The following is a 128,299-nucleotide window of genomic DNA, read 5'->3' as shown; positions in this document are numbered from 1 at the left end:
TTTATTTTACCAAAAAGCTTTTCCTATTCTTTTTCGGATTTAATTATCACAATAACACTATGAGGTTGTTAGCATCTTCCTTCATACAGATAAGGACGTTGTGGCTTAGACATCTCTTGCCAGTAGGACATGTGTGCCCAGTTATTCTTCCAGTAATGGAGGGAGCTGTGCAGTGGCCAAAGCATCCATAGCCACCTGTCCAACCCCTTCCATCTATGGATATGGACTTCTGAAATGGAGGACCCCAACCAACAGCAGAGCACGGAGAAAACAAAACCCAGAAGAAAAGGAGTGGGTGTGTAATCACAACCCAGCCTTACATACAGACAAACAGGACGGCGCCCTACAAAGTGTTACAGTATTTGCTTTCTGCCCAAAATTATCTCCATATACCAGTCCCGTTCTAGGACCTAAAATTCTACTGAAAGATAGTCATTCCTTTTTGAACGAACACCCTTCGAGTTAAAAAAGTATCTTTGAAAGAATACCACATTCTCATGTACATCCCAACGTGCATCATTTTATAATATCCTCCCCACTTTGACAGCCAAGACCAGGCTCTAGCCTGTACACAGGATAATATGAAATTTAAAAGGTCACAAGATGGGTTCACAGCACAAGATAGGCAAGAAGGAAAGACTGAGCTGAGATCCTGAAAATGGGCTTGTGTCACTAGTGCTCTGGTTGAATCTAGGGAGGCCAGGTGCACAGAGCCCCAAGGGAAAGAGAGACACAGGGACCAAGCAACACTCCTGCCAAAGAAATGCAAGGGAGGGTCTTCTGGAATGTTCTTCCCCTCTGGGTTTCCAAAGTATACCTCATGGCACGGCCGACTGGTTTTCATCTCTGAGGAGCTGTGCCCATATCCCTGCGAAGATGGCGGCCATGACGGTCTGTGTGTACAAAGGAATCCCTGCTACAATGTGAGGAGGGGCAGGAGGAGAAGGGGTGAGAGGAGCCAGCAGCAGGGGAGGAAACTCTCGATGGTTATGTTAAAAAGGATTTGTTCCACTGTCAAAACCAGAAAGCTCTCCCCAAGAGCCAGCTTTAGGGAAGGAAGCCTGAAATGACAGAGAGGGGGTGGGTGTATTATGGAGGCTTGTTGGAAAAGAGGCTGAAGTAAAGGGGAGAGCATCGAGCAAAAGGCAGGTAGGGCCCTAAAAACCCACCTCTGAACTCTGACGGTCCAGAAACTGGGCTCTGGCGTTTCTACTGGGTCCCAGAAAGAGGGCTCCCAAAGCCAGCCTCGTTCTCCAGGACGAGGGAAGTCCTTTCAATCTGGGCCATTGGAGCACTCATCCATCCTGGTTCTCCCCAGTGACTGGGAGAGGGGCCCAGTGGCTACCAGGCTCCTGAAAACTGTACAAGCCACGTCTTCTCCATTCACCTGCCCATTCCCCTCGTGGGGCCCCATCTTATCCCCAAAGACACCAACCTCCTCTCCAGCGTGGAGCTGGGGGCCCCAGGCCAAGCTGGCATGGGCTCATACTTAGTTAGGTTCAGGCTATTCGAGTACTCAAACAAAGACATATTTGGACCCTCCTGCAGAGAGAGAGGGGACCGTTTCTGGGCCCAGAGGGAGCTGCCCTTGATCTGCTGCACAGTGAATGACAACAATGTGAAGAATGAAAATATGGTTTGGGGGGATAGTCCCCAGGAGCCCAACATTTTGGTATTTAAAGGAACTTTAATGAGCTTAAGAGGCTAATCTGGAGTTCAGGAGGGGGTGTTTTGTTTTGTTTTGTTTTCAAAAATCCTTTTAAAGGTTCCTGAGGCTCCATAGGGAGGAGGCACCACAACTGTGAGTCAAGGCGTGGCTGTGGTGTAGCTGAAGGGCCATAGATCTGGAGAGGGGGCCGCGGGAAAGATCCGTCCCCACAGCAGCAGCAGCAGAACCTGGTGCTCAAGAGATAAAGGATGCTTCCTTCCAGGCTGGAGAAGCGCCACGTGCAGAGAAGCAGAAAGAAGCGGACGAGGGGCGGTGCTTGTACATCCTATCACAATCCTAACCGGCTTCTCTCTGACCCGCCAAGAACGTCCATTTAGAGTGCCAGGACATAAGGCGGCATCCACGGAGGCACCAGGCACACTCAGCAGATGGTCAGGGGCCCCTAAATGGTCACCCAAAGAGCAATGGTCATGCGATCATGCAAACCTGAGGGTTACGCCCCTTGCCCACTACTGAGCTGAGCCCTGGTCCATAACTGGGTGGCCGTGTGACAGGACTAGGACTTTTATGTCCAGAAGACTGATTACTTTCCTCCAAGTGAGCAAATCAAAAGAGGACTAATGGTCCATAAGGGTGGCCTGGGGGTTGGGGGGGGGGGGAGAAAAAAATGAGGCAGTTGATGAGATGGTATTTAAGTAATATCTGATGCTGGCAAGAGTCAAGTTACTAGAATTCCACAGGGCATAGGGGAGTGAGGGGGAGGCAGGATGGGACGGGGCCAGATGTGAACGCTAGATAGAGCATGCGGTCCAATCCCAGCAATGCTGGATGTTACAGATATTTGTTACATGCACAGAGTTTAATTGGGCCTGTCAGGCAAGGTAGGCCGATCCATAGTGGCCAGGCATCTATCAGGGCTGGTCCGTGATAGGATAATAATGATAAAACGCAAACCTAATAGGGTGGGGAGACACTGGAGTCAGAAAAGCCAGACATATTTGCTGTTATCCAAAAATAAGATCCCCCAAACTAGAATCTCGAAAGGCTGGGAGAGACCAAACTAACTCCTTCGCGGAGCTTTAGCTCAAGGACTAGGAAAAGCACGGTCCGTTTTGTATTTTTAGTTGTTACGACATGATGGTGCGCTCATGGGGAATCTGGCAATGGTTTCCTTCTCTTCTGGCTAATCCAAGCAGGCCAGCCGGGCTCCACAGGTGACTCAGCTGCCCTGGTTCACCACCGAGGAGAACAGCACGGAGGTAGGTTTTCAAAATCTTTCCTAACTACCCAGATGGGGTTATTTGTGATGGGACTAAGCAGACACACAAGGTGGGAAGCCGATGCAGGGCCCCGGTTTGATTCCTTCCATAATGTCCTCACTAATACTTCAGTGTTTCTGCCGCATTCCAATTGAATCGGCTGTCTAATGCCAAAAGAAACTTAATCCCTACCCTAAGTCTCATTTTATTTATTTTCAGGAGTGTGAAAACAAACATGTAGCAAGATTACGGTGTTTACACCTCCTTTTTAGCCGATACAGATCTAATCCTCCTGCTAATTAATGCCAGGGCCACAGCAATTTTATTAATTTCGTCTTGGTTAAAAATATAGAGACAGATAATTGTGCTTGACTAAAATAACAATTTGACATTTGGAAGGTGTTCGCTTCATTTCAGCAAGACAGTTGGCTGAGTGTCATTTAATATATGACAAAGAGACACAAAACGGCAGCCGACACTGGGCAGCAGTAACGTAACTAATTCTAATTGTGATAAACTGATGAAAACGTCCCACCTCATGCTAGTCAAAAAGACTAAGGAGGTGGGGCACCTGGGTGGCTCAGTCGGTTCAGCGACAGACTTCGGCTCAGATCACAATCTCACAGTTTGTGAGTTCGAGCCCCACATCAGGCTCTGTGCTGACAGCTCAGAGCCTGGAGCCTGCTTCGGATTCTGTGTCTCCCCCTCTCTCTGCCCCTTCCCTGCTCACGCTCTGTGTCTCTCTGTCTGTCAATAATAAATAAATGTTAAAAAAGAAAATTAAAAAAAAAAAGACTAAGGAGGCACTGTAAATCCCAAGGTGCACCAAGCCAGTTTTCCTGTAGGTTCCAGCAAAACAGGCACACAGGAGGTAAGGGCCTCTTTTCTCTGCCCTCCAATGAGATCAGAACTGTTTCTACATTTTGCTCCTGAAATCACCAACTTTCCCAAACCAGATCTGAAAGGGCTGCAGCCAATAGTGCTGTCCTACACGTCACTAAGAGACTTACAGAAAAACCCAGGTATTCCTAGGGGGGAGAAAAAGAGGAGCCTCTTGCTCTGTGCAGAGAGTGAGAGGGGCACTTCCAGCCCAGAAGCCCCCAGTCCTCTCATCCCAGCCCGCAAGTGTCTTCCTAAGAACCTCCCTCTGAAGACACAGAAGGGCACTGCAAAATCCACCTTGGAAAGATATGAAAAGAAAAGAAAAAAGAAAAGAAAGAAAAGAAAGAAAAGAAAAGAAAAGAAAAAAAGAAAAGAAAAGAAAAGAAAAGAAAAGAAAAGAAAAGAAAAGAAAGAAAGAAAAGAAAAGAAAAGAACTAAAATAGGGCTGATTTCATAGTTATGGCAGAAATTATTTTTTTTGTTTCTTTTTTTAATGTTTATTTTTGAGAGAGAGAGACAGAGCACAAGGGAGAAGGGGCAGAGAGAGAGGGAGACACAGAATCCGAAGCAGGCTCCAGGCTCCGAGCTGTCAGCACAGAGCCCGATGTGGGGCTCAAACTCAAGAACCGTGAGATCATGACCCGAGCCGAAGTCAGATGCTCAACCGACTGAGCCACCCAGACACCACCCCCAGATATTATTTTTAATATTGTTTAAGTTTATTTCTTTATTTCAAAAGAGACAGAGACAGCATGAGTCGGGGAGGGGCAGAGAGAGAGGGAGAGAGAGGATCCCAAGCAGGTTCCATGCTGCCAGCCCAGAGCCTGAAGAGGGGTGGGGGAGGGCTCGAACTCACGAACCCGTGAGATCATGACCTGAGCCAAAACCAAGAGTCAGATGCTTAACTGACTGAGCCACCCAGGCGCCCCACAGCAGAAATTATTTTCAAATCTTTCCATGTGATTGCACATTTTTTTCCTAGTGTTGCACAAGTGTACCTAACAATCAAGTTAACGGGATTCAGTATGAGTGTTATTTTGCACTTGATATGATTCAACAATGGCATTTTGCACATGCATTTACTCTAAGAAGCTTCAACAAAGTTCTGACAACATAACGAGCATTTTAAATCTTCATCTCTTTGCTCACTTCTAAACACTGTGACCCAAATAATTTTTGACCATAAAAAATCATAGGCTGATAATTTAGGAAATGGAATCGTTCTCGTTAGAGAAACAGGCACCTGCTCATTATCTCCAAAGCAATTTTTCCCAAATTAAAAAGCAACGATGACGAGGCCCCTCCAAAATCAGTCATGGGATCTTGGTTAATACAAAGGTTAGAAATAAGAAAAATGAAACCGAAAAGCAAGGCAAGCAATGAACTTTCAGGAAAGCTCTTGTCCCTAAAATCTGAAAGCAAAAGCAATTCCTTGCCCAGGTGGATGACAAAAGTCCCAGGACTCCAGAGTGAGTAGAACTGGATCAGATAAATAACTTTTTATAATGTGCTCCACGCACTTAAGGATCAAAAGAATCCCATAACCTACTCTGAAAAGCAATGTTCATATCTAATTCCCAGAATACTATTAATATCTACTTGTGCTGTCTAATTTTATTTCAAAATGTTAGGTCTTAGATTCCAAGGAAGTCCTACCCAGGGACCAATACATATAAAAAGAGAAAACACCTCTAAGCAAGGACTGTTTCCAATCACCCTTGAAATAAAAAAAAAAAGAGATTACGCGGCCTGTACCAACACATACCACAGCCCATGGACGGTGCTTATCCCGAGCTAAAACCGCCCTGCAATTTAATGCAGACATCAATTTATTACCTCGCTGTGTTTGATTTTTATATTCCTTATATTTTATTATGCCAGGAGTGGGGCCAACAAAAGATAAAGTGCGGACAAAAAAAAAAAAAAAAAAAAAAAAACCCTAACAATTGCCTCTGTAATTTCATCGGTAGGCTCCTTTTATGAGGAACCGCATGCCCAATTTTGATCTCCAAGTAATGTCCCAGTAATAAAACCACACTAATTCTCCTCCCTACACACACACACATCCTACGCTACCTTGATAAAATGCAGAATTAGTTCATTACTGGTCCTAATAGAGCTCATTACCTCAGCCATTTTTTTTTTTCCTGAGGACCTGCCAATCAGCAGGTCGAAGGCAAGGTACGGGGAAAGCTCTAAACGTGATATCCACTTTGTCCCATTTCAGTCCCTGTCTTCAGAAAATTGGTCTGCTCCACAAGAAAGGGGAGAAAACATGGCGCGGCCCTCTGAGGAAAGGTCTCCCAAGGCCTGGGATTTGCTGACATGCGAGGAGTTGCGATGTTATGAGAACAGCTCTGATGACAGCAGCTATCCCACACTGCTCCTAGGATGTCCAGAACAATCTAAGGGATAATGATAAACTTCATATGTGAGAGGAGAGGGCCCCGGCTGACGCACCGAGCTGCCAGGCACATGAAAGAAACAATATAAACTTGATTTAAATGTGGGATCCCTTCCAGAAGGCTTAATTATCTATTGTATTACCACATTCCCGTGATTCAGCAGCCTCTTCTGTCTCCAGCTAAAGTCCGACTACACTATTTGTTTGGAACAAATTCAGGGAAAACTCCAAACTACCCAGATCATAGAGGACTCAGTTAAATAGGGAACAACAGTTATATAAATAGAAGTCCCCTAGGCTGGAAAATATTTTGGTTGTCTGCTAACTTTCAGGAACGCTGAAAACAGTTGAATTCAGTTTTTAAACGTCCACACCTATAGAGTACCCTTGTGTTTTATATTGCTTAGTACAGCTGCACCAATTCTCTCAATGTATTTGTTTTGGATGATCAGAAGATAAATGATTCCTAAGGGTGTCATAACGTATGACAAATATTTAGCAAAACATCCCGAAGTTTTAAATGAATGGCTCTGTCTAAGGTTGCCATTGTCAATTCCATTTTTTTTTTAATTAGACAAATTTGGTGTTTGACACCAAGAAGGTGTAACAGCTAGTTGACAGGGTAGAATTTTCACTTTCTAGCTGGCCACCTGACATCGAGAAGAGGGGGGCTCATAATTCAAATGCAAAACTGCCCCACGGCCAGAAATGCACAAATGGCCAAAACAAATATAATAAACTCGCTTTAATATTATGTCTGTGACCTTCACTGAAGACTGCACGTGAGCTATACGTACACGCTTTCATTTTAAGGTGTAGGAAAAGCACTCAAACTTGGTGGATTTGGAGAGCAGGGCACTGCCCGATCTGTGTTTTTATGACATGCTTCCTCGCTGACCCCCATGCTGTCCCACCACCTCTCTCCCATCTCATTTTCCTCCCCGTTGGCCCAAAAGGGCAAAACTGTTTTAAAGTATCTAGTTATTAAAGAGGAAAAGTGCTCTCTGTGACTGTCTCGCGAGGAGCATCTGAAACGGAATGGTCCCTCTGGAGGCTAAAGACCTGGTCGTGCCAGAGAGCTTCTAGGCAACACCTAGTCTGCACCTGGGAGAGGCTTCTGGGAAAGTTGATAGAATACAGAAGGCCAAAGGGCGGGGCTGCAAGCCCCCTGAAGGCAGCTCTGAGATCCAATCTCAGAGCCTCTCACCACCGAGGCAAGGCAGCCGGGGGACTTAGCCAGTGAAGCCTGAAAACAGCTTGCTGAATAAAGGACTTTGTCTTGAGCCACATTCTGAAACAAATACACCAACCTCTTTCCTCTCCTACAGCAACTACCCTGCGTGCGAATGCCATTCAGATCATCAGACATGTTAAAACCCCATTTTGTTGGAAGAAGAATGGGATTGGGATGGAGAACAGAGGAGAAACAATCCTCATCCTAAAAAAAAAAAGAAAAGAAAAGAAAAGAAAAGAAAAAAGCGAAAGAAAGAAAAGAAAAGAAATTGAGGGGTAGGCACAGACCAGCGCTGATAGCGTGCCGTGAGTTAAAGAGTACAAGCAACCCCGCTCTGACGTCTGTGTTTCCGGAAAATATGTTAAAATTAAAATGAAAATCCCTCGTCGTAACACCAACGTCTCTCCGAACAATGCAGCTCGCACCCCTTTACAAAATCTCCTTGGTTCTGGCCAACAGCTGGCAAGCTGACCCCTGCAATTTTCCCTTTGCAGAAATAGCTGTGAGGGGAGAACTGACCCTAGTGGGCTAATAAGCCCAAACGGAGGCCAAACCTGGGGGCTGAAATGGAAGGGACATTGTTGTGTTAAGTACTTTACAACAACTGTTTCTTCCCCTCTTGACACAGCCTGACTTCCTTAAAGAAGATCTGACTGGCCAGACAGCTGTGTTGACCCTTAGGCCTTCTTTGATTCGTGATTTTTTTTTTTTTAACAAACAGAATAGAAATTCACAACCCAAATCCCTTCCTAAGCTCCAATACTCTTGAGTTCGCTAGTGTTGTGCCTGAAGGATGTGGACATTTCAGTAATCTATAAGCAAAAAGATAAAGATTGGGTCTACACAATCCCAAAACCTTTAGATGAAAAGCAAGATGCGGGGGGCGGGGCGGGGGGGAATCCAGCAATGCACCAGAAGCTTTATCCAAAGGTGATACTTGAAGTTCTGTGGGCGAAATCTGCTTAATTCCCCAAAAATTGCACTTTTCACTCAGACACCCTGGCAGCAAACAGACAACCAGGAACAGATACAGGCATGTCTTCTTTAAAAAATGTTAACCATAATTACCACTTTGTAAAGTGGTCCGTGTGTTTTCATTTCTTTATACGTTTCTGGATTGTCCAACTCGCCCCACATCGAACGTGTCTTCTTTTTAGGGCTAACAAACATAAAGCTATCTTTCCAAGCATGAATGCCCAGTACCCTTTCCACGTGAGGGTGAAATTCAAATGTACCATGGCAAAGGAGCACCGGGAGGCAGAAAAAACACTGCGTGTGTGTGGTCACTGGGTATAAACGTGTTGCCAGTTTTTGGTAAACCTCATAGCCCAGGAAACACTGGGGGAAGAAAAAAGATTTGTGTTCGTTCTCAACGTTTTGTCGTTGTTGCGTGGAGATTTCTGCACAGCCCCCCTCACTGCGTTTTTAACAACAGGATAGTCACTGCACTTCATGCACACTGCCCCTCCCTTGATTATCCTCAGTAGTGCGGGCCCCTTTTATGCACCAGTAACGAATGCGGAATTTTCGGCGCGCACGCGCATCCGCTCACTCACAGATACCAATCCTAGTGTGCAAAAACAGAGGCCTGCGTTTCAGCGGCTTTGCGTTCCTCCGATGCCGCCCTGCGCAGCTTTGAGAAGTCAGTGTCCCCATGAACTAGCCATTGTGACAAGGCCAAGTAGTTCCCTCTCCACGGACCCACTCAGCAACTCCGGGCCTGCCTGGTGAGAACCAGGAAATCCTTCTAACTCCCTCTTCCCTGCCGCATCCAGGCTTTAGGCATTACAGAAATCTAGGTTCAAAATAATCTACTCTCTTAAATACCTGCCGCCTAATTCTCCTCAAAACACACTAGAACGTTCCCGTGGGCAGGAGAGAACTGAATCCGCTGCAAGGCTGCAATCCACACCCACAAGGGAATTAGTGGGGGGAGGGGGGTGGAGATGCGGGACCCAGGAGGGCGCCTCAAATCAGGCCCCGCTTCTGGCCTAACTGCCCCTGCGCCCCAGGGTTTTTGAGAACCGGGGCCTGGAGGGTCGGGGACAGTGAGAGAAAAGGCACGCAGGGTGTGCGCGGAGCTCAGAGGGACGGCAGCGCCCTGAGCCCAATCTGTCGGGACCGCCAGTGGACAAAGCCGAGCGGGTATCGCGCGCCGCGCGGGGCACGGAAGCCGCGGGAGCACCCGGGGAGCACCGCATGAACACCGCTCTCCCGAATCTCGCGGGCGGCGCGGACACGCGGGTGAGGCGGCGTGGGAACCCGCGCGGAGACCTGAGCTCCTGGCAGCCCCGGGGGCACCCCCGTGAAGGGGAGAGACGGGAACAGGCTTCGTGGGGTGGGAGCCCCCACGGAGGTGCGTCAAGTCGGAGTCGGAGCCCGCGAGGCCTGCAAACCCGGCGAGCACACGGTGGAGGGAGCCGTCGCTCGCGCCCCCGCGGGCCGGGCGGTGGCTGGGCGCCCGGCGCGCTGCCCCGCGGCCGCGGGGAGTGTACAACAAGCTGGGGGTGGATGGGATTTCTGCGCCTCCGGGGGTGCGGGCGCCTCTCGAGCCTCCCGGCAGCGGATGGGGGTAAAGGAGGCCCGAGGCTCCCGTGCCGGCTGGTGTCTGTCTGGGGGGCGCGCTCCGGCGGCTCGGACACTTACTTCTCGTAGTCATACTTGCAGTAGAGCTTCTTGTCCCGGTAGAAGCAGGTGGTCTCCAGGGGCTCTTTGCAGGAGGCGCACTGCACGCACTGCTCATGCCAGAAGCTGTCGTTGAGCCGCAGCAGAAACCTGTCCGAGATGACCCGTTGACAGCCCTCGCAGACAGACTTGGGGCTCACCGCTCTGCCTACAGCAGCAATAGACGTTCGCGGGTCAACCGCGCCGGCCCAGCATCCCGGCCAAAGGCGGCCGGGACGGGCTCCCATCACTGATCACTCCACACCCGCCGATTTCCCCCGCGTCCCCCACCCTGCGAAGCCCCCTGCTAAATCCACTAAACCGGGTTGTGGAGAACAGAGGAAAATCAAACCGAGTGTTGTTTCTAATAAACGGCGACTACATGGGAAGGTTCCAATTCTCCGGGGTTGGGGGCGCGAATCAGTAAGCGGCCTCAAAGATCAAACCTGCCCAGGTAGTCGCGGAAATGTGCGCGCATCCAGTAAAATTAGACCGCAAATACCTTTGCGCTCCCAGGTTTATCAGGTGAGTATGAAGCCACTCACTGGGCTGGTCTCTTTTGACAATGATTAAAACTGCGAGTCTCTAAAACAGAATTGGGGGGACTGGTTTTGCCTTCTGCTAAAACGCAATTCTCTTCTACGTTTTGGGGGAAATTTTTAAGATTTTTTATTTTCTTCCTAAAAAGTATCATTCGTGGAGAAAAATGCGATCTCCCTCCAGGCAAACTCAGTATTGTTCGAAGCAGTGAACCCCAGACTTCTGCGTCTTGGCTGAAACACAAACTTCAGAGGGGTTTATATATATAATTGTATATATGTGTGTATACGTATATGTATATACATGTATATTACATATATGTACACATACACACACACATATGTAATTAAGAAGCATCAAAATAGCAGGGAAAAGAGAGGAAGGACGCAGGGCGCGGAGATGCCACGGGAGTTCCGGGGATGGGGGTGCTGGGCTGCGGCTGGAGCCGGCGACACCCACCCCAAACCCACTCCGCGTGCACAGGGAATCCTCTCTACCCTACCCCCTTGGACTTTTGCCTGTTTGGTTCCTTTCTTTTGCTGCGTTGGGAGTGCACTTCTTTAGGATGGAGGAACGCTTAGCCGCCTTTGTCGGCACATTTCACAGCTATTTAAAGAAGGCCTTGTCCCCTGGTAACAATACTCCTGCGCGTGGTGTCCCAAAGGGCCTGACCCTTCCCCATTTCCGTGCTACACTCCTGTCGCTTTTCCCTTGGGGGATCCTGCCACCAGTTCCTGAGTCGAGCCAGTCGCGCTGGGGCACGGCAGGGAGGGCTAAGAAAAGTAGCGAGATAGTTCTCAACTGTAAAATGGTCTACTCTTTCTGCCCTGTCTCGGCATTCAGGGCCAGGACCCGGACGTTGGGAGCCGCCGTGAACCGGGAGGGGCGAATCCCTCCCCTGCGAGCCGCGACGCCCGCTGTAGGTACAAAGTCGCCCGCGCTAGGTGCCAGGGCAATGCCAGCTCTGCAACCCCCCATCCCCGCACTCTTCCGACGCTGTACGGAGCCGAGAAGTTTCCGAAAGCGCGGTTGAAAGAGGGGAGCGCAGCGCGCGTGATTTCGTTTCATTTGGGGAGTAGGGAGAACTCCTCTCTGGATTTGGTTTCTCCAGGCGAACTGCCTCCTCGCCTTCACCCCGCGGTAGCGGTTCCGAGTGAGGGAAAGAGGCAAGAGGTTTAAATGACAGAACGAAAATCTCTCCCGCTGAAAGATTAAAACACCCGCGACCCACACCTGAAAAACACCAAGGTCTGGGTGAGAGGCGGGGTTGAGAATCCTTGGCCTCAGATCAGCCAGACCCTCGCGTGCAGACACCCTTTTGAGGCCCTTGGCTCGCAGCTCCTCCGCGGTCTCAGCGAAGGGATTGGGGAGGCGGGGGGGGGGGGGGGGGGGGGGGGACCCGCCGGCCTCGAGGTCCGGCTCCAGTTAATTAAAACCGAGGCGAGGGTCCTGTGGCGCGGGCTAATCCCCGCGCTGCGCTGCCCACCGGCCTGGAAAAGCCTTTGGGCCGTGCCCGAGGCTGAGGACTGGGGCTGGAGTCGGTGGGGACCAGAAGCCGCCTCGAACTTGGGCGCTCCGAGCCTCGGGTTTCCTTTGCTCGCCCTTAGGCCTCGGAGAAGCGCACGGCGTTTATGAGATGTCGATCAGCTCCGTGATTAAAAATCCATCCCCGGGTATCTTTAATCACTTGCCACTCACGCCCGCGAGCAATCTCGCCCGCCCCTCGCGGCTTTGGGGAATTCGGTGGCCCGCGCGTGAGGCCTGGGGCGGCTCGTCGGTTTGGGGTGGGAAGGACCCGAAGGGACAGACGGACTGACGGACGGAGCGTGGGCGCAACTGAGCGCCGAACGCTGGGCGCTGGTTCCCGGTTCCGGAAAGCTGGGCTGCAGAGCTGGGGCCCGGGGGAAAGAGGGTGCGCCCGGGGCACACGGCCTGAACACTCACCCAGCAGCGAGGAAAAGGACGCCGAAGTCTCGATGGCGCTTTGGAAGTTCTCCTCCATCTTCAGGCCGTCCAGCATGTTCGGGCCGGGCCGGGAGGACCTGTAGAGGAGAGGAAACGGCGCTCCTGGGGTCCGCGCCCTCTGGGACCGGGAGCCCGCAGCAGCGGCACTCCTGGGAAAGGACGCAGGGAGTGTCCAGGGTCACCAGAATGAGCCGGGAGGGTAGAGTCCAGCCAAGAGAAACGTGGGGAGGGAGGAGAGAGACGAGTCACCGCGAACTGCTCTGACTGATCTGATTTCACTTGAAGTCAACGCGTTTTGTACTTAGACCTCCGCCCCCCGACTGCGCTTCTCCTTCCCTTGCCCCCCCCCACACACCCACCCCCGTCCCCAGCCCCAGGTTTCCCATCCCGAGTCCGACTCCGCCCCAACCTATACTAATGCGGGCCCCAGGGACAGCTCTGCGGGAACCCGGCGACGTGGGGAGACGAGGAATAAAAGGGGTGGGTGTTCCCCTCGCGGGGCCGGACCCAGGCACGCGGGACTGCGAGGTGAACCGCCCGCGCCCGGCCCGGCCCGGGGCGTCCCTCACCTGCCCCGGCCCAGGAGGGGCCGAGAGAGCGAGCCGGAGCGCGCCCGCCTGCTCGCCGACCCCGGGCGCGGAGAGCCGCTGGGGGCGCGCGGGGCGGTCCTCCCGCCGGTCGGCTGGTGCCGGGAACGTCTGCAGGAGCGAAGAAGTCGCCTCGGGGAGGAGCCGCGGCTGGCCCTGCTCACTCTTGGATGCATTTCAAATCAACTTTCCGAAACACGCCCGCCCGAGCCGGGAGCCCAGGAACGCGCAGCCCTCCTTACCTGGTGGGCGAGCTCGCTCCCCGCCGCAGGGGCGGGAGGAAGCGGCCGGGCGCCGCGGGGAGCTCCGGCCGGGGGAGGCGTAGGCCCTCGTCGACGCTGCGGCCGGCGCGGCCGGGAGGGAGCCCGAGCGAGCGCCGGCCCCTGGCTCCGCTCCTCGGCGCGCCCGGGCCGGGCCGGGACGTGGCCGCGGGCGGCCGGCCTTCTCGGGACGTCCTGGCCGCCCGCGTCGCTCCTCTGGGTGCGGGGGGGTGGGGGGGGAGCGGGGGAGGGCCGGGGCCGCCCCGAGGCCAGGAGGGAGGGCGGAGGCCCCCGGGGTCGTGGGTGCGAGTCGGGCCCCGCCGCGCCGGGGCGGATCCGGCCGCCGCTGACAGGGGCCGCTCGGCGCGGCGCGCGGCGGAGGGAAGGGGTGGGGTGCGCGGGGAGGCGGGCTGCGAGCGCGCCCCCGGAGCGGCCGCCGAGCTCCCTTCCCCGGCCGGGCTGCGCGGCCCAGCTCGCCGCGGCCGCCCCGCAGGCACGCCAAGGTTCCTCCCCTCCACGTGCAGGGGCTCCCTCCCGGCCCCCGCGCCCCCCGGCTCCGCGGCGCTCGCGCGCGGCGTCCCCGGCCGCCCTCCACCTCCGCCGGCCACCGCGGCACCGCGGCCCTCCCCGCGCCGTCGGAAGCGCGGGCAAGCTGCGGCGCGAGGTTGCTCGAGGGGGGTGGGGGGGGCGGCCCCTGCGGCGCCGAGCTCCTCAGTCCCCTTCCCCGTCGGCGGGGGCTCCCGCAAAGTTCCCGACTTCCGCTGGGCTCCCACCCCGTTGACCGTTTCAGATGGAAACCCATTGGCGGAGGGGAGGGGGTGGGGGGTTGCAGATGCCGTAGGACCCACGCACGGTCCGGGCTTGAATCGGGCTCCTGGTAGAGACGAGGTGGGGTCCCCCCCACCCCCACCCCCGGCGCTGAGCAGGAAGCCGGCTAAGGGGGCATTCTTCGGGGCGAGAAGTACTGGGGGGCGATGTCACGTCACTACACCCCCTAAGCTTAGCTTCCAGCCGTAGACCTCTGGCCCCTCCGGGAGCAGCAACGGGGTCTTAACCGTGTGTGGAGTCCAGGAGGTCAGCACGGGGCCCGGCCCCAAGTGGATACTCCATAAATACATCATAACGCAGGCTAACATTTATCGAACATTTTATTTCGTGCCGGGTTTGTTCGCACAGTTAACTCGTTGACTCTTTACAGCAGCCCCTATGGGGGGGGGGGAGACAATGGTTATCCCAATATCACAGGTGAGGAAAATAGCACAGAGTAAGTCCCCCCACGCACGGTCAGTTCGCGGGATTCTCTGGGGGCCCCCTCAATTCCTGGGCCGAAGGGAACTAGATTGGACTTGCCAGGCGCTTTGGCACAGTGAACTGGGAGCAGGCGAGATGCCACATTGCAAGCGCTCTCTATTCCCTTCTCCAAGGACGGGACCACTTCCTTATTTTTAAAGAAATAGTGTTGGCAGCTCTTGTTCGGATGTGCTCGGAAGCCTTGACCCCATTCGCCATTGTAAGTGCTTTCTGCCAGCAGACCCAAGCCAAACACTGAATGTGACTTCAGGGAAACAAGGGAAAAGGGCAGAGAGTTTAATACTTTACATCTGAATGCTGCTTTAGACTTTCCAGGATACTTTCACCCTACACGATTTTGCTTGGTCTTTACAACAAACCTGTGGGGTAGGCGGAACACAGTTTTAGCCACTGTTTCTGACGAATCTTTGCGGCTTAGTAGGGCTGGGAGATTTCTCTGATGTTGCCCAGATGGCTAGTGGCATGCCCCCGACACCTGTCCTTTGTCCTCTCTGCCACCCCCGGCAGACTGTGGGAAAATAATATGGATTACAAGTATCCTTAGGATAATGTATAAAATAGAAGTCAGGCAAGGGAAAAAAAAAATGGAGTCGGGCAAATACAATCATAGGGAATAGTTTTAAATGCCCGACCGAATTTTGCTTTCGCTAAAGGTCTTGAGTGCATGACATATCTTTAACTAGTGGTAAGAATATTCCTTTTAGAGAATATCCTGAAAGTGTGTGGGGTCCCATCTGACCCGGGACCCAAATCCCTCAAATGGTCTTTGCATCTCTGGAAGGCAGGCAGCGTGATGGGTACAGATCGCTCACAAACGTTCAGTAGGAACGTCTTTCCCCAGCTCTTGGGCTCCTGGGTGCCTTCCCAATGGAGACTGTGTGTCATAATCACATTACAAGCTGTAGCACAAAGCCCGGCACATACATGTGATTAACAGATGCCATTTACTTCACTGATGGATGAGTGCCGTGCTCGCTGTGTGGGGGGAGCGAGGAAAGGTGAAGGCACATGGGGGTCAGGAATCCAGGGACCTCACTTCCATTTCCCAGCTCAGCTGGGCCACGTTCACCTCCCTGTGCGACTGTACTTCCTCTCTGCGATGAAGGCGCCATATGCAATGGTCTGAGAGGCCTTCGCCGTCTGAAGTCTGTGCAACCACACTGACTGTGGACAATGGGGTGGGCTGTAGAACAGCTCCTCATCACACGTTTTGCAGAATGTGTCCAGGTGTAGACGCTGAGGTAGCTAAGCGTCCAAAGCATTAAAGATATACCTTGTTTATTTGGGGTTTTCTCTTTTATGCCTTATTTTACCTCGCTCAATGGATCCCGCCCCTGCCCCATTATCATTTCACTCTGGCCTGGGCCAGCTCAGTGACATGGTGGGTAGGTAGACAGGCAGCTTTCCCCTGACAGATTCTCCTGACCATGCCACATGGTTTTTCATTTTAAACTCAAATGCTATCATTTCACCTTTCTGATGACAGAAGATGCCACAAAGCCACTGTCCAGAAGCTCTTTATGAAGAACCAGCCATATTGTCCCTTTCGTCAGAAATATTGTGTTCTGAGCGGTTGCGGAAAGGACGTAATCGGGCTTTAGAAGAGACACCCCAAACTACTGACTTTTAAAGGTGGAAGTGACCTTCAAGCTCATCCGGTCCAAGTGTTAAGTTTATATCGGGTCCAAATTCATTTCCCTAGCCAGCCACATCTGGTCCATTGACTGCTTGGGGCTTGGCCCTTCGTGATGTCAAATTCTACCTCGAAGAGCTGCCTGCTCTGTCCTATTCACTTTGTTTCTGAACCTACTCCAGTCTCTCTCTCTCTCCAGACCTGTTGCAGCTTTGCAGTGACCGTGGCTTCAGGGCCTCCTCTCCTTCCTGTGGCCATAAAATACCCGTTGACGCGGCCTGATTTGGCGTTAGCCTTTTCGGTGGCCGCCGTTGACTCAGACCGCGTACGTTATTAACAAAACCTCCTCAGTCCTCTTCCACGCAAGCTGCTGGTAGGCCACATCTCCCCCGAACTGCAAATTGTACGATTGGTGTTTGGCCCCAAGTGTGGAAACTTAACATTTATCCCCGTTGAGAGATAGGCAGCTGTTCCAAACATCAGGAATCTTGCAACTTCAAGCAGATTCCAAGAGATCCAGGGACTGTGTCTTAAGCCTAGTACTTTGCTTTGAGCGGGGGGAAATGCAGGGCCCTGGCCAGTCTGGTCTGGAAGCTGCCGTCGTTGGAGGAAGGCGCACCACGGGCAACGAATAAAAAGCAACAGTGAATAAGGGGCCCCAAGAGGGTGCACAGGACCCCTGTAACCTGGGGGTGCTTCATGGAGGAGGTGCCCCTGGGCCTGTCCCAATTCTCTGCCCTCACCTGTCCTCAGCCAAGTAGCAATGTGTAGAAGATGGGGTGAGACAGGCAGACTGACCGTGGAGCTCCCCTTCCTTCGGCCGGAAACACAGAAACACCACCCCCAGACTCATGAACCGCTCGTGGCTGGGGTTTGGGGAGAGGAGTGAGGACAGGGGAGGCGGGGGCTACCTCGCGGCACAGTGGGAGGGAGACAGCGCGGGAGGAAGGACGTCCTGGTGCAGAGTGGAGATGACAGGAACACGTTTTTTTACTTTCCTTTTCTTGCTCTCATTCCTGTGTCTTATTAAGGGAAACACAAAGGGAAAATTGTGTTATTTGTTAAAAAATGTCAAAGTGTGTTTCCAGCGAGAGGAAGAAAAGCAGACACATTGCTGCCTAGACAGAGAAGGCCGTCTTCTGGGGGGGGGGGGGCGGCCAGAGACCAGGGCGGTGGGGGGCACTGGGGCTGCGAACTCTGCTGACCCCTGGACTCTTTCCCCAGGACTCCCCCTGGTCCCGCACTCACGTTCAGGAACCGGGGTACCGGGTGCCTCGGAACTTTCTGGGGCGGAGGCCATCCCAAACCAGCTGCTGGAATGGGAGGGGAGTCAGCTAACAAAGGCACCATTTACGGCCCCGCATTCTTTGGATCTTGTCTAGAATCCTTTACGTGGCCCAGTCCATCTCCCTGTTGGACTGTGTGGTCCTTCAGAGAAGGACCCAGGTCAGACCCATCTGTGTTTCTCCTGTGCCCAGCACCATGCGTTCCATGAGCCAGAGCCCCAGCGAATGTTTGTTGACTAAACAGAGAGTGCTCTTAAGTTTTAGTCCACCCCATGGCATAACTGGGTGTGCTAGAAAGAACATGCCTGGCCTGAGAAACACCAAGGTGTGAGTTCAAATCCCAGCTGTGACATTTGTTTCTTTTTTTTTTTTTAAGCTTATTTATTTTGAGAGGGGGAGAGGGAGGGAGAAAGCAAGCGCAAGTAGGGGAGGGGCAGAGAGAGAGGGAGAGAGAGAGAAAATCCCAAGCAGGCTCCGAGCTGTCAGTGCAGAGCCGGATATGGGGCTCGAACCCATGAACCGTGAAATCATGACCTGAGCTGAAACCGGGGATGCTTCACCAACAGCCACCCCGGCGCCCCCTAGCTGCGACATTTGTAAACTGTTAAAGCTTAGGTCCGTCAACTCCTCCCTCCCTGTTCCAGAGTCCTTATCTGTACAAGGAAAAGAATAATATTCTTCCAGAGTTAATAGAAGGGACGGATGTGAAACACCTAATAATCTGTCTCGTTTACTTAATGTTCAAATATCCTTTACGGCCCCAGCTAGCCTCCCCATGAATGAGCAGATATAGTTCCTCAAGGAAAATCGTCCGGCTTTGCCGTCATCTCATGAGCTAACAGGAGTCAGGCCAGCATTCGGACGGAGTTCACATGTCTAGCGATGGCACCTGTCGCTGGGTAGTTGAGGCGTCTCGGTGCCCCGGATAGGCTGTGCCCTGTGACTGGGAGGGTGGCATTGCTGAGCAGTGAGAGGATGGGGCCCTGGGGTCTCACAGACCTGGGACTGATCAGTGACTCCACCACTTATGATGGCCTTGGGTACGTCCCGCCATCCCTTCAAGCCTCGGTTTCCTCATTTAATGAATCAAGGGAATAACTGGGGGCGGCATTTGTGCATGTTAAGTGAAATAACACGACATACCTAGTATGGGAACAGGCACCCAGTAGGAGGTCTAGGAGCTGTTATCACCATCCTCGTCACCGCCAACCTCACCGTCAGACAACAGGCACCTGTAGAACCACGTTGTACTTTGCTGTGTGGCCCCAGGACCTCGCATTTGGGCACAAGTGTCCAGAGAACGTGCCTTGAATTAAACGGAGCTGAACTGAATCGAAGACCACCTTTGGCGCTGAGTGAGGTTCAGGGGGAATCTGGCTCGTGATTCAACCTCCAACCTGAGGAGGGATGTCTCTCGGAAGAAAACCCCACGTGCTCGGTAACAAGTCCCCAGATGGCAGGCTTCCTGCACAAGCTTCTCACCTGTGGGCCCTGACAAGCCCCATCTTTGACATCTACATGTGATACTTCGCACCGAATACCGGGAGCCTGGCAACAACGGGAAGGGGGAGCGGTCACGGTCACGAGGAGTGAACTCCCCAGGCACCAGCACGAGAGAGATCTGGAAGACGTGAGGTCTGCTGAAATCCTGAGCCTGCTTCACTGACTCCTATGCCCACCACGCCGCAGTTGCTATGGAGCGAATGTGTCAGTGGATTTAGGCAGAAGTCCCTGAACACAACATCTGATGGAGCCCTTGGAGGCCTGGCTACAGCTCTCTGCAGCACTGGGGCGCCCAGTGCTGGGGTTCAGCGGCTCAGAACGTGGCCCACGGGCAGACACCTCACAGCACAGAGAGCCGCCTCTGTGCTGAGCAGGTGCAGAGACGGCTTCTACGAACCCAGTGGCAAAGACCCCAGCTACTTCCGGGCGTTTTCGGGAAGGAAGGGGCCTCATGTGCGTCTCCGCCCACCAAGCACATTAAACCAGAGTGGCTGCTCAGAGGACAGCCCTCGTCCCTACCCCACACTCCCATCTCTGCCGATGGCTAGGCCACGTTTATCAAATGCCAATTTATTTACGTAATATCCCCCACCTAGTTTCTAAAAAGGATTTGAGGTGACATACGAGTAGTATCAGTATTGTAATAGGGTTTTTCTTTTAATTTTTTTAGTGTTTATTTTTAAGAGACAGAGAGAAAGAGAGACAGCGTGCAAGTGGGGGAGGGGCAGAGAGAGAGGGAGACACAGAGTTAGAAGCAGGCTCCAGGCTCTGAGCTGTCAGCACAGAGCCTGACATGGGACTTGAACCCATGAACCGCGAGATCATGACCTTGAGCCGAAGTCAGACGCTTAACCGACTGAGCCACCCAGGTGCCCCTGTAATATGTTTTTTTTTTTTAATTAAAATTATACACTGGGAACAGAAGAGGAAATCATCCCCCAAAATAACTTGGGGACAATATTTTAATTGTGATAGAATGTTAAGTGTCACCCCGAGTTTACAAGAGGAGACAGAAAAGCAAGGCCCTACAAGATTGCTATGATCACATCAAACTTTGTGTCAGTTATATTGACATGACCAGCTGGCCTGTGGAGAGACCCCACAACAAAAGAACAAACTAGAATCCATGAAGGCAGAGATCAAATCGGAGAGCTCGTTAACAGCGTTGGAACAGTTTTACTTTTATATACTGACTGTACTTCTCCTCTTCCGAAAATAATTTCAGCTCACATAAAACTAAAGAGAGATTCAACAAACTCCAAAATCAGGACGAGAGGAAACAGAGATGAAGATGTGCTAACTATAAGAATGAATAGTGGCCTCCTGGGGGCAGAAATTATGTGTATTGCCTTGCTCCCCGTAGTTGGATCTAACATAGCTCTGAATACCTACTTGGCACCTGTTATGTGTGAATTTTTGAATAAGCCAATGAATACTGTGATTGGGAGTGAAATTTGCCTTTGGGCTTCCTAGTAGCCAGAGCAAAAAGGGATACCGCCACCCCACAGATATTTTTGCACGAGTGCTGGCGTTGCAACCGCGGCTTTGTCTGAGGAAGCAAAAGAGAAAGTGTATCCTTAGTCCTCATAGCTCTAGATGCCTTTGCCCAAGTGCATACACCGTGAACCTTTCCGCCCCCATCCCCAGCACAGTGTCCTGCACAAAATGAATCCATTAATGAGATCAGTAAAAAAAAAAAAAAAAAATTCTTCGATGCATCTAAAGTATAATCATTCCCACCTTTCTTATCCCGTACATGATTTATCTACCACCCTCTTTGCACCTTGAATAATGGAGGGAAAAAAAAAAAAAAAAAAAAACTTGTCAGGAGGCTTTTGAAAGTGATGGCGTTCCAGGCAGATTGCAGGGCTTGGGTGAAAGCGTGAACGGTGAAAAGCTGGACGATCTCTACGAACGTAGGGAAGTAGGCCAGCCGGGAGGTTTGAACACTGGACCTCAGAGCTGATCACTCTGTAGGCCACTGGCCGCCTTTGAACGTTTTGGACGAGAGTAAAATAATCAGGAATATGGTCTGAGTTGACAAGATGGTCTGGTAGCAGCGGGGCTGATAATTCAAAAGGAGAAAGAGGAAGTAGAACAGATAAACTTTATCACTCTAGTATAAGCAAGAAATCCAGGGCCTGGACCAGGGCAGGGACAGCAGAAATGACATCGAGGGGGATGAATGTGAACGACCTCTCAGAAATCGAGTCAACAAAGTTCCACATTGTGAGGTGAGGGCAACAGAAGGAGGAGAGGAATCAAAGAAGCTTGGGGGAATGGTGGCCCCGGAACAGAAGAGGGAACAGCAGCGGGATGGGGTACCAGAAGTTTGGTGGCTTTTCACAGTGTTTTCACATTCATTATCTCACTGATTTCATCTGCAAGTAGAGAGATCCGCCCTGAACATCAGCCTGAAAAATACTCTGCCCCAGCCCTGGAGCTGCCAAGTTTCAGTGACTAAATCTTTGCCTCGGATCCTGCCGGTGACAGCAGGGCACCCGCTTGAGGTGTCTTGCCCGTTCCGGGCAGCGTGGAGTCCTCGCGAGGACTGAGCCATCCTGTCCTGGTTCTGTGCCAGCAGCAGCTAAGAGCCAGGTAGCGAAGCACTCCGGCCTGCGACGCTTGCCAGGAACATGATGGGTGTGCCCCAGTGGGTGTGCCCCAGGGTTCAGCCAGAGTCTCCCGGAACATCTGGGCAGGGCGGGGAGGCAGGAACACATCCATCAGTTTCTTTAGCGACTCATCTTTCTCCCCACTGGGTAGCGGGCTTTGGCTTCGCCACGGACTCACTCCCAGGCCCGGGCAGTGGCTTCTCCCCCGGACAACAGGGCAGAGCACGGCTCACCTCCTGGAGGCAGGACCTCCAGGAGAGGCCTCCGCGTGTACCTGGCTGAGCCTCAGGGGGGTGGGTCCACCGATTTCATAAAGAGAACAAACACTGATCTAGTTGCTAAAACGTCAGCCCTGCGAGGGACTCTGGGCACGCCCAGTCCAGCCCCCATTTCCCAGCCAAGGTGCCTCCAGCCTGTAGCCTCCACTGTCCCCATGCCGTCCTTGCCGTGAGTCCCCTGAGGGACCCCTCTTCCCCATCCTCACACGCCGTCCCCAACTGACTTTCCAGGCCGCATCTCCCCCACTCCCCTCCTCTTCTCTGTCCTCGCCCACTCAACACCACACACGACCCCTGCCCCTAGAAGTCACCCCGACCTTGCCCAGACCCTGCAGGCGCGCCCCTGCGCTTGGGCACAGACCGTGTCCTCAGCCGGGAGTCCCCTTCCCTTCCTCCTCTGGCCCGTTGAATACCTACCTCTTCTGCTCCTAGACAGGTAATTAGCACTTCCTCTGGGTCCCTTCACGGGCTGTTTAGCATTTATCACTTGATATCACCAGTTTTTCTTTCGATGCCTGCCTCCTTCACTGGAAACACACACATCTGTGTCTTATGGAGCCTTGTGTCCTCAAAGGCTGGCAGAGCTGGGTCCTGCTGACAGGTGGGGAGGGAAGAAGGAAAAGGCAGATGCTGCTAAGGCTCACAATCCAGGGAACAAGGACAGGTGCAGTCAGGTGTCTCCCCCCACCCTCCAATTCTCCCCAACATCTACTAGGTATTCAGTTCCTGCTTTCCTTCCAGAACCTCCTTCCGTACACCAAAGAAAACACAACTGTAGATCCACTCCCCACTTTGTAACCCAAAAGGTAACACTGCTCTAAACTTTTTTTTCCCACAAAGCCCTTTAAAACCCTTCCGAGTTTCTCATATGTATCCTGTCTCCGTTTGAGTCTCCAACTTAAATATCCAAGAGACAAAAGAAACCACACATTGAATGTAAGTTAAAGCACACCGCCCCTTGCTTTTTCAAAACACTGAGTTCCTGGGGAAGCCATGTAAGAATCACATTGTCATTAAACCCATCATATTTTCAGCGCATTGAGGGAGGGGTGTTGCTGAAAGATATCTGGAGTGATTCCTCTTATCAGTGATGGAATGATCAGTGAATAGTACACTACTGTTCAAACTATGTATTAGGTTCAGATCAACACCCCAGTTCGTCGGAACCCAGCACCACGCACGTAAGCGAGAACAAGTTTCCCCGTCTCGCTAGAAAAAGAGGTAGAATTTACAGCCAGAGTTTCTCCCACAGAAGCCCCCTCAAACCTGGCTGCCCCACGGCCTGTAGGATCCCAGGGGCCGGATCCTGCAGGTACACGGGTACTTTCCGGGAATTGTAATAAGGTGAGCAGAAGCCGCTTCAATGATTTGAGCTCACAATGGCACCACCTAAGGACCTAAACTGTTGAAGGCTGTATATCAAGGGTCAATCAGTTTTAGCCATGGGCCCAGTCCAACCCACTGCCTGTTTTTGGAAGGCTTGCAACCTAAGAATGATTTTCGCATTTTTAAACGATCTCATAAAATCAAAAGAGAATAAGATTTCACGAGAGGCGACCGTCATGTGAAATTTAAATGTCAGTGTCACTAATAAAGTTGTATCTGAACACAGTCTGCTCTTCTGTTCCGTTACCATCCACGGCCACGGTGGCAGAGTGGATCATTGAGACAGAGACAGTATGGTTGCAAACCTCAAGGGTCTACTCTCTGGGTCCCTTACAGAAAAAGTCTGTCCCAGCCCTGCTTGAAGGGACACGGCAAGACCCAGAGCAGATGTCTAGATGAGATGGGCTTGTCTTTTAGGGTGTTGGGGTGTCCATAGCTGGCCAGGGAGGCCATGAGGTTCTTTTGAGCAGTGGATCACATCAGATTGAAAGTGGTTGAGACTTTCATCCCTTTTGAAGAAAGGCATCATCATCATGAACCAGTGCTGACAGCTCCCTCATGGACATCAGAGGATCAAACTGACTTTTCCTAGCCAATTCCCATGTCATTCCTGGAGTTCAAGGTGAGCAGGTGAAGTCCAGCCAACTGCAAGGTCACATTACCCTCCTGCAGAACCGAAGGTGTCCACAAGGGGGCGGCAGCTCTCCTGTTTGCAGTTAGTCTGATGGCCTTCCCAAATTAGGGGAGCAGCCCCAGACACCTCTGTGCCTCGCCAGCCTCCACAGAACCTTCTCTCTAGACCGGTAGTCAAGAATGGGGCCTTCTTACCATGCAGGAACCACATAAGCCTCCTACCCCAGGCAGCCGGTCTGACATCTTGGTGGTTGATCATCAAACCTATTAGTCTTGAATATCAACAATAAAAAACAAAGAAAGAAAGAAAACAAAAAAATTGGTTGGCTGTCTCTCACTTGTCCTTGTCTGCTCCTGACTCTCTCTGCCATGCCAGTCAAGCACTCTGTGCCAGATTTTAGCCTATGGTCTCTCAGCTCTCAAATCGCCCTCGCGATGCTGGGGCTAGGGTTTCACGCACCGAAGTTGTTTTTTTCCAGATGATTCCATGTGAGGCTCTGCTAGGTGAAGATGGAGGAAGAAGGGATTTACCTCCTGCAAGTTTGCCTCATTGGGCTCCCCTTCTGTCTGTGGCTCTGACGGAGGCCCCAGCAATGTTCCCTCACCCTGGTAATAGCAGTCCCTTCTCCCGATAGCAAGTGCAGCCCGCCCACGTCCGCCCCAACACCACACAGCGATCCTCCCAGTGTCCGCTTCAGAGACACTAACACCAGCTGGTCGTGTCCTATCCCCAGAGCTCTGAGCCCCAGGTCCACCAGGCCAATCCTCCAAGGTCCTAATTTTTATAAATTCCATCTTCTTCCCTTGGTCCCCCTAAGTCCCATGGGTGGTAGGGTCTCCTGTGATTGCTACATTTATTTATTTATCTATTTATTTAATTTCATTTTGAGAGAACGCACACACATGCACAAGCAGAGGAGGGGCACAGAGAGAGGGAGAGAGAGGATCCCAAGCGGGCTCTGCACTGTCAACACAGAGCCCGATGCGGGGCTCGATCTCACAAACGGTGAGATCATGACCTGAGCCAGAAACAAGTGTCCGAGGCTCAACCAACTGGGCCACCCAGGCGCCCCTTACTACGTTTATGAAAACCTAGTGTTCTCCTCCTGCCTTTTCAGCGGAGGAGGTTTCTCCCTCAACCCCACAGTCCAGACAAAGGAACGGGGAAAATGAAAGTACCCAGTGCCCCACAGTGGCCTGGTGAGAGAGAGCCGGACCCTTCGCAGATCTTCTCAGTCGCGTCTGGTCTGGCAGAGAACAATCCTCAGACACAAATTCTTTCCAGACAGCAAGATGCCTGGGAAAAGAGGAGCCACGTGGGGCACAAGAGAAGGGAGCACAGCACGCCCTACCTGCTCAGATCTGTTTAAAAATGCTTGAGGGCTCCCACTCAGGAAAGTCCACCCTGCGAAGAAAGAAGACGCCTTCATGTTGGGAGCTGATTGTGCAGCCGATGGGATCCCAGTACAGATTATCTTCTAGTGGGAAAAACTCGCCTTAAAAATTAAAATGCCTGGCGGCAGATTTGGACCCGTGCAGGGGGCAGAGCGGGACGAGAAGCGGGCGGGCACGTTGGAGGGAGAAAGAAGGTTGATGGTCCAACGTGTGTCTCTCTGCTCAGCACGGAGCTGGACCCTGAGCGGACCAACAGCGCCTCTTCAGGACCCCCTGAGTGACACAGAGTGCTGGCCACGGCGTTTAGAAAACAGAACCTCGTCCCCGTCGTCACCGGGAAGCGCAGATTCGGCCCAGTTACTTTACTGGGATTCCCTTTAACAAAGTCTCTGCCCTCCTGCCCTCCTTTCCCAGAATGCCACGGACCCAGACCCGGCAGGACCCGGCCGTTGCCGTGAACTCGGGCGCCCCCTGGTGGCCAGAGCCTGAAAGGCACGAGGGTCGTGTTCGCCGCCTCCACGCCCACCTGCGTGCACAGCCGTGTTGGAGACTTACTTTACCTACATCTTTCTGTCCTCTTTCCACATTCCTATGGGGCTAAGCCAAGGTCAGCACCCTCGTCCCCCTCTCTGATTTTTATATCCAGCTCTTTCTTCATGTGGCCGCTGCCTGGCTTGACCCGCCTCAGTCCCCTTTGAGTCGGAAGGCTGCCTGCTTAATCCAGTGAAGTCTTGGTTCCTCAAACTACCAGGCGTAGCTCTTGGCGGAAGTGACTGTGAGTATTGGAGGGGAGGGTGGGCCTGGGGAAGGGGGGGGGGTCTCTTCTAACTCTCAGACCACCTGGGTGTAGAGGCCTGGAGGAAGAAAACCAGCCCTAGGAACGAGGGCACGGAAACGAACTACTTTGGACAGGTCGTTGCCGGCCACTCCTCCAGCTGACCTCATGCCAGGACCCCAGAAGCGAACTGGTCAACCGCGCTCACCTCTTCTGGGGACCGCAGACCAGAGTTCGGAAGACGTGTGTGTCTGAGCAAACACAATCCATGTCTAGCAGACGTAGATACGGATTCCTGCTTTCAAGAATTCACTTCATTTCCTAATGAACTATAAGAATTCAGCTTCCTTGCTTTGGTCTCCCCCCCCCCCCAAGAAACTTTGCAGGGGATGCAAATAGTTTTTGAGAACCTCTCTGCCCTTCCTCTGTCTACCCTCTTTTCCCTACCTGTCAACACCCAGGGTGCAAGCGTGAGGGGAGGTCAGATCAAGGCGGGGCGGGCATGGTCAGGACTGAAAGGGCAGGAATTACTAGGGGTGCATCTCCCAGCTCTCGTGCCAGGGTCCGCTGACAAGGAGATCTCTTGGAAACCGGGAGGCACATTCTCCTGAAGCCACCCGACTTCCCGGATGGCAAAGAGGAGGCCTCCACACCATCCCACCCGACTGCCCTCCCCCCACATACACTTGCTCCCATGGACGACACAACTAACTGATCACCGAGGTCAGCTGAGACCAATTCCTGCTCCACGGCGAGCTCCAAACAGCCACTTCAAATCAATCGGGTTTGACAAAGGAGATAACACCTTCTTCTGGTCCTGCGTATTTTAAAACATAAACATAAATATGCGATTTATTGTCATCTGGAACATTCATTCTTCCCCAGCTGCTTAACTCCGACCTTGTAGGTATTTCATAGCCCTCGCCGCCTTTTGAAAACTTGAGCATCTTAGTCCCTTCAGGATGTTCTTGAACATGCTCTCTCACCTCAGGGCCTTTGTACTGACTTCGCTTCTGCCCGTCTTGCTCATTTCCTGGACACCTTCCTGCCTCATGTCTCCACTTCTTTGGGTTTCTGTTCAGTCACTGCTTTATCAGAGAAGGTGTCCCTGGCCCCTCTCTAGATAAGCAAACACCCTCTGCTTCCAGCCTCACTCGGCGTCTGCTGCCCCAGTTCTCCTTCGTAGCATTTATCACCATCAGACTGATCACTCAGTTATTCGTGAGTTGAGTTTTTGGTTTCCACTACCAGCACGTAAGGACCGTAGATCAGGGGCTTTTTTGCTTCGCTGTGTCTACAACGCCCAGAGGGAGCCATCAATAAACACTTGCTTCATGAATGAAGGAATGAGTCCATAAATAAACAAATAAAGAATCTGCGACGGAAAACTTCTGAAAGGGAACCACCTGTTCTCTGCGCAGAGAGGCTTGCGACAAAGACAAGGTGTCGAAAGTAGACAACCTCTGAATAGGTGCTCCCCACGCAAAGCTCATAGGAGGAAGTTGATCGTAAATGGAAACACTCCTGTTCCCTTTTACTAATATAAACACCAAGTTGGACAGTATATTCCAAGATACAGAGAATATCCCCTCCGCACATATCAAATGCCTCACCAACTCAGACTCATTGGAAATAAGGCAGAAGTGAACTACTGGAAAGTTCAGACTATTAAAGTTGTTAATGAAATACACTTTTATTATTTTCAAATCCGGGGGCACTTTCCTTATTCAACATTTGGACACTTAATAGCTCAATTGAATCTAATTCATCTCAACTGCCCCCCCCCAAAAAAAGCCACAAACCCAGAAGTAATCAAAGAGTCCTTCAGGCATCAGCAGCAATGGGGCTGAGGCTGAAAATATCCAAAAATAGCCCAAAGCAGGAAATTTGCTGAGATTCAGTTATTCTGCTAACCAAAAGAAAGTGGGACTCCCATTGACTATCGATGCCTATAGAAGTGAAACTCTGCCAACATCCAAGTCGAGAAGAACAGGAGGAAACAGATATAATAATAATCACATCAAACAACATCAACAGCTAATATTTATTGAGCACTTACTACATGACAGGCCTGGTTCCAACTGTTGTACATGTATTACTTATCTAATCCATACAACCACCGACTCAGGTAGGTATAATCATGTCCTCATTTCACAGATGAGGACACGGACACAGACAATACAGTAATGAAGGGGAAAAAAACAGAGAACAAGGAACCAAATTTTAGGCAGTTATGACCCTGGAGAGCAGAGGAGACCGAGTGGGAAGAGAAATGAAAGACACCAACGACAGAGAGCTCAGAGCCGGGCGCTGGGTGCGGGCATGCCTCAGTAACTCAGGGCACCTCTGTCCTGTGGGACAGGTCGGTGATGAGTCTGTAGGTCAGCCCCGCTCCCATAAAACCTCCAGCGCGATTACCAAGGAGGGAGGGGACTGCATTTGTTTGAATCTTCATAAGCCAATTGCCCAGAAAAATCGCTGGTCTAGAATTTCTCATCTAGATGTATTGACAACTCACATTATTGCAGAAGCTGCTTGGAATTTTTCAATCATCGGAACCAACACATGTTGTTTTCTGCAAATACCTTGGAGAGGCCTCCAACGTTACCTGTGCTCAAGGAGTTTAAGCAATCCCCGCAATCAATCTGTTCTCACCATCTACGTGCATTTTCTTTCCCTTTTTCCCTGTGGATGGGGTTTCACATTGGCACACTGGGGCAGGATCGCGGGTTCGGAATCAGGAGACCCCGTGCAGGTGCGTGCATTTCTCCTTCAAACCCCGGCCGTCCGCCATCCTCCAGTAGCTGATACCTGGTCTGCACCCGGGAACCACACGCACAAGTGAGTCCCCCCCCCCCCCCCCGCCAAGCTCTGGAGAGAGCGCGGGCACGGGCGGGGTGGTAACTCGGGGTTTACGACCTTTTCCACTCACACATAAAATCTGTCAGCGCTCAGCCTGGAATCGTAAGCAAGACAAGTGAAACTTTCTAGGTTGCCATGGTTCTTTCCAAGGGGTACGTTTGCAGCCAATGGGATACTCAGGCTACAGTTCCTGGAAAATGTCTTAAACAACCCCTAAAAGAAGCCCGCTTGCCTCGTGCGTTATATCAACTCTCCCACTGTATGAGTGGAAATTGAGACTTTATGGAGTTTTTATATGCTGTAATATTTTTTTTTCAAATAAATCTCTCCTATAAATCCAAAATAAACCCAAGACAGCTCCCCCCGCCCCAATGCTCTTATGTCTGGCCCATGGCCTGCTGAACATTCTTGCCCAGGCCTGATTTTTTTTCCTCCAGGTTTCATTGAGTAACTCGTGAGACGGCTCTTCGTGATTCTTGCCATTCACAAATCGGTCTCAGTTGTTCCTCTGATGTAAAGTGTGGCCCCAACGGACCCCACCTAAGCCCAGCCTCTCACTGCCACAGGCCCCAAGCACTCCGACCTCAGAGCAGACCCCAACCTAAAATATTTCCGCTTGCTCTCAGGACACGGTAAGCGCAGACAGGTCTGCCGTGCGACGGGGTCTCCGGTGGTTACGGGAGCCCAGCGGGGCCTCAGTCTTCCTGGTGGGGATGCCGGACGGAGTCCCTCTCCAGCCACCAGCCAGGATTTTGGATTTGCCCTCCCACGGCGCCCACCGGTGCAGCTGAGTCGGCTCATGGGTATCCCAGGTGGTTGCCCCATGGTACCCAGATGCACAGACGTTTTCCCAGAGGTCTGTGTTTCTTTTTCAAATCCTATGAGCTTGGGGTGTCACCGCCCACTGCCCCTTCCAGTGGCACATGGCCTTTGCCCTGCAGTCTGTCTTCTTCAGGTGGCCTGGCAGAGGCCAAGAGAGCCTCGTGCGCTCCCCAGAGCACGGCGAGCCCCGCTGTGGACCCCCAAACTCGCGCAACCTCCAAAAGACAAAGCCAAATGAAGTCCTGTGTTCGGGCTTCCCGTAGACCCCACATCAGTGAGGTTTTGCATCATTGCAAACCTCTGCACGGGATGTCAGTCACCTCAGGTTAACAATGGTTCGACGGTTAAGAGCAGCGTGGTCTAGGACGGATTGTTTTTCCTCCCATCTACCTTCTCTGTGAGCACCAGTTTTTCACAGAGCCGCATGGCCCTCAGAAAGAAAAACATCGTTCCTTGATAAAAAGCAAGAGAGTTTAGATGTGATATGAACGGATCTCCGTATTTTTTTAAAGTTTAAAACAATGCGTAATGGTTTGCTCCAAGCGTGTGTTAAGAGTGATACTTAATATTTAGCAAATTGACCCGGAACAAATTGAGTGGGAAGGTCCACAGTCCAGCTCTGTGCACGTCTGTCATCGACTTGCTCCCCTCCATCCACAGGAGGGGGAGGCCGGCACAGCCTCCCCTTGCTGACCGGCTGTCAGTCACCAGAGCGCAAAGCACCAGGCCTCAGACTTGGCATGTTCCCTCAGGAAAGCTCCCAGCGGGAAATTTTAGAAGTTCATATTTTCCCTCACCCTGGGAGATGCGCAAAGGCCAGACACAGCAGTTTCGGTCTTTCAGGTGAGAAAACTCAGCTCCCGGGAGTGAAATCCCCTTGGAATTTCCAGCTACCTGAAGGCCTGACCGCGGGGTTGCGAGTTCTGTCTGTGAAAATCAGTCCTCTGGGCGCGATCCTCTGATAGATTTCTCAGACTCCCTTTAGAGGCATCAGGGGTGACCATCAGCCCCACAGGAGAGGGGTCGCCGACATATTTCAAGAATTCTCACAAGTTAATTGGAAGAGGAAGTCACCCAAACTGATCACAAGATAAGCCTGACAGCAATTAGATATTGTTTCCTTTTAAGTCAGCCGCACCAGCAGAAACCTCACCTTGCTGGGAGGTATCAGCCCTGCTGCGCCCCGTGGAAAGCAGAGGAGAGGAGAGGGGATGGTTTAGGCAAAGGAGCCCTTGATCCCATCCACCTCCGCGGTGTGCCCCACCCCCACCGTAGTAGCTGGCCACGCCCACCCACCTGTTCAGTAAGTACAGGCAGGGTCTGTGGCTTCCGGTGAGACGGCCCAGGGGGCTCCGAGGATGTCTCCCGCCAGCCCCCGCCCTCAAGCAGCCTACAGACTGCTGGGTGAGCCGGCCAAGGCAAGCGGAGTTTTCTGGAAGGTGCCTTGCAGGCTTGGACATAAGCACAGGTGTGGTGGAAAACCCCCCGGGGCAGATAAGACCTAGTCACAAAGTGTGCCACTGAGTCATTCCCAAGTGGCATACAATGACGCTCTCGGAGAAAATGGTCAAAAATTTTTTAAAAATGGGGCGCCTGGGGGCGCCTGGGGGCGCCTGGGGGGCTTGGTCCGTTAAGCGTCCAGCTTCAGCTCAGGTCATGATCCCACGGTCCGTGGGTTCGAGCCCCGCGTCGGGCTCTGTGCTGACAGCTCAAGAGCCTGGAGCCTGCTTCGGATTCTGTGTCTCCGTCTCTCTCTGCCCCTCCCCAACTCATCTCTGTCTCTTTCTCTCTCAAAAATGAATAAACATTAAAAAAATTTTTTTTTTTTTTTAAACTGGGGCGCCTGGGAGGCTCAGTCAGTTGAGTGCCTGACTTGGGCTCAGGTCACGATCTTGCCATTCATGAGTTGGAGCCCCACCTAGGGCTCTGTGCTGACATCTCAGAGCCTGGAGCCTGCTTGGGATTCTGTGTTTCCCTCTCTCTCTGCTCCTCCCCCGCTCATGTTCAGTCTCTCTCTCTCTCTCTCTCTCTCTCTAAAAATAAATAAATATTTTTAAAAAGAAGAAGAAGGAAGAAGAAGAAAGAAAGAAAGAAAGAAAGAAAGAAAGAAAGAAAGAAAGAAAATAGTCAAGGAATCCCTGAAACGTGGCTGTATCTTCTAGCACTTTTGCACTAAAATTTCTTCCCTGGTATAATGTCTCCACTTTTCAACTGTCCTATCCATCCACTTGAATTTTACAAGCCTATTAGGCAAGGCTTTCTACTTTTGTGGGTTTTATTGTGCTTTGTTTGTTGCTGCTTTTGAAAACATGAAAAGAGTTTTATTTTTGTTGGCCCCTAACACTGCGCAAAGAGTCAGTGGAAAACAGTGTCACAAACGGTTCTAAACTATGGCAACATGCAAACCCCTGGTCGGGACAAGCCTGCACGGGGTTGCAAGAATGTTTGAGAAGGCAATCGCCTGCTGCCTCCCTCCAAACCTCCTAACGCAGGGCTGGAGCACACTCGTACTCCTAATTAATAATGTTAAATGCTAGTATCGTGTAATGCACATTGCAAGCTCCTATCCTGCATCCGACAGCACACCAGTAAGGAGGGCAGGTGCTCTGACTCCCGTTTTACAGAGCAGGAAACTGAGGCTTAGGTAAATTGTGGCTGGTGGCCCATCTGCTCGCCCCCGCCCCTGCGCCCCGCGCGCGCGCACGGGCACCGTCTCCGGGGGCTCCGGCTGCGGGGACGGGGACGGGGACCGGGCGGGGGAGGGCGCTGGCGGGACCCTGCTCCCCCCTCCCCGGGGGCGCGCGGGCCCGCCCGGACCGCTGGGCCCTTAGCACGCGGCGTTAGATAATCTCCGGGACAGCCAAGGCGCAATCCCTGCCAAACCGCAGGGAGGGGCGAGGCCGGTGGAGGGAGGGGGCTGGGAACTGTTTGCTGTTGCTTTTTTCTGAATTAAAAGAAAACTGGGGAACGGAGCAAGCGAGGGAGCAAAGTTCAAGGGAGAATCTGGCAACTCACCTTGGGCAGACCCCTGGCCTGCTTCCAGAACTCTCTCTTGGAATGGGTGAGGCCGCCGAGTGTGTGATGAGTGCTTAGTGAGTATTCATTGTGGATGATGGATGACTGGCCTGGAATTCGTCCACACCACAAATTTGTTCCTCTGTACACCCAGGCAACCAAGAAGCCAAAAGAGGTGGGGGGATCGGGTGCCGCTTTAATGGCACTCTCACTAGGCTGCTGGCACCCGGGCCTCCCAAGCCCTGGACCCCGCCCTCCCGCATTGTCTCTGCCTCTACTCGTTCCTTTCCTGGGCCCTAGAAGCACAGCCCCCGGTGACCCTTTCCTCTCCAAGTGCCAGCGCGCTGCGCTCGTACTACAGTTCCAACCCCGTTCCTTCCCCGGGGCGGAGATCGGCGCTAAACAACTAGGAAGTTCTCTAGGAAGTTTCCAGGACAGCCTCTGGCCTCCCTGCCTCCAACCCCTTCCCTCTGCTGCTCCCCTCCACCCTCAAAGCTGCCAGAATCACGTTTCGGTTCCCTGGTTTTGATCATGTAACATCCCTACTTGCAAGGCCAGAGTGAGTCCCAGTGGCCTTATATGTCAAATCTCAATTTCTAACCATGAGCATTAAGATCCTCCCCTGTGGCCCCCCATCTTGCCTGCCCCATCTCAGGGACTGTCCCTCCAAACTCCGGCAAAGCAGAACTTCTGCTCAGATTATGCAAAACTCAAGAGCCACTCCCACCGCAACCCCCACCACTTAGTCATTCAGCAAGCATTTATTGAGCATCTATAAAGTGCCAGGAGCTGAACTATGGGCTGCGAATACAATAGAGAACATGAAAATAAACGTCTCTGCCCTTGCAAACTGTACAGTCAAGTAAGAAAGACAGTTAAAAAAGAAATGACATTTTCTTGCTCCCAATTGCCACCGAAACATCATGGCTCGTATTTAAACCTGAGCACGACTATGTAAAATAAACCAATAAACGGACCGTGCACCGAAAGGAAATACAGCAAAATAGTTGTCCCTGGACAGTTAAGTAGGGAGATTAGAATAACTATTTCCTTCCTTCTACTGTTAGTTTCCAAAATTTCAGTACTGATCGGGTATTAATTTTATAATAAAAAGCAAACTGTTTTGTGGTATCTCTTACCTTTTTCTTTTCTTTTAAGAAAAGGTGGAGATTAGGGGCGCCTGGGTGGCTCAGTCGGTTAAGCGTCCGACTTAGGCTCAGGTCATGATTTCATGGCCCGGGTCGGGCCCTGTGCTGACAGCTCAGAGCCTGGAGCTTGCTTCGGATTCTGTGTCTCCCTCTCTCTGCCCCTCCCCTGCTCGCTCTCTCTCTCTCTCTCTCTCTCTCTCTCAAAAAGAAATAAACGTTAAAAACATTTTTTAAAAATATTTTAAAAAAAAGAAAATGTGGAGACTATAGAAAGCATAAACAAGGAAGTAAAAATCACTGACAATTCCATGTTAACACATAATGAGAATCAACGTTTTATTTCGTTAGCACCCAACCGTGGTCATATTTTTTCACAAAATGAGGGCTCACGTTGTACAGTGTTCCATAACCTATTTTTTTACTTAACATGACATATTATGAATAGCTCTCCATGGCGAACTGTCGCACATCAGTTTTCATGACTTCCTCATACGTATATGATGTGTGAGCCATAATTAGTTTAATCACTATACATAAACCACACATGTGTTCCTAAAAAGGGAGAAAATTGCGGAGGTTGGAAATAGGCTCTGGAATCACTCAGATGTGGATTCAAATCCTGGCTTCACTGTTTACTCACTCTGACTTTACTCAATTGACTGAATTTATAAATCGACTAAATTTTCCTAGGTCTCATTTTTCTCATACCACATGGTAATTATAATGTCTTCTGTACAGGTGATTGTGAAGAACAAAATAAAATAATATATTGAAATTGGGCCACACCGGGCACACAGAACTCAATGAATGGTGGTCGTTAGCCCCGATTCTTTCTTTGTGGGTACAGTTTGTGGGTGACGGGGTTCAACCATTTTGCAGTTTTTCGACACAGACTGCCAGGCTGCACTATAAAGAAGTACATAAATTTCATTTAAAGGAAAGCAGAGACAGGGAGAAATTTTTTAAAATCACGGTTGTATTAAGCCCTGTGTGCCCATGTTGTAACGGGCTCACCCAGGGACACAGACATGAGCAAAACCCTCTGAACCCTCCACGTGTGATAACTCAGATGTTCACCAGCCTTGCTAACCCCTCCCTCTCCTAGGAGTCTTTCTAGATGAACCCCCTACACCCTCTACGGCTTACTCCCGGGAACCCCTCCTGAAGAATGAAACCGCTTTTGGGATACCTGCGTGGCTCAGTCGGTTGAGCCTCCGACTTCGGCTCGGGTCACGATCTCATGGTTCACAAGTTCGAGCCCCGTGTGGGGCTCTGTGCGGACAGCTCGAAGCCCGGAGCCTGCTTCGGATTCTGTGTCTCCTTCTCTCTCTGCCCCTCCCCTGCTTGCCCTCAGTCTCTCTCTCTCTCTCTGTCTCTCAAAAATAAATAAAAACATTAAAAAAAAAAAAAAGAATGAAATTGCTTTTAGTTCTTGCCATTTCAGAAGAGGAAAAGTTGTCCCCGGGTCAGAAGTGTCTAAGAAGATCTGAGACATGGAATGCCATGCTTAAAGATGCCACATCACAGGTGACAAAATTGGGGCTTCAGCAGAGGCCGCGCCCCCTCCCCCGCCCCCGGAGGTCACGTGTAAGCAATGAGCCCTCTCCTTGGACGTTCCTGGTCACTCTGCACACCTCCCGCCCCTGGGCCACCCCCGACCGGTTTGCGTGTTTTCTGCTCAGTCTCAGCCCTGAGTTATCCGCCATGCTATCTCAATTTGAAAAATCTTGCCCTTGGCTCTTGCTTTCATGCAGCCCGCTGCCCTGCTATCTGTCCGGATCATGTCTGCTTTCGGATACCACACTCCCACCCACCGCCCTTCCTTGAACCGGGGAGATAACGGAATCTGTGCCCACCCCAGCATTCCTGCACATCCCAGACATGAAAGCGGTTGAGAAACATGCAGAATCCTCCCCGATCTATTTCTTGTTTCACCTTGCATCCCCTTCCACTTTGATGTCAGCAGACTACTTGAAAGAAAAGAAGCTAATGTGACCTCCTACCCTGGAATGCCAAGAAAAACAATTACCAGGGCAGTGGAACGCCGGGAGCGGAATGTGGACGCCGATGAGCTGGGCGAGAACGGGTGGGTTTCCGGAACCCGGTTCCGCCGCAGGACCGACCAGCGGGACCTCGTGCTGGAAGTCCCCGGAGCGCCCCACTTCCCGAGTTCCAGGGTCGCGCGACCCATTCCAGAGAGGGCGGGGCTCCCGTCTTTCCCTTTCCCTCCGACGCTTCAGGCTCTTAGCAGAGCTCCGGAAGAGCCCTGGAAACTTCCTGGGAGTCAAATAGACTCCCAGCCCTGAGCACTGTAAGGATGGGGAGTGGAGCCTGGTGGGTAAAAGCAAGTAGGGGTGGGAAGGAGGCTGTCTACCTGCCTCCCGGGCCCGCTGCTAAGTGATGATAACCGCCCCCCCCCTCCCCGACCCCCAGGACACAGTGAGGCTCATCACAGAGCCCAGACCACTGACCGGGAGCCTGTGATGGCCAGTGTCTTCCCAGGTGCAGTAATTATGGCCCTGTGCCCGTTTCTGCAGCGGGGCCACCCTGCGGACCGTGAAAGGCCGTGGGGGCCTTGAAAGAGGCTGCTTTGAGGCAGCAGAATTTCACCCTTACTGTGGACAACAAGGGCTGTCTTGTTGTGGCCCTTTGTCCCTGCCCTCTCCTCCCCTTGCTTACCAGGTCACAGTTACCGTTGTTCTTCAAACAAGCCAAACTACTACCTGCCGCAGGGCCTTTGCACGTGCTGTTACCCCGATCTGTGTTGCACGCGGCACTCAGCGTCCCATGTGTGTACCGACCTGCACAAAACATGAAGGCCTATAGCCTGTCCTGCCTTCGCACGCACACACGCGCACACACTCCTCCTCTCAGTGGAACACCCGTGTGTTGTAGCATTGCTGGCACTTTCTCCGCGTTCACTGCTCTGATTAGCTGCCCGCTCTTCAGAAAAGTCCTCCGCAGCCCCTCTAAGGTAGCAGCGTCTCCTCCCCAGCCCAGATCATCCTTTCCTCCTGCGCCGTGCACGCTTTTCTATCTCCCGTGCTCTGCCTGAAAGAGAACTTCTTATCTGTGGGCTTCACTGTTTGTTTCTCTATTCCTCCCGCAGAAGGTAAACTCCGCGAAAGCAGGGGACTTTTTCACTCTCTGCCGAGTCCTGAAATCCAGAACAAAAGCTGACTGGGGCAGGAGCTGAGGGCAACATGCATATATAACCAGTCACGAAAAGACCTTCAGATGTGCTTCTAGGAAGACGCTCTCTGTAAGCCGGGAGAGGGAGGCTTGCTTGAACACCCCCCCCTTCCCCCTACTGTTCTGATTTCACGTGAATGGATCAGCGTTTCAGCGGACCTGCCCCCAAATCCAGGGCTGCACCGGTGAGAACACTAAGGATTCTTCTGAAGGAGGTAGGCTGAAAGAGGAGGTCCTTGCAAACGACTGCTCGGGGACCCAGAATGTAAACTTACACCCCCGCGTCAAAAGCACGCATTGAAGACGGATACGTCTTTTCCAAGTCATACCTCAGATTCCACCGTTTACAGAGGAAGTATGATTGCTGACAAGCATAAGCCACTCAGAAATACGACAGGAATTATGAACCCCGGTGGAAGGAGCCATCCTTGAGCTGGAAGGCTTGACAGTGGAATCTCGTTCTGTTTGCTCCTATATTTTTGTAACCATTGGAAATGTTTCTTTTCGGCCTTGACTAGAGGAGTGAGTCAGTGTGTGAGTCAGCCGGGAAAAGAGCTCATGCAACAGAAGACAGTCCATTGGCAGAGAAGGAGATTCAGCCCCGGAGGGGAGCCCAGGAACCTGGGCTTTAGTCTCCCGAGTGGCGATGGCTCCCTGCACCGCCCAGACCTTCACAAGCCCTTCCGTCCGGTGAGGGACATTACTCGTGCTCCCCGAGGCCTCCGATTCCCTGACCTTTCTGAGCACAGGTCGCTCAGAGCTAGATGTGTGCTAGCAAACTTGGCCGGCCGATGCAATGGGAATGGAATGATGTGCTTCTGGAGGCGAAGGTTTGAGAGCCGGCCTGGGATCCCCCACGGGAGCCCGCGAAGCCTCGCGTTGAGATGGTGGTGGAGACTCCTAGTTTGGGTCCCAGAGTATCTCCCTGCATCCACAAGCTCCCACCTTCCACCGTCCCTCCCTTGAGCCCGTGGCGGGTGGGGGAAATACAGCCTTGAGGTGCGTATAGGTTTATAAGAGCACACCCGGCCTTTCCGGAAAGCTACACCTAATGAGGCGGGCGTACAAACGCAGACTCATAAGATGTCACGTCATCCTGTGGGGCTTGTTGTGCACTTGAGGGCACCGAAGTCCGTCCGGCAAGGCCGGGATCCAAAGGCTGATTCCGGAGCTGCCCTGCCTGATGCCCTCTCCGCCACGATGCTATGACGTCTCCCCCTCTGGAAGAGACCCGACTCGTATGTTTCCCCCAGCCCCGTGGGGCCCGCAGCCCTTATTCTGGACCGTGACTTTGAGTCCGATTTGTTGAGATAAATAAACATGTGTTTTGTTTTTTCCTAAAAAGCAGCCTAAAGTGCAGACGCATGTGAACGAGTGAGAAAACAGCACTGCGTGGCCCGAAGGCGCCATGGGGCTGGGTGTGCAGGCCTCGGCCGGGCAGCGTGACAGCCAGGGGCTGACGTAAGACTGGACCGGGTGCTGGAAGACGTGGGTCCCAGGCCCGGCCCGGCCAGCCTTGGTGAGTCACTTTCCTGGGCCCGCCGCCCAGATGCGGAGTAAGCATCTTGGATTTGACCCTGCCTGCACGTGACCATCACCTGGGGACCTTTACAAAGACAAATATCCAGCTGCCCTCAGAGACTGTGATTCCACGGATCAGGGACAGGGCACGGGCCTCCACGGTTTTCGGAGGCTTTTAAAAGGGCTTCGACGCACAGGCAGATCTGGGTGTCACCGGCCTAGATTCCAGGACACCTTTCTGCTATTTCAGGGGCCACCAAGCGAGCACTGCCGTGTCCTTTTTGTCATGGGTGTTTCCGCCTCGTGCACAGTTCACGTCAGACCTCTGGGGGAGACGTGTCTGCGGCCTCTGCCAGAAGTCACGGGCCCTGGAGGGGCTGGGCGATCCCTAGGGGCCCCAACCCACTTCTCAGGTGATGATGCTATTGTGAATAAGGCCTCCCTTTCTGGGGACAAAGAGTCGGTGGGGCTGGGAAGGTTAGCAAGCAGACGGCGTCTAACCACGCATGGAAGGTTTAGCTCGCGGGCCCGAGAGGCCTCATCCTGAACAGGGTCCCTGGGCTCGGCCTTGGACGCCGCTCTCACTCTGAATCCCATACACCAGGCAATGCTGTCCTGGCCACACAGGACGAGCCAGCCAACCTCCAAAGCTTCCTCGGGTCTGGCTATCAATAGAGCCCTGTTCCGGGTCCCCCACCCCCTTTCGCTTTGCCCCGAGGACACCGGTGGCATTGGCGTGGCCGGACTGGAGGAGAGGTGGCGGCAAGGCCAGACGGCCGGCAGAGGAGACCTCATGCCCCCTTCGCCTGCCCCGTGCTGCACGACGCCGGGCACAGTCCCGGTGCCCCGAGCCACACCTGGATCTTGCCCTGGCCTCTGTGGTGTGCATTATGAGGAGCCTGGAGGACGCCCGTGGCCCCAGATAACCCAACCATCTGCCCATCATGGCAGCAAAGTCTCCCTTCACCATCCTACTTGTCTAGTGTCTACATCTTGCCAACCTCCAAACAAGGATCTGAAAACACACGCGATAAGAGGCATCAGACCGTGAAGAGGAAGGAAGGAGGCCAGGGAACAGTGGAGAGGCTGTGGTGAACCAAGGTGAGCGGTAAGAATGATGGTACCAGAAAATCAAACATGAGGTGCTCCTGCAACCTGCTGTGACACTTGGTCCTAACATCCAGACAGCCAGCACAGAACCCGGGGCTAGGTCCTGTGACGACGCGTCCCGACAGCCAGCACAGAACCCGGGGCTAGGTTCTGCGATGACACCCTTTGTTGTCTATGAGAGAAAACCCACCAGATGGTACAGAGGGACAAACACTTTTCAGCTCTGAAAGGAAAAGAACATTCTATTTTAAAGAGCCTTGTATAAATACCCGCGAACGGTAAGACAGTATCTCCAAAAGTCATTTCACCAAAACGGCCCTGTCTAGAAAGGATGATGATAAATGAGCATTTTGCGGTGATATTTCTATGGAAACCTCGAGGGATACATTCTAGGACTGTCGTCTGTAGTGGTCGGGCTGGATTTTTATCACTCTGAATATATATTGATGGCTTCGACGGGGGCTGGAATGGCTTCTGTGGGGTGTCACCAAGGATGGTCATCCGGGTTTCCAACTGCAAAAGCCCCCAGGAACTTGGGCCGTGGGCTGGTGGGGCAGAGGAGAGAGGGGATGAGGAGTGGGAGGTCAGGAGCCAGGTGCCACTCCAGCCGGGGGCGTGAATCTGTGTTCTCCTTGGGAAGAATCGCTAACACGCCAGCAATGCAGAAACGCACCCACGGCCTCTGGGTCGTCGCTGTAGCATCTGATGCCCTCGCTCACTCAGCTTTCACCTTGAGCTCCCCTGGCTGGACGCGCTCTCCTTCACTGCGTATTTCTGCCCAAGCTTCCTTCCTGAGCCTCCTCTCCCCTCCTGGGGAGCACTCCCACTGTGGCGGCCTCTCTTCTCGCCGTCCATGTGCCCGGAGGCCCCACCAGCATCCCAGACTCCCCGCCCCACATCCCTAGCATCCACGCTTCCGTCCTGCCCCGCATGCCCGTGTCGCAGGCCTCAGACCTGCACGGCCACCCCACAGCCTCTACCCAGTTAAGTTTCTCTCCGGCCGATCCCGCCTCTGATTCCCCCCTCCGTTGTCTCCTTTTTCCTGCCAGCATCCTACGTCGGGCCCTGCTTCCGCTGAGGGGACCCCAGATGGTTTTCCTGCCTCTGTTCTCTCCTCCTCCAATGACTCAGACGTGTCAAGATGATCTCCCCATGTCCCACCTCTCACCTGCCACCCCTCCATTTAAAAACAAAATAAGGAGCACCTGGGTGGCTCAGTCGGTTGAGCGTCTGACTTCGGCTCAAGTCATGATCTCACAGCTCGTGGATTCGAGGCCCGCGTCGGGCTCTGTGCTGACAGCTCGGAGCCTGGAGTCTGCTTTGGATTCTGTGCCTTCCTCTCTCTCTCTCTGCCCCTCCTCCATTTGCACTCTGTCTCTCTCTCTCTCTCTCTCTCTCTCACAAATAAAAAACAATGTTAAAAATTAATTAAAAAATGATTTAAAGACAAAATAAAATTCCCAGGTGATCCTAGTGTGGGTTGGGTCCTCTGGAAACTTTTTTTTTTTTTTTAATTTTTTTTTTTCAACGTTTATTTATCTTTGGGACAGAGAGAGACAGAGCATGAACGGGGGAGGGGCAGAGAGAGAGGGAGACACAGAATCGGAAACAGGCTCCAGGCTCCGAGCCATCAGCCCAGAGCCCGACGCGGGGCTCGAACTCACGGACCGCGAGATCGTGACCTGGCTGAAGTCGGACGCTCAACCGACTGCGCCACCCAGGCGCCCCCTCTGGAAACTTTTAAACGGGGGAGAACCACACACAGAAGGTTGACTGGCGAGACAGACTGTAAGGAAACAAGGAACTCCTTTCTTGTCCCCTCTCCTCTGAGTTCTTTCCATCTCTGCTGGGCAGGAAACACGTCTCCCAAAAATACCTTCCCCTCCTAATCCCCAGAACCTGTGGATATTACCTTCTAGGCAAAAGGAAGTGATTGGGAATCTTAAGAAAAAAACCCATCTTATCTTGGATTCTCGAGGTGGACACTGGGTGCCACGATGTGCTTCCTCATCAGAGAGGCCGAGGTAGAGGAGGCCGACACACGCAGAGGAGACGGTGATGTGAAAACAGAGGCCGAGACCCAAGTGACGCAGCCACAAGCCAGGGACTCCGGGGATCCAGGGGTTGGCAGGCAGCTACCAGAGCTAGAAGAAGCAAGAGACAGGTTCTCCTCTGGAGCCCCCAGAGGAAGCAAAGTCCCACCAGCACCCTGATTTGGGACTCCCAGCCTCCAGAACTGTCAGAAAATGAACGTCTGTTGTTTCAAGCCCCAAGGTTGCCATGACGTGTTATGGCAGCCCCGGGAAACTATTATATCACCTTCCAAAATCTTTCTCAGATCTCACCTTCTCCGTGAAGCCTGCCCTGATCACCTCTGATAGAAACTGTAGCTTTCTTTACTGACCCCCTTCACTCTTTGCTTTTACCTCTTTAGGAGACTTTGCATAATCTGTTTTGTAACATGATTATAAGTGCGTCTGGACTTTAAAATCTTGGGGCGCCTGGGTGGCTCAGTCAGTTGAGCATCTGTTGATTTCGCTCAGGTCACGGTCCCAGGGTCGTGGGATCGAGCCCCGCGTCTCACTCCACACTGAATGTGGAGCCTGCTTGAGATTCTCTGTCTCTCTTCCCGTTCCTCTCCCCTGCTTGTGTGGTCTCTCTCTCTCAAATAAAAAGAAAATATCCTTAAACAAAATAAATAAAAATAAAATCTCTAGGAGCAGGCACTAAGCTTCACATACCAAAGTATTTAATTAACTCACATATTAAGTACTTAGCATAAGGCAGGCTCTGTTCCAGAAACTTAAATCCTCTATTTGGAATACATACAGTTTTGCAATTTTTTTTATTTTTATTTAAAAAAAATTTTTTTTAAACGTTTATTTATTTTTGAGACAGAGACAGAGCATGAACAGGGGAGGGTCAGAGAGAGGGAGACACAGAATCTGAAACAGGCTCCAGGCTCTGAGCCGTCAGCACAGAGCCCGACGTGGGGCTCGAACTCACGGACTGCAAGATCATGACTTGAGCCGAAGTCGGCTGCTTAACCGACTGAGCCACCCAGGCGCCCCGCAACTTTTTATTTTGCAAAGAATTCTTTCATTTAATCGACAAATACACACTGAACTCTTCCTCTGTGTCAGACACTGTTTTAGACTCTAAGGATACAAAAGGAAACAAAATAGAGGCCCCTAGTCTATGACATTCCCAAATCGTCCCTGTCCTCATGAGAGGTAGGAAATAAATTCATAGGCATTTCTATCTATTTAATACCCAGAAATGACAAAAGTTTTGAAGAATTTCAGGAGTGATGTATGAATGCATATGAACGCTCGTTTTGAAAAGAAATACAGAAGTCAAATAAGAAATAAAGCACACAGGGGGCGCCTGGGTGGCTCAGTCGGTTAAGCATCCGACTCAGGTCAAGCATCCGACTCGGCTCAGGTCATGATCTCACGGCTTGGGAGTTCGAGCCCCACGTCGGGTTCTGTGCTGACAGCTCAGAGGCTGGAGCCTGCTTCGGATTCTGTGTCTCCCTCTCCCTCTGCCCCTCCCCCACGCACACTCTGTCTCTCTCTCAAAATAAATAAGCATTAAAAAAAAATTAAGAAATGGGGCGCCTGGGTGGCTCAGTCGGTTGAGCGTCCAACTTCGGCTCAGATCATGATCTCAGTCCATGGGTTTGAGTCCCGCTGACAGCTCAGAGCCTGGAGCCTGCTTCGGATTCTGGGTCTCCCTCTCTCTCTGCCCCTCCCCTGCTCATGCTCTGTCACTCTCTGTCTCGAAAATAAATAAAAACATTAAAAAAATTTTTTTTAATTAAGAAAAAAAAGCGCATTTCGCATCACTTCCAGCCCCATTGTGCTCCAAGTGGCCACCCGTACTAAAGTGGGTCCCTCCTGTCTTTCCGCTATGGGTTCACATACACCATGTAAAGCCATACACGGTCATTTTGCGTAAGTGGAAAAGTACCTCATGTATATTATTACTTGGCGTAGAATTTCACATGTAGTAAATGTTCTGCAGAGAGTGTCTGATGAGCAAACCTCTCGAAAGGACTATTTAACGCTATGCATCACAGCCATCAGGGTCCTTCTGTCCCCTGTCAATGGGCCTGTGGTTTGGTGAGCCCCTCTCCCCCGCCCCGGGTACAAAGAAGAGGTCTGTCAGCCACGTGGGTGGCTCCTCTCAGGCCCCAGGAGTTCAATGTCCTTTTGCCCCCTGCTTTGCACTCCATCCACCAATACTCCCCGGAGAAGCGGGAGGCCCCTACTGCTCAGACCCTGCCTCGGAGATGTGCGACTGGCTCGGGCCGGAGCCCTTCACCTGGTCTGAGAGGTGCCACTTATTACCGCAACAGACGTGGACAGAGTGGGTTACGTGCCAGACGGCGTGCGAGGCCCCAGCTGTAGCTGCTCGCTGAATCATCCCGGGAAAGGAGCAGAGGGGCTTGTCAAGTGCCTGCCTCCTGCTTGGAGCTGGCCTCATCTGTCCTGGACGGACCCAGGACACAAAGGGGCTGTGCTGTCGGTGGCTGCTGTGAGCGACGCCCTCACTCATCAGTGAGTGGGGACTCCTCCTCGGGCACCACATCCCTCCCTGCTCCAGGCCGTGTGAGATTTTCTTATTTCCACCTACCTCTTCTCTCTCTTCTTGTGCATCCCACGCAGGCTCGCTGCCGAAACGATCACACTGTGCATGTGTGTGTGGGGCGGGGGGGGGGGGGGGCTCAGACTCTGCACGTGCTCCTTGTTTCCCCAACACCGTAAGATGGAAAGGCTCTGAGAAATCTCGGAGCTGGAAGGGACCCTCCAAAAAGCACTTCTCTCCCTCCGGGAAGCCCTGTGTCTAAGTCACGGACAATAGCTGGGTGTTTTCCAGCTTTTAAAGCTGTTCGAGGAAATTGGAACACGTCTGGTCCCATCCTGGACCAAATTTAAAAATACATTTTTGCAGACAAACTAACTTCCTAGCTGCGTCACCTGACTCACTGCTAAACCACACTGTCTCCTTCCGTTGACTGCACGCCCCCCCCCTCCAACCAGTAAAAGATTTTGGCTTCTCGTCATTACCGAAAAATGTCCCTCTTTCATTCCAGCGCATTCCTCTTGGAGAAAGTTCTTTGTGTTAGACATCTGACATCGCAGTTTTGACGGGAGAAATACAAGTCACACTTAAAATTATATGAAGTGTTTGCTAATTTTTGTTCGATTTTTATCTTTACACGTTTCCAGCAAATGCACCTCTTTTTCTTGTGTGCACTGGTGCTTGGCCCCCCCGACTGATAGGCTCCCGAGTCAGCGTCACTGTTTCTAATTACTGAACATCGAGAAGTAGTTTCAGACAACCGCTCGGCATTACGTTTCTACCACCAAAATCAGAGCGACAGAATTCCCGGTTACAAATGCTGGCGTTCAGGGGTGAGAGACAACATCCATTACAACCTCCTGTTTTCACTCACTCGTAATTGTCCAAAAATTGTCCTTTTGCTCCAAATCAGTCCACGCTCGTTCCCACCCCAGGGATGAAATTGTTCAGGGGAAGTTTGAACACAAGTGGTTTAGTCGGTTTGGAACCGGGCGACTTGGGGGAGCACAGATCCTCCTTCGGCTGGAAACAAGTCAAGTATCTCTCTGGCTGTGGACAATCCCGAAACAGCTGTCCCCGTACAGCACCAGCCCTCTCGTGTGGGTGGTCAGCTTTTGCCAAGGCCGGAAGTGTCTCCGAGGGGAGCGGAAATCCAGAGTTTCTATAACGAAATCATAGGCTGTGGAAATATGGATTTGTGCCTTCTGTTCTACAACCGGGGGGAGAGGAGGTGGGGAAGCGGGGAGGACGGGAGATTTATGTTCTATTATCTGCAGACTGCAGGAAGTCCTTTTTCCCTGGGAAGAGCTGTGGGATTTGCAGGAAATGCAGTGGTGAATTTCACGTCAATTAAGTCAAGGCGTTCCTGAGTTTGCCTTTGGGTTCTGTCCCTTACTATCGGTGTGACCTTGAATTAGCTACAGAACTTCCCCGAGCTCTGATATCCCCATCATTAAAACTGGGATCCTGCCACAAAAGTGCCCTGGGAACGAAGGGAGGTGAGGTATACTTGGCCCCGTGTCTGGCACCCCACTTGTGTGCAGGACTGGTCCCCCCCCGGGGCGGGGGGGAGCAGAGTGGAGGCAGCTAGTGATGGACAAGTGCACACGAGTGGCTGCATGTTGAATCTGCCGGTTGTGTGGACACTTGGCTTGTTTTGCCTCCCCGCATACATCTCCACCTCTTCGGGGGACCACGCCTCGTTTTTCATTTCGTTCTAGGAGATCGTCACCTCACATGCTCAGCCCGTGTGATTCCGGTGTTGCTGTCCCTGCCATCGTCCCCACAGATGTATCTGGAGCTCGGTTCCAACAGATTAGAGCCCGTGAACACCAGGGTTTCTGCTGGGACACAGCGGGGAGAGAAAGTCTTCTCTTTCAGCTGCGGGCACTGGCGGGCGAGGATGCCCAATGGAGAGCCCCCTTGCCCCCGCCCCCGCCCCCGTAGTCATCTTCGGTCAAGCTGGCCAGGAATGTTCCAACGAGGAGAAAAGCAGGCCCCAGAGACGCCCTGGGGAGTCCAGAGGGCACTGTCCGGGTGCCTGGGTCCTGCCTTCAGATTTCTCCATTTTGTGAGACAATACACTCCCCTCTGTGCTTAAGTTCATTGTGTTGGATCTCTGCTACGTGCATCGATCCTCTTTGGAGCAGGAGCTCAGGGCTAAAAGCATCCAGGAATGAGACAGTTCTCTTCTCGAGGTGCTTGGAAGACGCCCACATTCTGCCCCAATTTCACTGGCAGTGGACAAGCCCTTTTGCTCGCAGGGTTCTGAGCAATACAACCAGGTCACTCTGACAGGTGGCCGCTGGAGTTCCGATACCCTGGGCATCTACGATTTGAGGGAGACAGAGCACGAAAGAGGTCAGAGTCCATCCTGCAGTTTGGGGTAAAGGAGGAGAAACTAAGAGCTTATCTCTAGAGTCAGGCAGACCCGAGGGAGTGGTTTTGAATTCTGGCTGCAGTGTTTCTGAGCCTCGTTCTCGTCAACTATACTATGAAGCTGTTCAGAATGCCTCGTGAACGGAATTTTCACTCTCTGCCTAATCTCACATTTCCAGCTCCATCCAAAGATGAAAGACTTCTGCTACTTTGCCAGAAACATCCATACTGGAAGAGACCACTCGGCCTCCCTTGCCGCTGGCTCCTCCTGGAAAGAAAGTGACTGGCCTGACTGGGGAGAATGGGGAGAAGAGACACTGAGCCACGTTTCCCCCTCGAGAGGAGGGGGGAGTCCAAAAGGTGGATCGGTCAAGTCCTGAATGGCTGCCTGGGCCTGAGTGAGTTCAAGTACAGGGAGCCATGTTCTCCGGGGACCCACAGGACGGACCCGTGAGCAAGGCCACTCTGGCCGTAGAAGGTGCCCATTCTCCAGCTTCTCCCCCTGCGTGGTGGCTGTGGACACCTTTCATTTGGGAAGAGAGGCCGGCCGCCTTCTCCAGTCCAGATCTATCCCTTACCGAGCAGGCACTTTGCGCCTCGAGTCTCTTGTTAGGTTGATTCCGTGCGTGCTTGAGAACGAGAAAGTGTCTCTGAAACCCTGGGATGAAGGGGGTTTCTCCAACAAGTCTCCAGAATTGCAAACCTTAGTGTAGGGGGTTGACGACTTCTTCAAAAGTAAAATTCTGTTCAGGTGAATAAACAGTTTTAGCTTGGGAGAAGCTACTTGTAACATCTCTAGCTTTCAAAGGTATACTACATAGAATACGTAAGAAACTCCTGCCAAAAGGAAACAGGAAGCCAAGCGATCCAATAGAAAGAAAGACAAAAAAGGACATATATATTAGGCATTTGCCTAAAAAAAGGGCCACAAACCGGGGCACCTGGGTGGCTCAGTAGGTTAAGAGGCCGACTTTGGCTCAGGTCATGATCTCGCAGTTCGTGGGTTCAAGCCCTGCATCAGGCTCTGCACTGACAGCTCAGAGCTTGGAGCCTGCTTCGGATTCTGTGTCTCCCTCTCTCTCTCTGGCCCTCCCCTATTTGTGCTCTCTCTCTCCCTCTCTCTCAAATAAATAAACATTTTTAAAAAAAGGAGGCAACGACCCCCTCTAGGCCAAGCCTAATTTTTAATTAAGATAAGCAACACAATGAAAACTTCAGCATACTTCCCAACTGTAATCCGGTGCCCTGGATTACATTGTTATTCTCTACTCAACACACGAACGCACAACATTCAGATCTACGTGCGTTTCAGTGTTCTCTTCTTAGACTTCTGTTTTCCTATATCCAAGCAAAACTGGACCTTGTCCCCAGTCTTCAGGGGGCTTTGCCTGTGTCTGTGCGTCTGCTTCAGAATGTGAGAGATGGTTATTCCAACACCCCTCTTGGCGTAGATGTGACTGAGAGTGACAACAATCAGAATCCTACCGGTCATTGGAGGCTCGTCAACCCAGCAGACTCCGCTGTGTTTTCCGGCAGCTGTGCTAAACGGCAAGCCAGTCCAAGTTTTGACCCAAAACGACTCATACGACCTCTGCACGCATGACTCATTCCGTATTCCAATGGTTGCCAAGATGTGAAATGTATCTTTCTGAGGAAGTTGCATACAAATAGTGTCGTGATTTATTTGAGTGAAGAGAGAGCACGAACAATGTGCTGAGCCCATTGGTTTCCTATAAAAAACGAAAAAAAAATCAATTTGGGGAACGTTGGGGGACTTGGGGTCACTGAGGAATTTGGTCGAGTCCCTTAAAAAGCTATAAGTAGGTAACTCACAGAATAGGAAATCTGGAAGGTTACTAAGGACAGTGGGAGGAGCCCAGTGTTTCTCCCGATCAGAGAAAGGTCTCACTGCATGTGCAGCACACAGAGTTAATCACTTGAATATACCGAATGCCGGGAAGGGCCGGTAGAAGTGGGCCCCTCGAGCATATGGCTGGGACATATCAATGCAAACGTCTCATTGAGCAGCGAGGACACGTTAGTGACATGGGCATGTGACTACAGTCTAGGCAAACCCTCTACCCTGGAGATGCCCCAGGAAAACTCCTGCACGTGTAAGCAAGGAGACTCGGGCACGAGTGCCTATCCTGGTAAAGAACGGGAGGCCGCCGAGGAGGGTGCAGAAATGCTAGGCGGCAGTCAGGAGGAGTTAGCTAGAGCCACTGAGAGCGTCACCGATGGACCTCAAAGCAGAGCACAGAGTAAACCAAAGAAGAGTGAGTCAAGGGGACATTGATGGCGAAAAAAAATTACTCACGTACGTTTTTAAAACACAGAGAAGAGGGGCGCCTGGGTGGCGCAGTCGGTTAAGCGTCCGACTTCAGCCAGGTCACGATCTCGCGGTCCAGGAGTTCGAGCCCCGCATCGGGCTCTGGGCTGCTGGCTCAGAGCCTGGAGCCTGTTTCCGATTCTGTGTCTCCCTCTCTCTCTGCCCCTGCCCCGTTCATGCTCTGTCTCTCTCTGTCCCCAAAATAAACGTTGAAAAAAAAAAAATTTAAAAAAAAAAAAATAAAAAAAAAATAAAACACAGAGAAGAGTACCATGTAATTCTCACGGCTGTCATCTGTGGGAGTCAACAAACGGAAGGTGGATTCTCAAGGACCTACTAGAAATACCTGAGAAGTGGGTACTCTGGGGGAGATTTTGACCTGAGAGAGAAGATAAAGGGGAAAAAATAAGCCAAAGAGGCACCTTGGGGGTCGGCTTCACAAGAGAAGCTAACGGGGTCTCCCCCGCACTGGAAAGCACCTTCTCGCCTCTGTCATTTAACAGAACACTAAACCCAAAGCAAGGGCTCGCTTGAAACTCCGACAATGTTTAACCTGTTTCATCCTTCAGATTCTGAGCTTCCTGAGGACTAGGATCTTTCGGGGTTTTCTCTGGAATCGGGACTGCGAGGTCAGGGTGCTCCTGTGCCTGGAAAGTCACAGAATGGGGTATCGGCCAATTTTTAAGAGACACGACTGACTCAGGGAGGTGGAGGGGAACTCAGAGATCAGCAGTCAGCGCCTTTGACTTTGCTGACAGGGATGCGGAGGCCTGCGGGGTCCAGTGACCTGCCCGGGGTCAGACGAGGAGCCTCTGCGTAAGCAGCAGAGGACCCCAGGCCCCTGACTCCTCGCCCTCTGCTCTTTCCACCGGGTCGCCACGTTGCCACCCGGCCTGAGAAACAAGTCTAACGGGAAGCATCACCAAGGGAGAGTCTGCTGTCACAGCTAGCGGGGACCGCTTGGAGCCAGCCCTGCTGCGGCGTGACCCTCCGGCCTCCTGTGTGATGTCGGTGACGTGGCAGTCGCAGCTCTGTGTGTCGCTAGTGTGTAGCAGCTCCGAGGGAGGTGGTCCTTCCCAGCTTAGACCTGCTCCTGCGCTCAGCATCCCCCCTGGAGACTCTCCCCTGTTTCCTCGTTGAGATTCCTCTTGTGAGCCCGTATCTCCAGAAACGAAGACGCCACTGAGTATCCGGCTGGCGGGGGGAGGGGGGGGCATATTTGAGTCTCATTCTTCAAACTCTTCTTCCTTTTTTTTTCTTTTTTCTTTTCCCATTTTGGAAATTCCAGCCCTCCCAGACTCCCTGGCCGCCGCGTTCCCAGGAAGGTGAGCGTGATGCCCCGAGCTGGCAGCAGAGGGCGCCCGTGCCCCACAATCTTGGCACCAAGCGTCCCCGCCGGGGCTGGGCGGGTCGCACATTTGCCTGCAGCCGCAGGGACCTCGAGGGGCTGCCCCTTGGGGGGGGGGGGGCTGGCCCCGGGCCAGTTCAGTGTGGTCGGAGATGGCTGTGGGCGCCAAGGCTGTCACGGGAGACATTTCCGTGGAGTCTTCCATGGAACGGAGTCTTCCCTGGCTGGGAAGGAGTTTGCTTCCCCAGTCGTCTGCTTCAAGCGAGGGAGACCCATGGCACAGGCCGGCCTCAGCGGCAAGGGTGGGGGGCGAGCTTTCCAGGGCACCGCCCACTCAGCCCCTCCCGGTAAACTCTTCCCACATCGGGGGCCCCCAGTCACCCTCCTAGAGGGAAAGCCGTTACTGCTTTATGGCCTGAAGCCTTGAGATCATTGGGGGGAAGGATCCTTCAGAGCCCGAACCCCAGTATTTTGGATTACATCAGTGGTGGCAAATTCTCACTCTGGGAGCGTAGATTTGATGTTTGGAAACAGCCAAGACTCATTCAGAGCCTGACCAATTAAATAGATGAGGTGGGTATGAAAGTTCCGAGCCCGGGGCCTGATGTAGGGTGGGGTTTATCTGGGTCACGCGGGAGTTCTTGTCCTTGTTATTGGACGAGCTTTTAAGGTAGAACCATGAGATCATTGTTCTTAGGGGGCCTCTAAAGCAGCTCTGGAGATAAATGTAAAAGAGGACTTTCAAAAAAAAAATAAAATTGTAGCAAAAGTCTTAAAGAAGGTTTCAAAGCTAAATGCGGTTCCTTTGCCCAGGTTCCGTATTGATTTAAAAACACCCTTCATATTATTTTTCTGTTTGTTCATTGTTTATGCCAGTCCCCCGATGTACAGATATTTCTTGGGCACGGAATATACAGTTAGCCGAGAAGACAGGTGCAAAGATGTTGGAGGCGGGGTCGTGCTTGATACGTATGGGCAGTGACAGGGGCTGAGTTCCCCGGACTGCCCACCATGTGTTTCCTGGCTCAGGTCTCTGAATTTCTAGTGCCTTGCTTTCTTCCTCCTTAAAATGAAGATAACAGGGGCGCCTGGGTGGCTCCGTTGGTCTTCGGCTCAGGTCATGATCTCGTGGCTCATGAATTCAAGCCCCATATCGGGCTCTCTGCTGTCAGTGCAGAGCCCGCTTCTGATTCTTGCCCCCCCCCCGCCCCCCGCCCTCTGCTCCACTCATTCTCTCTCCCTCTCTCTCTGTCACACAAAATAAACTTTTAAAACAAATGAAGATAACAAAAGTTCTCTTGCCCACTTCTCCCAGGCCAAATTACAGTCACAGATCTTTTTGTGCTGTGTAAACTCTAAAGTGCTACATAACGTATCATTGTAGCCCTTGATCCTTGTGCCTTGTTCATTTCTCGGCGGTAAGTTCCCTGAAGGCCAAGAACATGCCTCAACGTCTTGGGCCCCGCCCACTGTGCCCGTGAAGAGTGACTTGACAGACAACGGAGACCTTACGCCTGCTGGTAACAATCCACCGGAAGATGGTTTCCCGGCTGACGGCTCCAGCGGGGAGGCTCCTGGGCTCGCTGCTGGACCGTGCTACTCGCAACAGGCTTCCACTGAACATTTATTGAGTGCCAAGCCCCGGCTGGGCGCTCTGCTCATTGCTGTCGTGGATACGCAGTTGAATCCGGCATGATCTCTGTTCTCGAGGCGTTTACAAGTAAAATTGATTGTTTATACCGCCAGTCAAGAATGTAAAACACGGTGTAGACGTGTGCAGAATCCGGGCACAAATAATGATGAAATTAGAAGGATGGAGAGATCGGGAAACGGGCCAGAGGCATGTGACACCTGCACTGGTCTGGAGCAGGAAGGGCAGGTGCATCAGTGGTGCAGGGGGAGGACGGCTCAGCGAAGACACTCACCAGGGGCCGGAGGAAGAGCTGAACCGGCCGGAGCTGGGTGCACCGTGGGATGTGCGAGAAAGGGAAGGCTGGCAGGTTTTTCTTTGGGGCCTCGCCCTGGAGAGCCTTGACAGCCCTGCTAAAGAGCCTTGGCCGGTCTCAGAGGTGAAACGAAAACTTTGTGGCTGAGGCACTGGGCCGCGGAGCTCCGACTCCTGGGCTCAGTCCAAGGGGACAGCCAAGGCTGAGGGCCGAGTGACCCAGGAAGGCAAAGCCAAGGTGGTGCCTGCCCCCCAGCGCCACTTCTGGGTAACGCAGCCGGTACTGGGAAGCAACGGAAGTCGCTGGGATGCATGCAGGGAAAGCCTTTCTTTCCTTCCAGCCACCGCCTCCACGCCTGCTCTGTGAGGCCTCCACTGCTTGCCTGTGTGCAGAGACCTTTCCAGATGCCAACCGCACATCGCATCCAAAGCCTCGTCCTGTCGGGCCTGACCGCTGCCTGGGGACCTGCATGGGGGGGTGGGAGAGGAGGGCAATTCTCTGACGGCTCCTTCCTCTCCCTCCCCTTCCCTGGGGTCCTCCCCTCTGTAACCGGGGAACGGGGCCTGGGAGGAAGGATGGCAAGAGGGGAAGCTCTTAAGGATGGAGTGTTGTCAGTGGCCTCCACGTGGCAAGCACCCAGCAGAGGGCTCTCTCCAGGGGCACACGGGAGTTCCTCAGGAGGCCCGTGGGGGACGCTACCCTGCCTAGTAACCAGGTATGGGCAGCACTTGCTCTGCTGACTCACGTCTGATGCGATAGCTTCCCCCGTTTGACCCCTAAGTCACTGCCCCCGATAGCTCAACCTCTTACTGCTCCCCACCCCCCAGCCTTGCTTGACAGGCGTTCTCTTGAGCTTGGTACCTTCCGGATAGTCTAAGCGCAACTACCTTGCGGAGTATTAACTTGGCTCATAGAAAATGCCACATCCCGACCAGACCGAGCACAGAGGACGGGGGAACGCGCACCGCCGCCCTCTCCCTTGTCCTGCGTCACCCTCGAGATGGATTCCTGTCTTCAGAGCTCTCTAGTCAAGAGGAAGGCTTCGGTCTCTGTGTTCACGAGGATCCCCGAGTCCCTCACTCCCATCAGGGCAACGCGGGGTTTCTGCCGCTGAGCAAGCAGCCAGCCAGGAGGAGGGGACAGCCTCCCTTCCTACCAGTACCCCCTTCTTATAGGCCCAGTCCCAGGGAGGGGTCTTTTGTGCTCCTCGTTCGGCTTGGGTATGGGGGGTGGCTCCCTCCGCCTGGAGGAGTGGGGCAAAGCCACAGCACTGCCCCCCAAGCACCCCTCCTTCTTAGGATCTTCCTTCTTAAATTTCAATCTTCTCTGAATACAGGCTCAAGAAGAAATCTAAGGTAAAAGTTACAGAATCAGTTCTTCTAGCTTAATAAGTTCATGTGGGTGCATCTAGTAATTCCTCTAGAACATGTGGGAGCCTCCTGGCCTCACCTTGGGGCTTTAGCCAAAATTCTGAAACCCAGGAAAGAGCCATTTGACTTTCTGTTCCGTTAGTGATGCCTTAGAGCAGTTTCTTAGTCTCAGCCCTCTTGACCTTTGGGGCCAGACGCCTCTTTGTTGCAGGGGCCCGGCCGGAGACCCACGAGGTCTCCCAAGTCGTGACAATCTCTTCGGGCATCGCTAAACCTTCCTCGGGGGCAGAACTGCCCCCTGGTGACCACCGCTGCTTAATAGACAAGAGGAAGTCACTGCAAGTTTTTGTGCAAAGAAGTAACATAAACCAATAATCACATGCCATTTGGCTGGTTTCGCTGAACCATATGAACAGGCGTGGTCAAGGCCAAGAAACGTTAGCTGTGCAGAGGACAGCTTTTCAGTCCTCCCTGCGCGTGTATGCAGGAATGTCACGAGATGCTGTCGCTGATGTGACACGGACCATCCGAGGAAGGCGGGGGCAGGGGGCGACGGTGCCACGGATGCAGGGTTGGGGGGGGCTTCCATGGGGGGTGGCTATAGGGCTGAGGCGTGGAGGCGTGGGGGAGAGGGGTCAGGCGTGAGGGGGAGGCTTGTCCCTGGAGTCTAGGACCTTCTTTTCAGAGCAGGAATCTCGTAGAAATATTTGGATCGATAATCATGTAAGTGAAGCTAATTGAGAGCTCACCGCATCACCCCGCTTGGTTCTCTCCACGAGCCTGGTGCCATTATCTGTCTCAGTTCCCAAAGTCAGAAACTAAGCTTAAGCCACTTGCCCGAGTCGCTGAGACCAGAGGTGAAATTCTGATGGCGGCTGGCAGGACACCCACACCCTCGCGGGGAGCCCTCGCGGGGAGCCCCGGCAGCTTCCTTGGAACCCGGTCCTCCCGGCTCCCACAAGGCTCGCCCTGCAGTCTACACTGTCAGCCGTGCTGGGGGACGGGGGCGGGGAGGGGGACTTACTGCCATCGCACTCAGGAAGGTACAAACGAGAAGAAAAGTGTTAACCCAGACTAGAAACCAGAACTTTCTGGTTCCTTGTGTACAAACACGTCGGGCGATCCTGACCAGGTTGTGGAAGAGGACGTTCTAGTCATCCCCGAAACCCGGGATGCCAGTTTTGACTACGGTCTCACCCTCCAGAAGGAAATTAATTGAAAGCTTTGCTTTACCCTTCTACGCCAGGTAATGTGATAAAAGCTTCACACGCGTTATCTTACACATGATCCTCACAAAAACCCCAGAGCAAATAGAGTTGTCCCATTTTACGGATCGGCTCATCGAGGCTTAGTGAGATTTAAGTCCATCACGAAAGGCACAGACCCCGACCGTGTCTTGTGCCAAATCACGTGCCCTCACGCTGGACTCTGTGCATCCGTTTATCTTTTTACCCTTATAAGGTGCGTATTATTACTGACGTTTACAAATAAAGGCAACAGGTGCCAGAGAGGTTGAGCAACTTCCCCGCAAACACAGGAGGACCAGCCTGTAGTTCCGGGAGCAGACTCTAGCTGGCTGCCTCCAGCATCCAACCTCTGCCCACCTTGGCCCTGTCTCTACGAAAACCCCGAGCAACACAAGGCTGAGTCCCTCGATTTTGTTACCTGTGTCAGCAGCCTGGGTTGTGGCGCTCAGGAAACACTAGTCAGCACCAATGGGACGACGTGCTGTCTCCACGGCCGACTCCTCCGGTGACCAGGCGAGTGGAAGGAGGAGGGGTTTCTCCCTGGGGAGGCTTCTCATGGCTGCTGCGGAGTTGAGCCTTAAAGAAGATGGAACATCCACTCAGTCGCTCGTCTTGGAGTGTGAGGGGGAAAGGGTCAGGAGGGAGGCGGCCTTTGGGGCCCCGGATGTCACGGAGCCAGCCCGGGAAGAGACACCTGCCCGTCTCTGGCCAAGCTCCGTGTCTGTGGTGGCAGCTCAGGGGACACCGCCTGGCGGGTGCACAGACACCCCCCCGCTGGGCCCCCATCAGGCTGAACTCTGCTCTAGGCAACAGCCACGGTTCTTTGCGGGAGGGATCAAAGGTGAGGACGGGACTCGGCTTACCACGAACGTTACCATGAATGGCGGGCCATGTTGGGTTCCCCTGGAAGCCACGTGCAGCTGAACGTTTCCAGTGAGCTATGCTGGCCGAAGGGGGAGGTCAATTAAATCTTAGTCACCCCACAACCCCAGTCGCTTTCATCACGGTTCACAGGAAATGTAGATAAAAAAGAAAAGGAAAAAAAGAGACAGCATAATCAAGATTTTAATTCCATTGCTTAATGTCCAAGGATAAAGGATCCCTACACTTTCCCCAGGAATAAAACAATTTTAATTTCTCAAAATTGTGTGCCCACTGACGGATGTGTTTGGACTGGAGAGTTAGCCCTAGGGTGTTCTGAGAGGACAAGGTGTTGATGGGGAATAAAGCAACTGTCATCCACAATGCCCTTTAGGAAATTCTTTCCAGTTACATGGACCCCAATTCAAAAACACACATTTGCTATGTGTCTGCTGTGTGCAAGACCCTGGGTCAGGTTCTGGTGTACAGAGAAGGTAAGTCGGCCTGACATGTGCAGTTGTTCGTGTTGTACACTGCACAGCCCTAGCAGGTGTCATGTAAAGCACAGCACAGATTTGTGTATCCATTAAGTCCTGTTCCTGTAGATGGCAGGAAGGTGACTCAAAGAAGATGGGATATATACGTGTGTGTGTGTGTGTGTGTGTGTGTGTGTGCGTGCGTGTGCGTGTGTGTAGTCTAGCTGTGGTATCAGACATGGCCCTCAAGGAGCTCACTGTCCAGCAGACAGTAGGACTCTAGGACCACAAGGAAATCACTCAGAGGCTAAATGCTGGGAGAGGTTTCCTCTTTCCCTTTTAAGAATAGGCTATGTAGGGCCAGATAATGATGGAAAACAAATTAGATGTTCTCTGGTCGTTTTGCTAATGTTGCCAGTTAACAACAGAAAATTCCTTTCCTTTGTTACTACCCCCTATCAACTCTCCTGATCCCAGAATCTTCCTCCATCCAGATAGCATCTTCTCGTGGCCTTATGCTCAACTGCTCTCAAACAGGACAAGGCTGTTTGTACTCGTTATTCTTAGGAGGAAGGAGGAAAGAAAAAACAAAGCGAGCTCATTCTGAAAGACAATGTGTCTTACCACTCTCCCCAGGGGCTAAGCTGGCTGGGGACAGCTTAGACTCAGGCTGCCGAACTGTGGGACTGATTTACCGTTTCAGGGCCACAGCCCCATTCCCCAGCCCCCAACAACTTTCTTCCCACAGCTGAGAAAACTTCCCCCCATAACAATAACACACCCCGTGCTCCAGGCAATGTCAGCATCGTATATATTATTTTATTATTCGCTCGTTTGCTTTCCATGGCAAGTGAAAAAATAATTTAAACCAATTATATGTACAGAGGCTTGGTGAGTTTTTCCAAGAACTTCCAGAAAGATCCCCAGCCCCTCAGATTGCAAAGAAGGGTTTCCTTTAACATCTGTACAAAACCACCTATAAAAGTCGCACGTGTAGAAAGGTTTCTTTATTGTAAGCATCACATTACTGGAACGGGAAAGGGTCAGGGCGGGAGGCGGCGGGACGTGTGCAGGGTGGGGGGTCCACGCACACCCGCCCCCGGGTAGTCCCAGGCTGAGGGGGCTGCGGCTGGGGGCGTTCAGGTGATTTGCAGCGGGGTCTCCAACATCTCCATGAGGAAGGTGTCAATGGGCGTGTCCCCGATGAGCTTGAAGAAAAACAGGTGCTCCAGGCACTTCAGGCCAATGGAGCGCAGGGCCGGGAGGCGCAGCAGCAGCTTGGCAAACCTGCAGGGGCGGAGGGTGGGGGGCGAAAGGGCGTCAGGAGCCCGGTGGCCGCTCCGGTTCGCCTGGTCTCCCCGACCAACCCACGTGGGAGAGAGAGCCTGGAAGGGGACACTGGGGCGGCTAGACAAGCTCTACTCCTAGGAAGCTTCAGCAATGGACTTTTAATTTTTTTTAATGTTTATTTATGTTTGAGAGAGAGAGAGAGAGAGGGAGAGACAGAGGGTGAGCAGGGGAGGGGCAGAGAGAGAGGGGGACGCAGAATCTGAAGCAGGCTCCAGGCTCCGAGCTGTCGGCACAGAGCCCGACGGGGGGCCCGAACTCACCAACCGCGACATCATATCACGACCTAGAGCCCAGGTCGGAGGCTTACCCGACCGAGCCACCCAGGTGCCCCCGCAATGGAGTTTTTAAAGGGGAAGCCGAACCCTGTGGCCTCTTGAGAGTGTTCTGAAATCTGCGCCCACGTCCCGGGATCCCGGGCAGGAGCAAGAGCCAGGCTCTGGCTCATCTCCCACCAACGAGCTGGGGCTCCCTATGTCCCCACCCCGCCCGGGGCTGCCTGCGAAGGTCTGCGGGGATGCCGGGAACGGAGGAGACACGGCTGTGCTGACCTGCGGTGGCCGTCGCCACTCACGTGCACGTGGGGGCACCTGCTGGGGCACCGCCAGGCCTCGCGGAGGTTCTGGAACACGAGGTGAGCGAGGGCGGGGCCGGCGGCCCTTACCGCCCGGGCTGAGTCCGCCTTTCCTCTCACCACCCCTCCCCCAACAGACCACGGGGCGGGGGGGGGGGGGGGGGGAGTCACCAAGGTTTGTTACCAGCTCGCAAGCAGTTGTTACCAACGCGAAGGAGGTGCTTCCTTTAAGCAGGAGGAGAGTGGGGTGCAATATACTAGTCTCGCCCCCGAGGGCAGTGTAGGGACACAACACACACGTGTGCAAACACACACTCGCGCCTGACACACGTTAGGTAGACCCACTCACACATTCTCACGCACCCTTATACACACTCACCCACACCTGCCTCACACATGTCACACATATACACGTGTGTGCACACACCCTCTTACCCACCCTCACAGACGTGAGCTTGTGCACACGCCCACCTACGCACACTCACACATTCTCCTACACTCTCACGTGCCCGCACACGTGCACTCTCTCCCACACGCATGCACTCACGTGCGTGTGCTGCACATTCCTGTACAACCAAGGACCTTGGCTGTGAGGTTCACCTCAGGGAGAGAGGCCTGTGTGTGAACTAGCCTCACATCTGCACATCCTCCTGGGTGCCCTCGATTTGCTGTGTTTTCCAACCTGCCTCGGTGGCCCTTCTCCATCTCTCAGAATCCTTTTTTTGCCAATAAAGCTGATTTTTAATGTTATTAATAATAACTGGCAATCCAGTCGCTCATAACTTCCAGTGAAAGGACAAGGACTGAAATCCTATCGGTCACCCCGGCCTGAAATCAGAGACTCTGGTCCGGCTGGCTCCTCACGGAGCGTCACAACATGAGTTCACGGGGGGAGTTTCAAGTTGGAATTTTAATGCTCCTGGAAAACGTGTATGTTTCTATATTCAGGCCACATGAAGTTTCAAAGAAATGGGGCAATATAAGAAAAATAAAATGGCACCATCTACAAAAAATCGGGATTACTTCTTTACCTAGAAACATTAAAGGTCTTAATCAGTTAAGCATCTGACTTTGGCTCAGGTCATGATCTCACAGTTTGTGGGTTCGAGACCCAAGTCGGGCTCTGTGCTGACAGCTCAGAGCCTGGAGCCTGCTTCGGGTTCTGTGTCTCCCTCTCTCTCTCTCTGCCCTTCCCCTGCTCACGCTCTGTGTCTCTCTTTCAAAAATAAATGTTAAAAAAATTTTTTTAAGAAAAATTAGTCTATCCCAAAGCCACACAACCCTTCAGAAACTTCTGCAGGGTGTCCCCAAGCAGGAAGAGCCATTTAGGTAAAGGCTGAGCTCCTGGTCCTGACTCTACCACGAAAGACTTTTATGGAATTAGATGAAGGGAATGGCTTCTCCGTAAAGTACAAAGAGAGGCTGAGACAGAACTCTGAAAATGTATCGTTCGCTCTAAAGATGCCCGCGTTTTACAATCCACAAAATGCTAAATACACTAGGGGACTGCTGTCTCAGCTGACTGGCCCTGACTTAGGGGCTGAGATCGGGACTGGAAACCAACACGCCCGTGAAGGGCCACAGCCCTGGGGACAGACGCCGCGTGCCTCCCTCACGTGCTCGGCAGCCACAGCCTTTGAGGTGCCTGCCACAAGAGAGAGACAATGTGCCTGCGTCCTCCTGAGTTCTGATCTCTGCTTCGCTGGAGCAAAGCGCACTTCCGAAGTGTTTCCAGGGAGTGGCAGCCCAGTACCACGGAGAGCACCCGGCCGTGCCGGCCCTCCTTCCACCTGTTCCTGCCCAGCCGAGGTGACCAGCCTTCAGCACGCTTACCTACCTGCCTGAGCCAAGTGACATCCCCGATGCACCTGCTCATCCTCAGGGTGGTCCCCCTCTGTCCAGGCTGTGCCGGACACACCCCGGGGACACGAGGGGGCCCCGCCTCTACACCCCCTTCCCTGCCCTTCCAGGTCCCACCCCAGTCCGGCCAACAAGGAGGCAGCTGGGACCCCCTGGCAGGCCCGTTCCTAGGAAAACGGGTAAATTCCAAAGTTTTGAAAGTAACATTCAGTGGAAACAACCTAAATGTTCCACGGGCCAATGGCTAAATACATTAAGATCCGTCCACCCCGTGAAACGTTACAGAATCACTGAAAATGATAATTTTGTACCTTTCGGCATCGGATAAAGTAGCTAAAAACGGCTAAGAGAAGGAAAATAATACACCAAACTGTACGATTTCATGTCTGTAAATGCACGTTTCTGTGCACACAGGCACTGACACGCAAAAATACTGGAAAAATATATACTCCCAAAATGTAGGATTCGTCTTGTCCCGCGGGGGCAGAGCAGAAAGCCAGGCAGCGGCCCTGGAAAGCACAAGCTCTCTGAAGCCAGACAGACCTGAGTTCACCTCCCAGCCCCACTGCACACCAGCTCCACAATGCCGGGCAAGTGCCTTACCCTTTCCGGCCCTGGTGCCTCGCTAGAAACTGGAGACACTGAGACCCGCCTTCATTTCTGCATTTGCTCATCCGGGCAACATTTACAGCCCTATACTATGTGCCCGGCACTGCTTTAGGCTCTAACATTGGAGCGGGGAACGGCGAACAGGACAGGATCTCTGGTGTCACGGAGCCAATGTTTCGGCAGCTTTCAGCTCGTTACAAAGATTAAAGAACAGTTGAAAACCCTAGACGGCACCTGCTGCACGTTACCAGGTATGCGGGGCAGGAAGAGGCCTCACCTCGGCCATTAGATTCTTCCCGCACTCTCTCTCTCACCTGCCAGGTTGTTCCGGATACTTCTGCTTCGTGTAGGCCTCGAGGGTGGCATAAACCTTCTCTCGCAGAGTCTCTACCTCCGAGGGGTTGGACAGACCCTTGGCATCTGAAAAAGAAGACTGATTTAGCCTGTGGGGACACATCTCAGGTGGACACCCTTCCAGAGAGGCTGTCCCCGTTCACTCTGGCCTCTGCCCCAAGAGTTACTAGATAGAGACGCCCTGGGTGGGGAACAACAGTGAAAGACACCAAGCTGGTCCCCTGGGCCCCCCAGCTCTCCCTCTCTGTGCCCAGTCCACCCAATAGACTCCTGGAGCAAAGGCTGAAAACGCTGTTGATGGCCAAAGGCAGCCACTACCGACTCCAAGGAGGAGAGTTTTACTCTATCCGCTCATTCTAGAACGATTGCATCCCCACATTTACTGAGTGCCTCCCATGGGCTAAGCCCAGACTGAATGACGACATGGCGTACAAAAGCCAGATCCACTCACGTGCCGCATCAGCTAACGAACCGCCTGATTCCTGGGCTGAAGCCTGTGCAGAAGTCACCATGAAATTCTGAACGGTCATCCTTCCTGACCCCCAGCGGCATGTGAGGAAGCCGATCCCTTCCTCCTCCTTGAATCGCTTCTCTTCCCTGGGCCACCAGGACATCACTCCTCCACTTCTCTCCCTGCCCCTCACTGGCCTGTCTCGGGCTCCTTGGCTGGTTCTTCCCTTTCTCCCCAGCCCCTACATGAGGGTGCACCCCTGGGCCCACCTCTGCCCAGCCCCCTTCTCTGCCCCACTTCACTGACCGCCTACGTGAGCTCACACCTGTCTCAGAGTCTCGTGTGCCTGGTAGAGGCTGACAGCTCTCGAAGGCACATCTCCGGTCCTGACTTCTCCTCTGAGTCCCAGACTCATGAACACTAGCTTCCTGGACAGCTACTCTTGGATGTCTACTATCCATCTGAAAAACTTTTTTTAAGTAATGGGTTTTTTTTTTTCAATGTTTATTTATTTTTGAGACAGAGAGAACCAGCATGGGAGGGGCAGAGAGAGAGGGAAATGGAATCTGAAGCAGGCTTCAGGCTCCCAGCTGTCCGCACAGAGCCTGACACGAGGCTGGAACCCACGAACCGTGAGATCATGACCTGAGTCGAAGTCGGAAGCTTAACCGACGGAGCCACCCAGGCGCACCAGAGATTGACTTTTTAATTTAAAAACACCCAGTGCTCATCCCAACAAGTGCCCTCCTTAATGCCCATCACCCATTTAGCCCATCCCCCCCCCACCACCCCTCCAGCAACCCTCAGTTTGGTCTCTGTGTTTATGAGTCTCTTCTGGTTCACGTCCCTCTCTGTGTTTACTTATTTTTGCTTCCCTTCCTCTGTGTTCATCTGTTTTGTTTCTCAAGTTCCACATATGAGTGAAATCATACGGTATCTGTCTTTCTCTAACTGACTCACTTTGCTTAGCACAATACACTCTCCTTCCATCCACATTGTTACATATCCCCCTGAGGTTTTCATGTCCAGAGACAAAGTCCTAATTCCTACCCCCCCTGCCCTTAGGATCCCCCACGTCAGCAAACAAAACTCCATTTTCACAATAACTCGGGAAAATGAACCCCAAACCCCTGAGAATTCTATTTAACACCTCTCTTTTCACACTCTATCTCTAATCCCTCCGCAAACCCCACCGGCTTTGCCTAAAACTATCCGCCAAATCTGATCCTTCCGACCACCTCCTTCACCGTGACCCCGGGCCACTGCCGCCTTCCCCACTCGTCCCCAAATATGCACACTCCGTGCTCCTTCAAGACGCCCGCAAGACAGGCTCTAGGAGTCGGAACCGCGAAGGATCGACTCCCGGCCCTGCCTGCTCCGCCTCAGCTGAGCTGGGGGACGTCAGAACGCGGGAGCGCCGCGGCAGAGCTCGGAGGAGGGCGAACCACTGCCCAGTCACCTGGGTTAAACAGCACGATGGCCCGCAGGCACCCCAGCTCCGCCTTGTCCATCTGCATGTCTTTCATTTTGGAGACCAGCTCAGTCAGGACTCTGTTCACAGGACACAATGACAGGCGATGAGAAAACCGTGAACACCAGGCCAGGGGCGGATGAGACGCACGCACCCCACGCTCCTTATGTCCCCATCCCGTGTCCCAGATGATGCGGCAGGTGCTAGGGGCGCAGAGACGAAGAGGGTGCCGTCCCCGAGCTCCAGGAGCTCCCAGTCTCACTGAGGAAACAGGGAAACAACGCGCAGCAACACGAAGCCGTGAGCAAAGTCCAAGGGAGCACCGAGGGGGAAGCAGTGAACTCTGGGGGTTGGGGGGGGGGGAGGGCGGCGCTGGAAAGGCAGCCTGGAGGACTGGAAATCAGTAGAAAGGTAGCAGGCTAAGCAGGGCGAGGGGTGGCCCGTCTAGAGGGACACAGCAGAGGGCAGCCTCCAGGGAGAGGGTGGAAATCTCCATGACGACGGCGGAGTCCATCAAAGACCCTGTTGGTCCCTGCATGGCCTCTGCGTGTTGTGGGAAGGGGCAGGGAGGGAGTAGAGACGCCTTGGGTGGACATTCACGTGGCCTGGAAATCCATTTACAACGGAGGGTGGGAAGGGGCCACAGGGCCCCGGCCCCCGGCCCAGAGGCTATTTTCAACCCTATCCTCGCCGGATAGGCTTACCGGCTGCCAGTCCCCTTGCCCCACACCATTCATCCCTACTCATTCCGTTCATCTCTCTGAATCACATGCCTTAAATTTCCTTCAGCACCATTTAAGGCGCAGGATGCCAGGCTGGGGCTCCTGCTGCGGCCCTTCTCCAGAGACCCTGCGACCGAGTCCAGCAAAAACCTCAGCTCATCTTCCCCGACTCCCGAAGTCAGGTCCTGGCTGCTTACCTCCATCCCGGCCCCCTGGCAGTTGAACCTCCCCCGCCCCCGCCCCCGGGTCATGTCAACGATCCAGTCTCTCCTTTGGAAACCCGCAGAGGTAACAGGTTCGCCCTCCTGCCCCAGCAACCGTGCTGGCCCCTGCCTGGCTCCACCTCCATCTCGTCATTTCAACCTTTCTTGTAATCCACGCACGCGCGCACACACACGCACACGCCCTGGAAGCAAACGAGAGCCACCGGTCATTCCTTCCTGGGTCTATGTTCCGATGTGTTCCATGGTCTCCGCTTCTTGCCCCGTGCAGATGTGTGGGTGGACCATCCTACGTCCCAGCGCTGCCCACAGGTCCACACACCCACACGCCCACGGCACCTGACGCACGCGCACATGCACAGGCGCGCACACACGCACAGACGCGCACACACGCACAGGCACACACGCACAGGCGCGCATGCGCACACGCACGCACAGGCACACGCACGCCCAGGCACGCGCACACCCAGGCACGCTCGCGCACACGCACGCACTGGAAGCAGACGAGAGCCACCTGTCAAAGATGGAGCCGACCCCAGCGCTGTGGGCGCTGCTGCGGTGGACATGTAAGCCGGTGGCCAGAAGGATGCCGTCCTGCACGGAGACGGAGCGGTGGGAGAAGGAGGCAATTAGCAGTTCGTTCCACCCTGCAAGGAGAAGGAGGAGGCCTTGAGGGAAAACTGACCGCATTCTCGCTTCACCAATCATCATCCGAGGCACGAATTGTCGCCCCCGTATAACAAAAGCAGAAACAGAAATCCAAGGAGGTTGAAAACCAGCTCCAGACGATACAGCTCATGAGTGAAGAAACAGGATAAGACGGGGGTCCCCTGACTCATGACTCTGCACTTCCCCCCCTCCCCCCCCCAGTCTCCCCCAGGACAGCTCAGAATGGCAGCTTGAGGATCAGGACACTTCTCCTCCCCCATCCCAGTCAATCGACAAATACGGGTTGAACATTTCACAGGTAATCGTCAACATGTTAGCTGCCACGGTGGATAAAGTGAGGATACCTCTGCCCCCAGCACCTGACAACTCAGTTTTATTTCTTTGGTGCTCGCTGTCTGGCAGGACCCAGCACAGCGTGTAGCTTTCAGTCAACACTCAGAGACTCTTCATTATCTAACAGGGATGAAGTGAGGGGACTGGCTTCCAATGCTTAGCCAATCTTTATGAAATTTCCCTGCTGGCGCGGTGACAGAGGAGAGCGGTGGCACATGTCAGCTGCACAATGTTCCAGAAATGGAAGCCGAGAGAGAATATAGCACACAGAATCTGAAAATAGGAAGGGACCCTGGGGGCGCCTGGGTGGCTCAGTTAAGCGTCCCACCTCGGCTCAGGTCAGGATCTCACGGTTCGGAAGTTCGAGCCTTGAGTAGGGCTCTGTGCTGAAAGCTCAGAGCCTGGAGCCTGCTTTGGATTCTGTGTCTCCCTCTCACTCTCTCTGCCCCTCCCCTGCTCACACTCTGTCTCTCTCTCTCAAAATAAATAAATAAACTTAAAAAAAAAAAAAAGGAAGGAACCCTGGATAAATAAGCTTGAGAAAAAAAAAAAATCCTTGGCTTCTCTCATCTCACCTGTGAAATGGGAAAACCTCTATTTTCCAATTTTACAACACTGCTTTGGACTGTCGTCAATAAAACTGACTTAACTGTATTTGAAAATTAAATGCCAATTATAAAACCACGGTAAAATTTACACGGAAGAAGAGTCTCACCCTCCATTAACAATGTTTCATTTGGGAATAAAGGGTTTGGGGGAGGGCCACCCAAACTTAAGAGCCTATAATTAATATGTAAAGACTAACCCTGGATGGGGTTATCCTGTCCTCAACACGGCACACGGCTTGGATCGGTTACAGCCTCACTGGGTGACTTGCTTTAGGATCCCAAGGGTAATTTCAAAATGGCAGCCCATCGGGGCGCCTGGGTGGCACAGTCGGTTAAGCGTCCGACTTCAGGTCACGATCTCGCGGTCCGTGAGTTCGAGCCCCGCGTCGGGCTCTGGGCTGATGGCTCAGAGCCTGGAGCCTGTTTCCGATTCTGTGTCTCCCTCTCTCTCTGCCCCTCCCCCGTTCATGCTCTGTCTCTCTCTGTCCCCAAAATAAATAAACGTTGAAAAAAAAAATTAAAAAAAAAATGGCAGCCCAAGCGATTGGCCCAAGGAAACCCAAGCCCCGATGTCCTTTACCTGCCCGGAGCAGGATGACCTGGTCCTCCAAGGTGAGGTCAGAGAAGTGGGGGATGCGCTTGGCCCATTCGACAAGAGTGAAAAGCTGCTTATCAGCAGCATGGCATATGTTCGTGACAGGGTCGTTCGTCTAAAAACAAACCCAGAGCCCTGTGAGGGGAAGATTCCAGGACTCTTGTCCGCCCCTCGCCCATCTCCAGCCCAAGAGAGAAGTGGGAGGCGGGGGGAGGTCTCAGACCACTGACCGAGTTCTCCACATTCATGTCACCATAGGATTCCGTCTTTGGTTCAACAGCAAGCTCCGCTTCTAGAATCCTCTCCACAGGCATATCTTCATGGCCACTACTGGCACATTCGGCCTCACTCTCGGCCCGCTCCCGGCTCCTCTGCCTTTCTTCTTGCACAGCTGGCACACGAGAGGACAGGCAGATGTTACCACATGCCCAGGACAACTGTGGGAAAGCGAGTTACCTACCGGAGCCGAGCCTCAGTTTCCTCATCTGTCATGTGGGTATCCTTGCGGTCCCTGACCAGAGGGGTTGCGATGTTGACAGACAAGACAAAGAAAGGAAAGCGACTGGCTTATGCGTGGGCAGAACTGTGGGTTTTTTAGTTCGCATCCTTTCCCGTTCGTTATGGTGACCAGTCTAAGAAGTCTGCATTTAAAATTTTAATAACCTCTGATTCTGCCCTCTCTTTTAATGAGCCACGTTCTCCATGATCTCTCTTCAGTCTCCTGGACTTTACCTCTTGCTGCTACCTCTAATAAGCTGCGGGCATGCGATAGTTAAGTGGCAAGGACATTACTTGGAAAATCCCTCTGTCAGGTCCTATGCATCAGCCTTGGCATTCACGTCCCATTAGGTCTGCCCCTAATGCACCAGCCTGAACACAACATCACCTGATCCGACTTGTCAGGGAAGATCTTCAGGGAGCCATGAGGGTATTTAGTAAGTGAGGAGGTGGAGGAATGTCACCTAGATGACATTTCAGAATCAGCGGCTGGTTTGGGGGGTGGGGAAGGGTAGGCAGGCAGAGGTGCGGGCTGGAATCATCTCAGCCTCCCCAAACTTAGGGTTTTTTTTTTTACCAAAGTTCATTCTAACCCCCAGAACCCTAAGCGTCCATGCATTAGGATGCCAGGCAGACCCCCTTGCCAATTCTGTCCTCTTCACTGACAAACACTCTCTGTTGGGTTAGTTTCCATAATCTACAAAGCTGTGGTTTCCATCTTCCTTTCCCCAGCATTAAGGAGCAAAATTCAATATTGGTACGCTTTTTTTTTTAATCTCAAGAATCAATAAAATTATATTCGAAGCCGGTGGCTAATCTGGAATTCAGTGATAGCTACTTCACTAGCAACTTCTAACCTTCAGCTTCTGTCCTTTCCTCCCCTGGGGCCCACCCCCGATGGCACAAAGGCTGTAGAATGAGCTGGAATCAGACGCTGGACATCCAGTTTGTCATGCAAGTGACATCAGTGACCTTCCAAGGTAGGTCAGAGAAGGCTATGCCTACAAAAACACAACTCACACTCCAAAGTCTCCAGTAGAGACACATCAAAATGCCTCAAGATGAGAATGATATTCAGTGGTTGGGACGGAGGGAGGGAGGGAGGGCAGGAAGGAAGGAGTGGAGGGAGAAATAGAAGAGAGAATAAAGGAGGGCAGTGACAAAAAGAAGAAACAGAAGAGAGAGAGAATGAAGAGAAATTAGGAAAGAAGAGAGCAAAAGTCATGCACTTTGGAGTCCAAGGAGTCTTTAGATGTCTCCTCCAACTCCTAGTTTCTCTTTCTCCCTCATCCTTCCTTCCTGTCCACTCTGTCAGTCTTCATTCTCAGACAGCATACAGACATATATGTATTTATATTATCAGCTGGATTTGCTGGTTAAAGTTGAACGCCTCTGGTATTAATTTCTTTAAGATAGGTTAATAGGCTTCTATTTGCCTCGATTTTAAAAGATGGGGAAAAAGCAAACTCAGTGAAGTTCCTTCCGCGGTCCTCAACTGATTTCTTCTGTGGATTTGTAACACGGAAGGAGAATAACCTTCAAGCTTCAAAGGAAATAACCTTGGCTTCTGGGAATTAGATTCTAATTCCAATCTTGCCATTAAGCGAGGGATTCTTTGCTCTTCCCCTCTCCACTCTGTGCTGTAAATCTTACTGTCACAGAAGAGGAGTCATATATCTGTTGCTGGAAGAAACCTTCGATGTGGCCGACATTCTGAGCCTGCCCTACAACATACTTCAGGATATATCCAGGGGACACTGGGTGATCTAACATGGTACCAAATTCCTGCCTTGGGACAGAACTTTATCCATTAGCCCAACATGTATTTATTGGACATGCTCTATAATAACCAAAATTTATTGAATTCTTTTCTCTGTCAGGAATTATGCTCAACACTTTATACAGATGATATTTCATTTAATCCCCATAATCACCCTCTCAAGGACTATGAGCCACAGAGTAGTTATGTAACCTGCCAGAGGTCACAGAGCTAAGAAAAAATGGCGCCAACATGTAGACCCAGGCTGATGGCCTTCTGAGCCCACCTCTCACCCCCCTGTACCACCTCTGAGGCTCTGGGCTAGCGGTACTAATAAAGACCACACAGGGCTCATGGGGATATCGAATACTACCCACTAATTGCCACAAAAGTAGTCCATTATCTACCCAAACTGTATTAAATGACCAGATATCATGGAAACGGACTTCCCCTAAGACCCCTGAGGATTGTGTGGTCACCTGGAAGTCAGAGGGCCCCAGTCCTGTATCAGTTCTGCTACTAGCTCACCATGGAAGCTTAGGCAGTTCCCCAGACTCTTAGAATCTATGTTTCTTCTTTGAGGAAACAAAGGTGTCACATCCGAGAATATCAATGGCCACTCCGGCTTCCCCATTAGGTACCCTAAAAAGGCAATGGGTCCTGGTCCCTGGCTCCTGGCAGACACATTCCGAGCCCATTCCACTTCCATCTTTTTCTACCTGTTTTTGATAGTTTCTCTCAGCTAACTGTTCCAGAATTTTGTTATTCTTGTCTTCAAGGCAGTGTCCAACCTGAGCCCCCAGTTCTGTACATTGAGGTCAGAAACGATAGGGGTGAAGGAAAGGCTGTCAGGCAGCCTTCTGGAAATGGCCCTTCATGCAGCCAGATGAGGAATTGATTCACTCCTTTGTCTTTTCATCAGGGTAAATAGTACCAATTCCTTTAGAAATTTCTCTAGGAGCCTCTTTCCCCTCCTACATTTCACTACTCAGCTCTTCATTACTCCTCATTTCTCCACATTCTTCTCAAAAATGCAGAAGCCAAAACTAGACACCTGTCCGTGAAAGAATCAGAACAGTGCCAAGTTTACAGGAAGGACTGCCCAGGCCCTTAGAATTCACAAGTCCCCGTCTGCCTTACTTTAACGAAAGAACCACACTTCCCGCCATGTGACCTGTGCACCAACCACTCTGACTGTAATGGAGCTGAGGGCTGCTGAGGCTGAGTTTTGAGAGACAGATGGTGAAGCAATAGAAATGGCCATTTCTCTGGCTGAAGGCTTTCACCTGCCTTTAACTCAGTCTCATCTGCATCAGGAAAACCATTATTTTTCCAAGTCAACCTGAAACTTATCTGTCCTGGGAGGCAAATGTGACCCTGGCAGCAAACAAGCTCTTGCTGATGCGAGACTTTCTTTGGGGTCATTAACCTTATGTTTGACCATTATGGTGGCAGAAGCTTAAGGAGTATCAATTCTATCTTGGTGAAGAGAAGACAGCCTCCACCAGCTGATTTTTTCCTCATGTGTTCTGCTCTATAAGATCATTGATTCCCTGAAGGCAAGGATGACATGAGCATGAAGCAGGCACTCAGTTAATACTGGATGGATGGATGGATGGATGGATGGATGGATGGATGGAGGGATGGAGGGAGGGATGGATGGATGGAAGGAGGGATGGATGGATGGATGGATGGATGGATGGAGGGATGGATGGGTGGATGGATGGATGGATGGAATGATGGATAGATGAATGGAGGGATGGATGGGTGGAGGGAAGGAGGGAGGGAGGGAAGGAGGGAGGGATGGCGGGATGGGTCAATGGATGGATGGATGGATGGATGGATAGATGGATGGAGGGATGGATGGAAGGATGGATGGAAGGATGGATAGAGGGATGGATGGGTGGATGGAGGGATGGATAGAGGGCTGGATGGGTGGAGGGAGGGAGGGAGGGAGGGATGGAGGGATGAGTCCTTTTAGAAGCTCCTGCATTACTAAAACTTTTGGTTCCAATATTCAGTTTAAACTACTCATCCACTCATTCAGCAATTATTTATGAAGTGCCTCCTTTGTGCTAATCACTGGTGGTATAGCAGTGATGGGGGGAACGGAAAAAAAATCTTGCCTTGGTGGAAACAGATAGTAGACTAAATAAGTAAGCATGTTAGACAGTGATACCGCTGCAGGAAACAGACTAGGAAGTGTCCTGGGTGGCTGATGCAATTCTAGACAGTTGACAGTGGAGTAAAGTCTAAAGGTGGAGAAGAAGGGAGCCATGCAGGTACCTGGGAAGAGGGCACTCTAAGCAGAGAGACTGTAAGTGCCACACTCCTTGAGAAGGAGCTTCCCTGGTGGCCCAGCAGAGACCAGCAAGGCTGGACCAGAGAGACATGGGGCAGTCAGATCATGGACAACCTTGAAGTCATAACCAAGGTTTTGCTTTTTTTTTTTTTTTTTTTTTTTTCCTGAGGAAGAAGGGAAGGTATTGGAGGGTTCTGGTGCAGGAAGGGCTTGACCTGACTCACTTGTTCAAAGCCTCACTGGTTGCTCTGAAGAGTGTAGGAAGACAAAGAGGGACGCAAGGGGAGTTCTTAGGAGTCCGGGTGGATTAATACAGAAGGTAACAATGGCTTGGGTTATGCTGGCTATGTTAAAGTCATGAGACGTGGTGACGTTCTGGACATATTCTGGGGGACAGACAAGGTTTCTTCACCCACATGGAAGAGGAGTCCAACGGTTTTTCATCTGAGCAACTGAAAAACTGGCTCTTTCCTAAAATGGAGAGGACTGTGCAACAAACAGGCTAAGAGGGCAGATTATCAGGAGCCCAGGTTTGGCTCTGCCCCCTTGAGATTGCTGTCAGACAACGGAGTGCGGGCCATCTTCGTACCAGAACCCCTCTGCACCCCGGGAGGAGGGGAGACTCCAGATGGGCTCTGATCTGGGAGTACAAAGACCCACTCTGGGCTCGTCACCTACCTCTGGGACCTTGGAAAACTCACCTCCTCAGTCCATACTGGTTTCCTCCGCTGTAGAATGATGAGGGCTATTAATTACTCTAAAGGGCCCCCTCCGTCTACCTCAGACATGCTAGGCCTGCCATTTCTTTCCTTCTTGGTAGCATTCTCTCCTAGAAGGGGCTCAAAGACCTTCTCTTTGTGGATCCTTTCAATCAGCCTCCCCTCTCCTCAGAGAAAAGAAGTTCTTCAAGCATGAGGAGTCTCCCGGGACTGACTAAATGCCTTGTTCCTAGTTCCCAGACAGAGACAAGACTTCCTTACTCTGAATCTAGGAAGGCTCACCATGTACACTTGTACTTGCCTGAGTTCGTGCATTAATTAACTGCCCAATTCGATTTAGTTGTGTTACTTAACAGAAAGCCTTTTCGATTTTCTAAATGAACAGAAAGCACTTTCAGATTTTTTTTTTCATTCCATACAGCCCAGCTAAGCCACACTGTAAACTGGAAAGACGTGGAAGTTACACATGTGGGTCTCTCTGAATGAGGAGGCCGAGTCTGATTGCCCGCAACACCACGGAATACACCAGTCTCAGAGGACCTGTGGCAGCCCCGGGTTATAAAAGCCCAGAGAGACGACTCAACCCAGCGGGCTTCCCCAGTGAGGATTAGAGGCGGGAGGCCAGCTCCTCCCAGAGAGGCACTGAGGCTCCGTTTGTGGGGCTGCGCTCCGGGACCCTGAAACCGACTCGAGGACCTGCTTCCCAGGGCTCGGAAGAGCCAGGGAGAGGGTCTGGCCGGGGGATCGGGGGACCGTCCCCCCGAGCTCCAGGGCAAGGATGCGTGAGTGGGGGAGGAGGAAGGCGACACTGCTCTCTGTGCTCTGGGGCGCTCGCTGCCTGGGCAGGGGACACCCGGCCGCGGTCCCGGAGAAATCGCAAAGCGGTCTCCCCCCAGGGAATGGGGGCCTCACCTTCTCTCTTCATGCCCATCACCAGGCACTTCTGGTAGCGGCAGTACTGACAGCGATTCCGCTGACGCTTGTCAATGAGGCAGTCCTTGTTATCCCGGCACGTGTACATGAGGTCCTTGCGTATGGTTCTCTTGAAGAAGCCTTTGCAGCCTTCACAGCTATACACACCATAGTGCTTTCCTGCTCCCAGGAAAAGGCAAGAGAAAAGAAAAGAAAATGAACGCTGCGGAGACCGTCCTTGTGTTTGTCTGGATCTTTCATTCAAAAGAGCCCCCGGGCTCTCCCCCCAGGGACACTGGCACATAACCTGGACCCGGGGAGGGGACCACAAAGGGTAACCGGCAGAGAAGGCAGGCTTGATCCCAGGAAGGAGACTAAGCAGGATGAATGTGCCCTTCCTCGTGTCTTCCCTCTGGAAGGCACTCTCTGGAATGGCTAATTCCGGAGAGCATTAGAGACTCTTAAAAACTGAGAACAAACTGAGGGGTGATGGGGGAGGGGGGGGAAGGGGGGAGGGGGGGTGATGGGCATTGAGAAGGGCACCTTTTGGGATGAGCACTGGGTGTTGTATGGAAACCAATTGGACAATAAATTTCATTAAAAAAAACTGAGAACAAACTGAGGGTTGATGGGGGTGGGAGGGAGGGGAGGGTGGGTGATGGGTATTGAGGAGGGCACCTTTTGGGATGAGCACTGGGTGTTGTATGGAAACCAATCTGACAATAAATTTCATATTAAAAAAAAAGAAAAAAGAAAAAAAAGAAAAGTCTTGACCCGAGGCTTTGTTTACATTTATTTTATTAAGGCAACTCCTGTGTTTAGTTAAGCTAAATGTTCTGTCTCCATTCAAGACGTTAGTATACATAATAAATAAAAATATTTATGCTTGTGATGTATTATCTAGTGGGGGAAAAAACCTCAGCCTTCCTAATATTTCCCCATAATTGAGGCCCAAGGACATGGGAGCCCCACCGAAAAGCAGACGAGGAACCTGAGTTATGGATTTTCTAGATGCTACTGCTTGTTGGAGGAATAAATTAGTGTATGATCTCTATAGCATAATATGACATGCAGCCTTATGACATAAAGATCTTGGGGGATGACTGGGTGGCTCAGGTGGTTAAGTGTCTGACTCTTGATGTTGGCTCAGGTCATATTTCATGGTTCGTGAGTTCGAGCCCCAAGTCTGGCTCTGTGTTGATAGGGAGGAGACTGCTGAGGATTTTCTCTCTCATCTCTCTCTGCCCCTACCCCTCCTTTCTCTAAAAATAAATAAATAAACATTTAAAAACAATCAAAGAGGGGCGCCTGGGTGGCTCAGTCAGTTAAGTGTCCAACTTCAGCCGAGGTCGGGATCTCACGGTTCATGAGTTCAAGCCCCGAGTCGGGCTCTGTGCTGACAGCTCGGAGCCTGGAGCCTGCTTCGGATGCTGTGTCTCCCTCTCTCTCTCTGCCCCTCCCCTGCTCGTGCTCTGTTGTTCTCTCTCTCTCAACAATAAACATAAACATTACAAAAATAAAAAATAAAATAAAATAAAAACAATTAAAGAGACACCTACTGATCAGAACAGCTTCTCTCTTCCAGATACACATGCAACACAGTAACTCCACGGAGGGGCTTCCTGCAAAGCCAATCCTTAAAACCGAAACCATACTTTAAATTCATCCGGATTTCCGGCTACGAGCGCAGCAGCAGAAACTTACAGCCTGGGCCCCAAGCTGGACCATCCAAAAAGACCCTTTTCCTTCCACTGGGTACAATATAGCCAGGTGGTTAGTGGACCAGGTGCCATCTCTGAGACCCTCACTGTGTGGGACACCCCAGAGTGACATCTGCTTCTACATGTACCTGAGGATCTGTCCCCGCAGATGGCACAGATGTGTTTAACCAGGGATCCGGGGCTGGTTGATGGGTAGTTCATGTTTCCAATCCCAGGAAGCCCTGGTAAGGGCTTGATGTCCTCTGAAATGCTGACACTGTTGACCACGTTTAGCTGCGAGAGAAAACACACAATAAAACACAGAGCCAGGGGGCGCCTGGGTGGCGCAGTCGGTTAAGCGTCCGACTTCAGCCAGGTCACGATCTCGCGGTCCGTGAGTTCGAGCCCCGCGTCGGGCTCCGGGCTGATGGCTCAGAGCCTGGAGCCTGTTTCCGATTCTGTGTCTCCCTCTCTCTCTGCCCCTCCCCCGTTCATGCTCTGTCTCTCTCTGTCCCAAAAATAAATAAAAACGTTGGAAAAAAAAATTAAAAAAAAAAACAAAAAACAACACAGAGCCAGGGCAGACCCAACGCCTGAGACCAAAAGCAACAGGGGTATCCTTGCGGGGAGAAAAAAAAAAAAAAAAACAAGTTCTATTTCGAGAAGAGGTTTCCAAGTACAGAGTATCCAAAACTGTCCATGGGGGATATGAATTTAAGGGAGGGAGGGAGAAAAGGGGACATAGAGGAACCAAATCATTCCTAGACACCAAAACCTAAATCGAAAATCACAACACATCATCGGAGTGCTCTGCCTTCACTCATTCACTCGTCTGTTTCGTCAGAGCTAGAAATCCACCCCGGACACGCTTCAGACACACTTAGGACAAGCCAGCTGTGTGTTTTTAGATTCTGTAAAACTACTGTGTGTCTATTCAGCAGTGCTCCAAGAGGAGCTACGGCTCTTAGGCAAAAGATTTAGACTCCAAGAAAACCAAGCAAAAAATGCAAATCCATTCAGTCAGTCTACAGACACTCACTGAGTACTTGCCATGGAGACACCGTGCGAGGCGCTGGGGTACAAAGGGAAGGTCTAAAAACGCACACTTTTAAAAAAATGAAAAATTTTTAAAAAATAAAAATGCACATTCTTAAAGAGTTCACAGTAAAATGGAAGAGACGATACGTGTAGTCGTCACCTTAACGAACCCACAGAGGATGCCAAACCAAATGCCCAAATTATTCCAGTAGCACCCAAAAAGTTGGGCAGAAAGCCCCAGCTCGTGGTTTTGAACTTGAATGTAAGAAACAGACCATGTTCCTGTGAAACTGGAAAATCCGTACAGCCAGAGACTGGGTGCTTTGTCCTCCCTGTGTCTGACGTGGTCCCAGCACCCGGGGTGGGGAGTCGGTGTGTTTGGATGGCTGAAGAAATGAATTTTATGTGCCTCCTATCCCTCGTCTTTTACCACACGTTCACATTAGCTCCTCACCACCACCACCTCCAAGTCTCCCAGTGTCTGGGGAGATCACCGAGAAGCCGCTAAGTGTTCCATATTCATCAAAGAAATCTTAAGTGATCATGACTAGGTCATCCGATTAGCAGAAATTCTGAGTGCCCATGTGCACAGCTCAACATTCTAAGCACTGTGAAAGGAGATATAAAACCTAGAAGATCTCGGGGCATCTGGGTGGCTCAGTCGGTGAAGCGTCCGACTTCAGCTCAGGTCATGATCTCACGGTTCGTGGGTTCGAGCCCCGCGTCGGACTCTGTGCTGACAGCTCAGAGCCTGGAGCCTGCTTTGGTTTCTGTGTGTGTGTGTCTCTCTCTGCCCCTCCCCCGTTCATGCCCTGTTTCTCACTCTCAAATATAAATAAACATTAAAAAAATTTTTTTTAACCTAGAAGATCTCTCCTTCCTCAAAACTGCACACTTGCACTGAAGAGTCACAACATGTGCCAAAATGAAAGACGCTTAGTTAAGTAAGCACAAACAAAGGTGGTTAGGGAGTATGTTTAAATGTCCAGCAGAGACACCTGGTAAGGATCTGGGAGTTTCAGAGAGATTCCACAGACTACAGACTTTTGTATGGTCCGTGTGAATTTCGAATCGTACTGCCTCACCAAAGTGACTGTAATTCCTAAACTAAACCAAAGGTAGGATTTGTTTCTCTATTCAAGGCCTTTGGGACAGAAGGAGTGATCAATAAAACATAAAACACAACACAGCCTGAGTTAGGTTCCTTTTAAATTTACCAGCTTTTCAATTCACTAAGCAAATATTTATTGAGCACAGGAGATGGGCAGAGGCTTGGGTCAAGTGCTCTATGGGATGCAGAAAACACAAGACAGCCTTCAGCTCCTTGCTTCAAAGTCAAAGTCACCGGGAATTTTTAAAAATTAATTTGTGTGAAGGGTGAAAACACACATGGGATGGGAGAATTCTCTCTCTCTTCCTCTCCCCTCCCCCCTCTCTTTACAAGGCTAAGACAGGACATCTAGAACTTGTAGCCAGTATTTGGCTTTGTTTTGGTCTCATACTGTGGTTCTCAACCCTGGATGTACACCTGGGAGCTTGGAACAAAAACTGATGCCAGGGATCCACACCCAGAAATTTTGAGTCAATGGGTCAGATGGCCATTGGTACTGACCTTTCTTCAGGTTTCCTGGGTAATGCTATGTGCATCAGGGCTCGGAATCACCCGTATGGTGGGAAAAACATGGCTTGGAAGTCCCAGGGAACTGGGACCAACTCCCAGGCTGCCCTTATTGGCTGCGTGACTTCAAAGAAGTTACTAATCTTCTTCGACCCTCAGTTTCTTCATCTGGAAAATGAGCCTAGTAAGACCTAGTTTACGTAGTCACTGGGAGGATTCAATGAGATAATGATGTAAAATCCCCATCACAGTGCCTGGCGCACATTAGGGGTCCCATAAATTGTGGCCTTTATCATTCCCATAAAATCTGGTTGATCAAGACAAGAACTCTAGTGTTTATTACAAGCCAACATTCTACTAGGTGCTGGGAATCCTGTAGTAAATGAGGCCACATTCACCAAAGGGGTTAAATGATTCCATTTCTTGGTGAGCAGGGGGTGGTCAGAAAATTATTTAACGTTGTCATAATACATTATCATCACTTCAGATAAGGGACATATTTATATGTGTCTATGTTTCAGAAATCAGGTGGGGGGGTTTCCGTCGATGTAAATTCTAGGCAACAACTTTCCTGGAGTGCCTCAGTGACACAGATACTAACCACTTAGATCCACCCATGAAATGGAAGCATTTCAGGTCAGACGACCCCAGAGAGAGAACCCGCTAGCTGACTGAGGAGGCTCTGTCCCCAAATCCTCAGACGGAGGAGAACGGGCATGGGAATGAGGAGGAGGCCGCCATCCCCTGAGGCTCAAGAGACGCTCACTCGCCTCCTCCTTCCACGGCCAGGACCGGTGGAACCAGCCTCACTGTCTCCAGCCCAAAGCAGTCACACAACAGTAGATACCGTTACTGCTGCTGTTAGCCCCGCCCACCATAGAAAGCTCCCCACCCTGCTCGCCGCTCTCCTAATCCCTGCAACAGCCCTGTGAGGTCGTTCTATTTTCCAGATGAGGGAAGTAGGCCTTAGAGCGGTTTATTCATGTGTTTGTTCAGAAATACCGTGGGGATACCGAAAGGAGGAGGATGTAGTACCGCCTCAAGGCCATTGACAAGATTAAAAGTCAGTTGGGATGGTTTAGGAAGGAAAGACCCCAAACAACGGAGATTTGGGAAGGCTTCCTAAAGGCGGTGGCATTGGAGCTAGTCCTTGGCCGCCTTTAAAAGTGGGTCAGGTTTGGACGGGCCCCTCACGGGCCAAAGGCCCTGACAGCAAAGGCCTGGGGGAAGCCCAGGAGTTCCTGTGGGCTGCAGGGGTGGGAGGCAAGGCCGGGGGCTGGGCTGTGACAGAGGCCTGAGGCCTGACCGCCCAGCTGAGGAGAGTGGATCTAATCTTGAGAAGCAATTAAGAGCAGCCACGGGAGGTTCTGGGCTGAGGAATCCCGCTCTCGAAACTCCGCCTCGGGGAGATAAATGGGGGGGCAGCTCCGAGGAAAGCCTGGAGGAGAGAGACACGGGGGCTGTCAGAGCCGCCCGGGGAGACGAGGAGCCTCCCCAAGCTAACAGGCCAGAGCTCCAGCGCTGGGCTCCCAGACCAGTCCTTTACCACAAGCTCTGTCTTGCTGCGGCAGGAGACTCTGAGTCTCTGAGCCTCCTGGCCCACCTCCTTGGTGGGGAGTCCCCTCTCTCCCAGCTGGGAGCCGGCCGCCCCCCCCTTCTCTTCCTGGGTCATGGGGGCGGGGGGGGGGGCTGGGCAGGTGGCAGAAGGGAGGGGTTGGGACAGAAGCGCTGATACCCACTGGCCTCTTCGCTGGCTCGGGGTTTGTGTGGGCTCCGAGCGAGGGCAGACGGGCTAGGAGGAACCCGCCAGAGCGCAAACCCATTAGCTGCCTGGCCCCCCGAGTCCCCCGCCTGGCTGTCTGGTTCCATTAGAAGCAGCCCCGCGGAAGTGAGCACTTTTCAGAGCGGGGGTTCACCAGGCGGCTGGCTGCTCCCCGAGAACAGGGTGGAAACACACTTGACTGGCCTGGCTTCCATTTGCAGACTCGGCCAGGGACCAAATGCTTCCTGGATGCCCCGGAGCCATCACGGAACATCAGCTCCCACATTTCTGAGCTGCTTTCAGCCAAAATTATCCCACTAAACGCAGAGACGTGGCCGGCCTGCCAGGCCACAGGCAGGCACTCTTTTTCCAGGGAGCGGACTGTATACGGGGCGCTGCTTTAATCTAGAAGAGGGCCTTGTCATGAGGGGTAAGGAGCCTGCGCCTTCTACAGGGGGGAGAGGAGCCCTGGGTTTGGTGGGGACCAGCCCCCTCCTCACTGCGTGATCTTGACCAGGTCACTGCGTCAGAGACCCTTTGCCTCATCTACAGATTAGATCGGTGGGTTTTCCAACTCAGAGTGTGCGTGGCAGGGCAGCGGGGAAGGTGAACAAGAAGGCTTCAGATCTCCTGCTCCCAGTTCACCCACACCTGTTTGTAACATGCACATTAGGGGGCACCTGGGGGGCTCAGTCGGTTCAGTAGCGATCGGCTCAGGTCATGATCTCACAGTCTATGAGTTTGAGCCCCGCATCAGGCTTTGCACTGACAGTGCGGAGCCTGCTTGGGATTCTCTCTCTCTTTCTCTCTCCTCTCTCTGCCCCTCCCCCATTCATGCTTTCTCTCTCTCAAAATAAATAAACTTTAAAAAAAAAATTTTTTTTAAAGAAATAAAACGTACACATTAACCTTCCAAACATGCTTTCTCTTGGAGACAAGACTTCATGGCTTATTTTTTTTAATCATTAAACAAGACGGCCTTTAAGGTCTGTTGCAACTCCAACATTCGTAATTTTTATTATTTGAGTATTCTCTATAAAAATCTGAAAGGAAAGTACTACCTGGGCAGGAATTATCAGGGACAGAACCCAGGTCCAGCAGCAGGGTTCAGGAGGGGAGAAAGAGGTAGGGGCCTTCCAAGAACTTTCAGGGCTTGTTTCCAAGTGCAGGCAACAGATCTCTCTCTCTCTCTCTCTCTCTCTCTCTCTCTCTCTCTCTCTCTCTCACACACACACACACACACACACACACACACACACACACACACACACAGAGTCAGGAAAATGTGGCCTTGATCATTTTGTCTGAAAGCTGCGTAAGTATCTTCCCAACCACATATTTGGTGTTTCTGGAAATTGCTCCCTCAACTTAAATACTCCCCAGAGCAGAGACTGACTCTTTTTCTTTTTCTTTTTTTAAGTTTTATTTATTTAAGTAATCTTTACACTCCACGTGGGGCTCAAACTCACAACCCAGAGATCAAGAGTCACACGCTCTGCTGACTGAGCCAGCCAGGCGCCCCACAGCAGAGACGGATCCTTATAATTTTTTTTTTTTTTTTACTTCCAGGGCCTGGTTCAATGAATGCTTATTGAAATGAACTTTTCTAGAACCTTTCAGCAAGAGAATACCCTGGGAGCAAAGATCCCATAGGGGTAGAATGTAAATCACTGAGGTGCATATCACCTAGGTATAATAATAATAATTATAATGATAATAATAATAATGCCACCTTACTGCCACCAGAGAGCACTTAAGAAGTGACTTTATAAATCATAGCTCCTTTAATGTTCATAAAGCATGTTACCCTGAAAGAGAAAAGGAAACTGAGGACAGACATAAGCTTAAGTGGTTTGCGAAAGGTTACACAGTCCCCGTGTCCGGAGTATCTGTTCAGTTCTCTTTACTCCTCACGAATGAAAGTCCCACAAGAGCAGAAAGACTTGGTCAAGCACCGGAACGACAGGGCAGGGAACAGGAGACACGGCCCTGCTGCTCCCACACCAGAGCACCCCCTCCCCTCCCCCCGCAAACTGCACTTACCCTAGACCCAGGTCACAGGAGGAGCACGCTTCCCGTGCGGGTCCCGCTCAGACCCATCCTGGGCGAGGAAGGCAGGATGCATAGACAGTCTATCCAGGTGGTTCAGAGTCCAACTCACCGCAGCTAACACCGAGGGTCCTAGATGTCCTGTGTCATCTGGTTAATTAGGCGAAACGTGTCTGGAGCCCGAGGCCACGACGCCGTTCAGTGTCCCGGGGCCGCTGAGCTCCCCCAGAGCTTGGCAAGCTTAATATAGCTCCCGGAGTGAAACTTGGCCTCGGCCTCTGCACACAGCCCAGTTGGCCAGGACCGAAGCTTTCAGCTGACCTTTCAACCCCAATCCCTCTGTACAGACATACGGTCCAGGAATAGCGAGCGTCCCTGCCACTCACACGGCTGTGAAGCCGAACGTGTCGGCTAGGTTTGGCTCAATCAGACCGGAGCCTGGTTGCTAAAAGCAGCCTTGAAGGATGGGGCCTTGCCCACTCCCCACCCACAGGCCCTGTCACTGTCTGTCACCTCACCCTGCCTCACTTCTTCGCAGATAGAACGATTGCTATGTGAAACCACCTCGCTCGCTTGTTTCGTCTCCGTCTCACCTGCTGCAGTCTAACTGCCGTGAACATGAAGACATTAGCCACCTTGCTCCGCACTTTTCCCCAGAACCTACGAGAGCATCAAGTACCGCCAGACGCAAAGTCGGTCCCCGTGAGTAGTTACGTGAAGGACCACGAATGCCCCAGCAAGAGTTTCCTTGCAGCCCGGAGCCTCAACGTGTCCTTCTGTCTCTTGCCTACTGGCTATGACCTGCCTTCCTGGGGTCCATTCACAAGGAAGAGCGTGAATAAACCAACCTCATCAGGGTCTCACGTTCTGAAGGCTACGTGTCACCAGCGCTGCTGGCATAAATACCTGCCCTTCCCCCGGCCGTCTGGACCCCACTCCTCTCGTGAAACACACACCTGGGAAGGTCCGGAGTCCTTGGCTTCTACTCCTTCGGTTCTGCTCTTAGCCTACCATAGCCCACAAGACACTGCCTTGCAATTTGCCCACATGACGTGCCACGTCCGCAAGAGACACCTTAGGAGCACTGATTAGTCATCTTTCATTTTTTTCAAGTTTGATTTATTTATTTTGAGACAGAGAGTGAGTGAGTGAGCAGAGGAGGGGCAGCCCCCATGTGGGGCTCGCACTCAAGAACCGCGAGACGGTTGGGGCGCCTGGGTGGCTCAGTCGGTGAAGCGTCCGGCCTTGGCTCGGGTCATGATCTCACGGTTTGTGAGTTCGAGCCCCACGTCAGGCTCTGTGCTGACAGCTCAGAGCCTGGAGCCTGTTTCAGATTCTGTGTCTCCCTCTCTCTGACCCTCCCCTGCTCATGCTCTGTCGCTCTCTGTCTCAAAAATAAATAAAACATTTTTAAAAATTTAAAAAGAAAAAAAAAAAAAAAGAACAGCGAGATGGTGACCTGAGCTGAAATCAAGAGTCGGACACTTGACCAACTGGGCCACCCAGGTACCCGGATTACTCATCTTTTAATCCTTGGTGGCCAACGGAAGATCTTGGGGTCACGGATTGAGTCAGCACAGACCACAGCAGCAGGTGAATGCAGCGTCATGAACACAGAGCAGGGGCCGGGACACCTGGGCTTGAACCCATGCTCTGCTGCTGACTGGCTGGGAGATGCTGGATGTGTCGCTTGAGCTCACTGAGTCCTGTTACTACATTTGTGGGATGAGGGCTTAGACAGAATTCATGGTTCTCAGCTGGGCTTTTACCAGCTCCACAAGGGCCAAGATCTGGGATAGGGGAGAAATGTACACTCTGAAGAAGATCCTATAGGTGAAACCATCAGATGACAAGTCGGGGTGAAAAGGGCCAGCCAGATGTGACCCACAGGAGTACTTTGCTTGGCCTGTGCAAGCTTCATGTCTTTGAATTGCAACGGCTTCAAGGGAAGGGGGCAGCTCCCTGCAGACCCCACCAGCCCCGCTGATCTATGTGCACCTGGCCCTGGCTCCCGCACTCAAAGACCCCCAAGGTATTCTACAGATTCTCAAATCCCTGAATCGAGAGCCTTCTGGAGCCGTTACTGGCTCTAGAGTTCTGTGACTCCACACAGCTTTGCTTTCAGACCCTGAGCACACGAAGCCTCTTGAAAGGGATGGTCTGGGGATAGTCTCTGAAGTTCTCCCTGTGGTAGAAAGACTGACACAATGGGAGTCCTGCCTCTTCTCCCAAACTATTTATCCCAAGGAAGCTTCAGGACCTACTAATTCTGCCTCTAGATGTGCTGGCGTTTGGGGCAAGATGGCACCAGCCCCAAACTGAGATACCCATAAGTGGAGCACATGGTGGATGGGATTATTGCTCCTAATTCTTCACATCCTTTGCAGTGTGTACCTCCTGCTAAAATAGTCACAGCCTACTTCCCTGCCCCACAATGTTGGAGTCAGCCATGTAGTTTTCTCAGGCCGAGGGGATACCAGAGGGCATGATGCGAGCAGACACTCCACCTTACCTTTCTGGTTTGGTTTTGGCTTTGTGCTCCCGTGAGACACCACGAGAAAAGCATGCCCCAAGTAGCTCCTTCAGCCTGGGACATGAGGAGCAGACTTGCACCCAGCCTGCAGCCTAGCCCAGCTCGCCTACCACCTGAAACAGAGCCATCCCAGCCAACATAAATTTGTGAGTGAGGAACACACACACACACAAAAAAAATGTGTGCGTTTGTACACCATGACAACTTGAGGACTGTTTGTTACACAGCATCACTGCAGCAACAGCTGACCACTACAAGAAGGGAAGGTTGCCGACCTCACTGCGACACTACTAGAAGGAAGGAGAGGCGACTGGCCATGCTACAGCAGCGTCTACTATGCACACACCCCCTCTCCTCTGTTGTAGCAGAAGCACTAGGAATTGGGTGAGGCTTCCTTCCTTCCTGAGTTTCCAGTCTTTTCCTCTATCTCAGAGACAACAGGTACATAACACAGTCTGCCATGTTCTGGATTTATCCGTGTGCCATCCCCACCTATTCATCTCTCAACGATAAGCTCCTAGAGAGCAAAGACCATGTCCTGAGCGTTTCACGTCCACCACAGCATATAAGAGAGCACCAGGCACTTCAGTGACTTGATAAGTACTCATTAGATTGAGAAGAACAGATGGGGTCTGTCCCAAGGATGACAAACAGCCCTCATAAATGGTGAGATCAGTGTCAGGGCTGAACCATTAAGCCACAGGGGTGACCTGTGAGCCACCGTCTCCTCCATCACGAGGCGTCATCAGTTCTCGGGGGCTCCCCCGCCTGAGGACACCCTTAAAGAAGGTCCGGCAGGAGACACGTCTGCAGAGATGACCCAGAAAGTACACAGGAGGCACCCACCAAGTGCTGACCCGGCTCCAGGAGCGGCACGGGTGACACCATACAGGGTGGCTGGAAAGACCCACGGGAGGACGGGCACCTACCTGAGAGCTGGGCGGGGCAACCAGATTGATTCCCGCAGGCGCAGCCAGTGCTCCTGAGGGTGGGCCCATGGCAGAGGCGATGACTCTATATGGAGAGCCCAGGGCATTGAGGGGCGTCCCCACCGCGCTCAGAGTCCGTGGGGCACTCACGGGGGTGTCCGTGTAGTTGGGGTGGCTGTCCATTGGCTTCCCTGTGGACAAGGCTGTCAATGGGCTCATAGACGTGGAGCTGGAGTGGCCGGGGGAGCCTGGAAAGAGAAGAGCAAAGGTGATGGGAGACTGGGGGGCACAGAGGTGGCCCCTGTGAGGACAGAGACCACCCCCGGCTTGTTTCCCATGCCCTTCCCCGCCTTCCAGCCCCACTGCATATCCGTGAGCCCCAGGCTCTCACACCCCCACTGAGCGTGTAGAATAAAGGCAAATGAAGAAGAGAGAGGGAGAGGGCCTTCTCTAGGACAGAACATCCATCCACGTTTTACTTCTCTGCTGCCCGCCTGGAATCTACCTCGGCCCGTGTCACATCAACAGCCGGAGCCACAAAGGGCGCAGCGCACGAGCCCCCAGGCCTCGACCAGCCAGCCAGGGAAGGTGAGTCAACTCCAAACCCCCCACATGGAGGGAAGGTGAGCAGGTGCCCAGGCCGTTTCCGAAGTCTCGGCATCACACGCCTGGTGCTCTGAGAGTCGGCGCCGGTCAGGAGACATCACTCACTCACGTGCGGTGAACGTTGACTGAGGTACAGGTACTATGCCAGGTGCTGGGGTTTCAGAGCCCGGGAGAACCCCGTCCCTGCCATCAGGGGTCACGTTCCGCCATGACAACGGGGCAGCAGACGCTGTTGTCACACCCTCGACTGCCCTTATCTTTCGCAGCTTTGTGCCTAGAGTCCTTGCCCTGCCTGTCTCTACTGCACGGGGCTTTGTCAGCCCTCAGGGAAGAAGACGCAGGATGGCCGTGCGTGGCTTGATGGCCACAGGAGCCCAGGAAGGCAAGGGCGTACAGGCCTGCCCCGACCCTTTCTACCTCGAGGCCCAGGGAGCTGCGGTCCCAGGTGTCCACGGAACAGCCCCTGGGCACGTGGTTGTCTGGTACCATTTTTCCCAGGCTGAGCTGACTCCAAGCTCCCTTAGGGTCAGTCCCAGCTCAAGATGACAGACAAGGAGGGTGCCCCACTGTCATGCGAGGCGCCCAGCACGGAACACGCTCTCCCTAAGAGAGGAGCTCTACACCTCAGGATCTGAGCAGCAAAGAAGAGACTGGAAAAATGATAGGGCAGCCCACCCGTGTCATAGAGCTACTTCCTTGTGTGGTCTCTTGAGTACCTACTACGTACAGGATGCTCTAAGTCTTGGGAGATATCAGGGGACACTAAAGGTAGTGTTAGGAGCAAGATACGTGGGGCGGGGCGGGGGGGACATGCCCCCTTTGAATTCCGGGGGGCAGCAAAGCACGTCAGAAGTGCACCTGGAGAACTATTTTTTTTATTATTGAGATATCATTGACACGCAACATTGTATTCGTTTCAGGGGCAAAACCGAATGATTCGGTATTTGTTTATACTGCAAAATGATCACCCTTAATAAGACTAGTTAACATCCGTCACCACACACAGTTGGAAATGGTTTTTCTTGGTTTTTTTTTTAATGTTTTATTTGTTTTTGAGAGACAGAGACGAGCGCGAGCAGAGGGAGACGCAGAAGAGGAAACAGGCTCCGGGCTCCAGGCTCCGCGTCGACCCCGACGTGGGGCTCGAACCCACGAACCGCGACATCACGATCTGAGCCGAAGTCAGACACTCAACCGACTGAGCCGCCCTGAATGGTTTTTTTGTTTTTTCTTGTGATGAGAACTTTTAAGATCTACTCCCAGCAACTTTCAAATATACGGTACAGTACTATTAACTATAGTCGCCGTGCTGGACATCACATCCCAAGAACTTACTTATTTTATGACTAGAAGTTTGTACCTTTTCACTCCCTTCACCCATTTCTCCCGCCCCTATCCCTACCTCTGGCAACCACCAATCTGATCTCTGGTGCTATGAGCTCAGTGTGTTTTCATTATTATTATTAGATTCCACATAAGTGAGATCATACAGGATCTGGCTTCCTCTGTCCGACTTACCTCACTTGGGCGTAGTCCCCCAAGGTCCGTCCGTGTTGTCACAGACGACAAGAGTTCACTCTTTCTGATGGCGGAATAATACTCCATCACATATAGAACTTTTATGCGCTCATGGATGACACCTAGGTTACTTCCACATCTTGGGGATTGTAAATAATGCTGTAGTGAACACGGGGGTCGATACACTTCCTTGAGCTCATGTTTTCTCTGTGCAAAGACTCTTAAACATAAATATTCCACTGGAAAAAATGTCAGCCTAGAGTTTCTCTTGAGCTTCTGCTAACACGCCTAAGGTCTCTCTGGGGGGAGAACAGCCAGTCCCACGTCCAAGGAAGCTCTGACCCTCCTGTCATCCTACCCGGGGAGTCTCCATTAGGGACAAATGTCTCATTAACAGACAAATCCCAATCACCCTGTTCTAAGTAGCACAGCTGATGGGGGCGGGGGGTGCCTGGGCAGCCCAGTCGGTTAAGCATCCAGCTTCCACTCAGGTCATGATCTCACCGTTCGTGAGTTCGAGCCCCGCGTCGGGCTCTGCGCTGACAGCTCGGAGCCTGGAGCCCGCTTCGGATTCTGGGTCTCCCTCTCTCTCTGCCCCTCTCCTGCTCCCACTCTGTCTCTGTCTCTCTCTCTCTCTCTCTCTCTCAAAAATAAATAAACATTAAAAAAAATTAAGTAGCACGGCCGAGGATGAATCACATTCCAGGGGTCCACAGAGGAGTGGCAAAGGGGTTCAAATGAACAGGTCGGACACTTACCACGTATCCTGAATAGCATTAGGCAAATTCCATGCGTTAACTCACTTCCTCCTGACGATAAGCCTGTGGAGACCATTTCAGGGGCTCAGCCTCCCCCCGCCCCCAAGCTGCTCTCTGTTCCAGGATGATGTGCTCTCCTCTCCATTTCCATGACGTTCTTATTCCTCCTTCAAGGTCTAAGTCAAGTGTCCCCTCCTCCAGGAAGACTTCCCTGGTGTTCCCGGACTCGTCTGATGCCCTTTTCTGTTTTCTAATAATAGCCTGTGTTTACTCCTATCCTAGCACTGATTCCACTGTGTCGCCATATTTGTTTATTGCCCTGGCTTTTCCACTCAACCGAGAGAAGGGGAGAAGTGTCCATTTTCGCTTCCCCACCCCTAGCGTGGTACCTGGCGCTGCCCGGGGGATAAGTGATAGAGCCTAGATTTGAACTGTCGGTCTGAAACCCACGCTGCCTCCGGTCTGTGTTGGCAAGGACAGCAAGGATGACTGGGAGAGCCACCATATCGCAAAGTGCAAGATGACTCAATTACGAAGTGATCTCAAGCTGCAAGTTTATCTGAAGGAGAGGGAGAAAAGGGCAGCTTCCAAGAACTCAAGCCGGAAAAACCAAAAATCTTCCCAGATGGCCACTGATTGGAAAGAACAATTTTAGACTCTTCTGAGGCCCAGGAAGGCTGTGACATTCACAGAGGCCAACGTATATCTTGAGCCTGTTACTAAGATAACATGTGACAGGTGAGTTGGAAGCCAGCCTGTCTTGACGGGCCAGGAGCCCTGCTCTCCGCTGGGACAGCGGCCGTCCGATCCCCTGGCCGTTCCCTTCCGGCTTCGGCTTCAGACCAAAGGACCCCGCAACTCTCCTTTTTACTCTGCTTGCGTGGGTCCCAGAGAGTCTGTGCCTTGTCACTTCTGCACCCCGACAGCAGGCCCAGAGCCGTGGGACAGACAGGAACACCACTTAGCTTCACACCCGCATCAACCCAAGAGCTCCCGAGGTGTGCCGCCTGTAACGCGGTGGTGAGGGACACCTTCGGGGGTATTTTAAGTGGGTGTGGGTGTCACAAAATATTAAGAGTTTAAGAATTACTTTTACTCTTTCCTTCTATTTATAGCAGGTGACTGGGCTTCTATTTTTGTACAAGATTGCCTTTCTAAAAATAGCTATTTAAGTTTTCAAAAAGAGAGTGAACTGACCTAGGACAAAGGATACTCGGTCCGGAGAAGATCACGGGAAGAGTGTGCAGAGGGAATGACGGGTAAGGGAAACACTGACCTGCACAAAAAATACAGAAAACGTGGACTTTGGGGAACTCACAAGTTGTTCCAGGAATAAAAGGAGATGAGCTGAGAGCGATTGAAATTAAAAGTATATTGCTTTTGGGGCGCCTGGGTGGTTCAGTCGGTTAAGCGGCCAACTTCGGCTCAGGTCGTGATCTTGCGGTCCGTGAGTTCGAGCCCTGCGTCGGGCTCTATGCAGACAGCTCAGAGCCTGGAGCCTGTTTGAGATTCTGTGTCTCCCTCTCTCTGACCCTCCCCTGTTCATGCTCTGTCTCTCCCTGTCTCAAAAATAAATAAAATAAAAAGTTAAAAAAAAATTTTTTTAAAGTATATTGCTTTTATTGTTAATAATAATAATATTAGGACAATCGGAATATACCATGATGGTCTGAATGGTGTGTGGCTGGGACGCCTGGGGGGCTCAGTCGGGTAAGCGTCCAGCTTTGGCTCAGGTCACAATCTCATGGTTTGTGGGTTCGAGCCCCGCGTCGGGCTCTGTGCCGACAGCTCGGAGCCCGGAGCCTGTTTCGGATTCTGTGTCTCCGTCTCTCTCTGCCCCTCCCCCACTCATGCTCTGTCTCTGTCTCTCAAAAATAAATAATCATTGAAAAAAATTAAAAAAAAAAAAAGAATGGTGCATGGCTGAGACAGAATGAAATAGAGTTAAAGCTTGGTTTGCAACGGCCTTAAATATGGCGTGTTTCTGCTGAGTCAGTGACCCAGAAGAGGTGGGCTATTTTAAAGCTACATTTAACAAAAAAGAAATTCGCCCAGCATCGGGCCCCAGGCTGCCAGCCTGACAGCACAGAGCCTGTTTGGGATTCACTCTCTCTCTCTCTCTCAAAATAAAATAAATAAACTTAAAAAAATTTTTTTCAATAAAATTCACAAAGACAGATACATCTTACGCGATCCCATTTTGGCTCTTTGCCTCTCCCATGACCCAGTGGCTCTTAGACATGAATGGCTTTGTTTTTAGAAGAGGTGGAAAGAGGGGCGCCTGGGTGGCTCAGTCAGTTAAGCATCTGACTTCAGTCAGGTCATGATCTCGCGGTTCACGGGTTTGAGCCCTGTGTCGGGTTCTGTGGTGACAGCTCCGAGCCTGGAGCCTGCTTGGGATTCTGTGTCTCCCTCTCTCTCTGCCCCTCGCCTGTTGATGCTCTGTCTCTCCCTCTCAAAAATGAACATTAAATTTTTTTTTTTTTGAAAAAGAAAGAGAAGTAGAGAGAAAGCCTCTAACGACGAAGTGTTTCCCAATGGAAAATTAACCCGTTCTCACAGACAGACACCAGAGCACAGCTGTTGATGGCACTTTTACCGTCTTCCCTCCCTCTCCTTCCATTTTCTCATAGCCACAGGGGAGCCACAGCCAAAAGGTACTAGACGGCTTCCAGAAACCTGGTTTCTCGTCCAGATCCAAAGTCACGGTTTCCTCTAGTGTCTCCCTCTTGCCCCTTCAGCCCCGTCCGCCCCGGCCCCCCGCCCCCCCACAGCCCTGCTTGCTCCCTGACCCTACACCCTCCTAATCTTCTTTAGCCACAGCCAGATTGTGCCCGCTGCCCGATGCCGGGGAAATGCACAAACCCTCTACTCCGCAGAGTTGATTCCCTTTGCTCCGGCAATGACTTTTTAAAATAAAACCTCACTCATCTGACGGGAAAGGGCTAGTGCGTTTTCCCAGGAATTTCTGTTCTCTGATGGCCACTTAAGAAAAATCTTTCATATTTCTGGGCCTCATTCTGCCCAGGGGTCTCCAAGACCCCTCCCAGCCCTGCTCCACGCACATGGGCGGCAGGAGACGGCCCACGGGCATCTCAAAGACGAAGCGTGGGTCCCAGTGATCTGACATGGTCTGGGTCTGGACCACTTTCCGAGGGGCCCCTGCTTTCGGCAACTGGACAGCGTTAGACCTTCAGTCTGAGATGCTGAGTGTCACCAGCAATCAAAGCTGTTTGGGGCACATACGCTGTGATGATTGCAATGATTGCTGAAGTCGGTGTGTGCCTCGCGGCACGACGGCGTCCGGAATGCAGCCGGTGCACGATATAAGAGTCCGAAGCCAAAAAGTCCTAGGCCGGATTGAAGGCTGCACCTCTGTCCGGTCCCATAAACTTGAGCAAGGAAGCTGACCTCTCTGAACCGCAGTTTTCTCACCCGAAACGGAGGCACACATGCCTACCTCATCGGACTGCGGACAGCACCTGGGAGTACGGCCCCTGGGGTAGCAGGTGCAATAATTCACCATCCAGTAGATGCTGTGAGGGAGGGCTGTGTCTGGCTCGAGGGCCATTATAGAAGATTATGTACGTGGAGGGCTTAGCCCAAGCCAGGCCAACAGTTAATGCTCTATTAAGGATGGTCCTTGCCATACGCTGGTAAGGACATACCAGTTGTTTACAATATCGAATTTTCTGGATTGGCTAGTAAATAGCCACTGCTCTGAGCCCGGAGCACCCCTGTCCCCTGGCCACTCCACCCTTCCCCCAGCATCCCCCAGATCACCCCGTAATCGAGCCTGGCACAAACAGGTCCTCCACACGACCTCCAATCTGACTGTCTGCTGCCCTACTGGATGTTACACACTTTTCATTTCTATCCCTTGCTGCTAACAACTGCCATTGTGGTGCCCAGCACTGTGCCTGGAACACAGCAGACGCTCAAAACATACTAGACAACGGGATGGGATTGGCGTTGGGATAATTTTTTGTTAGTGAGTAGAACTATATAGAGTCCATCAATAGAAATTCCTTGCATAGGGGCGCCTGGATGGCTCAGTTGGCTAAGCGACTGACTCTTGATTTTGGCTCAGGTTATGCTCTCACGATTCCTGAGATCGAGCCCCGTGTAGGGTTCTGTGCTGACAGCACAGAGCCCACTTGGGATTCTCTCTCTCCTCCTTCTCCAACCCTCCCCACCTCCCTCTCTCTCTCTCTCTCTCTCTCAAAGTAAATACATAAAATTAAAAAAAGAAATTACTTGCATAAGAAATCTACGTCCCTGGTGTTTACCAAACGTAAAATCTCTGAGTAAGGAATTGCACATGTGTGTTGGGGGGAACAGGGGGACCTTTGAGAAAGAGAAGTCCCGGGGACCCAGAAGGACGGAATTCTTAGCAAGGTGAGGAAGTTGCTTAGCAACTCATCCTCAGCCAATGGAAGGAAAATGTCAAGCTTGCGTCTTTCTGATTGGCCAGACAAGAGAGCGAATGGCTTGGTGTTTCCACCCCTTTGCTGCCGGCCCACTAACAAGCCTCTGCCGGATGGAATGAAAAGTTGTAATGAATCACTGGCACTGGTTAATACACACCCACAGGGAAGGGGACGGAGGTGAAGATGTGCTATTTCTGAGAGTCAGGACTCTCCATTTGAAATCAAAGGGGCATGGCAGGGCCCAGGCCCGTGTAACTCCCTCCCACTGGGTCGCAAGGGACCACACACACCCAAGCCGGGCGCCTTGTCTCTAGCGGAGGGACACGGTGCACGAGCCCCAGGATCGCAGACCGGTCAGACAGCCGGCTCATTCTTCCCAGCCTAAGGGAAACTTACTCACACATCCTTTCCCCTCTTGGCTCCTAACACACAGGTAGGCTGCTGAACGAGGTGGGCAGAGGCCTGCTACCGAGGCCACTTTAACTGACACTTTAATCACCACCTCCTTCGATGACTAACAGACAAACAACAACAACAGATCATATTCATGAGCACGTGCCACAAGCCAGACATGATTCTCAACACGTTACTATATGGACGCATTGCATACCTACAAGCCCTGTTAAGGTTGGGATGATTCTTCCTACCGGACAAAGGCAAAAGCTAGGAGACAGAGAGATTAAATACAGCGCCCGAGGGAATGGGACTAGGAAGTTAGACAAGTGGCACCTGAACGGATGAACGGAGAAGGGAAAGCAGGGGATCCGCAGCCCCACCACGTGTCCCCTGCTCCGCAAGTCCCCCGACCAGCTGTACAGACAGCTCTCCCCGCCCTCCCCACCCCGACTTGAGGCCTCACTCTAGACTTTGACTTTGATCCTGGCACTTTTTTTTTTAATTAAAGATTTTATTTTTTTTAAGTAACCTCAACACCCAACGTGAGGCTCGAACTCACAACCCTGGGATCAAGAGTCACATGCTCCACCAATCGAGCCAGCCAGGAGCCCCCTGACACTGGCACATTCTAAGATACTCACCATCCTGACTCTGGCCCCTCACGGCTCCAAGCTGGCCAGGGCTCCCTTCAGCAGGGTCCCAGCTCAGCCTGACCTTTTCCCCTCCCTTCTTCGGTAGAAGGGGTGCTCAATGCCACCAAGCTGGTACACATTTCTGACATTTGAGTCATGATCAGCGTGTTCAAAAGCACGTGCACGTAAACCTCAGCCCTTCACAGTCACCCTGACACTGGGCAGAAAGGTGTTTTACAGGCACAGAGCTCTACATTTTAGCAGGTGCCAACCCCAAGGTGGGAGACACTGAACTCCTAGGGAATGAGGAGCAGAGGCCTTAGAAGGCACATCTTTCGAGGAGAAGCCTTCTCTGCTACCGAAGCATTTTCTGGGTTTCTCAACCGGGGGAAAACAAGGGAACGTGAGAGAAGTGGAGAGTGTGTGTGAGGAGGGGCTCAGCGCCCTGGCCGCAATGTGAGGACCCAAAGACCAGGGGCTGATCCCTCGCCTGCCCTCCACCCTCCCATCTTTCAGAGCCTCCTAGGACAGCTCCTCATGCTTCCTGCTGTCCCTGAAGGGGGGCTCCTGGCTGTTGTGGGGGGGAGAGGGGGAAAGGGGTTGCTTCCTCTGGTGCTTGGGGGAGGGGGAGGGCCCTGTGATATCCCTTCCTCCCTCTCCCTCCCCTCCGCTCCCTTCCCGTGCCCCCCCCCCCCGCCTTCTGCCCCACCTCCCCTAAAATCCGCAGAGATGGAGGTAGTGAAAAGCAGGCAAAGACCGATCATCAGCCTCATTATTACCAGCATTACATATAATTACAGCAAAACCTTACTCATTTTGATCAATTGAGAGAAAAAAATCAGTCTCAGTTCGTGACAAGTTGGCAGATTACTTTTAAATTACAATTTTCTTACTTCCAAGTAACACACGGGAAGAGTTTGTATTTCGAGTCCCACAAGCTAATGGTTATGAAGTGGAGATTTTATAAAATCTGCTTTAAAAAGGCTTTTGTAATTAACACCCCGTTAATATGCTAATGACGCTCCTTTAGGCTTTTTAAATTGCTTGAAAACAGATGTAACTTAAATGGGGCAACATTGCTAGCATCTTATTTGCCCCACAAACCCTTCTTTGTTTTTTATTTATTTACTTATTATTATTATTATTTTTTTTTTTTTTTTGGTGAATGAGCAAATAGAAACTAGTTCATACCAGGACCAATTTAATCACCTTTCCAAATTAATTGGGTCATAAATTAATAAGGCAATATTGTTTGGGCTCAGAAACCAGACTTTCAGGACTCAAAGAACCACCGCATTTTAGAGAGAAGAGACAATGATCCCTGAGAGGTTGCCCAACTCGCTCAAGGCCGAAACACTGGGTCTTCTGACTGCCAGGTTCAAGGTCATTCCCTGTACCAGGTAGCATCTTGCACTCATTAACTGTGCGCTACTTATTTCCACGTCAGTTATTGGCTCGGGCAGTCAAAAATATATTCGTTGGGTGCCTACTATGTGCCAGACCCCAGGCGAGGCGCTACGGACAGAGTGGTCCCTCCTGGGGCCCACTGCTTATTTCGTGTAAGCTTCAAACGGACTCAGAGTAGTCGCTAAGGCAGAAATCATCCCCATTCTACAGATTTAGAAAAACGCGTTCAGAATGATAAAGTGACCTTTTCAAGCGCGTGTTGTGAATCATTAAAGACCTAGAATGTGAGTTTGGTCTAGCACAATTTCTGCCAACTTTTCTGCATGTAATTAATGGCATTTTGCTTGCATCCCACCTTTCCCACTCAGGACCAAGTTATGAACCTTGATGGTGCAGGTGGAGATCATGCTGTCTCTAACTCCTAAGAGGGACCTGGGGATCCTGGAGCAGGGGCTCTGCTAACAAGGAACACGGCCTGTCCCTTTAAACCAGTCCCATATACTGGTTCACAGCGCACCACTTTGGTCCACCAGGACACTGCCATGAGTGGTTCAGGCATTTGCTGAGGGCGCTCCCTCCTCACCCCTTGTTCCTAAGATCCTTGAACATCAATTCACTCCACCTCCAGCTCTCGAACCCACTCCCTGTTTCTGTCTCTCTGGACTTCTTTTTCAGATATGTTCTCCCTGATCTCTAAATATGGATGGACTTCTAAAGACTGCAGTCTTCTTGGGGCACCTGGGTGGCTCAGTTGGTTAAGATCAAACTTCAGCTCAGGTCATGATCTCACGGTTTGTGGGTTTAAGCTCCGCGTCAGGCTCTGTGCTGACAGCTCAGAGCCTGGAGCCTCCTTCGGATTCTGTGTCTCCCTCTCTCTCTGCCTCTCCCCCACTCATGCTCTCTCCCTCTCTCTCTCTCTCAAAAATAAATAAACATTAAAAAAATTCTTTTAAAAGACTGCAGTCATCTTAAAATATAGTGAATAACATCCCTGGTGCAATGTGGTCATTCATATCAATGTGTTCTCAGGTTCTAAATACCTAAATTCCTTGGACCCATCCACTGAACCCCAGTCCCAAGAAACATGTCGAGAAATAATTCATCTCCAAACGTATGCAGACTTCAGAGCTTGTAACTAGTTTATCGTTCCTTCAGGACAGGAGATGAATTCTAGCTCTCCTCGTCCGGCAAACCCTTGCACAAGCCAGATACTCAGCCAGTGTGCACTGAACAAGGGACTGGCATTCCTAGAACAGTCTAGAATATTCTCTCCCTGATGATGATCTCTAACCTTTGCTCTGCTCCCCTCATCGCTGGGACTGAGCAAACACAGGTACCTTGAGCCCCAAACTCTCCAAGAGACTGCTTCTCCATGACACTAATGACCAGCAAAGGAGGGAAAAAGGAGATGCTGAGTCACAGAAATGAAACTCAGGCAAACCAGCCCGGAAGAAACATCCCGACATACGTGTTAAGCACTTTCCTGGCCACTCCTCTGACTTCTTCTAAACGCTTTCTGAATTAAAGATCACAAGCTTTTCCATTTTTTTTTTAAGTTCAGATGCTGAATTCTGAAACGCCATCAAGAATTTGAGCTTGATTTCGAACCTAAAAACTTCCTGTCTCCCTTCCCCTCTCTCAGTCACAGCGTCTGATAAAGGCAGCAGGGCAGGCCAGGTTGTCTGATGACTCATCAGAGTCACTGGCCTGGGGCCAGGGTCTCCTGAAGACTGGAGGGGCTGGAGGTCCCCCGTCAGGGCTCTCTTCCTGCCAGATCTCAGAGCGCTTGCCCTAGAACGATTTGCTAAAACAGAACTTTCGGTAACAGGCACAGAATCCATGTACTTTGCTTTGTCAGCACCTCGTGGTTGTGCCGTCTGATGCTTTCAGAACAGGCACACCTCCCCGAAGAAAAAGCAACGTACTTTAGAACTACAGTGTCCAAATTTTCTGAAATGGAAAAGGGGACCTTTTACCAGGTGTCCACGACTTGTCCAGGCTTTATTTTATTAACCCCTTGCACTGCAGACAGTTAACACTGACCCTACGTGGTGAGTAGTACTGAGTTATTTTACCAAGGGGCGGGAGGGCTCTCTGTGGCTTCCCCGTCCCCCCACTTTCCTGCCACCCCAGGTGGCCCCCAGGGGGCTCAGCGGAACCCAGTCTGAAGACCACAAGAAGCTTCCTGGGGAAGCCACACCTGCTTCCCCAAGCGTCCTCACCTGTGACTAAGGGGCCGCGCTCATGACCCACAGGCCTCTCTGTCTAGCTCTGAGGATGGCACTCTGTGGCAGGGAGGCTGGGGGAAGGGCTGTTCAGAGCCAACGATCGCAACCACTGCAAACCGGAGAACATTCAGAAATGGTAATAACACTTCTCCAGAAGGATCCCCTAGGGGTCAGCAAACATCCTGAGACACAGCACATCCCTGTGCCTTCGTTTATGCGACTTTAATTATGGCTGCTCTCCCACACACCCCCCCCCCCCACAGGAGCAGCAAAGACCCAAAGGTTTAGAATCTGGCTCTTCGGAGAACAAGTTTGCTGAATCGCACCCTAGAATGTAAAACTGGGTTCCACATGTTAGAATAAAGTGGGGTCCACCTGGAACTTTCTTTTTTCTTTTTTTTTTTCAAGGTTTATTTATTTTTGAAAGACTGAGAGAGAGAGAGTGCATGCACGAGCGCAAGCAGGGGAGGAGGAGAGAGAGAGAGAGGGAGACACAGATTCCGAAGCAGGCTCCAGGCTCCGAGCTGTCAGCACAGAGCCCGACGCGGGGCTTGAACCCATGAACCGTGAGATCATGACCTGAGCCGAAGTCGGACGCTTAACCGACTGAGCCACCCAGGCGCCCTTCACCTGGAACATTTTTTGGATTTTTGTTTTCTTCGTCTCTTCACGTGCCCGGTCCCCCTGCCCCCACCCCCTCATTTATTCATTGCTGCAATTATGCACGGTCCAAGAGATACATTGTGATCCCTAAGAAAGTTGTCAAGGGCAAAGAGTAAGATCTGAATATGGTAGTTGTTGTTCTCGTATAGAATTCACCCATTGGTGGCAGATCTGGGACTCCCCATCTCCCCACCCCACCCTCCCTCCACTCTACCCCTCCCCCACCCCAGCAAGCGCAACACGGGGCTTGACCCCAGCAGCCCCGGCACCTGCCTGGATTTGGATCCTGGGTCCGCCCTGTATCAGCCGGCTGATCTTGAGCAGTTTACTAAACCTCCCCGAGGCTCTACATTCCCATCCGTGAAATGGGGATGGCGATAATAGTGCCCTACCTCCAGGGATGCTTGACAATATTAAATGAGATGGTGCTTGTAATGCCCGGGGTAGGAGGGTCCGGCACATAGTAGGTGCCTAACAAACATGAGCTATTACTCTCACTCGTTTCTGAAGCTCACCAAGCCAGGACCCGGATCAGTCTCCTGAGAGCCACCCAAAGCCAGGCACCCTAGAAAATAAGCGACTGCCCTCCCTGGGTCTGTGGGTCTTCTCCTTTCAGACAAGAAGGGAAAAGAGCAGCTTCCTCTGGGAGCCTCTGGCAACCCAGCCACCCAGTCGTGGTGGCAAAGTTCTCCGCAGATACAGAAGCTACATAATGAGGGGAAGGAAGAGGTGGAGAATTTAGATAACTCTTTGCACAATTTCTTTCCCCGGTTGCTATTCAGCTCTCTATCTCCTGGTAAGACTGTAAATGTTTCAGAAAATAGTTTACACTAAATATGTTCCTTCCTAAATCTCATAAACAGTTACTCCTTCCTACATAAACCCTAACCACTTACGTCCACGGTAAGGTCCCAATTAACCACCCACGCATTTGTGGAAGGGAAAAATATGTTCTGGCGCACGCATCCGTGCACGCACACTCACACACACACACACACACACACACACACACACATCCTCTTATTGCCCCCCCCAAACATACACATAGGCGTGTGCACACCCGTCCGCCCAACTCACCCCCCTCCTCTATGGCTACTCTTGGGTAAGAAGCCAGTGTTCTACACAAAGGGTCAGGGCCAGCTGGGTGGGACTCTTGCAAATCAGCCGGCCTCCAGGAGAAGCACCAGTTAATACTCCAGAGGTCCCCCGCTCCTGAATGACTGCTGAGCTATCCCGGGTTCTTATTCCTCAACGGCCAGGGCCCGTGTCTGCAACCACTGGGCAGTGCCGAGGCTGGACTGGGCTCCTCACCCCAGCAAGGGGGTGCTGTGCCCCATAACTTCCCGGAGAGAGTCCGTGGCCCGTGAGGGGCAGCTCAGCAGAGCAAGGATTCTGGAGCCAGACCACCTGGGTTCAAATCCCTTGGCAGAGGGGGCGCCCGCGTGGCTCAGTCGGTGAAGCGTCCGACTCCGGCTCAGGTCATGATCTCGCCGTTCCCGAGTTCGAGCCCCGCGTCAGACTCTGTGCTGACAGCTCGGAGCCTGGAGCCTGCTTTGGATTCTGTGTCTCCCTCCCCAGCAGCCCCTCCTCCCTTCCCCCACTCGCTGTCTCTAGCTCTCAAAAATAAATAAACATTAAATCCCTGGCAGGGCTATTTTCTAGCTACAAGACCTTCAGCAATCTTACTGCGCCGTGCAATGCCTCAGTTTCCTCGTCTGTAATGGGAGTATGATAATCATGGTGGCTGCTCAGAAGGTTGTCGTGAGGACTGAACAAGCAGAGAGTGCAAAAGCTTACAAGGGTAGCTGGCCCTCAGTAAGAGCCACAGCCAGCGTGCTTGGTAACTGAAATGCGAGCCTCCCCCCCCCCCACCCCCCATCTCCTTGTCACCCCGAGGATTACTGCACAATTGGATGGGGGAATTACAGGCTTTGTTTTGCCATCTTCTTAGAGGCAGCGACCGTCCCATCCAGGCAAACGGATCTCTTACTGAACAGCTGGCCCTCATCACGGGGCAGGGCGGGGAGCAGGGACGCTGGTACCTCTGTGAGGTCACAGCAGCCCAGGTAGTCGCCACCCTTCGGCCGGCTTGACCAGTCCCTTGTTCGCTGAGGGGCTGATGATCTCACATCTGGTGAGCATGGCCCCAGATGTCAACCCTCGTGCTGTTTCCCAAGGGTGACTTTGGGTCCCCAGAGAGCCTCACACAAATCGCAGCAGCCGCCTGTGGTCCCATTTGCTCATACATGAAAAGGCAGGGGGTGTGCCAAATCACTGCATGTGTACAGGGTGGCTCTCCGCGTTGAGGGTGCAGGTGACAGCCACCACAGTCCTCAGTTTCCCCCGTTCCTGGGGGGGGGGGTCTCCCTCACCACGGGCAAGTTCTCAGACAGACCTCCCCGGAGCGGGGGCTGAGCTTCCGCTCAGCGTTTCAGCAGCCTCTCCACGGGCGCGTGCAAACAAAACGGAAAACATCAACAGAACTAAACAAAATAACTCTTCTCCTCCCTCAGGAACGAGGAAAAATCGCATCAGAGGGAGACAGTTCCGCAACCCGATTGCCCTCTTCCCTCCCACGCCCCCCATTACCGCATCCTATCAACCTCCACGGCTGCACTCTTGTGTTTCCTTTTATCTGAAACCTGCTTACGCTCAATGAGCTCCCACCACGGTGAGAATCTGAACCCGCAAAGTGTGTGGGTCCTTGCGGTTTTAATTTTATTTGCCCAGATTCCTAATTCATTATTCGACAGGAATGTTTGATCTTTAAGTGAGCTTGTAGGTGACTACCTTGAGCAAAATGCAGGGGATGAAAATAATAATTTTTATTAAGTACCAAATACATAGATAACACTTTATGACTGCTTTGTCAAGCGTGAGCACATTTAATTCTCCAGACAATACTCGGAGGCTGGACTGATCAACTCCATTTTAGTGATGAAGGCACTGAGGCTCAGAGAGGTTCAATATCTTGTGTAACATCACACAGCGAGTAAGTGAACCAAGTTCAGCTCGCTCTCTCTCTCTCTCTCTCTCTCTCGCCTTTTTTTTTTTTTTTTTACTATATCAGATTGAAGGAGTATTAGTGTAAGTCTGAGTCAGGGCTTTTGTCTCCCATTCAATCCCACATAACCGTAGACTGGTCCCTGCCTTTTGGAGACCTCAGTTTCCACCTTGTAAAATGAGAGGTCTCAGAGGCTTTCTCCAGGTTCCTTAGGAAGGCTACCATTCCAAGATTCCAGCGGGCAGCCCCTGTTGAAGTTGGGGATAGACCCTCTTTCTGCAGCCTTTCTCTTAGCTCACTCCCTAGACCTTTCCACCTTCCACCCTGTCATTCGCTCCCACCGTCTCAGTGGCTGTCGTGAAGCCATGACCTCACAGACCTCGGGGCGCCCGAGAATCTCACAGACAAGCACCGAATTCAGAGGGAAAAGGAAAAAGTGTTTCTCAGCCGTGAATGGGACCAAGATGGGAGCTGAGAAGGCTCTTCACACCCAGGACCCAACTATAAACCGGAGATCAGATGTCCCGGCCGCAGCCTTGGCCACCACTCTGACTGGGTCATATCACAAGATTGGCCCCAATAAGTTAAATAACACCTCTTCCAGGAACATCTCCGTGGCCCCCCACCCCGTGCGTCCCAGCAACAGCTTCCTCCTGCCTCCAAAAGAGCACACAGCACGAAATATTATAATATGCCTGTGTGATAAGCCTACCGTGTCTCCTTCGCATCTGTCTTCCTAGAGCCTAATACCATGCTTGGATCACAGAAACTACCCCCAGACACCCTGAATGAAGGAGCAAGCCCCCTGGCCCGGGCGCCGCCTGGGCAGGGACCCCGTCCACCTTGCAATGCCCCTCCACGCCTCACAGAGGGTTCTGCCCAGCAATGTAGGCAAGCTTTACTCCCTAGCCCTCAGATGACTTGCCCGTCTGTCCACACAGGAGGTCGGGAGAGCAGGGACTCTTCAGTTCTCAAGACCTAACAAGAATTTCTGCTTTGTCCTGTCTGCCAGCATCCGCAGGGCAAACGCTTCTCTTCGGCTCCCGAGAACACAAGCTACATGCCACCAGCTGACAAGTGACAGGCCAGCTGGTCAGCTGGTGGTTCCATTTATTCAAAGCTGGGGCGGCTGGGCAGTTTCTGCCACTGAATCAAGGGAGCCTCGGGACTCCCGTGAAGGCAGCCCCTGTGAAGTGTGACCGAGCTGCCCTGCCTGGCTGGCAACTCGGATCTTCAGCTCCCCCCACCCCACACACACCCCCAGATCCCACCCTCAGAGTACAAGTCACAGCGGAGACCCTGGAAATGGCATTGGGGGGCAGCAGTATGGAGGGGGCGCGAGGCTAGTAGCAAATCAAAAGGGAAGACCACAGAGGAAGGAAAACGCAGCGGCAAATTAAAGTGCTACGTTTTCTTTGCAAAAATCCAATTACAGGGAGATCTGCTGTTCAATCACGCCCTTGTTACGAAGTATCCCAGGGACCCTTAATAGATGGGTGAAGCCTTTTGGCTCACGCTTTTCTCACAAGTTGGATAATAGGTCCATCATAGTAATTCCCTTTGACTCTTGCACTTTTCACACTGACACAAACACACCGGCTTCGAACAATGCTCTTATGCCGTCTGGGTCTCAGACAGATTCTCAAGCAGGTGGCTTAGAATATCCGCACACCCTCCCTTCGGCTCACTCATACTGCTCTGCCCAGATCCTCACCTCGGACCATCCCCTCTCCCTCCCTCCCTCCTGCACGCCCAGACACACTCACAGGGGAAACACACCACGAATGCACATCAACATACGTGCCCTCCTCCTGATGCGCGACCCTGCGCTCGTCCACAGGGCCCGATCCCCTGGGGTCTGTCCGGCCAGGTCCCCCACCACCCCCCCGGGGGGGCAGCCCAAGCGCAGTACTCACCGCCAAAGCCTGCGGGAAACTTCATGAAGTGAGAATAATTCCCATACATGGTTACTCTTCAGTTCATGTTCCTCGCTCTCTCTCGCTCGCTCGCTCGCTCACTCTCTCGCTCTCTCTCTCTCTCTCTCCCGCCTCTTCTGGAGAGCACGGCCTCCGGGGCTCCCGAGCGCAGCCGGGCTGCCTTCAACTTGGGCTAACAGGAGTGGTCATCGCTTCCTCGCAGCCCGGGCAGCTCGGGCTGGGCCAGCCCTCCGGGATTAGTCTGGAATCCGCCTGTCGCTCCGAGCGGCCACATAGCGCGGCAGCTGGTGCCTGTCAGTAACCACGCACAACGCGCCGCCGCCGCGCCCCGCCGCGCACGGGCTCCTGTTGCTGCTTGGATTCACACGGGGCTGGGCCGCGGAGCCTCCTATTATCCCCGGGAAGCAGATCGATGTGCGACCGCCCCCAGGGGGTCAGGGGAGGGAGGCGGCAGGGGCCGGGGCGGGGGGAACTCTTCAGGGGCCTCCTCCTTCACTCGCACCCACAAGAAAAAAAAAAATCAATGGGGTTTTATTCAAATGCCTTTTCTCACTCCGGCTTCTGTCCCGTCCGTCTGGCGCACTTGGTATTTGATCCGGGGAGGGGGGGAGGGGTGGGGGCCAAGAGAGAACGGAGCCCCTTCCAAAAGCACGAGATCGGAAAAGGGCGAGACTGCATCCCCAGCTGTGGAAAAGTCAGCTAAAGCATCCCTTCGGGGTGGCCAGAAACATTTGTCTGGGCTGCAGCGGGGGCAGCGTGACAGGTGCAGTTGGGAGCCTGAGTTGTTTCCCACGGAAAATGTGCAAGTAGGGAGGGCGCCTTGGCTGGACGTGGCGGTCATTCGCTGAAGCGACGCAATCACCTTATATACCACTGTCATCGAGCCACCTGTTCAAAAAGCACCACGGAGTCCTCACTGAACCAGAGACTCTCTTGGGAGGGACGCAGCCACAAAGAGCCTAAGTATCCCTTGGCTGTTTGGATCTGTTACACAGCTTTCCTGACAAGCCGCTGCTTGAACGCCTCTGGTAACGGGGAGCTCACTACCATCCCATTCCATTCCTGGACAGCTCTTACCGTAAGAAAGTTTTTTATTGAGCTGAAATCTGCCTTTTCTCTGAAGTTTCTGCCAGCAGGCTCAGGGGTGATCCCTGAGCCACAGCAGAGGAGCCCATGGGGTCTTTCGCAGCGGCATCTTCTGCAAATTCACAGATAAATCTCCCGTGCCCATAATCGACTTCTCTAGACACTCTTGCCTCTTTCAACCCCTCCGTGTATCACCAAGCATCCCGGCCTATTCACAACCTATTCTTTTTCTAGGAACGTACTTCAATTTGTGGAGGCCCTCATGGAGGGGAAGGGGTTGGCCAGACTTGAATACAATACCTCAGATAGGATCCAGATCTTCTCCTCTCGGGGTCTGTCGGCAAGGTAGCGGAGGGGCTATCGGCACACCGCCAGGGGCATGGGCTGGGCTCTGAGGGGCTGAGACACGATGAGAGGTTTGCCCCTGGCACCACATGGCACACGGAGATGCGAGCCAACTCAAGCCCCCACAGGAAAAAATCAAGATTCAAATGCTAAGAGAACCCAGAACAAAAACTTAAGAGTAAAGGCCCAGAGGTGAGAAGAACATCCAAATGACGAGGGAGGAGAAGGGCCAAGATGGGGACCAGAGCAAAAGTTGGTGGGGAAGGAAGAAGAGAGGTGAAGGCTGTCACCGAAGGCTGGTGCACCTGGGGCTCCCTCGGGTGGGTGCCGGACTCAGAGCATGGGTTGAGAACCAGCACAGACACAGGCAGTGCAGAATACAGGAGGACCCTGCCTATACCCGTATGAGCTTCTGGGCCGCCCTACATGTTAATCGACGTAGAACTAACTGCACAAGTTACCCATCCACCCAGTTGTATTCTCTCTCGTACACATTCCCCATCCTATTCTTGGGCGACTGGTTTGGGGACCCCCCCTGTAATATCATCCCACATATTCCCCTGAAATGAAAACATTTGGGTTCATTCATCACCCCAGATCTTCCAGCGTCCTGCTTCTTTCGTCCTGTGTATTTGTCATTCCTCCCCCACCCCCGCCCCGTTTCACGACTTCTGAAGATCTGATGAACTGTTTCCGTATTTTGTCTAACTCATGGACAAGAAATGAAAAGGATATAGCAAGGGCGCCTTACAGCATATCACCAGAAAGTCCGTCTGTCAGTACCACGACACTTTGCTCATACGACACTCGTTGTGTGGCCTGAAGAGGCTGTGTCTGCAGAGAAAACAGCAAGTCAGAAGCCAGCCTTGCTGGGTACAAATCTCGGTTCTGTCGTTCCCAGCCTCACAATATTGGTAAGTTACTGGCCCTCCCTGCACCTCGGTGACCACCTAGGTTTGTTATGAGGATTCCTGACTCCACACGTGTTAATCACTTAGAATATGCCAATATGCCGGGCACACAATTAACGCTCATGTATCCGCTCGTGTGCCCGCAAGTTAAGCAGATCCCTTTACCCCTTGTTTCTTTTTACATCATTTGTAAAATGATGGAACAGGGCCAGACGAGTTCCAACATCCCCTTCAACTTTCAAATTAAAGGCAAACGAATCCACCACGCATCCCATAACGGTCCATTTTCTCCGCAGAGGTGTCTGAAGCAAACGTCTTACAAAAGTACAAACTACAAATAGGTGCGCCTGCCCGAGAAAGGAATGCGTTTTTCTGGCCCCAATCGGCTTTTTGGTGAAGACGCACTGGCAAGGGCTCTTCCGAGTACTCAAAAACCATCCTTTAAAAAGCTCTCAGAGCCTCGCTCAAGGTCAGCGTCAAGATGATCGGTCAGCAGTTTGAGGTAGACTCTGTTTTCTTCCCCTTTTGCTAAGCCAGGTTCCTGTCCACTTTTCCTCACAGAACAGAGACCGAAAGCCTTACCTTTTAAGCCCCACCTGGAGGAAAGTGCCCTGGGAGAGTGGTCACAAGGCCCAGGGCCCGCCAGCCCCACCAGCCTCCAGCGGTGTGACCTTGGGCAAGCTCATGTCCTCTCCAGGGAAACGGCCACACCACTCACCTCACTGAGGTGTCTGGGGTTTGTGTCTCGTGACCAAATGTGGCAAGAGGAGTACATGTGTTCTGCTTTGGTTTGGTTTGGGATTTTTGTGTGTTTGTTTCACACTCTAGAGTTCTGTACAAATACGAGGAGGTAATATTTTGTTTGCTTGCTTGTTGTTTTTTTTTTTTTTCTCGCCTTCCTCCAGGGGTCCCTTCTGGTCTGGCTGGTTTGCTCACCCTGGGAGCAGAGCGTGTTCCTCCCAACTACGGCCCCATTGCCCAGACCCACTTCCCTTCCCCCACCCGCTTGCCACAACAATGGTTTTCCCACATAACTGCTAGAACACAGGAGGTGCTCAGTATGTCCTTTTGCATTAAAAAATGCGAGATCTGCTTATACCAAAATATCCCGGCATGTTTTCCTTGTGACGCCTTCCATGTGATTTAACATTCCGTAACAAGCCATAAACTTTGCCTAAAGTACAAGAAATATGAATGTGGCTTTTCTTTCTAATCCGCATTTTTTGCTGGCACCGCTGTGTCTTGTCCGAGACCATTACTGACATAACAGCATTAGCCTAACCTAAGCCCTTCCCAGACAACGCCACTGACTTCAGCCTCTCCACTGCCTCCAGCTGTTACTGGATTCTCATTAGGATGTCAAATGAAAACGCAAATGCTCGATGTCCATAGTGGGAATTAGCTAATTCATTCATAAGAATTCTGAGCTCACTTCTTGTCAAGGCTAATTATCTATTCCTCTTAAGTGATATGTTCTGCGTTTATTAAAGCCATTAGTGCCTTTGAGTAAATGAAAAGGGCATGTGTTTTCACTAGTATGTTTGACATAGACTCAGCACATCTTATATTCACCCTTGTAATAAAAGGATATAGCTTTACCACTGGTCTCTTTGTGTGTGTGTCTGTGTGTGTGTGTGTACCCACATGCGTGCACACATTGTTGACCAATGGCAATGGAAAATAATATTTTGCAGTAAACACACATAAAAAACCAAAGTTATTGATTAGATATAAAATTTAGATGCAAATAGCTCGACGCTGATGATATGGATTAATATTTTTACATTCATGTAGCACTGCACCTGCATAATAGCATATAAACTTTCAATGTGTTTCCCCAAATATTAGAGTTAAACAGGGCATAGTGTACTACCCTATTACATAAAGGAGGCGTTGGAGTCCAAGGTTGTGAAGTCAGAGAAGGAAAGGTAGCTACTCCCACAAGTCAGATTTCAGATGTGGTCTCACAACTAGGAAGTGACAGAAATGGGTATAAAAAACCAGGCCCCCAATTCTGACGCCCAGCCAACGTGCCTTTCACTTGACCTTGATCCTTCTCTTATTAACAAGGTGTTTCTAGGGGTGCCTGGGTGACTCAGGCAGTTGGGCAGCGACTTCGGCTCAGGTCACGATCTCAAAGTTCTTGGATTCGAGCCCCGTGTCGGGCTCTGTGCTGACAGCTCAGAGTCTGTAGCCTGCTTCCAATTCTGTGTCTCCCTCTCTCTCTGCCCCTCCTCCACTCACACTCTGCCTCTCTCTCTCTCTCTCTCTCTCTCAAAAATAAAATAAAAACATTAAAAAATAATAACAATGTGTTTCTTGTGTTATGTGTTGTGGGGTGGGAGTTTCTTACTTACATATTGGTTTTTTTCTCTTCGCTGTCACTCATTCACTCAATTATCATCTAGTCAATACTTAATGAGAGCTTTGTACCTGTCAGTCATCGGGGATACACTCCGAGACAAGATATATCAAGTCCCTGACCTCATGGGGCTTATGTAGGCTGATGGAGAATACGGACATCAAATAAATAGTCATAGACACAAATATATCATTATAAGCCATGATAAGTGCTTTGAAGGAAAATAACCGAATGAGAAGAGGGACTATAGCAGGGAAATCTAATTTAAATTGAAAGGTCAGGGAGACTTCTTTGAGGAAATGACAGTTATACTCAGATCTAAAGAATGAGTAAGATTCAGTTGGGGGAAAAGGAAAAGGTAGAGGGAGGGTATACCAGTAGACCTAATAGCCTTGAGGAGGGGATGAGCTCAGTGTATTCAAGCAACCAGGGAGTACAATGTTCAGGGCTCCCCTTTAGAGGATCTGGCCTCCAAGAGTTCCATGGGGGCAAAGTCTCGCCCCTGATTCTGTGTTCAACATGCCATGCCAACCGTGTACTGCGGGAAACCTCCCTTCCTGGCTTTGTCTCTCCTTCACATGCTGTTCGAATTCAGATAACTCGCTGTTTTCCAGTGGTGCCACCCCAGTAATCTATCTTTGTGGATGTGCTCGTTCTGTCCCTCTGCTCAGAATAGCCTCCCCTCTTTCCGTTCTCTGTCTGAATACCACCATTCCCCAAGGCCATTCTCACGGGCAATTTTAGGTGGCCCTCCATTTGAACCATGTCTCCTAGAGTCCCACAGCCCTTGGTCGGAACCATTCTTGGGTCACTCAGCATGTTCCTTCTTGTGTGATTATCATGAATGCATCTGAAAACCCCACGTACTAGACAGGAAACCCTATAACTGGCATCAGAGCACGAGTCATTTTTGTAGCTCCAACAGCCTTTACAACACAGTCTCACACATAATAGAAGTCCAGTAACTGCACTATTGATGAATGGATAAATATTTGTTGAATTAGGCTGACCTCTCCCAGGGTACTAGGCATGAGGAGGTAAGTGTTCCTAGGCTCCAACAGTTTTTACAACCCAAATTTCATTTGCGTGGGCTCCTTCTCCTAGAGCCATACACCGTGTGTGGACAGGCTTGATAGTGGCATTCGTACATCTGTCTTGGTGACTGAGAGTCTCTGAGGACAGAAATGAGGTGCCTGATTCAGAAGGAGGCCTGATCAGCTTGAAAACTGTCTCAGCTATCACCCAAAAGTGAGCCATTTCCATAAGGTCTAAAATGTGTCCAAAGGCCCATGCTGGATCTGTAAGGTGTCATCCATAGTTTTGCAACCAGTCACGTTTGTATCGTAGCTAATTGTTCCAATCACTAGTGAGACAAGGGGAGTAAAATTTGCCCTAAGGGAGTTGTTCCCAAACTTGGTATTAGAATTACCCAGGAGGCTTAAAAAGATTACAGAAGCTTTTATCCACCTCCAGAGATTACTTCATTGGCTTGGGGCTGTGGTCTAGTTTTCCGAACTGCTTAAAGAAGCCCAAGTGATTCTGATGTGCAGCTAGATGAGTTTGGAAAGTACTTACTTAAAGAAAGAGACCTTTCCTTTAACCGGAAGCTAACAAGGACCCACCAGCAAAAAAAATGAGAAAGCCCTTCCCAGGATAATTCCGAGAAACCAGGAAGATCCACTTTGCCCATTTGCTGGTACACACAGTTGGAACTTATGAACACAAGCTCTTGCTTAGCAGGATTTGTGATGGCTGAGGCTGTCTGCTGTGTAGACTTAGCATATACTGCCTTGAGGCTTACTGGTATTGTGCTCGCACCCTACCTCCTCTGCCATCAAAATCTTATTCATTAAAGGCACTACCTGGGGCGCCTGGGTGGCTCACTCAGTTGAGCATCTGGCTCTTGGTTTTGGCTCAGGTCATGATCCCGGGGTCATGGGATCGAGCCCCGCGTCCAGCTCCACACTGAGCATGGAGCCTGCTTGGGATTCTCTCTCCTCCCCCACCCCCCGTCTCTCTCTCTCTCTCTCTCTCTCTCTCAAAATAAATAAATAAACTTTAAAAAATAATATAAAATAACGGCTGCCTCCTCCATCAATCTGCCCGTACAAATAGGTAATACTTCGACCATTCTCCAAAACACTTGCTTAAATATTTATTACAGCACTAGTTTAATTTTCCTTTGTATCATAATTACTTATTAAACTGGAACCTTCTTCTTGAGGATAGCGACAACTCCTTCATCTTTATAATATCAAAGAATCTAGCATTTGGCTTTGTACACAATGAGTGCTTCATAAATGCTTGTTGAACGGATGTTAAGATTACCACTATGACCCGGACAGACTCCGTCCCTGCTCTCGTGGAGCTATAAGCTACGAAGTTGAGGGTAACTTTTAATTGCCCTTAACTCCAAACTAAATAACATCGTCATAAAATCCTCAAGGTAGAAAGAATGGGTTACATAGATGCTTCCATCCCTTCAATGGTTCCCAGTCAAACTATGGTCATAAAACCCTCCCCTTGTCACATAAACAACTCGGCCACAGCTGCAAAGCACATGGGGGCTCTCAGGATATAGAACAACTGTGATCACACAGAGTGGAGACCAGAGGGAAACATCTGGTCCCTTCTAGAGAGAGGTCAGCAGTTCAAATGTGGGACACTCTAATCCAGACTGGGTCCGGATCCAAGGAGTCACAGCCAAAGAGGTGGATGTCAGCTCTAGACCTCAGGAAGGCCTGCTCAAGTCCCGTGAGGGAAGAAGAAATACTGGAACAGAGCCCAGCCCCCAAGACCGGGCCACTGGCACTTGCATTCCGTTGAACAGACATGGATTGACCTGGTTACTGGCTACATACATTCAGGTGTCGATTTAGAGGCTGCAACCCAATCACACACAGGCCAAGCGATCTATTTTCAGATCCCGCTCACTCTTGGGGAAGAGGCTCTAAATATACCCTCCAGTATCTGCAGGAGGCAGATTATCATTGCCGGCAGCTGAGCAGGGCGGGGCAGACAGGGACTTCCAGAACCTCACCATTACCCTCGCACAGCCCAAAGGCCCCACCACTTGTAGAGCTATATTTACATAAGGGCAAGTGTCTGTTATATTTGACGGGGTTTTCATTTATGAGCCCCCAGCTGTGGGCTCTGTATGGCAACAAAACCGCTATTTTGTTCCCTCGTGAGATCCACTGAGCATGGCGATGCCACAAAGGAGGACTTAGGCAAAATGGACCTCGTTCTGTTCTCAGGCATTTATAGCATAGGAAGGTCTTGCAGTTATACAGGCAATGGTAATGAAATCTCCCATATGTGTAACACCCGATAGTCTACGACATGCTTTCATAGCTTATTTATAAGCAGGTATGATGTATCGTGGAGAGCAAATCCACAGGGGGCTGCAGTCAGAAAGGACGTTGGATATCAGGACACGAGAATTTATCTTGCTGTCATGATTTTCTCTGCAGCAGGGAAGGCCTTTGAGTTAGTGTCCCACCAAGACATAGTTCTCTTACTGCCAAAAGCCAAACGCTGTATAACCAATGCTATTTCCAGGCAGCTAATCCCAAAAGGCCGGAAAGCATTTAGTTTCCGAAGGAACCGAGTGAGAGCTGCACTAACCGGCAGCATTCAGGTAACCCTGCCTGACAGCAAAAATGAATAGAATTAGCTAAAGGCAGAGAAATAGTCGATTAGGGCAAAAGTGTGGCACAAGGAAGGTCTTAAAGTCAATGTTTAGCAGTAGCAGACAGAGTTGGAGAAAGCTCTGTATTTAGTGTATTATCCTAGTCTCCGGGGACATACCGGACCCAGTTTCGCCAGAATCGACCATGGGACACTGAAGAGAAGCAGTGGAGGAAGTCGGCATCTGAGGCGTCTACCCCCTGCAGCAGGGGCAGCTCAGAGGGTCGAGGCACCATCTGCGTGAGACTCGTCTGGGGGGCTTGTCAAACCCAGAGATCTCTAGGCCCTGCCTGGACCTTCTGGATCAGAATCTCTGGAGCTACAGAGGCCCTGGGCGTGAGCATCTCTAACAAGCTCGGCAGGTGATTCCTATAAGCAGTGAAATGTGCAGCCTACAGAATGGCACCTAAAGAAGGCCAAATCTCAACCGGGTGTTCGCACCATGTTGTGGTGTTAGAGATTACTCATCCGCGCCTCCCGGTTACGCTGTAAGGCCAACATTAATCTCTTTTTACAGCCTGAGTTCCTAAAGCCACGGTTATTGTAAGTAGTGGGGTCAAGCTTAGGAAATTCTTTTGACTGTAAATATTGTGTTCTCTCGGGGCACCTGGGTGGCTCAGTTGGTTAAGCGTCCAACTCTTGATTTCGGCTCAGGTCATGATCCCACGGTTCATGAGGTCGAGCCCCGCGTTTGGCTCCGTGCTGAGAGCATGAATCCTGCTGGGGATTCTCTCTCCCGCTCTCTCTGCCCCTCCCTCATACACACACACACACACACACACACACACACACACACACACACCTCACTCTCTCACTCTCTCTCAAAATAAATAAATACACATTGAAAAAAAAAAAAAAAACGGGCACCTGGGTGGCTGAGTCGGTTAAGCACCCGACTTCGGCTCAGGTCACGATCTCACAGTTCGCGGGTACGAGCCCTGTGCTGGGCTCCTCTGCTGTCAGCACGGAGCCTTCTTTGGATCCTCTGTCCCTCTCTCTCTCTGCCCATCCCCTGCTTGTGTGTGCTCTCTATCTCTCAAAAATAAAACAAACATTTAAAAAATTTAAAAAAAGTTCATCTTCCTGGTAAAATGTGGTAGAGAGAACACAATATTTACTTTTTTTAAGTGTGTATTTGTCTATTTTGAGAGAGAGAGCACGATCTGGGGAGGGGCAGAGACAGAGGGAGAGAGAGAATCCCAAGCAGGCTCTGAGTTGTCAGCATGGAGCCCCACGCGGGTCTGGATCTCACACACCGCGAGATCATGACCCGGCCGAAACCAGGACTCTGATGCTTAACCGATCGAGCCACCCAGGGCCACCCCCCCCACCTTTGTTTTTAATGTGCAAGATGCATTTCCTGAACTATCCAAACCTCTGTCCCTGACGAGCAGGTGGCCCAGACTCTGGTCGGACGAAGATTCTGGAAAAAGGGTTGAGTGCGAAGGTGAGGTAGGGGTGAAGCGGTGCTTGCTTGCAGCTACGGGTTTTGGGAAGGTTTAGTTGGGAGAAAGTAGGCCCAAGAGACAAGAAATAGTTGAAAGCATTCAGCGCGCACAGGACCGGGTGAAGAGGAAAAGCCTGGCGAAAAGCAGTCTCAGAATATGTCCAGTCAGAGATGCCGCTACAAGTCTGATGGACAGCGGGGGAGAGCGGCTCTAGAAGCAGTTTCCTGGTGCAGTGGCATGTGGGAAGAGGAAGGCTGTGTTAAGGGTACAGCGTTATTTCTGGAATTGCCCAAACATCAGTGACTCGTAAGGGGGAATTTCAGACACATCAGCAGGCTGGGCACAGATATTTAAGGATTGGAGCCTTTCTGACGCCTAATCAAAGCCTGCATCTGAGGCTGATGTTGCCCCCTCCCGCCATGACCCTGCACGGATGCCAAGGCTTGGCCAGCCAAGACTGGAAGGACTCTATAATCGGAGGTGGAGAAGGCAGGGGCAGAGGAGAGGACTTCCCCTCGACATCCTGGCAGATGAAAACAGCTCCCAAGGACTTCAGGCCCCCAAAAGCTAAAGTAAGAAGAGAGGAAATTCAATTAATCCTATATGTAGTTCTCGAACATCCATTATTTTATCAACTGTTTGAGGGGCAGGGATATACCCTCTCTATACTTCAGTGAAGGATCAGTCATGGCAGGTAATTTAAGAAAGCAATCATGATTAGGGCCAAAAATTAATCAGCCTTTTTCCATTGGAAAGTAGGCGGAGGACTGTGTTCAAACTTCCATTTAGGGGCACCTGGGTGGCTCAGTCAGTCAAACATCCGACTTCGGCTCAGGTCATGATCTCGCGGTTCGTGGGTCTGAGCCCCGCGTCAGTCTCTGTGCTCACAGCTAGCTCAGGGCCTGGAGCCTGTCTTCAGATTCTGTGTCTCCCTCTCTCTCTGTCCCTCCCCTGCTCGTGCTGTCTCTCTCTCTCTCCCCCCCCCTCTCTCTCTCTCTTTCTCTCTCTCAAACATAAAATAAAACATGAAAAAAATTTTTTTAAACCAAAAAACTTCCATTTATCGATCAGTTTGCCAGGGGTCGACCAGGAAGACACTGGGAGTGGCATAGAAGGAGCAGCTACCATCCCTCCTCCCTCCCCGTCCATCCATCTTGTGCACTCCTGGCAGATTAATCCTCCTAATGCCTAGGGCTCGGATGTGATTCCTCAGGCCAAATACTCTTAATGGCTTCCCCTCCACCCACAGAGGTAGCTGCACTGGGTCCCCTTCCATCTCTCCAAACCTTTGGCCCTCGCCTTGACTCAGCACATTCTAGTCTCCAGAAAAGGGCACCGTGTTCTCTTCCCCAAACCCACCCTGCTCCCTCCTTCGCCCTTGCTCCCTGCTTTCGCTCGAGCTGCTCCATCCCTTCTGGAACACCGCCTTCCCCACCGTTTGTCCCCATTGGCTGAATCCTAGCTGGCCCTTCTCTGGGCACCTAAATGCCACCTCCTCCTGGTTCCCCCAGTTAGGTATCTCTCTCTCTTTCTCTCTCTCACTCTCCCCCTCTCCCTCCTCTCCGCGTGGCTGTATCTCCTTCTCTCTCCCTGCTCTTGGCACTTCTACACCCACTGCCCAACTTTGAACACCTCTCTGTTGTGACCCACCACTAGCTCAGCCATGTGACCTTTGGGTTTCCTTCACATGAAGCCTATGCACAGACTAATGTCACTGAACTTGCTGTTATTAAAACCCATCTCGCATGCCCTTTTTAATCCACGCTCTTTCCTCAGTGTCTACTGAGGGCTTGGCCTCATTGTGAGGAGGCAGGGACCTCAGTTTCCTTGGGGTGGGGGGTAGAGGGACATTGGGACGTGTCATTCCACTCAGCCGATCAATGTGTTCTTCTTAGGAAGCTTCCCGTGCCACACCCCCATCCCCCCACCCTAGCAAATGTCGGTCCTCTGCTTCTTTGCTCTTGCCACACATCCACTCTTCCTCGCCAGCACATATCCTAATTATAATCAACCAATTGTATAACTCTTTGCTTAATACCTGCCTCCCTCCATGGACAGAAAGCTTCATGAGAGCATATCTCTTCTACCCATCATTGAATCCTGGGACGTGGCTGGTAGGCAATGAGTAGCTGGCGAATGGATGACTATCATTTATCACACTCCATGCTAGATTATAGCGTTGTGAGCATAGGGTGTGTCTAAGAATACAGGTGTCTAGGGGCACCTGGGTGGCGCAGTCGGTTAAGCGTCCGACTTCAGCCAGGTCACGATCTCGCAGTCCGTGAGTTCGAGCCCCGCGTCGGGCTCTGGGCTGATGGCTCAGAGCCTGGAGCCTGTTTCCGATTCTGTGTCTCCCTCTCTCTGCCCCTCTCCCGTTCATGCTCTGTCTCTCTCTGTCCCAAAAATAAATAAACATTGAAAAAAAAATTAAAAAAAAAAAAAAGAATACTGGTGTCTAAGAATACAGGTGATGTAGGACATTCTTTGTATACCCCACCACTTCCCGTGGTGCCTTGTTCATAGCAGACGCTCAAAAGGAAAAAAAGCAGAAAAGAAAAAAGAAAAGAAAAGAAAAGAAAAGAGGAAAGGAAAGGAAAGGAAAGGAAAGGAAAGGAAAGGAAAGGAAAGGAAAGGAAAGGAAAGGAAAGGAAAGGAAGAAAAAAGTCGTTGAAGCTATTCGTCTACTGGGAAGGCAGTCCAAAGTCAGTAATGGTGAGTCAGTAACATAACATTGGATTCAAAGCAGACACATTGAGTCTATAAATCAACAAATTATTACTGAGCACGCAATTGGCATAGAATTTTTTGTCTATCTGTGTGCCTATCTGTCTGTCTAGGATAAGAAAAGGGGTTGTAGAGACAGCAGAGGGTCTGGTTTGAGCCCTAGCTTTGCCCCTGAGTGTCTGTATGACCTTGAACAGTCAGATTCCCTGAACGTCAGCTTCCAGTTTCCTCAGCCTTTAAAATGAGCACAAAATTCTTAGTCAACAGGGATACTGTGAAGATGGAAAGTAGGGATGTATTTGAAAGCCTTTTGTAAAATGTGAAGTGTGATAACGTGTATAATTATTATGAGTGCATGATGAAAAGAAAAGGCAATGAGGCAATGAAAGGGAAGGAGGCTGTGAGAGTCCCAGTCACCCTCTAAGCAGTCAGGTGCAATCCAGGAGTGGGGCATGAGGCCCGAGCTCTCCGAGCCCGTCTGTCCTGACCCCCTGACAGTCCCGAAACCTCCAGAGACTCGGGTTCATCGTCTTGTCAGATGGGCTCCGAGGCGCCTGACTTCCTGGGAGGAGCGGGCTTACTAATAAAGAGATTGTCTTAATAATGTGAAGTACCGGGTGCCATGGTAACGGGCATTACATGATCTGGAGAACAGGAGCAGCTTTTGATAAGAATAGGGAGTCTGCAGCTGGGAGAAGGGGGGTAGGGATGCACTTGGGATGGGGGTGGAGGAAAGGCAGACATGGGCAGACGCAGAGTAGGCACCAAAGGGAACGGACAATCAGGATCCGTGGTACCCGCCAGTCGGGGCAGCCTCTCCTGTCTGAGCCCTGCTAGCTGGGGTGTGTCTGGAGCCTCTCCAGATTTTTCTGCTGCTAGTGAAGATTAGGATCCCCCTGTGTCCTTGACCTGGAAGCCCCCAGTGCTGTTTCACGATATGAGCGGGTACAAATACTTGGGTAAAACCAGGTTGTGAATTTACAAAAGAAAAAAACAAAAACAAAAACCAGAAACACGGGTTTTATTTGTACTCACCGAAGAATGACTTTAAGAAGTTCTCTTGTAACTCAGTTTGGCGTGGCCTCTTGATTGATGGTGTTCTGGGTGAGTCCTACCAAAGTGGAGAGTCAGAGTTCATACACTATGAATAGAAGGTCAAGGCCGATGCTGATTTCCATACCATCAAGCTTCATTACTCTATTAGAATACTGTCTGTCCATCCGGGGACACGCCGTAGAGCACAGGAGGCTGCCAGGCAGAGGGAAAGCACATGAGATGGGGCAAGGAAGGATGATCCACACCTAATGAGCCCTTGTACGTTCCAGACGCTAGACTGGGTGCTTCATCCACATCAACTTCTGCCGGGGAGTCTACCGTCTCGGGTTCAGGGCCCAGCTTCTCACCGGCCAGCTGTGAGATCTTTGGGCTGTTTTTTTTTTTTTTTTTAAAGACAAAAACCTCGGGGGCGCCTGGGTGGCTCAGTCGGTCAAGCACCCGGCTTCAGCTCAGGTTATGATCTCACAGTTTGTGAGTTCGAGCCCCACGTCGGGCTCTGTGCTGACAGCTTAGAGCCTGGAGCCTGCTTCAGATTCTGTGTCTCCCTCTCTCTCTGCCCTTCCCTGCTCACACTCTGTCTCTCTCTCTCTCTCTGTCTCTCTCTCTCTCTCTCTCTCTCTCTCTCTCCCTCTCTCAAAAATAAATTATAAACATTTAAACATTTGTTTTTAAATAAAGAAAAGAAAACATCTGTTCTTATCTTAAGAGGGCCATTCGACTCTACAGACAGTACCTGGGGTTTACCAGCAGGCCTACTGGAACTTCAGCAGCTTGACCCCAAGAGGCCAGGCTGACAATGGCAATTTACACAAGTCGTGACTGTCCACAGTCTGTGGTTGTCTGGACCTGTGGGCAGCGTCAGCAACAGCCCTGCAGGCCAGGCTTTGAGCCAGCTCTACCTGCCGTGGAACAGTAGAGCCATTCTCTTCCCAAGCCTTCGTATATTTCTGCAGATTCAGTAAACACGGTTTGATCAACTCCCATATCCTAGCCATCATGCTGGCCTAGGGGACAGAAAGAAGTGTCAGAAATGCTTCCTGTCCTTCTCAAGCTCACGATCTGATGAATAATTGTGATGTGGGAACCTATATTATGCTACACTTCCCTTTAGCTGCGACTGTCTCTTCCCCTTCCCAGCCAATACCTCCAGAAGCTGCTGAGCACCCTCCCCCACCCCGCCCCACCCTTAGTCATTTGCTCACCTTCCACTTGCTTCTGAGTCCGCAAATCTGGCCTCCACGGCCCCCACTCTAATATGACCAGTCTCTCCAAGGTCATCAGAAACCCCTTTGTTTCAGATTTGAATTCATGTTTTAGCTGTTTATCTAACAATGGAACAGCGTTCAACACGACTGACTTCTTTTCTTCCCTTCTTGAAGCATGATCCTTTGGCCTCCTTGGCACAATCCTCACAGATCCAAGTATTCACAGCTCCACTAGACATCTAGACGTGGATGTCTCACAAGCATCTCACACCTGACATAGCCTAACTAAACTCAGGATGTTGCCTCTAAATCTGCTTTTCTTCCAGAGTCTTCCACTCCTAGATGGCAGCTCCAGCCAATATGAAACCACTTTCCCCCTTGTTTCTTTTACTTCATCCGCCACCCAATGCTGTCATTTCTTCTCATCTTCAATGCACCCAGCTTGGTCTCCATCTTGTTCTGCCTGGATTGCTGCAAACACCTCCTTTTCCCCTTGCTTCCACTGTTACCCTCTCCATCCCCTTAGTTACACAATAGCCAGATTTTTTCTAATGCAGAATTGATCATATGACTCTTATGCTTAAGTCCTTTCATGAGTAGGGCACCTGGGTGGCTCAGTAGGTTAAGTATCCGACTCTTGATTTCCACTCAGGTCATGATCTCCTGGTTGTGAGATCAAGCCCCATGTCAGCTTCTGTGCTGGGCTGGTCATGGAGCCCATTTAAGGTTTTCTCTCCCTCTCCCTTTGACCACTGCTCATGTGCGCTCTCTCTCTCTCTCTCAAAAAAAAAAAAAAAACAAAAAAAGCCTTTAATGTTTTATAATTGAACTGAAAAGTAACCTCCTTTACCGTAACTTGATCTTTAAGGTCCTCATGACCTGCCCCTGGCTACTTCTTTACCTAAACTCCTGTACTCTTACCCTCGATCACTGTGTCATAGATGCACAGCTCTCCTTTCAGTGCCTATGACATGCCACACCCTTTCCTGCCCCAGGGCCTTTAGACATGCTATCCCTGCTACTTGGAATGCTCTGGTATTCTACCAACTCTACCAGGCAACTCCAACCAATATTTCAGGACCCAGTATAAATGTCACCTCCTCAGAAAAGCCCTTCCTAAAACTCCAATTTAAATTAGATCTTCCTGCTATATTCTCTTATAAAGCCCTGGTATTTCTCACCAAATCTCACCAAAATTTTATATTTATCCCATTATGTATGTGATGTTTGCATCTCTAAGACTTTAACTAGCATGAGTGCAGGCATTTTGTGTATCACCTTTACTTTGTCTTTCATTTAAGAAAGAGACCTGGTAAATAAATAGGTCTCTACATCCATAAAGGAAATTTATGCTGACCTCAGAAGTTAGTAAACTTTCTCTTTCATTCAAAAAAAATATGCGTGGGACTTCCAAGGACACCAAGCATTTGAGAAAATTCAACATCACTAAAGAATCTAGATGAACAAATAAAACACTCACTCCAGAGAAAACAAAACAGAAAAGACTTTTTAAATGATTCTAGGGGTACCTGGTGGCTCAGTAAGTTAAGCATCTGACTCTTGGTTTTGGTTCAGGTCATGATCTCACAGTTCATGGGTTCGAGCCCAATGTGGAACCCAAGCAGAGCCTGCTTGGGATTCTCTCTCCCTCTCTCTCTGCCCCTCCCCTGCTTGTGCACTCTCTCTCTCTCACACAAAATAAATAAACTTAAAAAATAAATTAAAACAACGATTCTGATTCCTCTGCTCAGAAAGATTCAGGGAGATAGTACATCCATAAAACAAAAAGAGTTGCTGTAAAAAGAAAACATTCAGAGAGCAGGAAAGAGATACTGGAAATTACAAACATAGTGGCTGAATGGAAAAGGTCAATGGAGCAAGTGATGAGCAAATTCAAAAAGACTTTCAGACCATGGATCATTAAGACAAAGACATACAAAATTTCAGACAAAAAGTGAAGAGACTTAGAGGGTCAACCCAATAAGTGGACCATCAATTTAATGCATTCCAGAAAATGTGAACAGAGAAGATGGAAGGGAGAAAATGATAAAAGAAAGAAAGAAGGACAAGTGCCTGGAGCTTACAAAAAATACACACTAGGTCCACCACCCAAGTATATCCAAGTAAAAGTTTAGAAATGCCAACTATAAATACTTGAAGATTTAGGAAAAAATAAAAGTGGTTATCTGTAAAGCAACATGTATCAGATTGCCATCACTAAAACCGTATGCTAAGTGTCGGAAATTTGACATCCACTGCACCTTTTTTAGTGTTTATTTATTTGAGAGAGAGTTAGATAGTGGGGGAGGGGCAGAGAGAGGGAGAGAGAGAATCCCAAGCAGGCTCCACAATGTCATGGCAGAGCCCAATGTGGGGCTTGAACTCACCAACTGTGAGATCGTGACCTGAGCCGAAACCAAGAGTCAGATACTTAAGCCACCCAGTGCCTCTGCACCTTTTCATAATGATCATTTGAAAGCATACTCCAGCCAAGTGAAACAGATATCTGAGCGACAGGAGAGCATGGGATCCAGAAAGAGTAAAAGTAACCCAGCAATGAAGTGAATTGAAACCCGTCAGTGACAGTTCCCCAGGGGACCTAGAAAATAACCAAGCATATTAGGAAAGGACACAGAGCACTCTGAGAAGGATATCTTTAAGAGTCAAGGGCCTCCCTCAAAATTCACAGCTCCAAAGGTAGTTGCTATCGATACTTAATAGAGTAAGTGCTCACAGAATCATTGGCATTTATTTAATGCAGAAAGGGAGCTGAGAAATTCTTTCACAGAAACAATACTGGATTTTGGAGTCAGGCCACCTGGGTTCAAGCCTTGCCTCTGCTACTCACCACCTTGAGAAATTGCTTAGTCTTGATGAATCTCAGCCCCTTGTGTCTAAAATTGCAATGATGATTGGCCTTCGCTTATGGTAATTTTGGAGCTGGATCACAGTGATGTACATACAGTGCTTAGAATGCTATGCTCAGCACTTAATACATGCTCAAAAAAATGGTAGCCACCATTGTTCTATGGAGACCAATCCTGAGGTGCAGAGAAACTAAGTGGTGTGTGCAAACAAGAACATGAACTCAGATCCAGTTCCTTCTCCAGGAGGCCACATTGCATTTCATGGTTCTTTTATGACTCAGGAAACCTAGAACAACGTTGGCTGACTTCCTGGATGTCCTCACCTAGGCTGGGGATATTCATAACTTTCATGTTCAGTTATGTCTCAGCTCAGGTCCAGTGCTGAAGAAGAATTAAAATTAAATTAAAAATTGTTTAAATCAAGGCAATTTCCCATAACAAGTAATTAGGATGAGAAGCTGGATGATCTAAAAAGAATAGCACTGTCTGTGAATGAAAAGGACAGGTAGTTAGGAATACCAGGAAAAATAAAATTAGCAAAGAGTTGTATTAAAAAGTCACAGTCAAAATACACAAAAATAAAAATGTATCATGATTCTGAACATGAATAGAATGTATGAAAACAGAATCCATCTGACATTGATTCTGGAAGCATTCTCCTTTGAACAGAAAGTCTTAACAACGTAGTATGAAAAAAGATAAACCGAGGCACATTCAATTTTTGAAGAGTTTATTTGAGCAAACATTGGTTGGAATCCACCAGAACCAAGCTAAAAGTGGTTAGGGGCACCTGGCGGACAGGAGCTTGGGGAGAGACTTTTATAGAACAGATATAAAAGCAAAGCGAGGAAATTATTTCATTGTCTAAATCTCAAGCTGTTGCCTTATTTAGGAAAGCCTAGTTGGCTGTTGTGATTGGTTACTATTAAATTTTGCTTTCTTGGATACAAGTACATTTATAGGAATTGACTCTGGCTTAGGTAAGCTACCAGAACATTAGAGTCACCTCAGCCTAATGGCCTCCGTGTTTAATTACTTCAACAATAGAATTACATATTTTCTATGGGTCTAATCACACTGCTTGGTTCTGAGGAAAATAAGTAAATAATCATAACATAAATACCCATTGATTTTTAATCTGTAAAAATCAGCATATAAGCCAAACACAGAGGATCTAATGGTAGTTACAGAACAGAGTGTAAATATTTTTTTCAATTTATTTTAGAGAGAGAGCACCCAAGTCGGGGAGAGGGGCAGAGGGAGAAAGAGGGAGAATGGTAAGCAGGCTTCATACTTAGCGTGGAGCCCAACTTGGGGCTCAATCCCATGACCCTGGGATCATGACCTGAGCCAAAATCGGGAGTCAAACTCAACTGGCTCAACCAGCTGAGCCACCCAGGCACCCCCAGAGTGTGAATATTTTACACAAGCAATGGAAAAGTAGGAGAGCAGCTGGTAGAAATCAGAACACAGAGGGAGGTAAAGTCCTTATTTTGCAGTGCAAAAATCAGAAAAGTACTGTCTAGAGTTGAGATATCGAGAAACATAATCTTTTAAAAATATAAATTTAAATATATTATTTAAAATTACACAGGTGAAGAACAAAAACAAGCAAAATTAGAAGGAGGATTACAGCAAATGAGTTATATCTTTCTTCCTTCATGGTAACAAATCAATCAACACTGTTTAAAAATGAAAAACCAAGAGAAGGGCATAAAAGCATTTAGATGGTTAAAGGTTGGAAATAGGCACCAGAAGAACTAGAAACTGAAATAATTAAACAGAGGCACAGGCGAGGGAAGGGGAAGGAACATTTCTACTTTGCATTTTCTATTGTCCTTGATTGCCTGAGTATTTCTTATTCTGTGCATCTATTACTTTAATTAATTAGGGAGCAAAGAACATGGAAAGCTAAATAAATAGAACCTCTGGGAGAAAGGAGTCAACCACAGAGCTCTGAGGGGTTGAACTGCGTAGTCTTACGTAGTCTTACGAAGAATGAGTGACCTCAGGACTGGTTCCAGAGTTCAGCCAACGTGAGCACCGCTCAGGTGTGCCCTTCTTACCTCTGAAATACAAATGGCCTGCAAATCTGAGCTGATGGCTGGCATTACAGGAGATCAAGGCCTAAAGAGTTTTGTTGGCCACAGCTAAAGAGGGACCCATCGCTTCAAGAGGCCATAAGCCAGAGATTCTAACGCAGTGGTGGGCTGGGTGTAGGTCATGACTTGGTGGTCAACACCGTAGGCTCTGGGACAAACAGCTTTATCTGGACTGTCACTTACTACTTGTGTGACTTCAGACAAATGATGGAAAAAATTATACCCATTCCCTCGGGTTTTGTGGGGCTTAAGTGGGCTCATTTGTGTGGAGATGAGGTTAGCTGTCGTTATTATAAACTCTGGCCTCAAGGAGAACGTAATGTCAGTAACGAATGTTTTGGAGATTCCACTAGGTGATGATCCTCTCTAGCTCTTCCCTTCCCTAGTAGAGACAACTTGATTTTAGCCTGGGGAAAGAGAATGCCGGTTTGGGGAACAAGAAATATCAATACTAATACTACAAATAAAAGTTAACATTTATCGAGCTGTGTGTTTGCCAGATGCCAGGAACTGTGCCTAGTACTTTACACACGTCATCTCAGCCCACCTTCACCATCAGGTGAGACCGACTTTATTATCTCCGGTTTTTTAATAGCGGTAAAGCCCACATAACAAAACTTGCCACGTTAATTATTTTTAAGTACGCGGTCCAGTAGTGTTGAGTACTGTGGAAAACAAGATGGCGGGTCCAAAATGGAGTTGCCTGTGCTAAACCCCACCTCATCAAACACCGTCAACTCAATTACAGTTTCCACTCTATCAGAGATGGAACTGTAAACGAGCCAATCAGGAACCTCCTAAGCAGCATTCGGTAGGAGATCTGCCTTATAAAATCCCCACCATCCCCTAAATGGAAAGTAACCATCTACTAACCTGGTATAAGTTGCTTGGTCCTGCTCCTTTCTGCCTATAAAAGTCTTTCGTTTGTACAGCTCCTTGTAGCCCTTTTCTTTCTTTTTTTTTTTTTTTTTTAAGTTTATTCATTTATTTTGAGAGAGAGAGGGAGAGAAAGAATCCTGAGCAGGTTCATCATTGGCAGCTAGAAGGGCAGGGCTCCATCTCACAAACCGTGAGGTTACGGCCTGAGCAGAAATCAAGAGTCAGGCTCTCAGCGGACTGAGCCACCCAGACGCCCAGGAGCCCCTTTCTATCTGCTGGATTGGGTGCCACCTGATTCACAAATCACTGAAACAATAAGACCTTTAAAATTTTCTCAGTTATATGTCCACATTGTACATTCACACTGTTGTGCAACCACTCTCCAGAACTGTCTTCACCTTGCAAAACTGAAACCCAATAAACAGCACTCCTTTATGATCTCCATTTTGTGGAAAAGGAAACTCAATGTTAAACCATGTGTAAATGCTGTTATTCAATCATTTCTAACTTATGAACAAATGGCAGTTTGGAATAATTCCATTTAAGAACCCAAGCCAGTTACTAGAAGGGCCAGGTTTCAAGCCTGACTGCAAAGCCCCGACGTAGACCCGGCTGGTGAGACCACCCCTGCGGGAACGCCTGACCACGGACGGCACCCAGGATGAGGGACTAAGCCACGCAGGCAAAGAGAACCTACAGGAAGAAGCACATAGAAAGTGACTTGGACTTTTTCACGTCATTAGAAAGAGGCATTAAAATTGTTCTAAATTATTCTAGGGCAGAGCTGTAGTGTGGACCCAGGTGTGGAGTACCTGACACTGATTCGATTGCCCGGGGGAGGGAGCTTTTTTTTTTTTTTAATAATAAGTGGGGCACCTGAGTGGCTCAGTCAGTTAAGTGTCCAACTCTTGATCTTGGCTCTGGGCTGACAGCATGGAGCCTACTTGGGATTCTCTCTCTCCCTCCCTCCCTCCCTCTCTCTCTCTCTCTCTCTCTGCCCTTCCCCCACTCTCTCTCTTTCAAAAAAAATAATAAAAAACATTTTTAAAATTCTTTAAAAACATAATAAAATGCACAAATAGAGTATTTTCTATTCCCTCTCTTCTTTGGACTCTTCGTGTGACTTTACAGATCCTTAGTCGTCAAGGGCGCCCTTCTCAGAAACTGTGAGGCTGCCGTCAGCCTTGCGGGTGGATCTTCATGAGCATGAAATGCATCAGGAGGCAGGAGAGTTGGGGAAGGAGCTGCACCCCAGAGCAGGGTTGCAGAGGTCATTCGTGCATTGCCCTGAGGCAGAGACAGGGGTGAAGTCACCGCACCCCATGGCCACTGTCCTCCCATGGCTCAGACAGTGGCCTCGGCGGGCACGCTATAGTTTTAATATTCATGCACACCTCCCCTTGAAGGGTCCACACCCTCTGGAAAGTCCCTTTACCCACTGGCGTGTTCAATCGGTGGTTTTCCCCTCGACCCCTCCTTATCTCTGTCATCACCTCTCAGCATATCTCTGCTCCCTGAACACTTCAGCACAGACTCAGGCTTCCTCTTCTTATTACTTTCAGAAAATTCTGTAGGTGGAAAGAAATTTAATCGGTAATAATAAGGCTTTCTATTTTTAGAGCTCCTGCCTTCTGAGCAACCCAGAGAATGCCACAGTTATAACAGAATCAGTTAAAGGGTTGAAAGAGTCTTCCAAAGGTCTTCTAGGGAAGTCCCCTGCCGAGAGGCAAGAGTTCCCTGAAAGCCATCTTGGGACAGGTGCTAGCCTCCTTTAGTCTGACCCTGGGCTCAAACTCAGCTCCATGTCTGGGAGTCTCAATCTCCAGAACCTACCCCCACCCCCAGCCAGAACTCTTCTTTCTATCCCCTGCCCTGGTTCCTCTCTCACTGAAAGGGTTGCAAAAGACTCCAAATGTTCTCCCAGCCCTTAGTGTTTCATCCAGTCAATGCCTACACCACCAATACAGTGATCTTTCTAAACCACAGCTCCGATCGTACTTGCATTGCTAGGCCAGACATGCAGTGTTATGGGAAGACAGTGGGGATGGGGATTAGGGAGAGTGTCACAAGCTGGGACTCAGAAGATCATAGGAGGTCACCAAAAAGAGCGAGGAGAAGGAGACGTGTCAGCAGAAGGGCACGGCCACTGCAGAGTCTGGGAGTCAGAAGTGCATGGATGTCGGAGGCACAGCAAGTAAGGCAGAGTTGGGGGGGGGGGAGTGGAGAGGGGCCACCAGATTGGGAGCCAGGACTTTTCCCTCAACAGCAGTGGGTTGCTGGGTGGCAGGAGTCATGGCGGAGGCCTTGGGCAGAGTTAAGTTGAAAGGGCTTGATCCCAAGGAGAGAGGAGGATACAAGTACCAGGGATGATGGTGCTAAGGAGATCACAAGACGTGGTGCCATCTCACCCCATTACCAGGGCTCCAAATTCCTCAAACCATCCACACCGGCCCCCACCGCCCACACATGGATCTGCACAAGTCTTCCCTTCTGGAGTGCAAATAACCCTAGTTACCTGTTGTCATTTCTAAGCCCCAGGATAGCCCGGGGCGGGGGATCTTGGATTTGGAGTCAAAGCCTGGTTTCAAATCTACCACCCAAGAGGTTTCCCTCACCACCGAGATTCACCTTCTTCAGCGCAAAATTACAACACAAACAGCTCCTTCCCGGAATGGATGGGAAATAATGTATGTGGCTTAGGACACATGGAAAGGGCTCAGTCAGTGCAATTTTACCATAAATCATGTTGCTTTCTCTGGGATTCTGTCCATATTCCCCCGAGAGCGTCCAGGAGTTCTGTGTCCCCAAACTTTAGGCAGGTGTGTGCAAGCTCCAGCTAACAGCACCCCCATGTTACCAAGGGGTTTTCCTGGGTTCTCTGGCCTGACTTGGATGAGGCTGGCACTCTCGGAGTGGGTTAATGGGGACTGTGTGTGTGCGTGTGCGTGTGTGTGTACAGGTATACCTGCGTATCCCATTTCCGCAGGGGGTAAAGCTGGGGAGAGAGAGGCATCAAAAGGGCAAATGAATGTCAGATGTGGAGCCAAGCCCAGCAAGAATGGGGTTAAAGTAGATGAGCAGCAGGAGGTCTAAGGGGAGGGGCCAGGGTCCCCCTTGCTCAGTCCTGACAGCCAGCGGGTGCCATGGAGAGTGGGCATGGCAGATTGCCCACGGCTTCTCACACGCTCCCACTCGGGCCAGGATCCAGGATGGAGTCCTTGCCCTGGTGCGTTACCTCTGAGCTGGAGAACTTCTGCAGGGCTCAGGGCTGGGGGCTAGATGGAAGGGAGTGGGTAAGTCCACTAGCTTTCAGGGACCCACCAACACTCCCCAGAGCTTCTTCGCAGGACAGGCTCTGTGACCCCATGCTTTTCCGTGACATCACTGTCAGTGACCTTTGGGGGCCAGTAGGGTGGAGTCCGAGGGGACGGGTACAGGCCATGATTCTCTGGTGGTCACAAAGGTTGGGATTGTCAGCCGCCCAGAGCTGGAGGGCAGCCTCAATGGGCACAATGTTTCTTGCTGGACTGGGAATGGCTTCCCTGCCCCGGGATATTGCAGAAATAGTGGACCTGTTGTCTTCACTCCTTCTTTATATTAAAAAGCACATTGTTGAGCACAGAGGCTGTGTGTGTGTGTGTGTGTGTGTGTGCACGCACACACACACACACAAGTGTAAAGAGTCGCGGAAAATGGCATTTTGCTTTTAGAACAAATGATGATGATGTGAAGTGGAAAACTTGCAACCCAGCCAGCAGAGAGAACTGTGTTTGTGCTTTTCAGAAGCCTTGGGAAGAAGAGGAGGAAAGAGGAGGGGGAGGCGGGGGTAAGACTTCCGCTGATGTTTCAAGAACGCCAAACAGCGCTGGGAGAGATCAATATGCCCGATGAGTCCAAAGCTGATTACAGCAAACACAGCCAACTGCCCTGTGTTCACTTAAAGTAATAGCCTTAAACACTCGACGGAAATAACTCAATTACCTTATTGATTTGGGATTTCAGCCACCTCCCCCTCCCCCAACATACAACACACATGAACCCTACTACAGACCCATACATAACATTTTTTGTTGGCTTTGCCTCTTTTTAAAGAAAACTAATGTCATTGGCATGACCTGCACCACCAGCTTGGGAAATAAAGCCACCCCTGGTTTTTTATGTGCGCGTTACTCACCCAGGTGCCCCCCTGCCCAGATTGAAGGATCGCATAACATCTCTCCCGGGACCTCCTCCCCGAAAAACTAAAGAGCCCCAGGTGCTCGCTCAGCCCAAACTGGTTCGTGTAAAGAAATAATTGAGAAACCCGATCAGCTCACCAGCAGCCCCCTCCCCTATTTCCCACTGCTAATGCTTCCGCCCAGGCCACATGGTGCGGCTGCTGAAGTCACGCACCCCCCACGCTCCCATGTCACCACTGCTGTGCGGCGCCTGGCTGACCCAGACCCCACACAGCCAGCAGAGTCTCCTGAGGGCGGACAAACCCGTACGCACCCACTCGTCCCCAAGCCGTGTCCTCCAAAGCAGGACGGGGCAAGAGGCTTCAGGAAAGCCAGGAGCATCGCTACGCGAAGACTTTCCCCTGGAGACCCCTGATGCTGTGTCCTGAGAACATACTCGGCCAGGGCCATCAAAGCCATCACAGGCAACTTAAACCGTTGACTCACAACAGCTCAGCTGGAAAGAACCTCATACATCATCCAACCAGCCCTCTGTCCTGGAGAACGAGGCCTGGCAAGATGAGGTGGCTTTCTAGCATCCCATCTCCAGCCCGGGGAATGTGCTTTTGTGGGGGGTGGAGGGGAAGTGAGGTTCGATTGCCGGAAGGCCTCGGAAGGCATATAATTGCACCCTTAGCTACCTGAGTAAGGACAGGACAAAGTCACGCCTGTGCCAATGCCTGGCCAGCTCAGCCACGGAGCTCGGCCACGGAGAAGTCGCTGGTGGGCCTCTTGCCACCTCCTGGGAAGCCCCTTCGTCCCAGGCAAGCCCTAGACTCTGTCTGCTTGTCAGCCTTCCCTCGCCCTGTGTTCCTGGATTTTCAGGCTCCTGCTGTCAGCTGGTTCCTTCCCACTCATTCAAACCTTTCTAAGATTAAAAAAAAAAAAAAAGTCCCTTTTCCAACATTTTTCTCTCTGCCCTCCTCACATCTCTGCCAGTCCCTTCTCTCCCGCTCTGTCCTTCATTTCTCTTCCCTCGGAAAAAGTTTACATGGACACCTCCCGTCCCCACGCACACACTCACGTCCATCTTCCTGGCATGTGTGTCGTGGGAGAAAGGTGACAGATTCCAGAGCGTCCTCAGAGGCCCCGTGGCCGCGTGTGGAAACGTCTGGTGCTCGCTAAGCACTGGGAAGGTGGGGGTGGGCACAGGAAGGAGGGCAAAACCAGGCTGCTGTCCCCAGAAATGTCCATGGCCCTGCGGCTCTGCGGGGGGCCAGGTGGGAGGGGTCTCCTGGAGGGTTCCAGGTGTCCAGCTGCTGAGACACAGGACACCCCAGAGCCACTTCGTTAGGTACAAGGGGGGCATCTGTTCCGCTGCTTCAGGCTGAACGGTCACCAGCACCTGCCCCTCCCTGACCCCCACTGGTCAAGCTTCCCGTGGCGGGTAGGAGTTTCTTTTTGACACGGGCCGCTCGGACTTTTACGCCCTTGCAGGAACTTACTTGGAAGCCCAACGGGAAACTTTCTCTCCCTGACACTGACCGCGTGTTATTTACTGGGGAAGGAAAAGAAAGGGAACCAGAGTGTACCGAACACCTACTAAGTGCCAGCCGTTGTTCTAGGAGTTCGAGACACAACAGTGAGTAAGACCCATGTGTTCCCTGCCCTCATGGGCTTCCGTTCTAGTAGCAAAAACATACACAGGTGCACAAACATAATAATTACAGATCGTAAGAAGTGCCAGGAAGGATTGCCAGGGC

The 128,299-nt window shown here is 51.2% G+C and overlaps 2 protein-coding genes and 1 long non-coding RNA gene across 4 annotated transcripts in view; all 3 read right to left on the bottom strand.

Moving 5' to 3' along the window:
- LMX1A (LIM homeobox transcription factor 1 alpha) overlaps window positions 1–13,380 on the bottom strand; it is a 113,202-nt gene extending 99,822 nt beyond the window's left edge. Inside the window, exons 1-3 of the mRNA XM_030302662.2 lie at window positions 13,187–13,380; window positions 12,597–12,694; window positions 10,095–10,281 (exon numbers count right to left, since the gene is read on the bottom strand). Of these exons, the coding sequence (XP_030158522.2) occupies window positions 10,095–10,281; window positions 12,597–12,694; window positions 13,187–13,380 (479 nt within the window). The remainder of the gene's footprint in view (window positions 1–10,094; window positions 10,282–12,596; window positions 12,695–13,186) is intronic.
- A 43,917-nt stretch (window positions 13,381–57,297) lies between these two features.
- Window positions 57,298–101,977, bottom strand: RXRG (retinoid X receptor gamma). 2 transcript variants are annotated; one of them, XM_030302818.1, is made up of 10 exons: window positions 101,684–101,977; window positions 84,126–84,373; window positions 74,346–74,490; window positions 72,497–72,676; window positions 66,537–66,697; window positions 66,292–66,421; window positions 64,616–64,748; window positions 63,147–63,238; window positions 61,197–61,302; window positions 57,298–57,779 (listed from the first exon to the last, which is right to left on the bottom strand). In XM_030302818.1, the coding sequence occupies exons 1-10, from the start codon at window positions 101,730–101,732 to the stop codon at window positions 57,632–57,634; spliced, it is 1,392 nt and encodes a 463-aa protein (XP_030158678.1). In that variant the 5' UTR covers window positions 101,733–101,977; the 3' UTR covers window positions 57,298–57,631. The 2 variants fall into 2 exon arrangements, with proteins under 2 accessions (XP_030158678.1, XP_030158680.1); XM_030302820.1 differs by lacking the exons at window positions 84,126–84,373; window positions 101,684–101,977 and adding an exon at window positions 80,658–80,898.
- A 285-nt stretch (window positions 101,978–102,262) lies between these two features.
- On the bottom strand, window positions 102,263–115,515 carry LOC116737853. The gene is made up of 4 exons (XR_004343133.1): window positions 115,306–115,515; window positions 103,887–103,969; window positions 103,091–103,189; window positions 102,263–102,592 (listed from the first exon to the last, which is right to left on the bottom strand). It is a non-coding gene; the product is annotated as an uncharacterized LOC116737853 (long non-coding RNA).
- Between the last annotated feature and the right edge of the window lie 12,784 nt (window positions 115,516–128,299).

Source organism: Lynx canadensis, chromosome F1, assembly GCF_007474595.2.
Source record: "Lynx canadensis isolate LIC74 chromosome F1, mLynCan4.pri.v2, whole genome shotgun sequence".
Taxonomy (NCBI): Eukaryota; Metazoa; Chordata; class Mammalia; order Carnivora; family Felidae; genus Lynx; species Lynx canadensis.
Note: the sequence above shows the minus strand (reverse complement) of the source record. Positions and strands in the feature narration are given on the sequence as shown.

What these genes read in the sequence shown, in the direction of transcription:
- RXRG (XM_030302818.1), bottom strand. Translation starts at nt 101,732, where the DNA reads ATGTATGGGAATTATTCTCACTTCATGAAGTTTCCCGCAGGCTTTGGC. An exon ending in GTTTCCCGCAGGCTTTGGCG is followed by an intron (nt 84,374 to 101,683) that starts GTGAGTACTGCG and finishes TTCTCTTTCCAG; the next exon opens with GCTCCCCCGGCCACTCCAGC. An exon ending in TTGCCCCGCCCAGCTCTCAG is followed by an intron (nt 74,491 to 84,125) that starts GTAGGTGCCCGT and finishes TTTCTCTCGCAG; the next exon opens with CTAAACGTGGTCAACAGTGT.